Source organism: Salvelinus namaycush, chromosome 35 (genome assembly GCF_016432855.1).
Source record: "Salvelinus namaycush isolate Seneca chromosome 35, SaNama_1.0, whole genome shotgun sequence".
Classification (NCBI taxonomy): domain Eukaryota; kingdom Metazoa; phylum Chordata; class Actinopteri; order Salmoniformes; family Salmonidae; genus Salvelinus; species Salvelinus namaycush.
The window spans coordinates 5,868,234-6,001,534 of NC_052341.1; the positions used below are offsets into that span (position 1 = coordinate 5,868,234).

A 133,301-nucleotide genomic window follows, 5' to 3' on the forward strand; every position below is an offset into this window, starting at 1 on the left:
TATGTTTGGAGGAAAAATGGGGAAGCTTGCAAGCCGAAGAACACCATCCCAACCGTGAAACACGGGGGTGGCAGCATCATGTTGTGGGGGTGCTTTGCTGCAGGAGGGACTGATGCACTTCACAAAATAGATGGCATCATGAGGCAGGAAAATTATGTGTATATATTGAAGCAACATCTCAAGACATCAGTCAGGAAGTTAAAGCTTGGTTGCAAATGGATCTTCCAAATGGACAATGACCCCAAGCATACTTCCAAAGTTGTGGCAAAATGGCTTAAGGACAACAAAGTCAAGGTATTGGAGTGGCCATCACAAGGCCCTGATCTCAATCCTATAGACAATTTGTGGGCAGAACTGAAAAAGCGTGTGCGAGCAAGGAGGCCTTACAAACCTGACTCAGTTACACCAGCTCTGTCAGGAGGAATGGGCCAAAATTTACCCAACTTATTGTGGGAAGCTTGTGGAAGGCTACCCGAAATATTTGACCCAAGTTAAACAATTTAAAGGCAATGCTACCAAATACTAATTGGGTGTATGTAAACTTCTGACCCACTGGGAAAGTGATGAAAGAAATAATTGCTGAAATAAATCATTCTCTACTATTATTCTGACATTTCACATTCTTAAAATAAAGTGGTGATACTAACTGACCTAAGACAGGCACTTTTTACTAGGATTAAATGTCAGGAATTGTGAAAAACTGAGTTTAAATGCATTTGACTAAGGTGTATGTAAACTTCCGAATTCAACTGTATGTGTATGTATGTATATATAATGTACACATATATGTACACGAAAAGTTTTGGCATGGGTCCTCAGATCCTCAAAAGGTTCTACAGCTGCACCATCGAGAGCATCCTGACTGGTTTTATCACTGCCTGTTATGGCAACTGCTCAGCCTCCGACTGCAAGGCACTACAGAGGGTAGTGCGAATGGCCCAGAACATCCCTGGGGCCAAGCTTCCTGCCATCCAGGACCTCTATACCAAGCGGTGTCAGAGGAAGGCCTTAAAATTGTCAAAGATTCCAGCCACCCTCGTCATAGACTGTTCTCTCTGCTACCGCACAGTTAGCGGCAACGGAGCGCCATGTCTAGGTCCAAGAGGCTTCTAAACAGCTTCTACCCCCAAGCCATAAGACTCCTGAACATCTAATCAAATGGCTACCCAGACTATTTGCAGTGCCCCCCCCCCCCCCCACCCCTCTTTACACCACTGCTACTCTCTGTTGTCATCTATGCATAGTCACTTCAATAACTCTACCTACATGTACATACTACCTCAAATAACCAGTGCCCCCGCACATTGACTATGTATGGGTACCCCCCTGTATATAGTCTTGCTATTGTTATTTTACTGCTACTCTTTAATTACTTGTATCTCTTATTCTTATGTTGTTTTTTTAACTGCATTGTTGGTTAGGAGCTCGTAGGTAAGCATTTCACTGTAAGGTCTACACCTGTTGTATTCGGCACATGTGACTAATACAATTTGATTTGATTTTAAACTGGATCTACAAGATAGGGAACTGGAGATTTGATGGCCTCTGTTGTTCCAAACACTCGTTGTCTCATGTGACTCTTCCGCACTGCATATGAGCATCACGTACCAAACCTTGAACCATAAATGTCAAGGTGCATCAACAGAAAGAAAGTAAAGGAAAATTAGTTGATTTCAACTGGAAAGGAGAGATTTAGAAGAAAGTCAACATTTAGACATTCTAGGTAGAGCTGCTGTTTCCCCCTTTTGTACACACACAGGCTCTCAGTAGAGCAGCTGTTTCCCCCTTTTGTACACACACAGGCTCTCAGTAGAGCTGCTGTTTCCCCCTTTTGTACACACAGGCTCTCAGTAGAGCTGCTGTTTCCCCCTTTTGTACACACAGGCTCTCAGTAGAGCTGCTGTTTCCCCCTTTGTACACACACACAGACTCTCAGTAGAGCTTGTGTCGCTTGACATTTTAGACCGGTTTCTACTCAGAAACCAACAGCATCAGAAGCCAGCTAGCTCAGCTGCACAGTCATACTGATTTTTACATTTTTAACCATGGTCTCTTTCACGGATGAGCCCTGCATGAACACATCAACAATTACACTATACCCGTCTATATACACACCAATTACACTACACATCTATATACACACACACACGAATTACACAACCATATACACATTAATTACACTATACATGAAACACAAAAAGCTAAACACAATCATATGAAACAAACACAATCTTCAGTAAAAAAAAAACGTTTAAAAAAAACTCCTTGGTTCTCTATAAAACTTTCAGATCGTGTTAAAATGAGACAGAGAATAACAGAACTCTTCTGTGGCTCGCCCGCCACAAGTGTCCACGACTGAACTGTGTAATGACATACACCAGCAGACCGAAAAGGTAACGCTTTATTTATCTGCCTGTCTTTTTATCTGGTGTTTACCTGGAAATAGTAGGCTAAGATATAGGTCCCGTGTGGTCCCGTGTGGCTCAGTTGGTAGAGCATGGCGCTTGCAACGCCAGGGTTGTGGGTTCAATTCCCACGGGGGGACCAGGGTTCAATTCCCAGGGGGGGACCAGGATGAATATGTATGAACTTTCCAATTTGTAAGTCGCTCTGGATAAGAGCGTCTGCTAAATGACTTAAATGTAAAATATAGTCAATACATAACAATGACCTGATTTTATCAATATTCCTTTCAAATAAATCAACCAAGTCTGCCTCCCAATTCTCCTCCCTCTCTAGAATTCAGCAATTGGACACTCCCGGTCATGGATTTAAAAACTTGTGATTGGTGTAAGCATGGGCTGGATTGAGTTTCCACGATTGCTAAATCGTGTTAGAAAAGTGTGCAAGTGCACACTTTGGGAGAAGGGTAGAAAATCAGGATGCAACGTATGAGACAAGAAAAGTACAAGAAACCTTGATAATGGAATAGTACAATTCTTTATGCATTTCATTCTTTAATACATTACATACAGTACAAATCATATCAGTGGAGGCTGCGGAGGGGAGGACAGCTCATAATGGCTGGAACGGAGTAAATGAAATGAAAAACGCATGGAAACCATGTATTTGATACCATTCCACCCATTCCGCTCCATCCATTACCACGAGCCCCTCCAATGAAGTTGCCACCAACCTCCTGTGCATTGTCAATACAATACATCAGTTTGGTTACTACAGCAGGAAATGTACATTTACATAAACAAGATGTGAGGAAACAGGCAATGTGCATTTCTGAGACAGTACATTGCAGTCGTCCCATAGGTGGCGCCACAGGGCTGCCATCACATGCAGATGCCCGTAACACAACAGGCACTGTTACCGGGTTAATGTTCAGTAGGCACAAAATGAAAGAAAAGTGTCCAAAAAGGAGTGAAATCAGAAGGTACCATCTGGCCTTGTCCAATAAGACATGCTTATTTTTGTTTTCTGTTGCAAAACATTTTCCCACAATGTGCCCTAATGAACATGGCCCAGTTCAATCTGCAGTACAAACTTCAATCCCAGTATGAGTAGTTAGTACCACCTGTAACGTGGCCCTTCTGTCATAGCCTGGTTAACCCATATTTAACACTGCACTCATGAAGTGAAACAATGGTGAGCGCTATGTTCATTCTGGTTTAACCAGGCTACTTCAGTCAGGCTCAGTGGAGGCTGCCCGAGGGGAGGACAGCTCATAATAATGGCTGGAATGGAGTAAATGGAATGGCACCTGGGAACTATGTTTCAGAAGTATTTGATACCATTCTACTGATTCCGCTCCGGCCATTACCACCAGCCCGTCCTCCCCAATTAAGGTGCCACCAACCTCCTGTGGTCAGGCTCTTCTGGGTCAAAGGAAGACACTCATTCAAATAAGACCCAAAATGCTGAATGTCTGACCGCAGCATACATGCATACATATCACCATAGGATTGCAAAATTACAGTAACTTTCACAACATTCCTAGATTTTCTGGTTGGAAGACTCCTGGAATCAGAAGGGTAACAGCAGAAAATCCGTAATTTTCCAACCACGATTTCTGAAAAACCTAGGAACTTTGAGAAAGTTACTGGAATGTTGCAACCCTAACAGACCATAAAGATTATAGCTACAAATATCAGGACACTTGACTTATTCTCTACTTGCTAGCTACAAGCCATACTGTTCATGGTAATGTCATGCTTCAGTGGCCATAAGAGATGCTAGAAGGCTGTAACTTGGTAAGGAAAGTGACCAATTGGGGCTAAAATGTTTAACCTTAGGTAAAAAGATATTCTGTGCACTTGAATTTGATTGGACTACCATATTTAGACATTTTGTAATGATAGTAAATAAAATAAAAAAGTATTAACTAGTCACTGAAGGAGAACGCTACAATAAATACAACCATCAGTTGGCAATGGGAACCTAACCTCTGCCACAGTGGGAGTCTTTCACAGTTTTGGGTCTTTATAATCATCTCTTTCAGCCAACTACCAGTGCAGGGCTACCCAACTGTCTTAACATTCCATTCTTTACCCCTTTATATTTATTTTAAAATATCATTTGTAAGACACAGAATGTTGACACTACTCTCTCTCTCTCTTATGTCTGTAGTCACAGCACAACTGTGTCTGATGGGGTCCAGGGAAGGTATAAACATATCTGGCTTCCTATTGGCTATGAGCAGGGAAGAGCTTTATTGGCTGATGAAACTGAAGGCAGAGGTTTTTGAACGGTGCTCTTCTTCCTCCTCTGCAGTCTCTCAATCTGGTCCATTCTTCCTCCCTACTCTTCATCTGTCTCGCTTCTCACTATCCTCTCTTTCTGCTCCAGTGCTATACAGTCTTCCTCCATCTCGAGTCTCTCCCCCTCTTACCTCCTCTTCTACTTGGCATCCTCCTCTACCACCAGGTAAAGAAGGGTTTCCTGCTCTGGAAGCTCTGTGTGTAGGACTCACTATTGGCTCTCTGTGGTGCTCTGGCTGTCTCCACTATGACTGGGGGCATCTGGACCAGTTGTAGGGGGGTCTTATGCTCCTTCAGGGCCTGGCTCAGGTTCAAGATCTGGTGGTAGACATACGGAGCTTCAGCACAGGTTTACACAAACAGATGGAGGCAAACACACACAGAAACATTTACATACTCAAGATCTGGTGACAAACACAGCTTCAGCATCACACACTTAGTGTAACAGGCAAAACGTCAGTACAGAGAAAGTCGAGTCGCAACTCAACGGTTCAGACACGAGACGTGTGTGGCAGGGTCTACAGACAATCACGGACTACAAAAGGAAAACCAGCCACGTCGCGGACACCGACGTCTTGCTCCCGGGACAAGCTAAACACTTTCTTTGCCCACTGAGGATAACACAGTGCCACCGACGCGGCTCACTCCCAAGGACTGTGGGCTCTCATTCTCCATGGCCGACATGAGTAAGACTTAAGCGTGTTAACCCTTGCAAGGCTGCCGGCCCAGACGGCATCCCTAGCCGCGTCCTCAGAGCATGTGTAGACCAGCTGTCTGGAGTGTTTATGGACATATTCAATCTCTCCCTGTCCCAGTCTGTTGTCCCCACTTGCTTCAAGATGTCCACCATTGTTCCTGTACCCAAGAAAGCAAAGGTAACTGAACTAAATGACTATTGCCCTGTAGCACTCACTTCTGTCATCATGAAGTGCTTTGAGAGGCTATTTAAGGATCATATCACATCTACCTGAAACCCTAGACCCACTGTAATTTGCATACCGCCCCAATAGATCCACAGACGATGCAATCACCATCACACTACACAATCCCATCTGGACAAGAGGAATACCTATGTAAGAATGCTGTTCATTGACTATAGCTCCGCCTTCAACACCATAGTGATCTCAAGGCCATCAGACTGATAAATAGCTATCACTAGCCGACTACCACCGGTTACTCAACCCTGCACCCTAGAGGCTGCTGCCCTATATACATGGAACACTAGTCACTTTAATAATGTTTACACAATGTTTTCCTCATTTCATATGTATATACTGTATTCTATTCTACTGTATTTTAGTCGATGCCACTCCGACATTGCTCGTCCTAATATTTATATATTTCCTAATTCCATTTTTTTACTTTTAGATGTGTGTATTGTTGTGAATTGTTAGATACTACTGCACTGTTGGAGCTAGGAACACAAGCATATCGCTACACCCACAATAACATCTGCTAAATATGTGTATGTGACCAACACGATTTGATTTGAGTACGAGGCCAATGACAAATACTGACACTGTTCAGATGCCTAGGTATTCCCCCACCAACTCACCTGTCCTCTCATCACAGCTATCTGTTTGTGGAACTGTGCTCTGTCAAAGCCTGGATCCTTCTGTAGAGAACACAGGACAAGACGTCACTTTAATAACGCTGGCATGATGCAAGAAGTGTTGTGAGGAGGACAGAATGGAGTAGAGTAGAACTTTGTTGTGACGTCAAGTGACATCAAGGCCATGAAAACCTTGGTCCCAGGTAAGTTTGTGCTGTCCATAAGAGTTGGCAGAAATACAAACAGATCTGGGGCCAGGCAAATTAAACCCCCTGCTAACCTTAAAGAGTTGGTAGAGGTCTTCCTCCAGGTCTTTGATGAAGGTGGGGTCGATCAGTTTTGGCAGAACCAGGTCCCTAATCTCCTCAGAGAAAGGAACCTTAGCCTGAGATAACCACGCCCAGTAGAATGGATCTACAGAGAAGAGGAATGAAGTAGTGTGGGTTCCTCTCATACAGTTGAAGTCGGAAGTTTACATACACCTTAGCCAAATGCATTTAAAAAAAAAAAAAATCTTTACAATTCCTGACATTTATTCCTAGTACAAATTCCCTGTCTTAGGTCAGTTAGGATCACCACTTTATTTTAAGAATGTGAAAGGTCAGAATAATAGTAGAGAGAATTATTTATTTCAGCTTTTATTTCTTTCATCACATTCCCAGTGGGTCAGAGGTTTACACGATACTAAATACTTATTGAGTGTGTCGCCTTTAAATTGTTTAACTTGGGTCAAGCATTTCGTGTAGCCTTCCACAAGCTTCCCACAATAAATTGGGTGAATTTTGGCCCATTCCTCCTGACAGAGATGGTGTAACTGAGTCAGGTTTGTAGGCCTCCTTGCTCGCACATGTTTTTTCAGTTCTGCCCACAAATTTTCTATGGGTTTGAGGTCAGGGGTTTGTGATGGCCACTCCAATACCTTGACTTTGCTGTCCTTAAGCCATTTTGCCACAACTTTGGAAGTATGCTTGGGGTCTTTGTCCATTTGGAAGACCCATTTACAATCAAGCTTTAACTTCCTGATTGATGTCTTGAGATGTTGCTTCAATATATCCACATCATTTTCCTCTCTCATGATGCCATCTATTTTGTGAAGTGCACCAGTCTCTCCTGCAGCAAAGCACCCCCAACATGATGCTGCCACCCACGTGCTTCACGGTTGGGATGGTGTTCTTCGGCTTGCAAGCCTCCCCTTTTTCCTCCAAACATAACAATGGCCATTATGGCCAAACAGTTCTATTTTTGTTTCATCAGACCAGAGAACATTTCTCCAAAAAGTATGATCTTTGTCCCCATGTGCAATTGCAAACTGTAGCCTGGAGTTTTTAATGGTGGTTTTGGAGCAGTGGCTTCCTTGCTGAGCAGCCTATGTCGATATAGGACTCATTTTACTGTGGATATAAATACTTTGGTACCTGTTTCCTCCAGCATCTCCACAAGGTCCTTTGCTGTTGTTCTGGGATTGATTTGCACTTTTCGCACCAAAGCGCGTTCATCTCTAGGAGACAGAAGGCGTCTCCTTCCTGAGCGGTATGACGGCTACGTGGTCCCATGGTGTTTATATTTGCGTACTATTGTTTGTACAGATGAACGTGGTACCTTCAGGTGTTTGGAAATTGCTCCCAAGGATGAACCAGACTTGTGGAGGTCTACAATTGTTTTCTGAGGTCTTGGCTGATTTCTTTTGATTTTCCCATGATGTCAAGCAAAGAGGCACTGAGTTTGAAAGTAGGCCTTGAAATACATCCACAGGTACACCTCCAATTGACTCAAATGTTGTCAATTAGCCTATCAGAAGCTTCTAAAGCCATGACATCATTTTCTGGAATTTTCCGAGCTGTTTAAAGGCACAGTCAACTTAGTGCATGTAAACTTCTGACCCACTGGAATTGTGATCGTGAATTATAAGTGAAATAATCTGTCTGAAACAATTGTTGGAAAAATTACTTGTGTCATGCACAAAGTAGATGTCCTGACCGACTTGCCAAAACTGTAGTTTGTTAACAAGAAATGTGTGGAGTGGTTGAAAAACGAGTTTTAATGACTCCAACCTAAGTGTATGTAAACTTCCGACTTCAACACACACATATACACACACGTATGTGTGTGAGAGACACTCACAGGCTCTCCAGGAGTCAGGGTGTTTGATTGGGAAGGCAAGACCATTGTCTATGGCTGCCAGTCTGATAATAGGCTCTTTTACCATCACCCAGTCTGTCTCCTACACACACACACAGGGGGAGAGAGCGACAATAAGAATGTGACATTCCAGTTTCACACTTTCTTTAATAACTCCTATAAAACTAACGCTACAAGTCTAAATCATACGTTTAAAATTGTATTTTGTAAGTCTACTCACCCGGTTCTTTTCTGTGTCCATTGGACAGTCGTATTTTAACAGCCAGTTGTCATTCCCCCGATCTGCAAGCATCAACACAGCATCAAGCTACAATGCATCTAATTCAGTTATTCATCCTCCCTTCCACACACACATACCGGTGTTCCTGACGATGAAATACAGAAACACTAGTTTCTCTGTTTCTTGCACACACCTGTGTTCCTGATTATATAGTCGAGGACCACCAGTCTCTCGAACTGAAGCTGCAGCTGCCGATTGGTGTTCTCTGGAAGAGGCTCTGCCTCAAACCGCTTTAGCCAATAGTCTGCGTCTTTGTAGCCCTCCACAAACAACTGGAATGATCCCACCTGAGCCATGGAGGAAAATTGATTATTATAAGACAAAGGCTCATACATGCTGATAGGAAGTTCTACATTTTTATACCTGCAGGCTTTAAAAAAGGGGCAATCTGCAGTAGCTACATCCATTTTTGGACTTATAAAGGAATGATAATCATTGATTCTTGAAGAATATAACTTACAGTGCCTTGCAAAAGTATTCATCCCCATTGGCGTTTTTCCTATTTTGTTGCATTACAACCTGTAATTTAAATAGATTTTTATTTGGATTTCATGTAATGTACATACACAAAATAGTCCAAATTGGTGAAGTGACATGAAAAAAATTACTTATATTACTTATAAATCTAAAACTGAAAAGTGGTGCTTGCATATGTATTTGAAGCCCCTAAATACGATCTGGTGCAACCAATTACCTTCAGAAGTCACACAATTAGTTAAATAAAGTCCACCTGTGTGCAATCTAAGTGTCACATGATCTGTCACATGATCTCAGTATATATACACAACTGTTCTGAAAGGCCCCAGAGTCTGCAACACCACTAAGCAAGCGGCACCATGAAGACCAAGGAGCTCTCCAAACAGGTCAGGGACAAAGTTGTGGAGAAGTACAGATCAACGTTGGGTTAAAAATATATATCTGAAACCTTGAACATCCCACAGAGCACCATTAAATCCATTATTAAAAGACAAAGAATATGGCACTACAACAAATCTGCCAAGAGAGGGCCTCCCACCAAAACTCATGGACCAGGCAAGGAGGGCATTAATCAGAGAGGCAACAAAGAGACCAAGGATAACCCTGAAGGAGCTGCAAAGCTCCACAGCGGAGATTGGATTATCTGTCCATAGGATCACTTTAAGCCATACACTCCACAGAGCTGGCTAGAAAAAAGCCATTGCTTCAATAAAAAAATAAGCAAACATGTTTGGTGTTCGCCAAAAGGCATGTGGGAGACTCCCCAAACATATGGAAGAAGGTACTCTGGTCAGATGAGACTAAAATTGAGCTTTTTGGCCATCAAGGAAAACACTATGTCTGGTGCAAACCCAACACCTCTCATCACCCTGAGAAAACCATCCCCACAGTGAAGCATGGTGGTGGCAGCATCATGCTGTGGGGATGTTTTTCCATCAGTAAGGACTGGGAACCTGGTCAGAATTGAAGGAATGATGGATGGCGCTAAATAAAGGGAAATTCTTGAGGGAAACCTATTTCAGTCTTCTAGAGATTTGAGACTGGGACGGAGGTTCACCTTCCAGCAGGACAATGACCCTAAGCATACTGCTAAAGCAACACTCGAGTGGTTTAAGGGGAAACGTTTAAATGTCTTGGAAGGGCCTAGTCAAAGCCCAGACCTCAATCCATTGAGAATCTGTGGTATGACTTAAAGATTGCAGTACACCAGCAGAACCCATCCAACTTGAAGGAGCTGCAGCAGTTTTTCCTTGGATAATGGGCAAAAATCACAGTGGCTAGATGTGCCAAGCTTATAGAGACATACCCCAAGAGACTTGCAGCTGCAATTGCTCCAAAAGGTGGCTCTACAAAGTATTGACTTTGGGGGGTGAATAGTTATGCAGGTTAAAGTTCAGTTTTTTTGTCTTATTTCTTGTTTGTTTCACAAAAAATATTTTGCATCTTCAAAGTGGTAGGCATGTTGTGTAAATCAAATGATACAAACCCCCCAAAAATAAATTAATTCCAGGTTGTAAGGCAACAAAATAGGAAAAAATGCCAAGGAGGATGAATACTTTCGCAAGCCACTGTACTGTATAAATGCCTCATGAGCTTAGTTCAACTGTTGTACCCCATCAGAACCCAAAATATAAGCTTGTTTTACCCCAACGTTTGTCAACATTGTAAATGTAAATGTTAGCCTCAACATGCTTACAACTATAATATTGATATCTTAGATGGTCAGTCTTTACATCAATAGCTCTGATTATGCATTTTAGAGTGGTTACATTTAGTCAGGCCTGATCCCTCTGCTTTTTACCAAAACTGAGGCGGGGTCCCCTCTTTGTTATTGTTTCAATTGTAAGTTTCCCCTTTAAGGGTTACCATATTATTTACTTTATGGCAGTGTTCTTCAACTGTAGTCCTGGGGATTGCAGGCTTTGGTTCTAACCCAGCACTAACATACCTGATTCAACTCATCAACTGCTCCTCAAGCCCTTGATTGGTTGAATTAGTCAACAACGCTACATGTGGCATGTATGACGCATTAAGTGTTGGCTAAAGCAGAGACAGAAGCACCATGACAGCATTGTGTTCACTGTTGCAAAACATTTCTAAACGTTGTACAAAATGTGTGTTTCTTATTGGACAAGTTCAGATAATGCCTCACTGTTTCAAGCTGTTTTAGATTGCTTTCTCCCATTTCATGCCGAATGAACACTGCCCAGTTGTAGGTTCTGAACCCCAGGCGGCAGTTGAACCTACCTTAGGAGGGAGGCCTATTCTGTTGAAGCGCTGTCCAACTTTGGGAACTTTCTCCAGAGCTAGCCTCTTTCCCCGAGACTTGACTCTGTCTATAGCATTGTAGTTAAACGTATCACTGGCCAGATACACCACCTAGAGAAGAGAGAGGCAAGAGAGAGGCGAGAGAGAGAGCGAGATAGTGATGAACGGGAGAGATAAAGAATTTATTGTCCATACCCTATGTGTGTGTGTGTGTGTGTGTGTGTGTGTGTGAGACTGACTGCGTGTGTGCGTGAATGCATGCATGTCTGCCTGTAACCCCCCCCCCCTACCTTGGTCTTTGGCACGATATTGAGCTGTAGTTTCTGGTCTACCAGACTGGCCCCGGCCTCAGACAGATGGCCCTGGTTCAGGACCAGACAGTCCCGTCCGAAGCAGCAGGGACAACACAGCTTCTGGAGCCACTTGGTCCACTTTGGGTTCAGCTGACCATACGGCTCCTCGTTCTTAGGCTTGAACACACCGATTACGTTCTACAGACAGGGGATTATTATTGGTACTTGTTACACTCTACTAATATTCTTTACCCATAGTAAGAGAGAGAGAGTGGTAATGTCAGAGGAAGTGACATAACACAACATTTGCCAATCAAAGAGGGTGATTCATGGTGCAGCAGAACCTGCAGGATGGGGCTAACAAGCTGGAATTGGAATCGTTTTTCAAGCCATTAAAGTCAATCGGATTAACTTGAGTTTCCTCACATGATCGACTGTGGAGGGAGCCACACAGGAGGCTAAGCACAGAGACTGAGGCTAGCTTTGTAGTCTATGGGCACGTTCCAGGTCGTCTTTAATGCAGTCTCGCTGACTGTGCCAGAAGATCATATCTCACAACACCTGGAGAAGTGTTTAACATCTCTGGAACCACATTGATGTGGCTTAGCTAGCAGAACAGGACCGCTGAGTGCTGAAGTGCGTAGCACAGAGAAATTGTTTGTCCTCGGTTGCAACACTCACTACCGAGTTCCAAACTGGCTCTGGAAGCAACATCGGCACAATAATTATTAGTCTGGAGCTTCATCAAATGGGTTTCCATGGCCGAGTAGCCGCACACAGCCTAAGTTCACCAAGCGCAATGCCAAGCGTCGGCTGGAGTGGTGTAAAGCTCGCCGCCATTGGACTCTGGAGCAGTGGAAATGTGTTGGCTGAATCACGTGATGAAGTGATGAATCCTGCTTCACCATCTGGAAGTCCGACAAACAAATCTGGGTTTGGTGGAGGCCAGGAGAACGCTACCTGTCCAAATGCATAGTGCCGACTGTATAGTTTGGAGGAGGAATAAAGGTTTAGGCTAGGCCCCTTAGTTCCAGTGATGGCAGATCTTAACGCTACAGCATACAATGCCATTTTAGACTATTCTACGCTTCCAACTTTGTGGCAACATTTTGGGGAAGGCCCTTTCCTGTTCCCAGCATGACAATGCCCCCGTGCACAAAGTGAGGTCCATAAAGAGATGGTTTGTCGAGATCGGTGTGGAATAACTTGACTGGCCTGCACAGAGCCCTGACCTGAATGGGAGCAAGTCCCTGCAGCAATGTTCCAACATCTAGTGAAACGCATTCCCGGAAGAGTTGAGGCTATTATAGCAGCAAAGTGGGGACCAACTCCATAGCGGCAGGTAGCCTAGTGGTTAGAGCGTTGAGCCAGTAACCGTTAGGTTGTTAGATCGAATCCCAGAGCTGACAAGGTAAAAATCTGTTGTTCTACCCCTGAACAAGGCAGTTAACCCACTGTTCCTAGGCCGTCATTGTAAATAAGAATGTGTTCTTAACTGACTTGCCTAGTTAAATAAAGGTAAAATTTATAATAATTAATGCCCATGATTTTGGAATTAGATGTTTGACGAGCAGGTGTCCACATAGTTTTGGTCATGCAGTGCATGTGCCATGAGTGGGATCTGAACCCTGGTCTCCCGCTTTTTTAAACACCCTTTGTTTTCAAGTAAGCCATATAACTCAGTCTTATGCAGCAGCACCAGCACATGATTTTGCTTACACTGTCTGTCTGCTCCGTCAACCTGCTGTTGCTGATTCTAGCTCTGACAGTGTAGTGATGTCATCATGTTCTGTATTGACTTCCACCAGCTGCAGCATCTCTCTGCAGTGTTGCTTTTTGGGTGATGTGACAGTTGAGGTGAGCAATTTACACATGATGGTTTCTAGCCATAGTAGACCTTGCTGTATAGTAGATACGGGATGTAGTTCAACCATGCCAGGCTGGGGCTGTGACCTGGATGTCGGCCAGGGATCTGAACCCTGGTCTATTGGTCAAAACCAACGCCTTAATCATTAGACCAAGAGAAAATTCCCTCTTGGGCCGAGGCTGACAAAGATCTGTAAAGTCGCTAGCAGGGAGGATTACCTCCTCATGAAGTTGTGAGTCCAACTCACCTCCGCCACATATACACGGTACGACAACAGTAAAGATGCCCTGGAACGCAGCCTATGCAACCCTGTAAGTTTATATCTGTTGCCTTTAATAGCCACTGGTCCATAGGAGAGTAACAGAAATGTGTTTATTGAGTGTGTTGAATTGAAAGGAGAGAGGCAGGCTAGGGAACGGAAATGCAGTATCCATCTTCTTCAGAGAGTGTGGGGATGCTGATTACTCGGCCTACCTCTGGAGAGAAAATGGAGAGCTCTACCTTTATCCATTCAGATTGCTAGCACATGACTTCTCCTAAGCTACAACATATTCACACAGACAGCAGCCTACACAGTACACACAGAGTAAATTGATTTTCTATGGGTTAAAAAATAAACGCTCCTCGACTGGTCTACGGCAGATCACATTAACGTCTGAACAAAGCATAATACTCTCTCCCAGCCTGCCTTATATAATAGGCCTCCTGTATGACAGTGTCTCAACCTTTTCTATACAGGGACGTCAGCACATTTGCTTAGGCCTGAGAACTGATAGTGTCAGCTAACCTTTGAAAGATTGGGCCTGTGTGCACTGTGCACCACACTGGTTTTAATAGAAGTTGCCCCAAGGCATGTCTAGGATCTTACAGTGTCCTTATCCTTAGATCAAGGTCTGGGGGCAACTTCTTTCTATTTCATGCGTCACACCACGTGGGGCTGGCAGCCCACAGAGGTTTTTCCCACCCTGATTGCCAATGTGCCAATGACGCTGGGCTCTGTGATGATGCCAGGTCACAGCCCCAGCCTGGCATGGTTGAACTACATCCCGTATCTACTATACAGCAAGGTCTACTATGGCTAGAAACCATCATGTGTAAATTGCTCACCTCAACTGTCACATCACCCAAAAAGCAACACTGCAGAGAGATGCTGCAGCTGGTGGAAGTCAATACAGAACATGATGACATCACTACACTGTCAGAGCTAGAATCAGCAACAGCAGGTTGATGGAGCAGACAGACAGTGTAAGCAAAATCATGTGATGGTGCTGCTGCATAAGACTGAGTTATATGGCTTACTTGAAAACAAAGGGCGTTTAAAAAAAATGACAGATTGCATCCTCTCCCCGTCAGTCTCCCAGCCTGTCTGTCTGTCAGTCCGTCTGTACATCCATCCATCTGTCAGTCAGTCTGTCTGTGTACATTTCTCTCTCGAAAGACTAGCAGTCGTAGCTAGAAGAAGCTTGTCTGTTTTAATGTAACAGATGACATGTAACATTAAAAAGTCAAAGTGGTATATATAAGTGGTCATTTAAAAAGCTAGTTGCGGGACGAAGCTAGTCCGTCTCACCCCTTGAGAGTCTTTCACGAAGTAGCTACCACTAGATCCTTGGCAGATGATCTCTGGAAAGATCTCTTCTTCTATGGCTTGTTCTGCTTTCCTCACGATCTCCCGAAACTCTGGGTCGTCTGGAAACTCATTCCTGTGTGGATCCCGCGGAGAGTTCCCTCTGTCCCTGACCAAAAGCGGCTGTCTCTCCCGGCTGCGTCCAGGGCTCCCAGCCGACACTCGCACCACAGAACCCGGAGTTCTTGGACCGGTGGCTTCGCTCTGGCAGTAGTTGTAATCTATGGAGTCCTGGAGAGGAGAGACGAGGGGGCTCGTTTCGTCCATTTCAGCGAGGGATTTCGGGTATTACAGCGGCCGGTAAATGTACAGATAGGAGCCAGGGTGAGGGAATCAGACGAGGTGTTGTTTCGATGCTGTTAATTGCAAGCTTTCAAACAAAACATGACTGTCATCTTCTGCATAAAGACCCACCCACTCGGAATAGAGACTTGCAATTGGCGTTTCCTCTGCCCAGCCTCCTCGTGGTACCGCCCCGTTTCTGAGGGAACGCTTGTTGTGTGGTGAAATCTGTGAAATAAAATATGCTCAACGTAATCGATGATTCTGATCGATATTCTGATCACCCCACTGATCAAATGAATGTGATAAATCAGGCAAGATTGGGCGCTGGTAGTTAAAATTACTTCTCAAGTGTTCTATCATAACATTTACAATTTTTCATCACTTTCAGTCAAAATTCAGTAGTTGCATTCGATTCCACTGAAATGTGGTAGTAGTCACTTTGTAGTAGTGCAACCTGGTCTCAGAGCATTTCATATTATTCTGTATGTAAATCCGGGAGAGTCCATATTTTATGGTATGTAATCATTTGTGGATGTCCATCACCCATTTGGTATGATATGTTTCAAAAAGGCACTTGCACATGAGATATCTTTGTTGCAGGTGCATGGTAGCAGTTAAATAGGATGAGAAAAAAACTGAAACTTGCACACTGCTCTTGCTAGTATCACTGAGCTTTATTAAATTTTACATAACTGTAAACTACAATTTCTATAGTAATTTCTATAAGTTTGTAACCAGCTATTATAAACTGGTCACCAACTTAATCAGAGCAGTGAAAATAAATGTTTTGTCATACCTATGGTATAAGTTGGTAACCAGTTTATGATAGCAATAAGGCACCTCGGGAGGTTGTGATATATGGCAGATATACCACGGCTAAGGACTGTGTCCAGGCACTCCGTATTGCGTCATAGTAAGAACAGCCCTTAGCCGTGTCATTGAAACAAGCACATAAAGGCGTCATAAAGGTCATGACTGATATTAACTCAGAACAAAATGTAGGCATATATTTCCTAACGCTGTGTTAAACTCAGACCTTATTTTCGGCGTTTCTCCCAAAACCCCATTCTTTCCCCATTAATTTCCCCGATAATGGCTAAATGAACCAGCGGTAACTAATATCCAACGTACAACGAGGGGGTTCGATTAATCTCGACCGTGCGCCCGTAACAGCGTGTTTTGCATTCGATTTGGAATCGGGCTGCCTCCTGGCCATAAACCAGGTGCCCCGCTCAATACAAAAGTGACGTAATTAATCATGTGTAGTAGGCTAATTAGTAGGGTTCTGTGTTTTCCATAAAAAGTGATTGCTTTTGATAAAAATGCTTTACCTGCCTTCCCAATGGAAAATAGTTAGAAAATTCGAACATTTATTTTATGGAAACTAGATGCTGTATGCTGCTTGTTGACAAAATGACCAAGCGGCACAGATTTTAGAAGGCGCTCCTCCCTTCCGCTTTAGCCGATGACGTGAGTGACTTTTGCGCGGTTCAACCCGGGCCAGTGTAAAATAACTCCCTCAGTGTTTCCTATGAAGGTCATACAAATCATATTGGAGGTAATGGGACTTTATTGGCATGGGAAACATATGTTAACATTGCCAAAGCAAGTGAGGTAGATAATATACAAAAGTGAAATAAACAATACAAATGAACAGTAAACATTACACTCACAGAAGTTTCAAAAGAATGAAGACATTACACATGTCATATTATGTATATATACAGTGTTGTAACGATGTACAAATGGTCCTCTATTTCATTGGTCTAGGAATATGCAGGAAGTACCGCAGGGGGATCCTATTAGACTGCTGTAAAACAAAGAGCGAGAAAAATAACCAATCGCATCACTCGTATCTGCTAGCGTCAAAGATAGCTGTCCATGTCCATCCATTCTGTTGCTGTCTTTTCAATTTGAACAGTGCCGTTTATTCCTTATTTTCAGAGCTTAATCAACGCAAACGAATATATCACTTATGGCCGCGTACAAGCTGGTGTTGATCCGCCACGGAGAGAGCAACTGGAACCAGGATAATCGATTCTGCGGCTGGTTTGACGCAGATCTGAGTGAGACTGGAGAACGGGAGGCGAGGAGAGGAGGACAGGCCCTGAAAGGTGGAATCTTGTTATTTTTATTTGACCAGCTAGCTACTCACTTTATATCAGACACAAACACATAAAATGTTTCCTCACTAAAGACACTGACTTTGATTGTACATTTCCATGATCTATTTGAAATATCTGTCGCAGCTGCTAGCCCTACAGTATTTTGGAAGCCTGTAGTGCCAGCCCAGTTGGCCATTTTGCTGCCTGAAGGAAACTCAACTATCTTATTTGATGTCTATTCACTATAGAAATGGTAGTTGTGAAAACACTTGTTACCAATACCAGTAATGTCACGTGATGACCTCATCGATTTTGACATAGGATGGAGGTGTTTTGGTGGCTGTAACCCACCGTGGTAAAGTTGGTTTAATTGTTCGATATTCGCCGGACCTTCAAACCTCAATTGCTCGTGAACGGTTTGCGCTACAGACCTCAGGCTGGTAGGCTCTTTATGGAGGAAAAAAGGGTTTCATTTTTTTTCTCCCGATTTCAACCGAGTTTAAAAAAAATAATCTCACAGCAACGATGTAGGCAGTCTGCTGCACATCCTATGCAAACCCTTGAGCGTGACACTCCGTTCCATTACGCTACACACGAGTCATTGGACGAAGGCGTCTTCTGTAGGGGGAGTTTCATTAAAATCTTGATGCTCGGTCTGAACATTACTATGCATTAGTGATGCGCGGGTTTACTCACAACCCGCAGTCCCCGTCGTAGCCTATCCGTTTAGGGTCATTCAATATTGTGTAGATGAGGGGCAGGTGGGTGGCGTGCGGGTTGAATAAAGATAAAACAACACCTTAAAAATCCATAAATGTATATTTATTGTTATTTATAGGCTACATGTAGCCTAAAATAATGTAATAAAAACCTATAAATGTATCATTCTTGTTATTTATAGGCTACACATTGTAAATAATTTGTTTTTAACTGACTTGCCTAGTTAAAAAACATTATATAGCCTAAAATAATGAAATAAAAACCTATAAATGTATAATTATTGTTATTTATGGGCTACATTTGGCCTGAAATAATAACCTTTCTGGCATTAGAGCATAAGCCTAAACTTTAGGGCTTAACTGTACACTCACACCAAATAGCCTACACACCAATTGACATGCTTTTGGGAACTGGCAAAAAAAGTGCCAGTTGTGTGATTGTGAGGGGCAATACAAATTCCACAGGCACAAGATGGGGACTTTAAATAGGTGTATGGCAAGTCAAGGGAACTATAGTCTTCTGTTCAGATGTGTTAAATGTAAACTGAAATCTGGACACTGACTGTAGGTTATAACCTCTCACATAGCCTTAATATTACCTCCTGCAAGAATTTAAGCATGTCTTGCAGTAAAATTATGCACCAAATGTAGGCAAAATTTAGACTCGGGAATGGGAGTGGAGAAATATGATTCTCATCTTGAGAGATTGTGAAAATGTGGTTAGATACTGTCTGTTTTTATATATTTTTATATTCAAATAATTTTGTGAGGAGGACAAAGGATGTGCAGCATGTGTCCATCCCTTCTGAACAGTTTGAAGTTTCTAGGTGATGTGTTCAGAATTTGAATATTGTGATCATGCACTTTTTTGATGGTCCCTAACTAGTTACATAGATCTTGTGGCAGCCTGCCTACAACCTTGCCATGATATTGTGATGCTCTGATTGAAATCTGGAAGCTAGACATGTGCAATGTTGTACACCTTCTTTCCTTCATAAAGAGCCTAACTTGAGGTCTGTAGCTCAAACCGTTTACAAGCTATTGAGGTTTGAAGGTCCAAATGTCCAGCGACTATGTCAAATCAACTTTACCACGGTTGTACCTATTGTTTCCACCTCGACCATGCCCTCATTCCATACCCTATGAAAGTCCCAGCTACTTCCTGGTTCAAGTCTAGGTTGAAGATGACAATCTTATATTTTCGGCCTAGACTTGAACTAGGAAATTACTTGTGTGTGACTTTTATAACTAACTAATTACTTGTTCTGTGGTATTGCTATCTATGGTGGGGCTCCGCCTATTAGTTCAGCCCCCTTTTACTATGGACGAATGAGCAACGGAGATCCTGCATCCACTGCTTTTGATGTCACAGCTCTTCCAATGTGAACATGATGTGAACATGACGTTCTAGATGTGCTGCTTCATGCAATGAATGAAATCAAACCTTACTCAGTGTGTTGGTTAGGGAAATATCTGGCTTTCTGACTCAAGTTTAGACATATTTGGGCCAAAACTTAGGCTTCTAGTAACCCTGATGATTTGAATTTGACCAGAGATGTTGTTTACATACAGTAGCTTACATAGCAGTCCAACCACCCACCAAAATCAACCTGAATCAAACCCTGAACACATCCTTTCTCTTCCTCAGATGCTGGCTATGAGTTTGACGTGTGCTACACCTCAGTCCTAAAGAGGGCCATCCGCACTCTGTGGCTGTGTCTGGACAGCATTGACCAGATGTGGCTTCCCGTCCACCGGACCTGGCGCCTCAACGAGCGCCACTACGGTGGCCTGACAGGATTAAACAAGTCAGAGACTGCCGCCAAGCACGGAGAGGCTCAGGTGAAGATCTGGAGGCGGAGCTTTGATATCCCTCCTCCCACTATGGATCCGGACCACGACTTCTACACCGTCATCAGCAAGGTGAGGGACACACTCACTAACATGGGGGAGAATTGACCTGATATGGCATCAGACATCAACATAATTCATTAATCTGTCTTTAGGCTCAGTCACATTAGGAAGAGCCTATAGTGACAGTCTTGTTTAGGGCTGTGGTGGTGATTGTCAAGCAAATAACTGCCTGTCTCACAGTAATTTACCGTTAATTAGCAGAAACATATTTAGCATATCCTGGCTTCCACAAATAGCCTACAAGCCACTGATGCAGACCTTTGGAACATATACATTTTTAAAAGTAAAAAAAATCGATTTAATATAGCCTACACCATCACAATAAATCCATTATTTATTTTACACAGGTCTAAATAAACATGATATGAAGAAAATGTTGTATTTTTCAGAAGAACAGAATAGCATACTCTGAGTTGTCCTTATGTTAGGCCCTGATATGGCTAAGCCATATGCCTGTGGGCTACACTAGTTTATTTAGCAGACAAGATTTGCTTAGAATTCTGTGGCATAATTTTAAATTATTTTATAGTATGGAGAATACAATTGAACAAAGCTGAATAAAATAGAAAGGATATTTTCTCCAAACGATTTCAAAGGAAGTGCGCACATGCAGCTATTCTGTGTTGAGCTGTTAACAAAGAAACTGGTCCTCCTATATGCTTAATTTAGAGATATTTATGCAACTTGAGTTGTGATACAAACGTAGGGCTATATGTTTTGATGTTTAATACATTCTAAGGCTGCATGATGGGACTCTAATGATGATTTGAAAAAAGTCACAAGCTGCTCACACTTCATCAGTCTCTCATTCACAATTTGACAAGAACTTGATAATATTCTCACCAAGCCTCGAATTTACCGGCGGCATCCCCCTTGTGTGACTGTAATGCCCCCTATAAAAATCTATGCCTTTTGCGGCCAAAGCTTCAAAGCACCTCTCACTCACATGGTTCTCTCAGATGTAGCCAATGCCCGTCCCTTGATTGGGTCCTTCTCACAGGCATTTCAGCTAAGAAGTAGGCTACAAGTGAATGAAGACCGACACATCAGGGACGCAACTGCCCGCGTCACTCTTATGGAATTCTGAGGTGCATATTGTCCACATTTATCCTACTTTTATCAGCCAACAAGATGAGTCGGCCTGACGAACAGCCGAAACACTAGCCTGTGTCAATATACTATCCCCCATAGTACAAAAGTTGTCCTATTCTTTTGGTCAACTTGTCCTTCTGTGCCATAAATAAATATTCCAAACATGGTCTGGGACAGTTGTGGGATATGATAGATCCCAAATTAATACAACTCGCATCAAAAAAACATTTAAAGCAATGAGGATGTTCATTTATCTTAACATTTTGATAAACTATTAGGATATTTTTTTCACATGCGCACACGGCAGTAGGCTACAAGTGAGAATGTTCCAAAATGCAATGAATTAGCGGTAAAAAAAAACTCTTATTGAAAGTGATTGCAAATGTGATTACGCATGTAATGCTTTAATTTAAAGGTGCATTTTTATGGTGACAATTATCTTCCCCAAACTTTAAACTCACGCGCAGCCTATGTATGCCAGTTAGGCTTTACACCGGTTATATAGCGGATTAATGTGCTTCATTTTAAGAAGTTATTTGGCCACTTTAGTTGTGGTACAACCCGTATCAAAACATATAGGCCTATGGACTAGGCTACATGAGGTGTGCAACTAATTTGAAAAAGTCAACAAAAAAAAACAAAAAAAAAATTATGTGCTGTTTCTTGCCTTAATGCACAAGCTGGGCATCATTCACAAGTGATAGGCTAATATTGCCACCCATCAGACTATTAATTTTTAGTTTTGTCTTTACATATACTAAATAATATATGTGTGATATTCGTTTTTATTTCGAATGGACCAAAAATAATAATAATCTATGCACTTATATTGTGTATGGAGGACACTTTCCCCATGGTTCATATTCAGGCCAGCCAAGTAGGCTATACTCCTGTTGCAAAGCAGAGTGCCTAATATTAGGAAAGTTGATAAATAAATAAATAAATAAATAAATATAGTAGGACTAGCCTATAGAAAGCTGATGGGATCCTCTTCTTTTTAATAGAGGCCATCAATGCTTCTTTTTTTTGTTGTCATGCAATTGCATAGCCTATAGAAATGTTGCGCAACATGAGCTCATGGACAATCATGAAGTGTTTGATTAGATTTGCATTGATGTCAGAGTTATTAGAGGGGCAATAGAGTGCTGAGTACCAGACAGTTAAAGTTTGGTAGGCTACTAATGACCAGCAGCATCAGAGTGTGGAGAAGCCTAATTACTGTGACTAAACAGAGGGGCAGCAGTAGATACTAGTATAGGCTGTGTGTTATGCTGAGGAGAGTGTTTTAGGTTATGGCCATGTCCCAAATGACACCCTATTTTCTATATAGTGCATTACTTTTAACTAAAGGAGTAGTGCACACTATAAGGAATAGAGTGCCATTTGGGATACATCCTATGTGTCTGTGCCCTCTGTCTGCACCACCAGGTCCCATGGGAAGACCACAGGCCAGGCCAGGGTAGGCAGGGAGGGCCACCTCCAGTCCGGGAGAGCTGCTGTTGTGTGCAGGATTTCATTTCATCTTAGCACTTATTGTTGAACTGTAATCATCGATTTGATTAAAGTAATGATCTTTAAATTAAATTGCTATGATCAGGACTGGATACAATCTACAGGGGCAGCATTTCCTCAAGCATACTGGTGGTTAGTCCTCCTGACCATTAAAACAAAATGGCTTCCGCCTCGCCTGGTCATACATGCATACATGTTTGAAGTATTTTTTTATTCATGGTGCTCTTATATAGAACAGGGTCTTTTTGTGTTGTGTTTCAACTCTCTGAGTTAATCTATTTCAGAGGAGTGTGATGTAAAACGGTAAAGTTCAAAGTTAAGCTGAGATCAGAATCGATTGGTGAATGCGTCATCGGTATTGACAGGGGTCAGTGGTTGTGATGTGTTAAAGATTGCCACGTAGGACTATCAGAGATAAAGAGTACAGGTGCATTGGCCAACTGATCTTCATAGACTAAACATTTGGATAAAGCAAATCATTTGTCTGACTTATTCAATGTACAGTCGTGGCCAAAGGTTTTGAGAATGACACAAATATACATTTTCACAAAGTCTGCTGCCTCAGTTTGTATGATGGAAATTTGCATATACTCCAGAATGTTATGAAGAGTGATCAGATGAATTGCAATTAATTGCAAAGTCCCTCTTTGCCATGCAAATAAACTGAATCCCCCAAAAACATTTCCACTGCATTTCAGCCCTGCCACAAAAGGACCAGCTGGCATCATGTCAGTGATTCTCTCGTTAACACAGGTCTGAGTGTTGACGAGGACAAGGTTGGAGATCACTCTGTCATGCTGATTGAGTTCGAATAACAGACTGGAAGCTTCAAAAGGAGGGTGGTGCTTGGAATCATTGTTCTTCCTCTGTCATCCATGGTTACCTGCAAGGAAACACGTGCCGTCATCATTTCTTTGCACAAAAAGGGCTTCACAGGCAAGGATATTTCTGCCAGTAAGATTGCACCTAAATCAACCATTTTATCGGATCATCAAGAACTTCAAGGATAGCGGTTCAGTTGTTGTGAAGAAGGCTTCAGGGCGCACAAGAAAGTCCAGCAAGCGCCAGGACCGTCTCCTAAAATTGATTCAGCTGCGGGATCGGGGCACCACCAGTACAGAGCTTGCTAAGGAATGGCAGCAGGCAGGTGTGAGTGCATCTGCACGCACAGTGAGGCGAAGACTTTTGGAGGATGGCCTGGTGCCAAGAAGGGAAGCAAAGAAGCCTCTTCTCTCCAGGAAAAACATCAGGGACAGACTGATATTCTGCAAAAGGTACAGGGATTGGACTGCTGAGGACTGGGGTAAAGTAATTTCCTCTGATGAATCCCCTTTCCGATTGTTTGGGGCATCCGGAAAAAAGCTTGTCCGTAGAAGACAAGGTGAGCGCTACCATCAGTCCTGTGTCATGCCAACAGTAAAGCATCCTGAGACCCTTCATGTGTGGGGTTGCTTCTCAGCCAAGGGAGTGGCCTCACTCACAATTTTGCCTAAAAACACAGCCATGAATAAAGAATGGTACCAACACATCCTCCGAGAGCAACTTCTCCCAAACATCCAGGAACAGTTTGGTGACGAACAATGCCTTTTCTAGCATGATGGTGCACCTTGCCATAAGGCAAAAGTGATAACTAAGTGGCTCGGGGAACAAAACATCGATATTTTGGGTCCATGGCCAGGATACTCCCCAGACCTTAATCCCATTGAGAACTTGTAGTCAATCCTCAAGAGGCGGGTGGACAAACAAAACCCCACAAACTCCAAGCATTGATTATGCAAGAATGGGCTGCCATCAGTCAAGATGTGGCCCAGAAGTTAATTGACAGCATGCCAGGGCGGATTGCAGAGGTCTTGAAAAAGAAGGGTCAACACTGCAAATATTGACTCTTTGCATCAGCTTCATGTAATTGTCAATAAAAGCCTTTGATGCTTGTAATTTTACTTCAGTATTCCATAGTAACATCTGACAAAAATATCTAAAGACACTGAAGCAGCAAACTTTGTGAAAATTCATATTTGTGTCTTTCTCAACTTTTGGCCACGACTGTACATAACTGAAAGCGCTGGACAGTTGAACGTTTCTTCCTTCTCTAGGGAATAAACAAAGATGTATTTATTTTGGGGAGTTCTTCTGAGCCAATGTGCCTTTTGCTTGCTCTTTGGTGTCGAGGCCGGGTTACTGTAAAATCACTTTGGCTGCGTTTACACAGGCAGCCCAATTCTGATATTTTTTTTTACTATACTGAACAAAAATATAAATGCAACACTTTCAACAATTTTACTGGGTTACAGGTCATATAAGGAAATCATTCAATTTAAATAAATAAATTGGTCCCTAATCAATGGATTTCACATGACTGGGCAAGGGCACAGATTTGTGTCCAGAATTTGAGAGAAATAAGCTTTTTGTGCATATGGAAATGTTCTGGTATCTTTTATTTCAGCTCATTAAATATGTGACCAGCACTTTTCATGTTGTGTTTTATAATTTTGTTCAGTCTAATTGGTCTTTTGACCAATCATATCAGCTCTTCTGCCAATAATTGGGTAAAAGATCATAATTGGGCTGCCTGTGTAAATAAAGCCTAAAATGACCACTGCTGATGTAAAAAGAGCTTTATAGATGTGATTTGATTTGAAAGCAATATGATTGTATGAGGCTTTAGGCCCAGGGGCCTGTTGCACAAAAGTAGAATTAAGACATCCGGGATAAATGACTCAGCTGAGCTCAATGAAGCCAAAACATGTGCGTCCAGGCTTAATTGGTTGCACAAAGACCAAGCCAGGATGAGCAGACACGGATTCATTAAGCCAGGTGAAACCAATCCTGGATAGGTGCGCGCTCACGGCTCACTCAAATAGACCCCGCCACAGATCACAGATTAACTGATTTACCATGGCAACTAGAGCCGCGTACTTTTCCCCGTCGGAAGCACAAATCCTCATGGAGGCATACGAGGAGGTAAAAGATATAATTAAGAAGAAAGGCAACACCGCCACAGTGATAAAGCAAAGAGAAAAAGCGTGGCAAAGTATTGCAGACCGCCTGAATGCGTAAGTAGTGCACAATTACACACTCACCGCTCCGCTGAAACATCACAATTACAATTCAAATATTTAATTCACATCTCCAAAAATGCAGTTGTACTGTAATTATGAAACGGTTAAATTTTTAATTGAAATGCACTGCAGATATGAGTGAAATTGTGTAAAGTAACTCCATCACACTGTATAAAGCTATGATACATTTTTTGATATTTTTACTGAAAACAAGACAAAAATACCAAGTAATTTTTTGCAGTGTGACTCCATTAAATGTGTGTGTGTGTGTGTGTGTGTGTGTGTGTGTGTGTGTGTGTGTGTGTGTGTGTGTGTGTGTGTGTGTGTGTGTGTGTGTGTGTGTGTGTGTGTGTGTGTGTAGATTAAACATGAACGGGCCAAAACGGACATGGCAGCAGGTCAAAATCAAATACAAGAACATTCTGCAGAATGGTATGGTCCCTGACTAATATTTAACAAAGCACAAGCATATATTGTACCCAGAAGGTGCCTGCTCACACATTGTCTGTACTGTTTTAGCAGTGAAAAAGAATACCCACAGACAAGGCACGGGTGGTGGGTCACCAAAGGCTGACCTTACCCCAGCAGAGGACATGGCCTTGGAGCTAAATAAAGGCAGGCCCGTCTTAGAGGGGATCCCTGGGGGGAAAGAGACGAGCATAGGTTCCTCCCAAGATGCCACCCGCTTCATTCAAGGTATGTCCTTCCATCTCTACATGGGATACAACCACATTCATATTGAATCAATTTGGACTGTCTGACTTTGGTTTACCTATTGCCTTGCAGTGTCTGGCAGCACTGTGTTCCTGTTAGAGCCACCAGCACAAGCACCAGACGATGCTGATCCAGTGAGTACTCCATCAAAGGCATACTGTAGGCCTGGCATGTCTTGTCTACTAGCTTCAATATGAATCCGATTAAATGTGATAGGGTGAAGGCCCCAGTGCAGCAGCAACAGCACATGATGGAGACGATGATGAGGAGGAGACCATCTCTCTGGATTCCAGAAGGCATGAGGTATCATGTTAAGACTGTGAAAGTACTATTTACTCTACAATGGTGAGGAGTCCTCATCAAAATCAAAAAATCTAATTTCTTTTACAGGACCCAGATGCTATACAGTGGGAAAACCAGCCTGGCAACATAGTGCGTATTAATAAAAGGACACCACATCCTGCCAAATTCCAGCTGCGCTAATTGTATTGTGTTCACAGAGCTCACAAGCTATCAGAAAGTTGTATGGCAACCACCTCCGGCGCCAAATAGAACTGGCAGACATAGACATTCAGTACAAGAAGAAAAAGATGGAAAATCTTGCACTGGAGTCCGAAATAAAAAAGAGGACAATTAGGAAACTGGACCTTGAAATAAAAAAACTTGAGAGGGAGGTGAGATATGCCTTCAATGTACACTGTATGCTAACTGTAACACAAATGTATTAATCATTATTTTTCTTTCCTCCCCCAGCTCCAAGAAGATGACACAGCTCAAAATAAAAATTAGGTATATTCTCGTAAAGTCAAGTGAGCCATGACATATGAGCTCTTATTGTGAGCACACAGGACGGTGGCATCTTTCTAAGTTTTTTTTTATTTTCCCAGCAATCAGTACAACCAAGTCATCGTTATAAGGCATCGCCCTCTTTTGCCCACCCCCCCAGCACCAGGTGTGGCCACTAGCCTATATGAAGGCCCAAAATTGTGTGTTCCTTTCTGCTCTGACAATGGCATGCCCATTCGTGCGAGATGTGGTGGATGAAGAAGCACTTGTGCTGAGGAGAGCCTTCAGGCGAGAAAGGGTCTTCAGGGACCGGTTGGACCCACTGGCCTTCCCTGATGACCATCTATATGAAAGATACAGGTTTTCTGCAGATGGCATCAGGTATCTATGCAGACTACTGGGTCCCAGGATTAAGCACCGCACTGCACGGAGCCATGCACTGAGTGTGGAGCAAATGGTTTGTGTGGCCTTGCGCTTTTTTGCTAGTGGAGCCTTCCTGTACTCAGTGGGGGATGCAGAACAGCTGAACAAGGCCACAATTTGCCGCACAATGAGGAGTGTGTGTCTGGCTATCAAAGCATTAGCAGATGTCTTCATCTCCTTCCCTGGCCACAGAAGACTCTGTGACATCAAAGAGGAGTTCTATAGGATTGCAGGTAAGAGGATCTACAAATTACAGGACAACTGTTAACACATAGTAGGATACTCATTACTTTGTGTGACAGGTTTCCCCAATGTCATTGGTGCAGTGGACTGCACACACATAAGGATAAAAGCCCCCTCAGGTGCCCATGAGGCCGATTTTGTGAATAGGAAATCCTTTCACAGCATTAATGTTCAGGTGAACATAACTTTTTGATATTTTCCATTGACGAACACTCTGCATTGCCAGTGATGTGCATTGATTGGTGTAATATTCCTCATCTTATGATTTCAGATGGTCTGCAATGCTGACTGTGTGATCAGCAATGTTGTGGCAAAATGGCCTGGCTCAGTCCATGACTCCAGAATCTTTCGGGCCTCTGAAATCTATCAGTGCCTATCACAAGGTAAGCCACACAACCCCTATTTATAACCATCATGGCTGTGTCAAGAATATCACTGTGTTTATGAGGTAGTAATGATGAGATTTTGTGTTGACAGGTGAATTCTCTGGTGTGTTGCTGGGAGACAGGGGGTATGGCTGCCAGCCTTTTCTCCTGACACCTTTCACAGACCCCCAGGAAGCACAGCAGGCCTACAACCATGCCCATGCCAGGACCAGGGCCAGAGTTGAAATGACCTTTGGCCTCCTGAAGGCACGCTTTCACTGCCTTCACAAATTAAGGGTCAGCCCTGTTAGGGCATGTGATATTACTGTGGCTTGTGCTGTCCTCCACAATGTGGCCTGCCTGAGGAAGGAGAGGGCCCCCAGAGTGCCACCAGCCATGGACTGGGACAATCCGGCAATCTTCCCTGATGACGACAGTGGTCGGCTGCTGAGGGACCAATATGTGTTGAATTATTTTAGTTAGTATGTGTGCTTTCAATTTTGGTTAAATATGTCCTGCGGTGGCAGAGGAATTTGGGTTTTTTTGGGTTCGTTTTTTTACGAATTTGGCCTCTTATGATGTTTGTGCGGTATACTGTGTGTAATACAAGGCTGCAGGGAGGCTACTGCATCCATTCATTTGTCTGTTCAGTTGATGTATGGATTTGTCCTGCATTTATTTTAGTGTGCAGACATGCAGGGTGTGTTATATACAGACCTTTGAATGTGTATGTATCATTTTGTATAATATGCTTGGATTCTGTGCTTTCCATCTTGTAGAGTCACTGTGACTTCAGTTTCGAAAGGAGCTGATGGTTTACCTGCTTTGTTTTGTCCTTATTCAATAAAGGAACATAATGTTACACATTGTGTTTTTATATTCATATGGAATGTGTATTTGTTTATATGACAGAGTACTAGGGCCACACTGAAGAAAAAGGATAAAGTCATAAATTTATGAGGCTGGTTCTTTCTGCAGAAAAGCTACATATTGTTTTTACAGTTTTGATACTTATGACAATGTGATACTTAATATTCTGGCACATCAGCATGTCTTTGTTTATGAAACCATACTGAAGTACAATTTCACGAAATGCCCCACATCTGTCATTTTAACAACTGTCCTCCTTTAAAACAACTGGTTACAATATTATGACTTGTGTTTTTTTTCCCCTCTGTGGCCCTAATATTCTATCATTTTATATATAGCCTTATAGTCTATGGGAAACTGTAAATTATCTAATGATAGCAACATCATCTAAAAATCATTTTTTATCCAAAATCATTGAAATTAATGATCACAAACGTTTAAATAATGACAGTGGGTCTAGTTATATGTGATAACAATGTATAGTGAGCAGTGAAATAACTATTGGTTTCCATTTGTGGTGACTGCTGACTGACATTAGGGATGAGATTAAATAGATCCTGGAATTTAGCCTGGTCTGGAGCAGGCTAGCTCCACAGAATAAATCTCCATGGTAATTTATACCATAACATATCCTCCTGCCCCCTATCCATCTTTAGTGCAACCGGATTACGGATCAATTGAGCCAGGATCACCAAGATATCCTGGCTTAATCCCTTATCCTAGTTTTGTGCAACAGGCCCCAGGTTGCTGATAGGCATTTTTTTGTTTGTTGACGTACTATATTTTCTTTAGGACCGTCGTTATGGTGACCTGTCGGAGGAGCAGCTTCCGTCCTGTGAGAGCCTGAAGGATACCATCGCCCGGGCACTGCCCTACTGGAACGACGAGATTGTCCCCCAGATCAAACAGGGCAAGAGGGTACTCATTGCTGCCCACGGCAACAGCCTCAGGGGCATTGTTAAGCACCTCGAGGGTAGGTAGTAGGAACTGCTTAGAACAGTGAATATCTCTAACCTCTTGGCTCTGGAGAGCCACCTGGTGTGCAGGTTTTTGTTACAGCCTAGTACTAATGCATCTTTTTGAAAATGAATACCACTTTTTAAATCATTAACTGTTCATGGTCACAATTAGTCAAATCAGGTGTGTTAGTGCTGGGCTGAAACAAAAGCCTGAACACACCAATTATCCCCAGGAGTGGAATTGGAGAACCCTGATTAGTTTCTAGGAAGTACCTGTGGTAGTATCGTATTTTCAGGCCTGAGGTTTTACAATCGATATGTGCCGATTAGAATGTGTATGATATTTTTTTTAAATCGCACACTGAAATATGTTGCACCTCAACCCTCCTGTGTAAGTGTCCATCTGTGTGTTCCTTCTTTTTTTTGTATACACTCTCTTTTGTCATTATATTTTAATTGACATTTACAGCATGTTGTCAACCATGTCCTGCTCTGTGCTGCCCCCTGCAGGTATGTCAGAGGAGGCAATCATGGAGCTGAACCTGCCCACAGGCATCCCCATCCTGTACGAGCTGGACAAGAACCTGAAGCCCGTCAAACCCATGCAGTTCCTGGGGGATGAGGAGACCGTCAGGAAGGCTATGGAGGCCGTGGCAGCCCAGGGCAAAGCCAAGAAGTAGAGGGAGAGAGAGGGGGCACTTTGTGTATCGTGCAGTAGGAAGTTGCGCTTATCTAGGATCAGATTTTAGCCTCCCACCAATTCCCAACCTTTCATTAGGAAGGAAGCATGTATAACTGACCCTAGATCATTCTCTGTGGGAAGCTTCATTCTACTCCATGTGGCACAGAGTAGGGGTAAAGGGATATGGGTCGGAGTAGAGGGTCAACAATACTACAGCTCTCAAAGGAGCTCTCACACACTCTGTACATGTAGTCCAAGAAACAGAGGCACTAAGAATGTGTGTTCATATTCAACTCTACTGTGCATAGAAAGTTTTTTTTTTTATATATGATTATAAAGTAACTAATAAGTTAGTATAAGTGGATATTTATTGACCAAGCTACTTATATGGGGACCACTGACTATCAAATCACACAGTCATCATTCCACTGGCTTATTCATGTTTCTGTAAGACCAAAAAAAAAAAGGTGTTTCCCCTGTTTGACGATGGATCACTGAGATTACGAATGTGGTGATGAAGCCTCATTGATTTGAAAATAGTTGGTCTTGCGTTATTATACTTCCAAGTTTCGCTAGAAAATAGTATATATTTAGATGTTATAGAAGAATTTTTGCACTTAAAAACGTAAACAGTAATGTGATTTCTCCCCAAAGAAAACAACAAAAAAATAGCCAAATGAATAAACAGTTAAAACCACAAGAAGGGAGAAATAATTCGTATTTGCACAACACACACGGTTGTACTGGTTCTTCACATTTTCTTTTCCTCTGCCCTGTCTCTGGTTGCACAATTCACTGTACAACCACATCAGAAGTTGGAAGACAGTGTCCATCTCCTCTTAAGGATCGGACCCTTTTTTCCACATTTTCGCCTAAAATGGCATACCCAAATCTAACTGCCTGTAGCTCAGGACATGAAGCAAGGATATGCATATTCTTGATACCATTTGAAAGGAAACAGTTTGAAGTTTGTGGAAATGTGAAATTAATGTAGGAGAATATAATACATTAGATCTGGTGAAAGATATTACAAAGAAAAAAACATGCTTTTTCATTTATTTATTTTCATCTTTGAAATGCAAGAGAGGCCATTCATTATATGACTTAGGAGTCTAGGTGCAATTTAGATTTTGGCCACTAGATAGCAGCAGTGTATTTGCAAAGTTTTAGACTGATCCAATGAACCATTGTATTGCTGTTCAAAATGTCTGCCCAAATATGCCTAATTGGTTTATTGATACATTTTCAAGTACATAACTGTGCACTCTCCTCAAACAATAGCATGGTATTATTTCACTGTAATAGCTACTGTAAATTGGACAGTGCAGTTAGATTAACAAGAATTAAAGTTTTCTGCCCATATAAGACATGTCTATGTCCTGGAAAGTTTGCTTTTACTTACAACTGTCATGCTAATCACATTAGCGCACGTTAGCTCAACTGTCCCGGTATAGGGACACTGATCCTGTAGAGGTTTTTAAGAGCTGTGGCAGAGACCAAATGGCTCTTTCTCCCATGCCCCCTTCCCTTGATGTTGCTTCTGTGTGTCATGTATTTTTACAATTCACTGTAAAACAACATCAGAAGTTGACTGAATACCTTTCCTAGCCTTGGATGGTGCTTCTATGTGTCTTGTACTGCTGTTTGTAACATGTTTTTCCATCCCATTTCCTCTTGAGTAGTGTGTCCCATTGATACTGTTTTGTCAGTGGGATCAAACGTTTGGTACCTGCACTGTCGGTCTGTTTCTGCTTTAGCCTACACCAGTGGCATTCAGGGCTAAACATTCATAGATGCAGATAGAAATAGATTGCACGTAACAGACCAACTCGCTTCTTCCACGTCCAAGCGAGCTGATTCGTTTTATATACGTTTCATTTTTATCTTCAACTTTGTGAGCATTCCACAACCTATGAATAGGCCCATACTCTACGTTTACCTTAACAACCCTGTCTGCTGCTAGAACCACTCTTCTACTCTGAAAAGATTTCTGTGTTAATTTTACTTTGGTGGGATAACTTGATGACGTTTGCCTTTTCTGTTTGTAACACCTCTAAGTGGGAAAACTGCAATGAAAGTACCCATTCCTATAGGACATGCCTGTTCTATCCTTCCCCAGCCGTTCCCAAGACATTCTCCTTTGACATTGTTGCCAATCTTCTGACTGAAAGGAAAATCCTTTGGAATAAAAGGTTATTTATTAGTGTTCAACATCATTGTAATGCACTGTTTCTGAAGCCTGTGCTGAACCAATAAATGTGTGGAAAAATATAAACATGTATTTGATCTGTATCTTTTTATTTTAGAAATCTAAGGACACTGGTTTAGTAGGCCTCTCAATGGCACACCTGTGCAGCCAGCCAGGACGTGACGTGTTTATCCATCACAAAAATGTCAGGTATCATAACTTCACTGTGACTTTACAGCTGGCGTGATAGAAAGGAAAAGCTCTCTCATATATCGCGTTCAAAACAACTGGGAACTCTGAACCCCCCGAATTCAACTGGGAACTCAGAAAAAAAGAGTCCCAACTGGGAAAAATCCTTTTGAACGGTCACCCAACTCGGGAAAACCTTTTTTTTTTTTGGTTTTACAGTTGTCTTGATATCCTGATAGGAAACAAATACTTAGCGAAGTTAGTTTAACGGATAACTTGTTCTGTTATAATGAAAAAAAAAATGTAAAGGAAATGGGGGGTGAGACTGTAGTTACATTTCATTAAGTTACCTTAGTCCTTACACTTCCTTTGCAACAGAAACTAGTCAGCAGCAAGCTAGACAGTCTTAGCGTGTCAAATCTGGGCTTGTTAAATAATTAGCTAGTCATATCACACAGATGTGTGAACTGCTGGGTAACACCAACCTAGTTAGCTAGATGTTATTGTCGGGAGTTTGAATAACGTACCCCGTGTATATAGCCAAGTTATCGTTACTCATGATTGTGTATTTATTCCTTGTTATTAGATATTTTTCTATTGATCTTTTTTTTGCTCTCTGCATTGTTGGGAAGGGCCGTAAGTAACATTTCATTGTTAAGTCCACACCTGTTGTTTACGAAATGGTTTTTTTTTTTAAGTCGACACTTTTTAAGTCGACACAACTTTGGTTGCTAGAGTACAGTAGCAAGTTAGCAACTTATACATGTTTTGGTTTCTATACGATTTCATAAATTGTTAAATTATGACTTATACAAATTCCAGGTAAATTGATGACTGAGACAAATTGCTTTGTGGACATAATTATAGACTTTAAGCAAATGGACAGACAGACAGGTCGACAGTCAGATGCCGCGTTCAAAACAAGTTGGAACTCGGAAATCTCCGACTTCAGTGTGTTTTAGACAACCTAGGAACACGCATATACGCTCTGTATGTTCCTAGAAGATAACTGGGAACTCGTAAAAATACGAACTCAGACTGGGAAAAATATTTTTGAACGGTCATCCAACTTGGTGTTCCAAGTCGGAAACGCGAACATCTTTCTAGAGCTCCGACATTCCGACCTGAATATAAACGATGTCAGATTTTGACCACTTTTTTTTTTCTCTCTCGAGTTACCTGTTGTCTTGAAAGCACCATGATATCCTGATAGGAAACAAATAACATAGCAAGGTTAGTGTTTAACGGAGAACTTGTTCTGTCATAATGAAACAAAATAGGATCTAAAGGAAATGGGAGGTAAGAAACGAGTTAACTTAATGAAATGCAGCTATTTTAGTCCTTACACTTCCTGTGCAACAGAAACTAGACGGCAGCAAGCTAGACTGTTAGCGTGTTAGAAAGCTAGCTAACTTATCACTAGGTCAGGGTTCCCCAACTTGTGGCCTGCGGGTGGTTTTATTTGCGCCTCCCCCCTAAAAAACACCAGGAAATCAGCTTCAATTCATTTTAATTTAAATAAGCTGTTCCCATTTCATTAAGTTCCGGGTAAATTGACGAGTGAGACAAATTGCTTTGTGAACATACATATTGACTTTAAGCAAATGGACACGTCGACTTGTGTGTGATTGTATATTACGTTCAGAACTCGTAAAAATACGAGCTCAGACTGGGAGAAATCATTTTTAAAGGTCATAAAACTTGAAATTCTAAGTCGGAAACTCGGAACATATTTCTAAAGCTCTGACTTTCCACCCTGAAAATCAAATCAAAGTGTATTTGTCACGTGCGCCGAATACAACAGGTGTAGGTAGACCTTACAGTGAAATGCTTACTTACAGGCTCTAACCAATAGTGCAAAAAAGCTATTAAGTGAATAATAGGTAGGTAAAGAAATAAAACAACAGTAAAAAGACAGGCTATATACAGTAGCGAGGCTACATACAGACACTGGTTGTCAGGCTGATTGAGGTAGTATGTAGATATGGTTAAAGTGACTATGCATATATGATGAACAGAGAGTAGCAGTAGTGTAAAGAGGGGTTGGCGGGTGGTGGGTGGCGGGACACAATGCAGATAGCCCGATTAGCCAATGTGCGGGAACACTGGTTGGTCGGCCCAATTGAGGTAGTATGTACATGAATGTATAGTTAAAGTGACTGTGCATACATGATGAACAGAGAGTAGCAGCAGCGTAAAAGAGGGTTTTTGGGGGGGGGGGGGGGCACACATTGCAAATAGTCCGGGTAGCCATGTGATTACCTGTTCAGGAGTCTTATGGCTTGGGGGTAAAAACTGTTGAGAAGCATTTTTGTCCTAGACTTGGCACTCCGGTACCGCTTGCCATGCGGTAGTAGGGAGCACACTCTATGACTGGGATGGCTGGGGTCTTTGACAATTTTTAGGGCCTTTCTCTGACACCGCCTGGTGTAGAGGTCCTGGATGGCAGGCAGCTTAGCCCCAGTGATGTACTGGGCCATACGCACTACCCTCTGTAGTGCCTTGCGGTCAGAGGCCGAGCAATTGCCGTACCAGGCAGTGATGCAACCAGTCAGGATGCTCTCGATGTTGCAGCTGTAGAACCTTTTGAGGATCTCAGGACCCATGCCAAATCTTTTTAGTTTCCTGAGGAGGAATAGGCTTTGTCGTGCCCTCTTCATGACTGTCTTGGTGTGTTTGGACCATTCTAGTTTGTTGTCGATGTGGATACCAAGGAACTTGAAGCTCTCAACCTGCTCCACTACAGCCCCGTCGATGAGAATGGGGGCGTGCTCGGTCCTCCTTTTCCAGTAGTCCACAATCATCTCCTTAGTCTTGGTTACGTCAAGGGATAGGTTGTTTTTCTGGCACCACCCGGCCAGGTCTCTGACCTCCTCCCTATAGGCTGTCTCATCATTGTCGGTGATCAGGCCTACCTACCACTGTTGTTAGGTCTGCAATTTTAATGATGGTGTTGGAGTCCTGCCTGGCCATGCAGTCGTGGGTGAACAGGGAGTACAGGAGGGGACTGAGCACGCACCCCTGGGGAGCTCCAGTGTTGAGGATCAGTGTGGCAGATGTGTTGCTACCTACCCTCACCACCTGGGGGAGGGCCGTCAGGAAGTCCAGGATCCAGTTGCAGAGGGAGGTGTTTAGTCCCAGGGTCCTTATCTTAGTGATGAGCTTTGAGGGTGCTATGGTGTTGAACGCTTAGCTGTTGTCAATTAATAGCATTCTCACATAGGTGTTCCTTTTGTCCAGGTGGGAAAGGGCAGTGTGGAGTGCAATATAGATTGATCTGTTGTGGCGGTATGCAAATTGGAGTGGGTCTAGGGTTTCTGGGATAATGGTGTTGATGTGAGCCATTACCAACCTTTCAAAGCACTTCATGGCTACGGACGTGAGTGCTACGGGTCTGCAGTCATTTAGGCAGGTTACTTTTGTGTTCTTGGGCACAAGAACACAAAGGTGGTCCACTATGGTGGTCTGCTTGAAACATGTTGGTATTACAGACTCAATCAGGGACATGTTGAAAATGTCAGTTTAGACACCTGCCAGTTGGTCAGCACATGCCTGGAGCACACGTCCTGGTAATCGGTCTGGCCCCGCAGCCTTGTGTATGTTGACCTGTTTAAAGGTCTTACTCACGTCGGCTACGGAGAGCGTGATCACACAGTCGTCCAGAACAGCTGATGCTCTCATGCCTGCCTCAGTGTTGCTTGCCTCGAAGCGAGCAGAGAAGTGATAACTCGTCTGGTAGGCTCGTGTCACTGGGCAGCTCGCGGCTGTGCTTCCCTTTGTAGTCTGTAATAGTTTGCAAGCCCTGCCACATAAGACGAGCGTCGGAGCCGGTGTAGTATGATTCAATCTTAGCCCTCTATTGACGCTTTGCCTGTTTGATGGTTCTTCGCAGGGCATAGCAGGATTTCTTGTAAGCTTCCGGGTTAGAGTCCCGCACCTTGAAAGCGGCAGCTCTACCTTTGAGCTCAGTGCGAATGTTGGCTGTAATTCATGGCTTCTGGTTGGGGTATGTATGTACAGTCGCTGTGGGGACAATGTCCTCGATGCACTTATTGATAAAGCCAGTAACTGATGTGGTGTACTCTGCAATGCCATCGGAAGAATCTCAGAACATGTTCCAGTCTGTGATAGCAAAACAGTCCTGTAGTTTAGCATCTGTTTCATCTTACCACTTTTTTATAGACCGAGTCACTGGTGTTTCCTGCTTTAATTTTTGCTTGTAAGCAGGAATCAGGAGGATCGAGTTGTGGTCGGATTTACCAAATGGAGGGAGAGCTTTGTACGCGTCTGTGTGTGTGGAGTACAGGTGATCTAGAATTTTTTTCCCCTCTTGTTGCACATTTTCCATGTTGATGGAAATTTGGTAGAACTGATTTAAGTTTCCCTGCATTAAAGTCTCCGGCCACTAGGAGCGCTGCCTCTGGGTGAGTGGTTTCCTTTAAAGATGACTGACGTCATGATTTTACCTAGTTTTTTTCTTAGTTCCCAGTTGTCTTGTAAGCACCAAGAGTCCTAGCTACTAATACTGAGTTCACAACAACTGGGATCTGGGAAACCTCAACTAAAGTGCTTTCAAGACAACTGGATACTCAGAGCGTAGCTCAGACTGTGAAAATACATTTTAAACGGTCATCCAACTCGGAATTCCAAGTCGGCAAAGAGGCCCGACTTTCCAACCTAAAGATCACTGACTTCATTATTCAACCTTGTTTTTTTTTTCAGAGTTCCCAGATGTTTTGAAGGCACCATAAGTTACAAGCATGTGATGTGATATTTGGCACCACTTTTCCTGCATGCCAGTCACAACAGCCTATGGTGGTAATTCCTAAAACAACTGGGAACTCTGAAAAATACGAGGTCAAATCATTACGTCAGTGATCTTTAGGTCAGACCTCTTAGAAAGAGGCCCGAGTTCCACAGTTGGAATTCCGAGTTGGATGACTGTTCAAATCGTTTTTTTCCGAGTTCCCATTTGTTCTGAATGCACTGAAGTTGGAAGTTGGAGATTTTCCACTTCTGAGTTCCCAGTTGTTTTGAACGCAGCATTAGCCATCATCACACTTGTCTATTGCCGTGTTCACGTGCTAGTCGTAACTCTGAAATTATATATAACTGTCTACAACTAGTTAGCAAGTCAGACATTTGAGTTTCCTAGTTCCGACTAGCATGTGAACGCAGCATGTATCTTGACACTTTTCAGCCGATGATTGGTTTCTCCAGACATTTGAGAGGTTTGACTGATTTTTAGTATCCGTATGCTGCGTTCACGTGGTGTCGGAGTTATCGGAAGCTCCTAGTTCCTAGTGGGACATTTCAGTTGACTGACCCTACAAGTGGGAGACTCTGTGAAATACGTGTTTGACAATTACAAACTTATCAATATAGATAATGTAGCTAGTCTGACCATATTTGTTAATGTTATGCAAGTTATCAAATAAAATTGTATTGGTCACGTATACATATTTTACATTACATTTACATTTAAGTCATTTAGCAGACGCTCTTATCCAGAGCGACTTACAAATTGGTGCATTCACCTTATGATATCCAGTGGAACAGCCACTTTACAATAGTGCATCTAAATCTTTTAAGGGGGGGGGGGGGGGGGGTTAGAAGGATTACTTTATCCTATCCTAGGTATTCCTTAAAGAGGTGGGGTTTCAGGTGTCTCCGGAAGGTGGTGATTGACTCCGCTGACCTGGCGTCGTGAGGGAGTTTGTTCCACCATTGGGGTGCCAGAGCAGCGAACAGTTTTGACTGGGCTGAGCGGGCAGACGTTTATGCAGGTGTAGCAAATTTCTTATGTTTCTAGCTCCAAAAGTGCAGTAATACCTCACAATACAGACAAATCCCAAAAATGTTAAGACAGGAATTTAAAAATATCAGAACGAGCAATGTCAGAGTCCGGAATATAAATATATATGTATATGATGGTGTGTATAGACAGTATATGATTAGAAAAGGTGTACAGCAGTACTTAAAGTGCATTCGGAAAGTATTCAGACCCCTTCACTTTTCCACATTTTGTTACGTTACAGCCTTATTCTAAAATTGATTAAATAAAAAAACGAAACACAATACCCAATAAAGCAAAAACAGGTTTTTGGAATTTCTTTCAAATACCGTATTTCTGTAAATATTCAGACCCTTTGCTATGAGACTCAACTTAGCTCCGGTGCATCCTGAGTCCATTGATTATTCTTGAGATGTTTTTACAACTTGATTGGAGTCCACCTGTGGTAAATTCAAATGATTGGAGAAGATTTGGAATGGCACACAGCTGTCTATATAAGGTCCCAGAGTTGACAGTGCATGTCAGAGCAAAAACCAAGCAATGAGGTCGAAGGAATTGTCCGTAGAGCTCCGAGACAGGATTGTGTCGAGGCACAGATCTGGAGAAGGGTACCAAAACATTTCTGCAGCATTGCAGGTCCCCAAGAACACCGTGGCCTCCATCATTCTTAAATGGAAGAAGTTTGGAACCACCAAGACTCTTTCTGGGCCTGGCCGCTTGGCCAAACTAAGCAATTGCGGGAGAAGAGCCTTGGTCAGGGAGGTGACCAAGAACCCGATGGTCACTCTGATTGAGCTCTGTGGAGATGGGAGAACCTTCCAGAAGGACAACTATCTCTGCAGCACTCCACCAATCAGGCCTTTGTGGTAGAGTGGTCAGACGGAAGCCACTCCTCAGTAAAAGGCACATGACAGCCTGCTTGGAGTTTGCCAAAAGGCATCTCAGACCATGAGAAACAAGATTCTCTGGTCTGATGAAACCAAGATCAAACTCTTTGGCCTGAATGCCAATCCTCACGCCTGGAGGAAACCTGGCACCATACCTATGGTGAAGCATGGTGGTGGCAGCGTCATGCTGTGGTGATGTTTTTCAGGGCAGGGATTGGAAGACTAGTCAGGATCGAGGGAAAGAGGAACAGAGCAAAGTACAGAGAGATCCTAGATGAAAACCTGCTCCAGAGCACTCAGGACCTCAGACTGGGGGCGAAGGTTCACCTTCCAACAGGACAACGACCCTAAGCACACAGCCAAGACAACGCAGGAGTGGCTTCAGAACAAGTCTCTGAATGTCATTGAGTGGCCCAGCCAGAGCCCGGACTTGAACCCAATCGAACATCTCTGGAGCGACCTGAAAATAGCTGTGCAGCGACATTCCCCATCCAACCTGACAGAGCTTGAGAGGATCTGCAGAGAAGAATGGGAGACACTCCCCAAATACAGGTGTGTCAAGTTTGTAGCGTCATACCCAAGAAGACTCGAGGCTGTAATTGCTGCCAAAGGTGCTTCAACAAAGTACTGAGTAAAGGGTCTGAATACTTATGTAAATGTTATATTTCCATTTTTTTGGTATATAAATTTGGAACAATTTCTAAATACCTGTTTTGCTTTGTCATTATGGGGTATTGTGTGTAGATTGATGAGGGGAAACAACTATTTAATCCATTTTAGAATAAGGCTGTAACATAACAAAATGTGGAAAAAGTCAAGGGGTCTGAATACTTTCCGAGTGCATTATATGCCAAGTTGCTCTCGGAGTATCTTAATGGACCTGCAACTTTGACTTTCTACACTTCCGCTCTGCCTTTCTGCAATTTCTCTTTAATTTATTAATTTCCTCAGTCTCCATTTGGATGTGGCCTTTGTCAACATTACTGGAGCTATGGCATCAATGGTTACCCTTCATTTGTTATTAAAGTTATCAACTGAATCATCACAAGAGGAAGGCAGAATAGGTGATGGAGTATTTATTGTTCATACAGTCAATAAAATCTGTAGCAACTTCAAAGGTAGGCTAGTGTTTAATAATGTGTTCAGTATTACCATGTGCTATGGGCAACAAGGTAGTAATGAACACAGTGGTGATCAGATAAAGCAACATCAACAATAGAGGATATGTCAGTAGAAAGCCTCTTGGTAATAACCAGGTCCAGAGAATGGCTGTGCTTATGGGTGGGCCCAGTAACATGGTGGATAAAGTCCATAGAGCTCAAAAGATTCATAAATTCTCTTTGTGTTGGGAGATTTTATATTCATGTTGACAATGACATTTAAACAGTATAGCATGATGCTGAAAAGACCCAAAGTATCCAAATGAAATGTCCTTACAGCTGAGAGCATTAGTAGAAATAGTGTCTGTCCCCCCCACCCTTTTTCCCTTTTCTGATAGAGTATGAAAAGCTTTAGCCTGGGGGGGCTTCAATAAGAGCAGCACTACAGTCTGAAGACAGCCATGTTTCAGTGAGAAACATGCAATCAACTTTGCAGTCGGTAATGAGGTTTTACTAGTGATTGTTCTAACATTTAAAAGTGACTTTCAATGAGTGTGAGCCACTGCCCCTGTGGCATCTGCCTAGAGGTAACCAATGGAAAAACAACCAAACCTATTAACGTTACAACCACGTTTTTTTACAGTCTCCAATCTATCAGAATGGTAGATGACAGAAGGTGGAGTTAAAGGAACATAAATGAGGTTACTCACAATAACCATAGTGCCATTTCTACAGGAGTTGATATGCTTTCTAAGTCCTCTGTTGCTTATTCTGACAGGGAGAACTGGAGCACTGCCAGACCCCGTCAGTCTGTAAAACAGCTTGCCATGTTGCTGGAAATAATCCTGGAACCCCTGCAGTTAGGGTGAATCCCGTCTCCTTTAAAAAGTTTTGGTTGTTCCCACAGCAAATCAAAGTTGTCACAAAAAGAGACATTCCTGTCGTTGCAAAGTTTCTTCAGGTACTCGTTTAGGGCAAAGAGTCGGCTGAAACGTCCAGAAGCCCTTCTGAAGCACGGGAGGGGGCCAGAGATAATTATTTTCTTCCCTGTGCCAGCGAGGGCTTTAAAAAATTGTAGTCCTTCCTCAGATCACCGAAAACTAAGGTTGTTAAAAACCTACGTGAGTGACGATGGTGTCAAAATTGGAGTAGTTGGCCATAACCGTGTGAAGGAGCGATTTCATGGACACAGCCTTCTGGATGACAGTGGACCTTGGTCGGTCCGCAGACCGTAGGCAAGCCAAAATCTCTCACCATCAAGCTGACAATCTAGAGTCACAGTTGTTTATTCTGCAAGCTGTAGCACCCACAATTTAACATTAAAGTAGGTTTTATATAGGGCTATAGAGTTCAGTCTAATTCGTGTTTTCTTTTTTGCCGTGGAAAATCTGCTATCGTAGTATCGCCATCCTGGTATTGTGGCAACTCTAATAATGCTTTGGGGCTGTTAACCTGCATTAATACAGTGTGCATTTTCCCTTTGTGCAAGCTTGCTGTGAAATGGGAGGTGATGGTTCCTCCATATGGTGCTGGATTATATCTCTGTTGGTCTGTGTGCTCACACCTGTATCCCTTTTCCACCTGTGTTTGCAGTCAAAGACATCATCCCTCTGGGGTCTCCTCGTCCTAAACCCTCACCGGCCCTCTCCTCCCTCCAGGAGACCGAGATGAAACCCTCTCAGCCCCCCGGACACCTGTCCAACCCCAACACTTACCCCCTGCCCAAACGGGTGCTACCCTTGACCAGCCCCGAACTGGTCAAACTCAGGGCGAAGCCCGCTCCTGGCCTGCCTCCTCACCCTCCCCACCTGCCAGGGGTACACCACCAAGCCTCCGGGGTTGGAGGTGGGGGTGAAGCCAAGGATGGCCCGGACAACTTTACAAACACCCTAATCAGGGAAATCCAGCATTCCCACAGCCCTGTGACCCCTAACCCCTATAGGGGCAAGACCTTTAACACTAGGGGTGGTATGGGAAAGGACAACCCACTGTCGCCCTCCTCCCTTCCCCCATGCAGAGTCAGTGCCCCCAGCAGAAGGAGGGACTATGGAGCGGTGCTGAGGGAAGACATGAACAAGAAACTCAAGGTAGAGTTTCTTTTGAGTTTGTTCTCTTTTCTCTGATCACATCCCTATTAGGGTTGGGGTCAATTCCAGTCAATTCAGGAAGTATACTGTAATTCCCATTCCAACTCTCTTCAATGCTTTTCAGTGGGGAAAATTGGAATTTGGTTTACTTTCTGAATTGAAATGGAGTTGACCCCTACCCTGATCCCTACATACTTAATTTGCTGTATCTATCTACTTTCCATTGGCATAACAATCTCACGGCAGCTTTACCTCATGTCTATCCAACACACTTATAGGTTGGATCCAGTGATGTTGGGAGCTCTAGACCGCCGTTCCCTGTTGCCCAGCTCCGCAGGCTCTCTGTGCCCCCAACCGTTACCTCCCGACCGGGGCAGAGCAGCCAGCCGCTACCTTCCCCTTACGTGGACCTCCAGAGCCCGGGGAGTAGCCCGCCAGAGCGCAGGCACCACTTCTCCCAGAAGCTCTCGCAGTCTCTCCAGTCTATCCGCCAGTGCAAAGAAGGAGGAGACGGGAAGGAGAGTACGATGATTCTTGGTGGTCCACTGTCACCCACCACGTGCATCCCTGTCAATCCACAGCAGGTACACTACATGACCAAATGTATGTGGACACCTGCTCGTTGAACATCTCATTCCAAAATCATGTGCGTTAATATTGAGTTGGTCCCCCCTTTGCAGTTATAACAGACCTCACTAATGCTCTTGTGGCTGAATGGAAGCAAGTCCCTGCAACAATGTTCCAACATCTAGTGGAAAGCCTTCCCAGAAGAGTGGACGCTGTTATAGCAGCAAAGGGGGACCAACTCCATATTAATGCAGATGATTTTGGAATGAGATGTTCGACGAGCAGGTCTCCACATACCTTTGACCATGTATTGTACTTCATTGATCCCGAAAGTCTGTGTCCTCAGCAGATACGAACACATAGAATCTAAACCGTCTCACTCTCACCGCACACAGGCACGTCAATAATGACAAATCAATGATGTTGATATTTGGTTCTCTTCTGTTTCCGGTCTTTCCACAGAGTCGTGGTTCCCTGGACCACAGAGGAACCACTCCCTCTAACAAGCGGTTCACTCCAGGTACAAATTAGACCTACTAACTCTTATGTAAATAACAAGCCCATCATAGATCTATTTTAGAATCCTGAACCTTTGTAAAATGAGTCTATGAACACATCAATAGGTTAACCATCTCCAAATGATAAGTTTCAATGTTGTTCTTTTTGTACAGTAACAATACTGATGCAGACATGTATAGTAGTTTCTGATGCCCCTTCTGCCATTTGACTAATGATTTGTTTGGAGTAGTATACTATGCAAATTCAGGCTAACTTTGCATGAAGTTTACTTTTATCTAGTTATCTAGTGGGCCTCTCTGTTATGTGTGCTAAAGGGCTTGAAAAAGGGGTTATCACAATTGACTTCACAATTCATGTAATATTTTGTCATCTGTTGAGGGGCCTTGTAAAAACCCACATACTCGTTCTCTAGTATATTACTTGTTGAACTTTATATGAAATATTCTATTTACTGTGAATGTTGATTATGATGTTTCCCACCAGGAGGCACCAGATCCCTGTCTCTGAAGAGACTCAGACACCCAGACTTGGAGGAGAGAAACGGAGGAAGAGGAGAGGACATGGCTAATAAGAGACTTCGTCCAGAGGACTATATCCCAGGCCCTATCAGTACCTGGCACCCACCTGATGGAACAGCCAGGTGAGGGGGTGAACATTTAATTCAATGCAACTTTATTTGTCCCCTTCAGCAATTACTATTAGGGCTAACTTTGTATGACGTGTAGTAGCTGGAAATGACTACAGAAAGATGGACGATGGAGTGAGCTAACCTTATATTTTGACTTATGATCGTTTAGATAATTGTGCTAACTAAGCTCATAAGGCCTTCTACAAGAATCAATGAATATAATATCATCAATTGAAAAGCCAGAAATGTTACTGGTTGTGATCTCTGTAAAGCCTGGTTTGTGATGGCTAAGTGGTCTGTTATGAATACATTTGATTTAATTTGACCACTTACTCCTAGTTCTAAGATGTCCACCAGCCCCAACCCATCCTACCTGAAGAATGTCTTCATGAAGAACAATCTGAGCTCAAGTCCTACTCTAAGGTTGAAGGAGAGTCTCACCCCTAAGAAGACAGAGGAAGGGATGGCGAGAGACAGGAGGACTGTCCCTACCTATCCACTCTCCACACCCAAACCTGCGAGGAAGCGCTGCACCGGCCATGGAAAGACGCCATGCTGCAATAGTGTGAGGGAGAACGGCAACCCTCAGGCTGGATACAGGAGAATGAATCACCAATCTGGCAACACTCAATCTTTTTACAGTGGTAGATGTCCTCAAACAGGCAACCGCTACAGCCAATCTGGTACCCCAGCCAACCTGCCAGTCACAATCCATAGTAGAGGAGAATGCAGTAGAGCTAAAGAGACCAGAGAGCGAGAGAGTGGAGGAAGAGAACCGACAGTTCGCCCCGACGGGAGAACCCCCAAACCCGACTCAAAATCTCAGAGCTCGGACTCGAGCTGCCCTAGTTCTCGGCGCCATCACGCATTGGAAAAGAAGCGACACGTCTCTCGCCCACGGAGAACGTCTGCCTTGCCGGATGACCTGAATGACCTTTTCACCCCTGACCCCATAACCTCTAGCCTGTCTAGAGCAGCGATTACCTTTTCCCCCAGTCCCCAGAGAGGAGACAGGTCGCCCTCTGTACACAACAAGGTTCCTCTGTCTGTTGTGTTGGCTACTGTCAGTGATGCTAGTATGGGACCGGGGTCCCCCTATGTAACAAGCCCTAGAGAAATCCCCCCAAGATCCCGCTCACAGCGAATCCCATGTCCCAAGATCTCTTCCTGTACGGACACTGCAATGGACCCCTGTAAGCTACTCCTGGACCCCAAAATCTACTCCTCCTTTGTAAGGCTGGAGTTGAGCAGGAATGACTTGACTAAACTAGAGAGCGGCTTGTACAGAGCCATCACCAGCACTGTATCTTCCTCAGGGAAGCCCTCGTCCCCTAAGGATGTCACCTCAGGACTGAAAACAAGATCTTCTAGTATTGCTTCAGCAGAGTTGGTGTCACCTATGAATGAGAATGCCTACCTCAAGACAGAGTCCTGCGTTCTGAAAACTATCCCCCTCTCAGCCTCTGCAAAGTCTTCATCCTCATGTAAGGACAAGTCATTTAGCTTGGAGACGGCAGACCTCAAAACCAGTCCCTCCTCAACCCTGGACCGACATGGACAAGGAAAGGAGGGTGACGAGAGGAAGGAAGTAGACCAGAAGGTCCAGAAGAGTTTATCGTTCCTTGAGGAAGGAGAACAAAGAAGCAACAAGAACAATTCCCGTAAGAGTCTGGAGGAGGACCCTCTGGATGTGGAGTTGAGCCTAGGCCTCGACCTGAGCCTGGGGCTAGAGTTGGCGCTATCCCAGAACAGCAGCAGCAGTGACGAAGACCAGCTGCCGTCCCTGCAGCAGATCCTGGACCGTACCGCCCGGCCCCCAGACACCCCAGAAAAAGGAACCATCCCTGTACCCAGCATCCCCGTTGGACTCCCACACCACAGCCAACCAGTAAGATGCAACTTTCTTCGGGCTGTGTCCCTATGGGTCGTGGTCAAAAAAAAAATTATTCACTTATTGTAATTTTCCAGTTTTGATGTAGGCCTAAATGCGGTCCAGTATAGCCACTATAACCAGTCTGTAAGGAGCTACTTTCTATAATGGCATTTATATGGTTTAGTTAGTTGTAACTTATTGTAAAAGGTTAGAAAAGTTCAAAGGACTAATTGAAGTGCCGTAAAACAGTGTACTACAAATTACAAGTCGTCTCTAACAATGCTACAGTGTTTGGTACAGTGTTTTACACTAGTATTACCTCTAAATGGGTTGATAACGTTGATGTGGTGTTTTCTCTGGCAGGCTTCTTCATCTAAAGCGAAACACACCAGTTACAGGAACAACCTGGATGAGATGCTGAAGGAAAAGGAGGGCATTCAAAGGTTTTGCTTTATCATAAGTGACATTATAGTGCTATTTTCTCCATGTGGGTCTTTTAGATAGAGAAATCACTGCATTGCTTTAAAATGACAATGTACCATTTTGTATTTTTTTTTTTTTTAACCAGGAAGGGCTCATTGAGATTTAAGATCTATTTTTCAAGAGCGTCCTGGCCAAGATAGGCAGCACCAAGTCATTACACAATTACAGACAAATAACATGAAAAACTACAAGTAATCTAGTAAAAACCATAGAATTCACAAGAGTATAACAAAATCATAAAACAGCAAATAAAATAAAAAAAGACAGGTCAGGGAATCAGTCTCAAAGTCCTTCATCAGTGATTTAAAAACACCAATCAGGACAAGTTCTTCCAGGTTAAAAGTATTTTGTAATGCGTTCCAAGCCGATGGCGCAGAGTACATAAAAGCCCTTTTACCAAATTTAGTTTGGACATTTGGAACAGTTAGCAGGATAAAGTCCTGCGAACGAAGAGAGTACCCACCACACTTATGAACAATAGAAATGCCCAAATAAAATGGTAGTAAACCCAAAATGGCTTTGTAAATAAAAGTATACCAGTGACTGAGCCTACGAGTGACTAGAGAAGGCCAGCCAACCCTGGTATACAAAGTGCAGGGGTGTGTAAGGGTTTTGCAGTTTAAAATAAATCTCAATGCGCCTTGGTAAAGGGTGTCAATTGATCTCAAACACTGAGCGGAAGCATTCATATATAAAATATCCCCATAGTCTAGTAAAGGCATACATGTAGCTGATACTAGCCTCCTTCTGGCTTCAAAATAAAAACGAGCCTTATTCCTAAAATAAATCCCAACTTCAGCTTCAATTTTTGTGTAAGTTGTTGAATATGCAATTTCAATGAGGCCATCATCAATTAAAATTCCAAGATATTTATGAGGTTACAGTCTCAATCTCATTGCCCTGACGTAATAGGTGAAATGTTCAGAGATCTATTTCTTGCTTTAGAAAACACCATTAGTTTTGTCAGTATTAGGGATAATCTTCAATTGACACACGGTATGTTGAACAGTATAAAAATAAGTTTGCAAGTTCTGTGAAGCTTTTGTGAGACGAGGCACAACAATAAATAACAGTATCATCGTTGTTGTGAGATGACACATTGCTGTGAAACGTGACTTTGTTCTGTCCTTGTTGTTTCCCTCCCAGGTCTAAGGTGATGGAGAGGTCTCTGCATTGCTTAAACAAGAGTTGTATATCATATTGTATGAGTACTATGTCACAACACTGTCGTGGTTTTTCCCCCAGGTCTAAGGTGATGGAGAGGTCTCTGCATTGCTTAAACAAGAGTTGTATATCATATTGTATGAGTACTATGTCACAACACTGTCGTGGTTTTTCCCCCAGGTCTAAGGTGATGGAGAGGTCTCTGCATTGCTTAAACAAGAGTTGTATATCATATTGTATGAGTACTATGTCACAACACTGTCGTGGTTTTTCCCCCAGGTCTAAGGTGATGGAGAGGTCTCTGCATTGCTTAAACAAGAGTTGTATATCATATTGTATGAGTACTATGTCACAACACTGTCGTGGTTTTTCCCCCAGGTCTAAGGTGATGGAGAGGTCTCTGCATTGCTTAAACAAGAGTTGTATATCATATTGTATGAGTACTATGTCACAACACTGTCGTGGTTTTTCCCCCAGGTCTAAGGTGATGGAGAGGTCTCTGCATTGCTTAAACAAGAGTTGTATATCATATTGTATGAGTACTATGTCACAACACTGTCGTGGTTATTCCCCCAGGTCTAAGGTGATGGAGAGGTCTCTGCATTGCTTAACCCCCTAGTCGACCTGTGTTTATTATGTTACATCAATCTAAGTAACATAATAAACACAATCTCCATCAAAATCAGTCACTTTAGATAGAGAGCTCTGTTAAACTGGAGAGCTCTGTTAAACTGGAGAGCTCTGTTAAACTGGAGAGCTCTGCTAAACTGGAGAGCTCTGCTAAACTGGAGAGCTCTGCTAAACTGGAGAGATCTGTTTTTTTGCCTTGGATGCATCTCAATTCACTGCATCTGCCTATGTCGCACTTCTGCGGTGAAAGGTGACAGAGCTAGAGCGGTGTTTGTCAAACCATGTGACATCCCACAAATCGGTCTTCTCACGATAATGTCTGGAGCGTCTGAACTGTTTGACGTAAAACTATGTTACTATGGAAAGGGGAAACTTTCACAAACACGATGGTGTTCGCCGTTTTGCTCTATGACCCCCACAAGTGTCGTCTGAAGGTAACCTGTACCGTTTTTAAAAAGGAATGGAAGGATGAAGGTAGATTTGTGCCTACCCAAAAGGGGTTAAATATGTGTAAAGAATATATATATATTTCCTGAGCTTTCTTATGTCTCTAGATATAGAGCAAACACTTCAAAACCTTGTTTCTCATGATTTAGTTTTTGACTGTCTTTTTTCCCATTTTATAAATGTGTTTATCAAATATATATATTTTGTTAGTTACCTAAAAATTCTTAATCAAATAGCTAAATGATCCATGGTATGACCATCTTAAAACAATTCCATATGTCAGCTTAGAACCCCCCAACGGCTTAGACTTTTAGAATTAAACAAGAGCTCTATGTCATAACAATGTGTGCTATGTCGTGGTTATTCTCCCCAGGTCTAAGGAGATGGAAGCCAAGCTGCATCTCTCCTGTAAGGAGAAACTGCTGAGATTGGCTGAGGAAGAGGAGGAGGAGAACATTGAGGAGGCTATCCCACAGCAGCAAAAGTAACTGCACGCACGCACACACACGCACACACATACACTTAAAACATACAGTACCAGTCAAAAGTTTGGACACACCTACTCATTCAAGGGTTTTTCTTTATTTTTACTATTTTCTACATTGTAAAATAATAGTGAATACATCAAAACTATGAAATAACACATATGGAATCATGTAGTAACCAAAAGTGTTAAAAAAATCTAAATATATTTGAGATTCTTCAAAGTAGCCACCCTTTGCATTGATGACAGCTTTGCACACTGTTGGCATTCTCTCAACCAGCTTCACCTGGAAGGCTTTTCCAACAGTCTTGAATGAGTTTCCACATATGATGAGCACTTGTTAGCTGCTTTTTCTTCACTCTGCAGTCCAACTCATCCCAAACCATCTCAATTGGGTTGAGGTTGGGTGATTGTGGAGGCCAGGTCATCTGATGCAGCACTCTATCACTCTCCTTCTTGGTCAAATACCCCTTACACACAGCCTAGAGGTGTGTTTTGGGTCATTGCCCTGTTGAAAAACAAATGATAGTCCCACTAAGCACAAACCAGATGGGATGGCATTTCGCTGCAGAATGCTGTGGTAGCCATGCTGGTTAAGTGTGCCTTGAATTTGCTGTCACCAGCAAAGCCCCATCCCTCCTCCATGCTTCACGGTCGGAACCACACATGCGGAGATCATCCGTTCACCTACTCTGCGTCTCACAAAGACACGGCGGTTGGAACCAAAAATCTCAAATTTGGACTCATATGACCAAAGGACAGATTTCCACCAGTCTAATGTCCATTGCTCATGTTTCTTTGCCCAAGCAAGTCTGTTCTTCTTATTGGTGTCCTTTAGTAGTGTTTCCTTTGCAGCAATTCGACCATGAAGGCCTGATTCACACAGTCTCCTCTGAACAGTTGATGTTGAGATGTGTCTGTTACTTGACCTCTGTGAAGCATTTATTTGGGCAGCAATCTGAGGCTGTTAACTCTAATGAACATACTCTGCAGCAGAGGTAACTCGGGGTCTTCCTTTCCTGTGGCGGTCCTCATGAGAGCCAGTTTCATCATTGCGCTTGATGGTTTTTGCGACTTCACTTGAAGTTCTTGACATTTTCTTAAAGTAATGATGGACTGTCGTTTCTCTTTGCTTATTTGAGCTTTTCTTGCCATAATATGGACTTGATCTTTTATCAAATAGGGGTGGTATACAGAAGATAGCCCTATCTTGTCACACTGATTTGGCTCAAACGCATTAACAAGTTAAGAAATTCCACAAATGAACTTTTAACAAGGCACACCTGTTCATTGAAATGCATTCCAGGTGACTACCTCATGAAGCTGGTTGAGAGAATGCCACGAGTGTGCGAAGCTGTCAAGGCAAAGGGTGGCTACTTTAAAGAATCTTAGATATAAAATATATTTTGATTTGTTTAACACCTTTTTTTGGTTACTACATGATTCCGTATGTGTTATTTCATAGTTTTGATGTCTTCACTATTATTCTACAACGTAGAAAACAGTAAAAATAAAGTCAACCCAGTACTTTAGACTGGTACTGTACATCCATATAAACACAAAAGTGGAGCGTACAAAAAACAGAGTGCAGGTAGCCTAGAGTTTAACAGCGAAAGGTCGCTGGTTTGAATCCCTGAGCCGGGCAATGTGGGAAAATCTGCTGTTCTGTCTGTGAGCAAGGCACTTAAAAACAACCGCTCTACGGGCGGCGATGACGTCGATTAAGGCAGATAAATGCAGCAGACATTTTCGGTTGAAGTGTCTAGGTACCCCATTTCCAGTTAATCCTAGGAGCAGAGGTAACTACATACACACACACGAGGAGGACTAATAACCACAATCCCACACTTCCATGTGTGTATCTCTTGTCAACCCCAGGGATTTCCTGCAGCGTTTCTCGGTGTTGTCTAGTGCCATCCAGGACCTGCACCCCGGGGAAGCGGTGTTCAGCCTGGACAACTTTGGCCGTCTCTTCAGCCAACACACACTGCAGCTGAGACGCTGTAACGTCACCCCGTGTGACACCACACAGAAAACAATCCTCTGGTAAGATGTGTGTGGGACTGAGAGGAAATGTTCAGTCCTCTCCTCTCTTGCCCCATCACACCATCTCTGTTGTTTTTCCCCTCACTCTCTCTCTCTCTCTCATCTCTCTGGTGTGTGTTTTTCCCCTCTCTCTCTCTCCCATCTCTCGTTTCCTCTGTGTCTCTCAGGTCCTCTCCAGACCAGTTCAGGACCCAGGTCAGTTCCCAGCTGTTCCAGAGAGCCTACTGCTCCTCCCCCTGTCCTCCCCAGGTGACCCGCTGGCTCTTCCAGGTACTACTCTACACCCCCTTTTACCTGTCCCTGCGCTAGACTAATCAAATTGATTTATTTGTTTGTTTGTATAATTGCTTAATTTTAATTGATCAATGTACTGATGTCTCTTCTGTTGTTCTCTCCCTCTGGTGGTTTGGTGGTACGCAACTCTTTTTTTTTTTTGTGGGGGGGACTAACATAGGGGGAGGACTAACGGGGGGGTACTAAAGTGTTTTTAATCAAATGAGGATGGCTCATTAAAGACAGACAAAAAGTCAGCCTCTGTCTTTCTCTCTCCCTCCCTCCCTCCTGTAGATGATGTCAGTCCACTCAGACAGGCTGACCTGTCATCAGGTACTACAGGCCCTTGGAGATATTGCCTGCTCCGCTGCTGAACACATGGTGCTGAATAAGAGTGAGAGGTTTGAGGTGTGGGTGCCCAGTATTGGAGACATGACCCTGGTCTTCATGAACATGGGGGTTCCCTTCGTCACCCTTTTCCCCCTGGAGAACCTACAACCCCCCTTCACTGAGGGAGACCTGATGTAAGTCTGTGTGTGTGTCAATAACTACTTTGTTCATACAATTTTTCTGATAGACAGATAATAACTACCTGTGTGTATGTAGAGAGGGCCTCCAGATCAGCACAGAGAGCCTGTCCAGCAAGAAGGAGCTCAGAACTTTCCCTGAACACAACTTTGACAATGTCGTCAAGTACATGTGTCAGTGTACGTCGTTGTGCCCGCGGGTCTACAGTGACCGAGACCTGCTGTTACTCCTGACGGTGGTGAGCAGAGTGGGCCTGGACACGCAGCTCGCCCTCCAGCCCACTGAGCACCTCCGCTCCCTACTGCACAACCTGGTCAACAGCATAAGGGACTTGGACATCATGGTCAGTCAGTCAACTGCTTTATTTCTTTCTTCTTCTGTGGCTTCTGTGTGGTGCCGTAGTAACACGTGTACATGTGCAACCCCAATGGTTGTGGGTTCAATCCCCGCCTCAGCGTTTATAACTTCATCTCCTACCTGCTTGTCTCCCCCATCCAATTATTTGCTGTCTAAATAAGCCCAGGGCTAAGGGAGTGTTCACGCTTGCACATTGTAAAGTGGACTAGCACCATCCTTAGCCCAGGGCTCGCTGGCCCTGCTCCGGAGCAGGGTTACCACTGACTTTTTTTAAACACGGTGCCAAAATAGCCATTTTGAAACAGGGTCAAGAATTTTCTAGGTTCAATCACAAAATCTGCACTTTCACTTAATCTACATATGCTCATGACTAGTGGTGTAACGGACCGTAGTTGATCCGTGATCCGTACTGATCACCCCCCACGGCTCAGCACGCATGTGAACCGCAGATCAATTGCAGAGTTTAACCATCATAGTGTGAAATACAGTTTAACTGCTGCTGTTACTTTTTAAAGTATTAATTGGCTAAATTTCGATGCAGAGTTGCAGTGAGAAGATAAAGACAAGACAAATGCATGTTGTGTTTTACTCTGAAGCCTGAAGGTTGATTTGATTATTTTTTTAAAGCAGTTGTGTTTACTGTTCATGTGAACGGGGCATGTTGAATCCCAACGAATCAATCCTGGATGTTCGCATTGCAAAAAGCAAAGAAGAAAAAAAGAGCAGTGACAGCCATGGCTGGCGGAGGAGCTGAAGAACTGGAAAAGCCTCCCGCTTCATTTAAGTCTAATTTATGGGAGCACTTAGGCTTCCCTGTCAAATATGACGGAAGAAGGGTGGTGGACAACACCATTACGGTGTGTAGGCTAGAGGTCGACCGATTTTATGATTTTTCAACGCCGATACCGATTAATCGGACGATTTTTATATATTTGTAATAATGACAATTACAACAATACTGAATGAACACTTATATTTTAACTTAATATAATACATAAATAAAAACAATTTAGTTTAAATAATGCAAAAACAGTGTTGGAGAAGAAAGAAAAAGTACAACAAAACGTTTATTCTTTCAGTGAAATACGGAACCACATCCATAAGTCTAAATATTGCTGTTACATTGCACAACCTTCAACGTTATGTCATAATTATGTAAAATTCTGGCAAATGAATTGCGGTCTTTTTTGGAAGAAATGGTCTTCACACAGTTTGCAACGAGCCAGGTGGCCCAAACTGCTGCATATACCCTGACTCTGCATATACTGAACGCAAGAGAAGTGACACAATTTCCCTAGTTAATATTGCCTGCTAACATGAATTTCTTTTAACTAAATATGCAGGTTTAAAAAATATATACTTGTGTATTGATTTTAAGAAAGGCATTGATGTTTATGGTTAGGTACACATTGGTGCAACGACAGTGCTTTTTTCACGAATGAGCTTGTTAAATCATCACCCGTTTGACGAAGTAGGCTGTGATTCGATGATAAATTAACAGGCACCGCATTGATTATTTGCAACGCAGGACAAGCTAGTTAAACTAGTAATATCAACCATGTGTAGTTAACTAATGGTTATGTTAAAATTGATTGTTTTTTACAAGTTTAATGCTAGCTAGCAACTTACCTTGGCTCCTTGCTGCACTCGCGTAACAGGTGGTCAGCCTGCCAAGCAGTCTCCTCGTGGAGTGCAATCTAATCAGCCATAATCGGCATCCAAAAATGCAGATTACCGATTGTTATGAAAACTTGAAATCGGGCCTAATTAATCGGTCATGGCGATTTTTTTTTAATCGGTCGACCTCTAGTCTAGGCATTGTGCCACAAAGCCGTATGCTCATGGAAATAGATCGAGCATGGCCACACTTAAAGCGTCATCACCCTGGTGTGTCAGTGACAGGAGCCAACTCAGCCAAGAGACAACTTCTCACCGCGACATTTAAGCAGCCCTTTGCTACAGAATCAGACTGGGCTAAAGTCATCACCAAATCTATTGGGATGTTTATCTCTGCAGACATGAGGCCATACTCTGCTGTGGAAAACAAAGGGTTTAAAAATATGGTGAAAGTGCTTGAGCCACGCTAGGAAATCTCCTGGCGCACCCACTCCAGTATGAAGATGGTGCCAGATCTTTATGAACAAGAAAATATCAAAATTGTCGATGAATTATCCAAGGCATCCTCTGTTGCCATCACCACACCTCCAGGGTAACGGAAAGCTACGTGACTGTGAGTGCTCACTAGACCAGAGGAGTGGGAGATGTGAAGTCCAGTGCTACAGACACGTCCCCTGTATTAGAGGCACAAATCTGGCACAGGTACTGCTGGGAGCAGTAGCAGAGTGGAAGCTAGAGGCCCAATAGCAATATCCCAACCACCACAGATAATGCCAAGAACCAAATAAATGCAGTGATGGAGCCTGGACTGGGGCCACAGATGGCTTTCTTTGCACGTGATCAATTTAGCCCTACACCGGAGGACACAGTGATGTCACCACTGACATTGTGGCCACTGAAAAGGTAAAACAAAGAGTGAATTACTTAAATAATAAATATAGTGCCGTCTGTTAGTCTATGCTATTGCTATTAGAATCATCCATTTTTGATTTGGAATAATAATGGCTTTTATTAAATGTTATTGCCACAATTATAGTTCCATGAAAATAAATGATTTGTTAGTTTAATAGATCAAGCCATTTTTTTCTGCCGGGTCAAGCCACAGAGCTGACAGGAGCAGACTCGGAGGCATCTCCTCCACAAAATAATTTGGCCATGAAGGAGCTTTTCGGGGCGACCTTTAAGAGCAAGGTCACAGGCAAGACGTTTGCCAACACCATCGAAGAGGAGGTGGCATCCTACAAGGCAGCACGCGGCGTTCCAGTGGATGGTGATCCACTGACATGGTGGAAAAGCAATGAGTGTAAATACTCTCACATTGCCATGATGGCAAGACGCTACCTGGCTGTGCCTGGTGTTCTCCACGGCAGGGGACATAGTGACTACAAAGAGGTCTACCCTCTCCCCAGACAATGTAGACAACTTCAAATTATTTTTCAAAAAGATGAGGATATAATCTCAGGTCTGATTTTCTTTGCTTTCTTTTAAACTTTTTTTTTTAAATGTTGACACAGGCTATTTTTTCATTCACTATTGTTCAAAGGAAGGTGTCACGCCTCATATTGCGCTTTAATTTAACAATTGAATATTTTATTTTAAGATTTTATTGAAACATTGAAAAGTTCCTGTCTTTAAGTGTTCTTTAAGTAATAAATGGAAAGCAAAGTTATTTGTCTCTTGTTTTTTGCTGATCTGATCCGTGACTCAAAACCGTGATCCGAACCGTGAGTTTTGTGATCTGTTGCACCACTACTCATGACGCCTGCCACTCTCTTGTTTACCTGTCCGAGTCGACAGGAAGAGGTTATTTCACACAAAGTAATAGTGTTTTGTCCAAGTTTCGAGTGACGAAAGGTAGCTAGCTAACACCAACTAACAGCTCTCACGTCTTGTCATGCGGAGCCGTTGCTATGGATACTCACACACACAGCGCAGGGAGCCGGGGACAGACCGAGAAAAGCACCTATAGATAAGAGGAAGTTACTGTATTTCTGATTTCGGGTTAGGGCAGGGCCGAGCCGCGCCTTAAGCCTTAAATTTGGCAGAAGCAATCGGGACAGAGTAGGGCCTGAACGTTGCGGGCAGGGCAGGACTCTAGATAGAACGTAACATTGGATGCATGTCGGGGATGGGATGTATTTGTCGCGTGTTGTTTGTACGTTAGCCCAGGTCTATGGAATACACGTATGAGTCCTCAGCACAGGGTTAACAAATGCTTGTGTTAATTTGAGATAAGCCCAGGGCCTGTTTTAGCCAGGGGTCAAGAACAAGGCAGGTTTAGAAGGCCTTTAAAGGGGAAACTCAAATTCACTTGTGTATTAAAGTAGTCAAAAGTGTAATATTTGGTCCCATATTCATAGCACACAATGATTTACATCAAGCTTGACTCTACAAACTTGTTGGATACATTTGCTGTTTGTTTTGTTTGTGTTTGAGATTATTTTGTGTCCAATAGAAATGAATGGTAAATAATGTATTGTGCCATTTTGGGTAACTTTTATTCTAAATAAGAATAGAATATGTTTCTAAACACTTCTACATTAATGTGGATGCTACCATGATTACGGAGACATGCTAACCTCTCACCATTACAAGAACAGGAGAGGTTAACATTATATATCATACCCCCAAGACATGCTAACCTCTCACCATTACAAGAACAGGAGAGGTTAACATTATATATCATACCCCCAAGACATGCTAACCTCTCACCATTACGAGAACAGGAAAGGTTAACATTATACACTGCTCAAAAAAATAAAGGGAACACTTAAACAACACAATGTAACTCCAAGTCAATCACACTTCTGTGAAATCAAACTGTCCACTTAGGAAGCAACACTGATTGACAATAAATTTCACATGCTGTTGTGCAAATGGAATAGACAAAAGGTGGAAATTATAGGCAATTAGCAAGACACCCCCAAAAAAGGAGTGATTCTGCAGGTGGTGACCACAGACCACTTCTCAGTTCCTATGCTTCCTGGCTGATGTTTTGGTCACTTTTGAATGCTGGCGGTGCTCTCACTCTAGTGGTAGCATGAGACGGAGTCTACAACCCACACAAGTGGCTCAGGTAGTGCAGTTCATCCAGGATGGCACATCAATGCGAGCTGTGGCAAAAAGGTTTGCTGTGTCTGTCAGCGTAGTGTCCAGAGCATGGAGGCGCTACCAGGAGACAGGCCAGTACATCAGGAGATGTGGAGGAGGCCGTAGGAGGGCAACAACCCAGCAGCAGGACCGCTACCTCCGCCTTTGTGCAAGGAGGTGCACTGCCAGAGCCCTGCAAAATGACCTCCAGCAGGCCACAAATGTGCATGTGTCAGCATATGGTCTCACAAGGGGTCTGAGGATCTCATCTCGGTACCTATTGGCAGTCAGGCTACCTCTGGCGAGCACATGGAGGGCTGTGCGGCCCCACAAAGAAATGCCACCCCACACCATGACTGACCCATCGCCAAACCGGTCATGCTGGAGGATGTTGCAGGCAGCAGAACGTTCTCCACGGCGTCTCCAGACTCTGTCACGTCTGTCACATGTGCTCATGTGCTCAGTGTGAACCTGCTTTCATCTGTGAAGAGCACAGGGCGCCAGTGGCGAATTTGCCAATCTTGGTGTTCTCTGGCAAATGCCAAACGTCCTGCACGGTGTTGGGCTGTAAGCACAACCCCCACCTGTGGACGTCGGGCCCTCATACCACCCTCATGGAGTCTGTTTCTGACCGTTTGAGCAGACACATGCACATTTGTGGCCTGCTGGAGGTCATTTTGTGCCTTAGACAGCTGCGCCACTCGGGAGGCCCTATGGAAACCCATGTAACTTGTAATTTAACTGCAAAAGTTATTTTTATGTGCACTACGTCATCGCGCACAGCCTTTTATCCGCAAAAGGTTAGTTTGATGGAAACGCATCTCTGGTGGAAAATGAGCATGTTATTCTATGCAGATTTTTTTTTTTTTATATTCCCATGAAAATCTGTCACAAATTGGATGGAAACCTAGCTACTGTCCCAATACTTTTGGAGCTCACTGTATGTAGACACTGGTATGGTGCTGGAGATGAATGAATGCTTGTCACCATTTCTTTCTTTTGATAGTTTGAACTTTATTTCTTTCCTTTGCTAGGTAAACTCATCTCACTGTGTTGTGTGTCTGTTTCTCCTGTCTCATTGTTGATGTTGATCTATCTCCTGTCCTGTAGTTGCCCAGGATCTGCATGTCGCTGATTGCCCTGACTGAGGACCACCACAACCTGCGCTGGCTGGTTGAGCTCCTGCCAGACAGCATGCGCGGCAAGCAACTCAGGAGACACCTCAGTGTGTTGGCCATCTCCAAGCTGCTGAACAACAGATGCACTTACATTCCCTCCAACACAGAGTTCCAGCTGTCAGACCTGCGTCCCTACCTCTCCCAAATGCGGCCCTCCTCACTTCTCCGGGGGCTGGCCACCTCCTGCTACAGGAGGAGTCACCACCCACACAGAGAGCGGGAGGAAGAGGAGGACTGTGCCTCCCTGGACCAGCAGGTCAACAAAGGGTTATTTACCAGGGTGTATATATGGGTAATTTTGCAACAGAATTTGTTTTGCAACAAAATATGAGTTTCTTATTGGACAAGAGCAGCAGCTAGTCCCGCTCAGCATAGGTTTGTTTGCTTGCGTCTGGTTCCAAGTGACTACACCTGTTGTCCGGTTAAATCAGGAGAACTAGGGTTGTGTTCATTAGGTCACACAACCGACAGTGGTTTCAAGGGAAGTGTATATACAGTTGAAGTTTACATACACTTAGGTCGGAGTCATTAAAACTCGTTTTTCAACCACTCCACAAATTTCTTGTTAGCAAACTATAGTTTTGGCAAGTCGGTTAGGACATCTACTTTGTGCATGACACAAGTCATTTTTCCAACAATTGTTTACAGACAGTGAATTATAAGTGAAATAATCTATCACAATTCCAGTGGGTCAGAAGTTTACATACACTAAGTTGACTGTGCCTTTAAACAGCTTGGAAAATTCCAGAAAATTGTCATGGCTTTAGAAGCTTCTGATAGGCTAATTGACATCATTTGAGTCAATTGGAGGTGTACCTGTGGATGTATTTCAAGGCCTACCTTCAAACTCAGTGCCTCTTTGCTTGACACATGGGAAAATCAAAAGAAATTAGCCAAGACCTCAGGTGAAAAAAATTGTAGATCTCCACACGTCTGGTTCATCCTTGGGAGCAATTTCCAAACGTCTGAAGGTACCACGTTCATCTCTACGAACAATAGTACGCAAGTATAAACACCATGGGACCACGCAGCCGTCATACCGCTCAGGAAGGAGACGCCTTCTGTCTCCTAGAGATGAACGTACTTTGGTGCGGAAAGTGCAAATCAATCCCAGAACAACAGCAAAGGACCTTGTGAAGATGCTGGAGGAAACAGGTACAAAGTATCTATATCCACAGTAAAACAAGTCCTATATCGACAGCCTGAAAGGCCGCTCAGCAAGGAAGAAGCCACTGCTCCAAAGCCACCATAAAAAAGCCAGACTACGGTTTGCAACTGCACATGGGGACAAAGATCGTACTTTTTGGAGAAATGTCCTCTGGTCTGATGTAACAAAAATATAACTGTTTGGCCATAATGACCATCGTTATGTTTGGAGGAAAAAGGGGGAGGCTTGCAAGCCGATGAACACCATCCCAACCGTGAAGCATGTGGGTGGCAGCATCATGTTGTGGGGGTGCTTTGCTGTATGAGGGACTGGTGCACTTCACAAAATAGATGGCATCATGAGGTAGGAAAATGATGTGTATATATTGAAGCAACATCTCAAGACATCAGTCAGGAAGTTAAAGCTTGGTTGCAAATGGGTCTTCCCGACGGACAATGACCCCAAGCATACTTCCAAACTTGTGGCAAAATGGCTTAAGGACAGCCAAGTCAAGGTATTGGAGTGGCCATCACAAAGCCCTGACCTCAATCCTATGGAAAATTTGTGGGCAGAACTGAAAAAGCGTGTGCGAGCAAGGAGATCTACAAACCTGACTCAGTTACACCAGCTCTGTCAGGAGGAGTGGGCCAAATTCACCCAACTTATTCTAGGAAGCTTGTGGGAGGCTACCCAAAACGTTTGACCCAAGTTCAACAATTTAAAGGCAATGCTACCAAATACTAATTGAGTGTATGTAAACTTCTGACCGACTGGGAATGTGATGAAAGAAATAAAATAAATCATTCTCTCTACTATTATTCTGACATTTCACTTTCTTAAAAATAAAGTGGTGATCCTAACTAACCTAAGACAAGTAATTTTTACTAGGATTAAATGTCAGGAATTGTGAAATACTGAGTTTAAATATATTTGTTTAAATGTAACTTCAACTGTGTGTGTATGCATGTAGGTATATATATATATGTGTGTATGTGTATATATATATATACACAGGTGGGAGAACAAGTATTTGATACACTGCCGATTTTGCAGGTTTTCCTACTTACAAAGCATGTAGAGGTCTGTAATTTTTATCATCGGTACACTTCAACTGTGAGAGACGGAATCTAAAGAAAAAATCCAGCAAATCACATTGTATGATTTTTAAGAAAATAATTTGCATTTTATTGCATGACATAAGTATTTGATACATCAGAAAAGCAGAACTTAATATTTGGTACAGAAACCTTTGTTTGCAATTACAGAGATCATACGTTTCCTGTAGTTCTTGACCAGGTTTGCACACACTGCAGCAGGGATTTTGGCCCACTCCTCCATACAGACCTTCTCCAGATCCTTCAGGTTTCGGGGATGTCGCTGGGCAATACGGACTTTCAGCTCCCTCCAAAGATTTTCTATTGGGTTCAGGTCTGGAGACTGGCTAGGCCACTCCAGGACCTTGAGATGCTTCTTACGGAGCCACTCCTTAGTTGCCCTGGCTGTGTGTTTCGGGTCGTTGTCATGCTGGAAGACCCAGCCACAACCCATCTTCAATGCTCTTACTGAGGGAAGGAGGTTGTTGGCCAAGATCTCGCGATACATGGCCCCATCCATCCTCCCCTCAATACGGTGCAGTCGTCCTGTCCCCTTTGCAGAAAAGCATCCCCAAAGAATGATGTTTCCACCTCCATGCTTCACGGTTGGGATGGTGTTCTTGGGGTTGTACTCATCCTTCTTCTTCCTCCAAACACGGCGAGTGGAGTTTAGACCAAAAAGCTCTATTTTTGTCTCATCAGACCACATGACCTTCTCCCATTCCCCCCCATTCCACACTTCATACGGGCCTGGACATGTGCTGGCTTGAGCAGGGGGACCTTGCGTGCGCTGCAGGATTTTAATGACGGCGTAGTGTGTTACTAATGGTTTTCTTTGAGACTGTGGTCCCAGCTCTCTTCAGGTCATTGACCAGGTCCTGCCGTGTAGTTCTGGGCTGATCCCTCACCTTCCTCATGATCATTGATGCCCCACGAGGTGAGATCTTACATGGAGCCCCAGACCGAGGGTGATTGACCGTCATCTTGAACTTCTTCCATTTTCTAATAATTGTGCCAACAGTTGTTGCCTTCTCACCAAGCTGCTTGCCTATTGTCCTGTAGCCCATCCCAGCCTTGTGCAGGTCTACAATTTTATCCCTGATGTCCTTACACAGCTCTCTGGTCTTGGCCATTGTGGAGAGGTTGGAGTCTGTTTGATTGAGTGTGTGGACAGGTGTCTTTTATACAGGTAACGAGTTCAAACAGGTGCAGTTAATACAGGTAATGAGTGGAGAACAGGAGGGCTTCTTAAAGGAAAACTAACATGTCTGTGAGAGCTGGAATTCTTACTGGTTGGTAGGTGATCGAATACTTATGTCATGCAATAAAATGCAAATTAATTACTTAAAAATCATACAATGTGATTTTCTGAATTTTTGTTTTAGATTCCGTCTCTCACAGTTGAAGTGTACCTATGATTAAAAACATACCTCTACATGCTTTGTAAGTAGGAAAACCTGCAAAATCGGCAGTGTATCAAATACTTGTTCTCCCCACTGTATATATATATGACCAATAGTCAAAGTCATCCCTGTTTTCTTCCTTTTGGTGTCTAATAAACACATTGTTGTTTTCAGGCCTACTACCTATGCTACAGCCTCCTGGCCTTGGCCAACGAAGCCACCAACTTTGAGTTCTTCCCTTCGGAGCAAAAGAACCAGTTGTTGTTGCTAAGTGCTGAGCTGGAGAAACACATCAAAAGTGACATCAGGGAGAGTGAGAAGATGCTTTACAGGAGCAAGGTATGTAGTCACTTCTTCCATATAGACAACATTTCTATGGGAACTGTAACCCACATAAATGCATTAATGATGATATGATCTCTCTAGTTAAACAGCTCTTAACCCCCCTCGTTCTCTCTCCCTTTCTTCTCTTCTTCCTCTCTCTCCACACTCTTCCTCATCCACCCCACCTTTCGCACTCTCTTCCTCATCGCTCACTCTTTCTCCCTTCAGGTGAAGGACCTTGTTGCCAGGATCTACATCAAGTGGCAGGTGCTGGTCCAGAGAACCAGGCCTCTCCAGGTATACATGCATAGAGAGCTACAGTACAGCTACAGTACATAAAGCCATAGCTAGATGTGTGTGTGTGTGTGTGTGTGTGTATATATAGATAAACCCTGGAATCAATCTTTATTTCTTTTTACTATTTTCTACATTGTAGAATAATAGTGAAGACATCAAAACTATGAAATAACACATGGAATCATGTAGTAACCAAAAGTGTTAAACAAATCAAAACATATTTAACATTTTAAAAGCTAGTTGAGAGAATGCCAAGAGTGTGCAAAGCTGTCATCACGGCAAAGGGTGGCTACTTTGAAGAATCTCAAATATATTTAGATTTTTTTAACACTTTTGGTTACTCCATGATTCCATATGTGTTATTTCATAGTTTTGATGTCTTCACTATTATTCTACAATGTAGAGAATAGTAAAATAAAGAAAAACCCTTGAATGAGTAGGTGTGTCCAAACTTATGACTGGTACTGTATGTTCGTGTAGTCAGTTAGTTAGTTCAGGGAAGTACTCCCAGGGTAACTATAGTATCGCAGAGCTGTGTTTGGTTTAATGCTGTGTGTTTATTATTGCAGAGTAAAAGTGTTAGAATAATGTTAGGTTTATTACCTACAGGGTAAGCTGTAGTGATGTGTTTTATAGTAATGTGTGTATTGCCTCCAGGATAAACTGTGTGACTTCTGGCAGCCTCCGCCTGAGGATGCTGTGAGTAGCAGCCAGGAGAGCCAACACGCCCACAGGGAGAGAGAAGGGGAGGAAGAGAGAGAGGAGGACAGGGTCATGGAAGGAGAAGAAGATGAGGGGGACGAGGTGGTGGATGGAGAGTGACAAGACAAGAGAATTGCAGTGAAGAATTTGGCAATGGAGGATGAGAGCGAAGAGAAAGAGGAGAAGACACCAGAAAAGCACTGTCATGGAGGAAGCTGAGGAAGAAAAGGACATTCAGCGAGAGGAGGAAGATACATTCCTAAAGATGGATGAGATGGTGGAGAGGTTGGAACTTACGGTAGAGGATTCAGATGAGGAACCAAATATGGTAGAGACGGAGGAGAGGGTCACAGAAGAGGGAAGCAGCGGTGGAGGAGAGAAGGTAAGAACAGATGGAAAGGAGAGACTGAGGAGAGAGACAATTTACAGAAAGATTCAGAGATGGGGCAAAGAGGTGGAGAATCTAGGGAAGCAGAGAGAAGCACAGAACAGAAGGAAGAGACTGGGAGAAGCACAGAACAGAAGGAAGAGACTGGGAGAAGCACAGAACAGAAGGAAGAGACTGGGAGAAGCACAGAACAGAAGGAAGAGACTGGGAGAAGCACAGAACAGAAGGAAGAGACTGGGAGAAGCACAGAAAGGAGGGATGAAGATTATATGAAGGAAGGAGGCAGAGAGAAACCAAAGAAGAATGCAATGGAAGATAACCTGGCTGCTTCCATATAGAATTGTGCCTGTCTAGACCCACTGCCTGTCGTCTAGACTCTGGACCAAGATTACATCCAAAATGGCACCCCGGCCTATTCCCTGTGTAGTGCACTACTTTTGACCAGGTCCCATGGGGCTCTGATCAAAAGTAGGGCATGATATAGGGAGCAGGGTGCCATTTGGGACTCAACTGTCTACATGTTCCACTTTCTCAGGTAAATCACTTCAAGTGAACAAATGTCACGTGATTTCTTTCAGGCACTTTGTTGAACAATGCAAAAGATGAATCCTAGTAGGATTGACCTATATATTTTCACCTGTTCTGTTCATTCCTTTTACTATTTGCACTTGTTTTTTTTGTAACATTTCTGCTGTTGAATAACTTATATTTTCAAAATACACTTTTTATTGCAGTTGCAGAAGTGTTAAAAAATACATGTAGTTTGTTAAACAAATCCCAATTGTGTTAGAGTAGAATTTCTTCACTGCATCATTAGTATGCAGTATGCACGTATCACTTCCGTTGTTATGGAGTGGAAATAGTTTCTCTTCACACCTATGCAGAATAAGGAACTTGACCATGCCAACTCGAGATGTGTGAAGAAAATAGTAAACAGTGCTGCCAACTAGAGACCGACCGACAATCGGTTGGGATGGTATTTTGGGCTGATATTAGCCCATTCCTAGTCCATCTCCTCACCTCCTTCTCAAAACCAGAGGTCCCTCCCCTCTGACCTTTTCCTCCAATGGGTTTTGAGAATGCGAGGAGAGAGGGGTGTGCAAGGAGTATGCAATTGAGACGCTCCCATAGAGAATGACAGGCATTTAGTGGCCAAAAGGCAGTATTAGCTTCCACCATTTTAATGCAGTCAACTGGGTGGGACTTCCAACTTCACTGGCTAATCCCTCATGGTGACCCTGTTGGAGTCATGTCCAACCGGGTCATCAAGAGTTAGTGGCTTGCGAAAGTATTCACCCCCTTGGCATTTTTCTTATTTTGTTGCCTTACACCCTGGAATTAAAATTGATTTTTGGGGGGGGTTTGTATCATTTGATTTACACAACATGCCTAACACTTTGAAGATGCAAAATATTTTTTTGTGAAACAAACAAGAAATAAGACAAAAAAACTGAACTTTAACCTGCATAACTATTCACCCCCCAAAGTCAATACTTTGTAGAGCCACCTTTTGGAGCAATTGCAGCTGCAAGTCTCTTGGGGTATGTCTCTATAAGATTGGCACATCTAGCCACTGGGATTTTTGCCCATTCTTCAAGGCAAAACTGCTTCAGCTCCTTCAAGTTGGATGGGTTCTGCTGGTGTACTGCAATCTTTAAGTCATACCAAAGATTCTCAATTGGATTGAGGTCTGGACTTTAACTAGGCCATTCCAAGACATTTAAATGTTTCTCCTTAAACCACTCGGGTGTTGTTTTAGCAGTATGCTTAGGGTCATTGTCCTGCTGGAAGGTGAACCTCCCTCCCAGTATCAAATCTCATGAAGACTGAAACAGGTTTCCCTCAAGAATTTCCCTGTATTTAGCGCCATCCATCATTCCTTCAATTCTGACCAGGTTCCCAGCCCCTGCCAATGAAAAACATACCCACAGCATGATGAGGTGTTGGGTTTGCGCCAGACATAGCATTTTCCTTGATGGCCAAAAAGCTTAATTGTAGTCTTATCTAACCAGAGTACCTTCTTCCATATGTTTGGGGAGTCTCCCACATGCCTTTTGGTGAACACCAAATGTGTTTGCTTATTTTTTTCTGGCCACTCTTTCATAAAGCCCAGCTCTGTGGAGTGTACAGCTGAAAATGGTCCTATGGACAGATACTCCAATCTCCGCAGTGGAGCTTTGCAGCTCCTTCAGGGTTATCTTTGGTCTCTTTGTTGCCTCTGATTAATGCCCTCCTTGCCTGGTCCATGAGTTTGGGGGGGCGGCCCTCTCTTGGCAGATTTGTTGTGGTGCCATATTATTTTTTTAAATAATGGATTTAATGGTGCTCTGTGGGATGTTCAAGGTTTCAGATATATTTTTTTTAGCCCAATGTTGATCTGTACTTCTCCACAACTTTGTCCCTGACCTGTTTGGAGAGCTCCTTGGTCTTCATGGTGCCGCTTGCTTAGTGGTGTTGCAGACTCTTGAGCCTTTCAGAACAGGTGTGTATATATACTGAGATCATGTGACAGATCATGTGACACTTAGATTGCACACAGGTGGATTTTATTTAACTAATTATGTGACTTCTGATGGTAATTGGTTGCACCAGATCTTATTTAGGGGTTTCATAACAAAGGGGGTGAATACATATGCACACACCACTTTTCTTTTCTTTTTTTTTTAATTTTTTTAACAAGTCATTTTTTTCATTTCACTTCAACAATTTGGACTATTTTGTGTATGTCCATTACATGACATCCAAATTAAAATCAATTTAAATTGCAGGTTGTAATGCAACAAAATAGGAAAAATGCCAAGGAGGGTGAATACTTTTGCAAGGCACTGTATCAGCCTATCATGAAGAAAATGTACAACTTCAAAATGGAGATGGCCTCAATGGCCAGATACAAAGATGAGTCCTCTATAAATTCTACCTATCTCTCCTGTCATCTGTGCTGCAACGTGTGTTTTGGGTTGTTCAACTCCTGCAAGGTGTGTTTGGGTTGTTCAACTCCTGCAAGGTGTGTGTGTTTGGGTTGTTCAACTCCTGCAAGGTGTGTGTGTGTGTTTGGGTTGTTCAACTCCTGCAAGGTGTGTGTGTGTGTTTGGGTTGTTCAACTCCTGCAAGGTGTGTGTTTGGGTTGTTCAACTCCTGCAAGGTGTGTGTGTTTGGGTTGTTCAACTCCTGCAAGGTGTGTGTGTGGTGTGTTTGGGTTGTTCAAGTCTTGCAAGGTGTGTGTGTGGTGTGTTTGGGTTGTTCAACTCCTGCAAGGTGTTTGGGTTGTTCAATTCCTGCAAGGTGTTGCTTCTTTCTGCTCGCTCTGTGTTGGGTTTAGGACCAGGTTGCACTTTGTAATAAAGGTATTTACAAAAGGAGACAAACAAATAAAATGTGATTGATATCCATGGCTATAAAGACAATAAATAATAGGTGTACAGTTTAAAAATATATATATTCTTGTTTGCCATTTTATTATATTCCACATGGTGGTGCAGCTGTTACATAAAACCAACAATGTCCTCCACTTAAATACAGGCCCCGACTACACAGACGGCATCTCAGACTGATAAGCAAATGGGCATCGTCTACACATGGAACACTTTACTGCAGTTGGAATGAACGTAGGCCAAATCCACATTATTCACTCAACAATTTCACTGACCTACTGTATATCATGGTGTGTATATCAATGTTTAGCTTCGTATAACACTGACACAATCATAAAAATAATTTTGAACGACAGTATTTTTTTCTGATTCTGAATCAGCCAGTGACTAGAGAAACAAGTAGATTGAGCGATTTCAACTTTTAATTCCAATTAAAGAAAAAGATTTCACAATGTTGAAAATAGGTTTAAATAAATATATTTTCAGGTGAACGGCATGTTGATGCAGACATATTTTTGTTAGTAAGATAACTGAAGTATTTTCCAGTAAGCCTCAACTCCATTCTAACCATTTCTATAACCTATTTTAATAGTATTTAGCATACATCTAAAGCGCTTTCGTTAACATTGGAAAAATTCAGGGGCCTGAAGTTGCCAATGTCAAATCATGCACATAATATAACATTTAGCAGGCTTTTATCCAAAGCAACCTCCAGTCATGTGTGTCTACATTTCAACTATGGGTGGTCCCAGGAATTGAACACACGATAATCTCGTTGCAACTGAGCCATACAGGACGACATAAAATCATGACAGAGCCCTGACAAACATCTTCCATAAGAGCACTAAAGGAAACCATCTTAAGTGAAGGGCCCACCTTGAGAGTCTCCATAACAGAAGATGATTTCCTAATGTGTCAAATTGAGCTCCGTCAGCATCTTCAGTAGTCCAACGCCTGTGTTAAATACAATAATGGGTAATATGCTAGCTAACAATGCAGCAGCCAAGGGAATACAGAAAACCCACGCGGAAGGTATCTGTTCTGTAACTCAAGGAAGAGTGTTCACTGAATGTGCAAAAACAACCAAACAGCAGGACGTAAACAGGTTATCGTCCAATTTTCAGGCAGTGTAATATGAATTTTCTGTCTTGTTTTGCTTATGCTGTGTAAAATAACTCCTGTCGTCTCACAGGAGAGCGAATGAAGTAGTATGTTATGAGTGATATATAGTCTCTCTCGTGTGTGTGTGGGTGGGGGGGGGGGGGTCTAAGCGATCTAAGGTTTCCCGCTAGTCTCCTGTAACACTTCTCTCCCAGGACATGTTAGAGTGTGTTAGAGAGACATCAGGGTCAATGGAGAATGATGACCCTTCTCCGGATTGGTATTCCTTTAAGGAGCGCCTTTGGACAACACACAATCAACTCTAACTTGATCAGAACCAGTGGCTTTTGTTCTTGTAAGCAGAAATGAACACTTCATTCCCCTTGGTCGGCAGAAATCCAACACTGCACTGCCTTGAAGGTCCTCTCGGGGACTAGAGGAGATAATAGTGTTAAGTTAAAACAGCTCTGGACTAAAACACAATTAGCTAGTTTCCATGTTGGCAGAGAGAAGTCTGGTGGAGGAGATGATTATGTAGCCGTTAGCTATTGATCAAGGCAGCCAAGGTAGCAGCTACTTTTCCTGGGATCCAGCAACATTAAGGCAGGTACATACAATTCAAAATATTATATGACATTACATTTCATAACACTTTGGAAACGCATTCTCTGGAGTGATGAATCACGCTTCACCATCTGGTAGTCCGATGGATGAATCTGGGTTTGGCGGATGCCAAGAGATCGCTACCTACCTGAATGCATAGTGCCAAACCTTGTCGTCAGCAAACTTAATGATGGTGATGGAGTCGTGCTTGGACAGACAGTCATGGGTGAACGGGGAGTACAGGAAGGGACTAAGCATGCACCCCTGAGGGGCCCCCATGTTGAGGATTAGTGTGACAGAAGTGTTATTGCCTAGCCTTACCACCTAGTGGTGGCCCGTCAGGAAGTCCAGGATCCATTTGCTGAGGGAGGTGTTTAGTTCCAGGGTCCTTAGCTTAGTGATGAGCTTTGTGGGCACTATGGTGTTGAACAGTGAGCTGCAGCCAGTCAACCCACTGTTCCCCGGGCGCCGAAGATGTGGATGTCGATTAAGGCAGCCCCCTGCACCTCTCTGATTCAGAGGGGTTGGGTTAAATGCGGAAGACACATTTCAGTTGAATACATTGTTGGACAAATGACTAGGTATCCCCCTTTGCCTTTCCCTTTCCTAGTCAATGAACAGCATTCTCACATAGGTGTTCCTTTTCTCCGTGTGGGAAAGGGCAGTGTGGAGTGCAATTGAGATTGCGTCATCTGTGGACCTGTTGGGGCGGTATGCGAATTGGAGTGGGTCTAGTGTTTCTGGGATGATAGTGTTGATGTTAGCCATGACCAACCTTTTAAATCACTTTATGGCTACCGATGTGAGTGCTACGGGGCGGTAGTCATTTAGGCAGGTTACCTTCGTGTTCTTGGGCACAGGGACTATGGTTGTCTGCTTGAAACATGTAGTTATTACAGACTTGGTCAGGGAGAGGTTGAAAAGGTCAGTGAAGACACTTGCCAGTTGATCCGTGCATGCTCTGAGTACACATCCTGGTAATCCGTCTGGCCCTGCGGCCTTGTGAATGTTTAAAGGTCTTACTCACATCGGCTATGGAGACACACAGTCGTCCGGAACAGCTGATGCTCTCAAGCATGCTTCAGTGTTGCTTGCCTCGAAGCGAGCATGAAAGGCATTTATCCCGTCTGTCAGGCTCGCGTCCCTTGGCAGCTCGCAGCTGGGTTTCCGTAAATAGTTTGCAAGCCCTGCCACATCCGACGAGCGTCAGAGCCGGTGTAGTAGGATTCAATCTTAATCCTGTATTGATGCTTTGCCTGTTTCATTGCTCGTGGTATACTCCTCAATGCCATTGGATGAATCCTGGAACATATTCCAGTCTGTGCTAGCAAAACAGTCCTGTAGCGTAGTGTCCGCGTCATCTGACCACTTCCGTATTGAGTGAATCACTGCTACTTCCTACGTTAGTTTTTGCTTGTAAGCAGGAATCAGAAGGATAGATTTATGGTCATTCCAAATGGAGGGCAAGGGAGAGCTTTGTACGAATGTCTGTGTGTGGAGTAAAGGTGGTCTAGAGTTTTTTTTCCCTCTGGTTGCACATGTGACGTGCTGGTAGATATGAGGTAAAACATATTCAAATTTGCCTGCATTAAAGTCCCCGGCCACTTGGAGCGCCGCTTCTGGGTGAGCATTTTCTTGTTTGCTTATGGCCTTATACAGGTTGATGAGTGAGGTCTTAGTGCCAGCATTGGTTTGTGGTAGTAAATAAACAGCTCCGGAAAAATGAATGAAGACTCTTGGTAGGTAGTGTGTTCTACAGCTTATGAGGTACCCTACCTCAGGCAAGAAATACCTCAAGACTTCCTTAATATTAGACGCACCAGTTGTTATTGACAGACAGACACACACCACCACCACTCGGCTTACCGGATTTACCTGTTCTGTCTTTCCGAAGCACGGAAAACCCAGCCAGCTGTATAATATCCGTGTCTTCGTTCAGCCATGATTCAGTGAAACATATGGAATCATGTAGTAACCAAAAAAGTGTTACACTAATCTAAATCTATTTTAGATTTTAGATTCTTCAAAGTAGCCACCCTTTGCGTTGATGACAGCATTGCACACTCTTGGCATTCTCTCAGCCAGCTTCACCTAGAATGCTTTTCCAACAGTCTTGAAGAAGTTCCCACATATGCTGAGCCCTTGTCAGCTGCTTTCCCTTCTCTCTGCGGTCCAACTCATCCCAAACCATCTCAATCGGGTTGAGGTTGGGTGATTGTGGAGGCCATGTCATCTAATGCAGCACTCCATCACTCTCCTTCTTGGTCAAATAGCCCTTACACAGCCTCACGGTGTGTTGGGGCATTGTCCTGTTGAAAAACAAATGATAGTCCCACTAAGCCCAAACCAGATGGGATGGCGTATCGCTGCAGAATGCTGTGGTAGCCATGCTGGTTAAGTGTGCCTTGAATTCTAAGTAAATCACAGACAGTGACCAGCAACGCACCATCACACCACCTCCTCCATGCTTCACGGTGGGAACCACACATGCGGAGATCATCCGTTCACCTACTCTGTGTGTCACAAAAGACCGATTTCCACCGGTCTAATATCCATTGCTCATGTTTCTTGGTCCAAGCAAGTCTCTTCTTATTATTGGTGCCCTTTAGTAGTTGTTTCTTTGCAGCAATTATTGTGCAAATGCAATATCCATTACAACTGACAGAGAAGGTTGTATAGCCTTCAATAAATATTTTTGGGAATGTTCGTTCAAATCGGCAGTTTCTTTTTTTCAACTGTTCAGAAATATGAGATAGAGATACTTCATCATGGTTCAGAGAGGCTGGTGAGTAAAGAGAGAAACACAAGAGGGGGAGTGTGAGCAGCAGCTATGTAGTGTGCATAAAATAACACGAGCGCCGAACGTGATCCGGATCCTTAGCTTTGAGAAAGCAGTTTCCGGAGGTGCTTGAGAGGGCGACCGCCAGGCAAGAGCAAAACATCTGTATTTGCAGCCACATTCTAGACGAAAATAGGGTCAAATCATTCCAAACAATATCAAAATTTCTTTGTAGTGTCATCTACTCACTAAATAAACCCCACATATAATATAGACAATACTTATTTTTATTTATTGTAATTTTACCCCCTTTTTGCAATATTACAATCTTGTCTCATCGCTGCAACTCCCCAATGGGCTCGGGAGAGGCAAAGGTCGAGTCATGCGTCCTCTGAAACATGACTCGCCAAACTGAGCTTCTTAACACCTGTTCACTGAACCCAGAAGCCAGTCGCACCAATGTGTAGGAGGAGACACTGTTTAACTGATGACTGGGGTCAGCCTGCAGTCGCCTGGCACGCCACAAGGAGTCGCTTGGAGCGCAATGAGCCAAGTAAAGCCTCCCCTAACACGGAAAACACTCGGCCAATTGTTCACCGCCCTTTGGGATCAAACCCCAGGCTACAGTGACACTGCAATGCAGTGACTTAGACCACTGCGCCACTCGGGAGGCCATAGAAAATACTTCTGATCATAAAGTACTCTTAAGCCCTTCATGGAGGTCATATTGAGGTCCTTTTGACTATAGCCCAGCAGCTACGTGAATTTGTTTAAACTGTGATAGTCCACCAAATTTGACATAGCTAGGGCATGTCTAAAGAAGTCCTTTTTGAAAAAAAGTTATAGAAATGTGACAGAAACCCAATGTGACAAGTACAGGGTAGGTTAAAATCTCATAAGAATGCATTATGTCCAGCAAAGAGAGACAGGTAACCAATTTTAACTAAACACTTTTATGATGAGACCTTTCAGCCTTTACACAAAGTAAGTAAGTGCCTAAATAAAGATGTCTAGCTATAGCTCCATTGTAGATTTAACATATTATACTCTAAAGGGACAGTTTTCAAAATGACCACCAACCAGCTCCATAGGGCTATATTGGACAGGATCCACATGGCCATATTGGATAGGATTCACATGGCCATATCTCCATAAATAATTGGTACATACACCCCAATGATGTCTTAAAATGTTTGAGGGGGTCTGGAAAACACAACAAAATGGCCCAAGTATGCCATATGTATGTATCCTTTAAAGATTTTGTAGAAAAGTGGCGAAAAAGTGCACAACTATATACCCAAATTACTGATTCTATAACATCTAACCTGCATTTACATTTTAGTCATTTAGCAGACACTCTTATCCAGAGCGACTTACAGTTGGTGCATTCATCTTAAGATAGCTATACCAGACAACCAACCACATTATGTTAACGTCCAAGAGCGGCCGTCGCGTCACAGGCTCTCTTCCCACTTCCCCTGAAAACCGGAACATCCGGTTGTTGGGGTTTCGGCAGAGGCTAGCCTTTCCCAAACACTGCGTGGACCTGTCCGCTCTGGGGACTGAGGGAGGCGGGGCGTGGAAACGGTGTACGACCGGTAAACATCTGGGACGGGAATGTAAAAAACTACCAACGGTACGCGAACACGGAACCGCCTTAGACGGAGTGCCATCGGGGCATAAAGTAAAGACTGTCCATCGAGATTCCAATGGAAGCGGATGGTTTCCCGAGAAGGCATCGGATGACAGCGGAGACAGCAGGCGGGAACGCCGGGGTTGCTGGAGCCTCAGCCGGCGCAGAGATCCGATGGTTCAGTGGAAGGATCTGGGGAGTGTCGGAGAGCCTCGTTGGGAATTTGTCTCCCCGGATCGGAGGCGAGACAGAGATTCAGAATGTTCAGTTTAGCGACGGCCCTCCTGAAATAGCAGAGGCTTCGGAACCGGAGTATGAGGGTTTGCCGCAAGGCGCTTCCACCAGCACCCACATGTTTGCAGGAGCAGTGGCTGGGATCATGGAGCATTGCCTGATGTTCCCCATCGACTGTGTCAAGGTAACGTGGTAGGCTATATTGGGCTAGCGTTAGCCGCTAACTAGTTAACGTTAGATAGTTAACCGACTGGTCTTGTAGCTTGGGCACATTACATTGGAGGGTTGGAAATTACTTTTCTCGTCGTGATGTGGCTTCAGCAATCATGCGAATCCGATTGGTGGCCACCTTGTCAATAAGTTTGTCAGTCACAGCACATATGAGGCAAGGTCGAAACCAGACAGGCTAACATTTCAGCTAGGACGCTAACTTAGCATGCTAACGAGCTAACTTCCATCCACTACGAATTTCAGTGGCTCGAGCCTACTCTACTTGCTAGATTAGGTAACGTTACCTAGCTAGTTAGTTACTGCACAAGTTAGATTTGTCACATAATTAGTCGCCATATTCATTAACCTAACTTTGGCATACAGAATTTCAATAAAATTGAAAGGTAAACTTTTAGGAAGTGTATATTGCCGTTGTTGTCATCTTATTAGCTAGCTATCTAACGTTAGCCATTTTAGCTGATAGTTAGCTAACCAAAACAGCAAGGTCGGCCTCTGGCTGTGCATCGGCTCGAGGCTGGGGGTGAATGATGATTAGCTAGTACTGTAGCCAGCTATTTAGTTGGCGCCTGATATAATGGGTCTAGGCTTAACATTTTCCTAATGCAATTTACTATATTCCCTATTGCCATTAGTGTGCACCCCCCAGGTAGTTTTTCATACTAATAACACGCAAAGTTATTCGCTTTGAGAAAGGAGACAGTTAGGTAGAATGAAGCAGCAAATGTTCCCCATTTCCTGTACATGTATACACATCACATGAACCGCTCACTGTTGCCCACCACCGTCACCCACTAGCTAGCTAGGTGACTAGTAACCGTAGGAGAGTGCGATCGATTAGTAGCTAACGTTACATTTGAAAACGGTCCAAACTGCTTTTAGCATGCATATGGCTTCTAGGTGTAACTCCCTGTATTTCAAAACTGTCCATGTATTCAAGAAGAGAACCCATAGGTTAGTACAGGCACCCTGGATTCTGTCAAATAGTCTGAGATTGTCAATGGGCGAGTTCGTTTTGCTTGGCCCGGTTCCCCGGTTGGAAGGAGATCAATAGAAACCAATGGTGTACAATGTGGAATCTCCGCACACCCGGGGCATCGGGCCATGCAAAACAAACTCTTGCAATGCTAATTGCTACCTGGCAGCATTTAGATGGAATAGAGCTGTTGTTTACAGAAAATACAGGGCTGGATGTTCTGGGATTAAGAGCACAATGCTTCTATGTTGTTGTGCTCATTATGCAGAATTAGGCTGATAGGTTGGCTCTACCACGGCACACTCTTAGAACCATAGTTCTGTTTATTGTTATAAGACTTTAAATTTGTATTGGATGAAGTGCTTAGCCGGGATGACTTGGGTGTTATGTAAACAAGATGTGTTAAGTTACATTGGCCTATGCTGTTTTGACAGGCCCACTCACTGATTTAGGTCTGCTCTGCAAAGAGCTGTAGCACATGAGAGCCAAGCGTTTTTGTCTGGTATATTATGTGGTCGCTGATGGAAATGATTGGTGGTGTTCGAGCATCAAAATCGTGACGTATCATGGGTAAATTGTGACTGAATGATCTACAAATAATATTGAGTAGTTATTTATGATTCAGGGAGATTAGTAGGCCGCTGCGAAGTCGACCGCGATCATTGTGTACAACAATGCAGTTAGCAGAGACAGAGCAACCGAGTCAGAGCGGTCAGGTAGGGAGACGAGTCAGCTGTTAGTGTCAGGTGGGAGAGCAGGGCTCTCTCAGAACAAAGCGGAGATTCATCTGTCTTTCCCAGCTGTATTTCCTACCTCTGATCCAGGTGCTGCTCACACAGCTTGTGCTTCGTCTCAGTAGTCTAAAATGGCTTCCTCTCCCCGTCTCCTCTCTTTTCACCGACATGAAAGAACAGGACAGTCGAAACAAAGCATGTTCCCAGTTGGCATCCAGCCACCGTGTTGTTTTCACATATACTGAGTTTTCAAATGCGCGCAGATGAAGTAAAGGAGACTAGGAAAGCATGTGTCTTTAGAGTATTGAGGTGCAGCTCAGACAGTGAAACGGTCTGCTTGCAGAGGAAGGGCAGCCTGAGACAGACTCACTGATCTATATATCATGTCACCTGTCAAACAACATGGCATTGACCGTCTCTACTTATAAACACATTAGCAGATCTCTACAGAGGGGACCTAGCTCAAGCTGACCGCTGACCCCAGTGGACTAACACTGACACACACACACAGTTAATAATCCTTGGAAAATAGCTTGCAGTGGTTGTCACACAGATTGTACAGTAGAGATAATGTCAACTCGTTGTTTACACTCATTCCAAAGGTTGAGGTTGGAAAGGCTCTTTCCAGACAAGCTAAGCTCTCTGCAATACACAACCATAGGCTACATATACCTCTGTGTCGTGGCTGAGACAACTGTTCTCATTTCCTTTAACATTGAGTCATACCGAAGTCTCATTGAAACATTGACATGAAATATCTTGCAAGATGGCGATGTTCTAAAGGTTTCAACCCCATCCAGCTACTGCTACATTATGCATGGTTGGTTGACGTGTAGGAGTCTGCTCTCTCTTACAGGCCCGGCATTCCACAGTGCTTTACAGTTCCTTTAGCACACTGACAAACACAGTGCAGCAAGCAATCAGCATGTGTTGTCCATTCAGCTGTAGCCCAGGCCTCTCCTTTGGACGTTATTAGAAGCCCCCTATGCATTTCACAGCACTAGCTGGCCCCTAGCCTCACAGAGAGAGGATGAACCCTGAACCTTGCCACTGGTCCCTAGCCTCACAGAGAGAGGATGAACCCTGAACCTTGACACTGGTCCCTAGCCTCACAGTGAGAGGATGAACCCTTAACCTTGACACTGACCCCTAGCCTCACAGTGAGAGGATGAACCCTGAACCTTGACACTGGCCCCTAGCCTCACAGAGAGAGGATGAACCCTGAACCTTGACACTGGTCCCTAGCCTCACAGTGAGAGGATGAACCCTGAACCTTGACACTGGTCCCTAGCCTCACAGTGAGAGGATGAACCCTGAACCTTGACACTGGTCCCTAGCCTCACAGTGAGAGGATGAACCCTGAACCTTGACACTGGTCCCTAGCCTCACAGTGAGAGGATGAACCCTGAACCTTGACACTGGCCCCTAGCCTCACAGTGAGAGGATGAACCCTGAACCTTGACACTGGCCCCTAGCCTCACAGTGAGAGGATGAACCCTTAACCTTGACACTGGCCCCTAGCCTCACAGTGAGAGGATGAACCCTTAACCTTGACACTGGCCCCTAGCCTCACAGTGAGAGGATGAACCCTTAACCTTGACACTGGCCCCTGGCCCCACAGAGAGAGGATGAACCATGACACTAGCCACTTGTGTTGCAAAAGGGTCAGACATTTTCCATGGGAAATTAAGCCTGGGAATTTGGGGAATTTTGCTTAAATTCATCAAAAAAGTTAGCTTAACAGTGAACCATTTTTTGTGGGATACACAAGGCAATTCTAGGTCTTGTGTCATATTTTGGTTAAACTATCCCCAATTCAATGGAATTGCAACCCTCTGCATACACAGTGCACTCTTACATCACATGTACAGCTGATTCTTAAGATCTTACACACTAATGAGATGCTATTGAGCCCACATTACTACACTGTCTGAGCCAAGGACTACATGCTTTCTGGTAAGTTTTGATTACAATACTGGGTGGGGTGAATATATTTTATATAACACACATTATTTTTTGTTAACTAGCAAATAGTAGCCTACAGCAAAGTGTGTTTAAATCATTTATAACTTGTAAACAATTTCTGCTAATTGGTTTTTGCTACCATGTGGGTTTTCGCTTGCTTGAGCCTGCTAACTGAGGAGTGTTAATTCACCTGTTTCCATACATGTTTCATTTTAAAACATTTATCTTACATAGGAGGAGTTTAATCTAACTGCTTAACTATTTATCTGTACATGGCATTGTATTTTTATTTTAATTACTTGTTTTTTCCCTAATCTTTACAGGAAAATACCATGGGCACTATCTGATGTGTGGAGACATTTCACTGCAGCTAATGTAGAAGGAAAAGCTGTGTACATTTGCAAATACTGTGCCAAATCATATGTGAAGAATGCATCAAAGATGCAGAATCATCTGGCCAAGTGCATAAAGTTCTCTCAGCGCTCACAACAAACAGCCTCTGACAAAAGTCCCTCTACTTCTATTCAAGGTGAAAATGATGAATCAGGCACCTTATTTTTAGCAACAGCTCATGGTCCTCCTGGAATCAGAAGTTTTTTTGACTCAATGGAGGAACGTAGTCAGAGAAATGCTGATGAATGTCTTGCTCGAGCTGTGTATGCAACTGATTCGCCTCTGATGCTCACAGGCAATGTGTATTGGAAGAGATTTCTGAATGTTCTACACCCAGCATACACCCCTCCAACCAGACATGCTTTATCTACTCATTTGCTGGATGCAGAGTTCAGAGTTCAAGTGAAGGTCAAGCAAATCATAGAGAAAGCAGACTGTATTGCAATCATCTCTGATGGGTGGTCGAATGTTCGTGGGCAAGGAATAATTAACTACATCTCCACCCCTCAACCAGTATTCTACAAGAGCACAAACACAAGGGACAACAGACACACCGGTCTCTACATTGCAGATGAGCTGAAGGCAGTCATCAATGACCTTGGACCACAGAAGGTGTTTGCACTGGTGATGGACAATGCTGCGAACATGAAGGCTGCTTGGTCTAAAGTGGAGGAGTCCTACCCTCATATCACACCCATTGGCTGTGCTGCTCATGCATTGAATCTGCTCCTCAAGAACATCATGGCACTGAAAACAATGGATACACTCTACAAGAGAGCCAAGGAAATGGTTAGGTATGTGAAGGGTCATCAAGTTATAGCAGCAATCTACCTCACCAAGCAAAGTGAGAAGAATAAGAACACCACATTGAAGCTGCCCAGCAACACCCGTTGGGGTGGTGTTGTCATCATGTTTGACAGTCTCCTGGAGGGGAAGGAGTCGCTCCAAGAAATGGTCATGTCACAGTCTGCCGATATGGACAGCCCCATCAAGAGGATCCTCCTGGATGATGCATTTTCGGAGAGAGTGGTAAGCAGCCTGAAACTCCTGAAACCTATAGGAGTAGCCATTGCACGGATTGAGGGAGACAATGCCATCCTGTCTGATGTTCAGACTGCTTGCAGATGTAAGAGAATAAATCCATACTGCCCTGCCCACTTCACTGTTGCTCCAAGCAGAGGAAACTGCAGTTCTGAAATGCATCAAAAAGCGTGAATCCTTCTGCCTGAAGCCCATACACGCCACAGCGTATATGTTGAACCCCAGGTATGCTGGCAAGAACATCCTGTCTGGTGCAGAGATCAACAAGGCCTATGGTGTCATCACTATTATGTCTCGCCACCTTGGCCTGGATGAGGGCAAGGTTCTTGGCAGTCTGGCGAAGTACACTTCCAAGCAGGGGCTTTGGGATGGAGATGCAATATGGCAGTCATGCCAACATATCTCATCAGCCACCTGGTGGAAGGGACTTTGTGGATCTAAGGCTCTTTCCCATGTTGCCTCCATCATCCTCCAAATCCCACCAACATCAGCCACCTCAGAGCGCAACTGGTCCTTGTTTGGGAACACACGCACGCAACAGACTGACCAATACAAGGGTTGAATAATTGGTGGCCATCCAGGCAAATTTGAGGCTTTTTGAGGCTGACAATGAGCCATCCTCAACAAGGTTGGAAAGTGACACTGAAGATGAGGCTTAAGTCTGATGTTCAGGAGGTGGACATTGAGGAGGTCCAGGGAGGAAACATGGAAGCCTGAGAGGAAGACAACCAAAGCTTTAGTTTCTAGACTGTCATTTTACAGATGTATGTTGAAAACATTTTTGGGAGATGTGATGGATCATTGGGGATCATTCAATATTCCCTTTTGTTTTTCAGTGAAATCATCCCATGTGAAGAGTCAACTAATTTAATTAAAGTTCAATTTGTAACTAAATTGTTTTTTTTATTTCTATTGGAAAGATTTAATCATTTGCATTTATGTCTACTTATGATAAGGTAAAAGGTTTATGTTTCTGTCTCCATATGATATGGTAAATATATCCAATGCAAAAAATTCCACAGTTTAAATGGTATTAATTTTCATATATTTCTGTTAATTCCCATATATTCCCACAGAAAGTTTCCACCTCTGACTATTCCCCAAAATGTTCAACCCTAAGCCTCACAGAGGATGAACACTGATACCCTGACACTGGCCCAGCGATAAGGAGTGTGTGTGAGGGCAGGGTGTGTGAGTGCTGCTGGGGGGGAAAGCGGCTTACAGGAAGGCAGCTTATGTCCCTCTGACCTTGGGTCTCGTTATTCAACACTTCCTTCTGTTTAACACTAGGGATGGGCACGACTACTCAAAATGTTCAAGCATGCAACTATTTAGCAAGTGGAAGCACTGCCAATATTATGACTTGGCTTTTTTAATATATTACAACTACTGCATTCATCCCACCTCTCCTAAGATTTTATTCTAACATGGACGTTTCTCAAATGTAATTTAAACATTCTGGTTGGATTAAGGTATGGCGAGAAGTGTGTGGTTAGGTTATGACTTGGGTAACCAGTAGGTCTGTGACCTCTAACCTCTCCCCTGTGTAGACGCGAATGCAGAGCCTACAGCCTGAGCCTGCCGCCCGCTACCGGAATGTGATGGACGCGCTTCGGCGAATCATAACCACAGAGGGTGTCTGGCGACCAATGAGAGGGCTGAATGCCACGGCCGTGGGGGCAGGACCGGCACATGCTCTCTACTTCGCCTGCTACGAGAAACTGAAGAAGAGTCTGGGTGACATCATCCATCCCGGGGCTAACAGCCATCTGGCCAACGGTATACCGGGAAAACACAGCACACATAAGGCATATACATGCAAAGCACACGCACAAAATGCACATGTGTGCGTACCAAGCCTGTACTTCTCCTATGAAACCTACAGGAAATGACCTTGTTTTTTCTTGTAAACACTCAGTTAATTTGGTGTTTCCAATATTATTTTTAGCAACTCAAGCAAGTAGTGAATTATTTTGTTCTGTAGTCCTGTAGAGTTAATCTTGGTTCACACTGCAGAGAGGGAGAGGCCCTTTTCTCCCCTGGGCACAAAGCAGATGCTGCTTGGACTAACCTAGATGAACCTTGCTCTCAGACACTGAGTTGTGTGGGTGGGTAAGTGAGTCAGCCTGCCACCTGGAGCAGAGTGGCCGAGGAGTGGTGCTACATTCTGTGGACAGTAGACAGGACTACTGCTTGAGCTGTACTCCAGGCTCTCATACACAGACCGTACGCAGGCGCTGGTTTCTCTCTTGGTTTCGTCCTAGGTTCCGGTGTTTCTAGGGAGGTTTTCCCTAGCTACTGTGCTTCTGCATTGCTTGCTCTTTGGGGTTTTAGGCCGGGTATCTGTAGAACTGCTGATGTAAAAAGAGCTTAATAAAATACATTTTAATTGATTGATTGGCCTGAAACTAACTTGTTGGTCCACCCGCCAGTGTGATGAAAAACATCACCGGCCACTCTGGCGGTTGATCAGCTGGTGGTGGGTGCTAATTCTGGCCCAACAGGCTAGTAGGAGTGGTATCTATCTGGCCATGGGGCTGATATGACCCTGTATGAATGGTCAGCATTCTGCCGAGTCAGCCAGATTCACAGACTGACTGCATCAGAGACCTTCAGAGGGTAAAGAAAGACACTATTATTACTGCAGGAATTCTTTCTGTCACCCATAGAGCCATAACTATCTTTATTAGAGAGCATGTCAAAGGAAAGCAGACTAGTTAGAACCAGACTAACAGTCCTCTGAGTTAACTAAGTAGCTACCATCAAGGGCTGTCCACACACAGTTCTACTTTGCAGGACAAGAAACTTGAAACACAGTTTGCTCAGACAAAGCAAGTACTAGAGAATCTTGCTCTATTTATCCCTGTTTCTGTTCTCTGCCTTTTCTTTCTCTTCTTCCCAGGTCAGCTGTCCCCCCCCCCCCCCCCCCCCCCCCCCCCCCACACTTTTTCAAAATGTATTTTATTTTAAATTCTCTCTTCCCCCCTCCCTTGTTTCCAGGTCAGGGGAGGGTAAGAGGTTGCAGACGTGCCCAGTAGAGGAAGAGAAGTTTTGACTCTGGTCCATCAGCAGTGATGATGTCCTGTTTTACCACTAGAGAGAACTAGAGGATTTCTCCTCTGCTCTTTCGTTGTTGTTCACCGTTGAGGTGTGTGTGTGTTACAGGTACGGCAGGGTGTGTAGCCACATTGCTTCATGACGCAGCCATGAACCCATCTGAAGGTACATTTCTCTGTCTATAAATAATCTATCTCTTTCCCTGGGTGAAGGCCAGGAACACAGGTGCTAGTCTCACGTCTCCTGATGCATGGGGTGTATTAAGGAGACTGAGATGTTGTTTGCTGCAGATAAACCACTGTGTCAGAGGTCCCTCTGCAGGTGTAGCGCCTTGTACCTCTAGGGCCTTGCCTGTTTACTCTACCCTGCTAGCTAGGGGGAGGGGGAGACTGGGGGGCGGGTTGAGGGGGAGGGAGGGAGGGAGCAGGTTTTAACTTCAACAGCCTAAATAAATCTGTTAAATCCTTCGAGGAAGTTATGGCTGTGCAGATTTTTTATTTGGTCAATCATTTTGGTATTTCTTTTTCATTCTCTGGACTATGTTCCTGATCCCTGATGATGGAAACACACCTGGCAATCCTTCTGTCTTTCTAATGCTCCCTCTACTCACCTGTCCCTCCCTCCCTCCCCTCTACTCACCTGTCCCTTCCTCCCTCCCCTCTACCCACCTGTCCCTTCCTCCCTCCCCTCTACCCACCTGTCCCTTCCTCCCTCCCCTCTACTCACCTGTCCCTTCCTCCCTCCCCTCTACTCACCTGTCCCTTCCTCCCTCCCCTCTACTCACCTGTCCCTTCCTCCCTCCCCTCTACTCACCTGTCCCTTCCTCCCTCCCCTCTACTCACCTGTCCCTTCCTCCCTCCCCTCTACTCACCTGTCCCTCCCTCCCTCCCCTCTACCCACCTGTCCCTTCCTCCCTCCCCTCTACTCACCTGTCCCTTCCTCCCTCCCCTCTACTCACCTGTCCCTCCCTCCCTCCCCTCTACTCACCTGTCCCTCCCTCCCTCCCCTCTACCCACCTGTCCCTCCCTCCCTCCCCTCTACTCACCTGTCCCTCCCTCCCTCTTTTTCTCCCTGTCCAGTGGTGAAGCAGCGTTTGCAGATGTATAACTCTCCGTACCGCGGCGTGATGGACTGTGTGCGTGCCGTGTGGCAGAGCGAGGGACCTGGGGCCTTTTACCGCTCCTACACCACCCAGCTCACCATGAACATCCCCTTCCAGGCTCTCCACTTCATGACCTACGAATACCTCCAGGAGCTGCTCAACCCCCACAGACAGTACAACCCCTCCTCACACATGGTGTCTGGGGGCCTGGCCGGGGCCATCGCTGCTGCAGCCACCACCCCTCTGGATGTCTGCAAGACCCTGCTCAACACCCAGGAGTCCCTGGTGGGTGTCCCCGCTGCAGGCCAGGGTGGAGGTCAGGCGCAGGGGACACACAGACACATCACGGGCCTGGCCCATGCCTTCCGGACAGTGTACAGGCTGGGCGGCCTGCCTGGGTTCTTTAAAGGAGTCCAGGCCAGGGTGATCTATCAGATGCCCTCCACAGCCATCAGCTGGTCCGTCTATGAGTTCTTCAAGTACGGAATCACCAAACACCAGCACGAGAAGAGGGTCGCGCAGCAGCGGGAGGAAAAATAAATCATGTCCTATTTTCTTTCAGCCATCTCTCTTCACCATCTCTTCCTTTTTTTAATCTATCAACCTCCTTCCTTTTCCTTTGGAGCATGCAGGTGTTCAGAGCGAGGGAGAAATTAGGAAGAATCGATACGCACATAAACCAACCAATACCCACCTCTTATTTACCCCCGTTCAGACTGCCAATAAGACACTTCCATCTGTGGCTCAACTATCAACATCCCTGCTAAACTGTTTGAAAGTGAGAATTTACAATACACTATGAATATGTGATGTATTGACAGTACGTGTTCAATGTATACCCACATAACGCACATAAACGTCAACCTGAAAAAGATGCTTCTGTTTTACTAATCTCCAGCCGATTTTGTTGTGAAATGTGTGAAGTGTCCAGCACCTTTCATAGAGTATCGTTGGGATGAATTTGACGACAGCTGTTCTGTCAGTGTTCTTAAAGGCAGACTATGACCTCATCATACACAGACAGTTGGCCACTTCCTGCATTCGGAAATGAACAACAAGATCGCCTAATTGAGGCGCAGATTGGAAATAGCCAGTAGTGGCGGTCATCTTGGCAGATTTAGATTCTGTTATTGTTATGTGTTAGCGGGAAGTCGCCCAGCTTTGTATGATGATCTATTACGGAGTCTACCTGTAGTGTTAATTCTTGAGTTTTAATGTATCTGGATGAGAATGTTGTTCACTGTAAGCCCCACCTGGGGGCACTGTGACCATCCCAATAAAGCTCTTGAGTAATATAATTTGGCCAGGTGTGAGTGACAGTGGGCCTTTAGGGGGCATTTGTGTGAACCCAGACAATTGTTTATAGGCTTCAGATACAAGATCGCCTTGACCCCAGACCTAGTATCAGTTTGTCATTTCATGAACTGGTAGAGATGCACTGGGAGTCCTCTTCTTGAGATTTGAAATCAGGAATTTCTCTCAAAATAGAGACTTAAATATATATATGTAACTTAAATATATTGCTGCCAGTAAGTTGTAAAGTACAGTAAATATATTCTGATAGGAACTATTGAGTTAAAAAAAAGTGATTCCTGAACCCCTACAATACTAACCTTGGTTGGCTTTCACTGCTTTAGAGCCAAAGCGATACGATTGGTGTGTAGAAAGAATCACCATGGTTCATTGGAAGATAAATTCCATCTTGCCTTGTTATTTGCACTGATGTAAGGAGAGTGGGGGGGTGTTGTTTGCCCAGATCTCACTTTGTACTTTTGCTTTGAGTAGATCAAATTGTTGGATGGGTTAGCCCACACAGGTGGCAGGTAGCCAAGCGCTTAAGAGCATTTGGCCAGTAACCGAAAGGTTGCTGATTCAAATGCACGAGCCGACCAGGTTTAACATATACCGATGAGCCCTTGAGCGACGCACTTAATCCTGATTGCTCCTGTATGTCGCTCTGCATTTGACTAAAATAACTCAAATGTAAACACACTTCAGTTTACAGTCACACCCTTGTTTTACCTAGACTGACTGGCTGTTCCTGTATTAAAAAGAACACATGAAGGTTTAGACAGGGCAGGTTGGCTACAACAGAGGCTGACTGGCACACACACAGAATATGGATTCCCATGCATTAAGCCAAATCCACACTACAGAAACATGTTTACATCATGTGAATGTTCCGGTCTGGCACTGACTCGAAAGGGTCAAGAATGAAAGAGCTCATGTTTCAGGGGAACTTCCATTGAAAGGTTTCTGCACAAGTCCTCTGTTTGTTTAATAAGCTGTTCTAAAGACTTCAGGTAGAAGTAACCCTTAGACACAGATCTAGGATCAGCTTCCTCTCCCGAAATACTAACTTAACTATTAGAGAGAATGCTAAACTGGCCTTAGATCAGTGGCTAGGGGTGTAACATCATTATACTGTTGTGTATTAACTATCACATTAATTGATTGATTAAGGGACTTATCCATGACACTCGGTGTGTATGGCTGTGTTTATACAGGCAGCCCAATTCTGATCTCTTAACAATAATTGGTATTTTTACCAATCGGATCAGATCTTTTGCCGATAATTGGACACAAGGTCAGAATTGAGCTGCCTGTGTAAACGTAGCCTATGTGGCCTCAGCTGTGTGTGTGTGGATGATGAATCCAGCTGATCAGTCTTCATGACCTCTGTCTGACCCCTGTAATCCTGTCTGATCAATAAACAGAGCAGTAGACTCCCTCAGGTTGCCCACAGGTGCTGTTACACCTGTTTGCGTTGTTTGTTTTCATACATACAGACACATATACCTTTCGTCTCTAAGCAACAACAAAACAATGCAGTAGAATCTCACATACTGCGATCAAAAGCTTAAAGGCCGTTTTTATATCGATATCAATTCATTTCTGGGTAACAATTAAGTACCTAACTGTAATAGTTTTACATCAAAATGGTTCAAAAGAAGAAAAAATAAATATTTTTAGCAACAAAGAAATGTACTTTTCCTCAAGCAAGAATTATGCTGGGAGTGGTCTGATTAGGGAGGGGAAAACTAGCTGTTATTGGCAGAGAGGTTTGGAACTCTCTTTGTTATTGGACTATTTACTAATGTACTGCTTGGTGATGTCACAGGCAAGCTGAAACTCCACCCTTGCAAAACCCGCCGATTAGAAGATCCATTGCAGATTCTAGTTTCAACCAGAAATTAACAGGAAATAACACTGATTAAATGTTTTCACACTTTTACAGTGTTATATTCATCAGCTTTACAATATGACATTAAACATGGGATTAACAGAATTTTTGACTGCAATGGGCCTTTAAACAGCAGTTTGTGTCACCTATATATCTCTATTGTCATAGTAACACATATGGCAGGGGAATGCAGAAAGTTTTTAGTACTTCCTGGATAGCCTGTTGATAAGAAAATAAAGTCATTAGCAGTTAGATGATGTTAGAGAGGGATCATTGTTTTCCATTGTAAGGTTATTTGATGTGTGTGTAGGGTTTATTTGTCCGTGTCAAGAGGATGAAGGGTCTGATGCATGCCACCCATGAGATGTGTCGGTCAGTCTGTCTGGCTGTCTAGCAACCAGGCTTGTGTCTCTGATATTTATCTTTTTTATAATTCAGGTCAGTTGCGATTATGTTTTTAAAATAATAATAATATGTGTGTGTTTGTGTGTGGACTTGCACGTGGCTCAGGTATTTGCTCCCCTGTCCCACACACAGACACAGACACACACACACACACACATCAGCTCTAAAGGCTGTCGGTGACAGGTATTGTGTTTAGGCTGAGGCACAGGTGCAGATCTGAACTTTAACCCTGCGACCCGAAACATAACCGCCTCGCTCACACACCCACACACAGCTGGGTCTCCTTTACCTGTGAGTGTATCACAGGAGGTTGGTGGCACCTTAATTAGGGAGGACGGGCTCGTGGTAATGGCTGGTGCAGAATAGGTGGAATGGTATCAAATACATTAAATGCATTGTTTCCATGTGTTTGATGCCATTCCATCTCTTCCGTTCCAGCAGTGATGGAAAAAGTACCCAATTGTCATACTTGAGTAAAAGTAAAGATACCTAAATAGAAAATGACTCAAGTAATAGTACTACTTGAGTACTACTTGAGTAAAAGTCTAAAAGTATTTGGTTTTAAATATACTTAACTATCAAAAGCACATGTATTGACTAAAATATACCATATGTAAAAGTGTCAAAAGTAAAAGTATAAATCATTTCAAATGCCTTATATTAAGCAAACCAGTGTGTGTGGATGATGAATGCAGCTGATCAGTCTTCATGACCTCTGTCTGACCCCTGTAATCCTGTCTGATCAATTTTTTATTTACAGATAGCCAGGGGCACACTCCAACACTAAGACATAATTTACAAATGAAATGTGTGTTTAGTGAGTCCGCCAGATCAGAGGCAGTAGAGATGACCAGGGATGTTCTCTTGATAAGTGTGTGAATTTGACCATTTTCCTGTCCTGCTAAGCATTCAAAATGTAATGAGTACTTTTGGGTGTCAGGGAAAATGTATGGAGTAAAAAGTACATTATTTTCTTTAGGAATGAAGTGAAGTAAAAGTAAAAAATGTCTAAATTATAAATAGTAAAGTACAGATACCCCCCAAAACGACTTACGTAGTACTATAAAGTATTTTTACTTAAGTACTTTACACCACTGCGTTCCAACCATTATTCACCATTCTCCCCTCAGCAGCCTCTACTGGAGTGTGTGACTGGTTACAGACCACATTCAGAACAATAGAATGTTACCAATGTAGAGAAGCAGGATGAATGAATGAATTTCTCAACCTGGACAATAACATTATTGATGAAATGATTGAGGAACGTTGCATTAAAGTTGAGCCACTATACTTGTGATGATCATGGTTTTCCCCCTTCCTGATGAATGAACTTATTGTACAGTGAATCACTGCTTACTAATTTGCGTATCTGCTTACTAATTTGTTAACGTTGAACAGAGAGGGGTATATAGAAGTAGCTTAAAGCAAGGGGTCCTCTCTGGTTAGCTACAGTAAGGCTAACAGTGATGTTTAAGACAAGCAGCTTTAAGAAGAATCAGCTCCTTTTCACACAGCTTCAAGTGTAGAGTGATGTCTCACTGGCTCATCTCACACACACACACACACACACACATGCTCACACACGGTCTCTTGTCAGCCAGACACCTATTCAAACAGCGAGTGTTAATGAGCCATCTGTGTGTCTGTCTGTCTGTGTGTGTTTGGCCCGTCCCCTCTCTTCCTGTCTGTGGTGTAGCTAGCTGAAGCTTGCCCCACCAGGCCGCTGGTGAAACTCCTCATGAGAGCCTGACTGCGTGTGTGTGTGTTGTGGGGGAGGGGGGATTTGTGTGTGTGCCGTCTCTTGCCTACCAATCTCCCAGCCTAATGTAAACTATTTAGTCTGAAGCTAAGCCCTGTTGATGTGTGTGCGTACATGCGTTTGTTACTGATTTGAAAAGGATGAAGAGGAAGACCACGGGACAGCAGTAGTAATGGTAGCTGACAGTGTGCCTGCTGAGTCAACAGAAGCTGTGGCTGGAGGTTCCTCCAGCAGGTCTGTCACTGTGACTTTAATCACGATATAGCACAGCCTCGTGTGTTACTGCTTAAAGACGTGCTCCGGAACTTTGGCGACTAAGTGTTTTGAAACTTCCCGTTTTAGCGGGACTGTCATTTGTTTTTCAATAGGACAATGACCCAACACACCTCCAGGCTGTGTAAGGGCTATTTGACCAAGAAGGAAAGTGCTGCATCAGATGACCTGGCCTCCACAATCACCCGACATCAACCCAATTGAGATGGTTTCGGATGAGTTGGACCGCTGAGTGAAGGAAAAGCAGTCAACAAGTGCTCAGCATATGTGGGAACTCCTTCAAGACTGTTGGAAAAGCATTCCAGGTGACTACCTCATAAAGCTGGATGAGAGAATGCCAAGAGTGTGCAAAGCTGTCATCAAAGCAAAGGGTGGCTACTCTGAAGAATCTCAAATTTATTTTGATTTGTTTATCACTTTTTTTGGTTACTACATGATTCCATATGTGTTATTTCACAGTTTTGATGTCTTCACTATTATTCCACAATGTAGGAAATAGTAAAAATAAAGAAAAACCCTTGAATGAGTAGGCGTGTCCAAATTTTTTACTGGTAATGTCTATAAAACTATATTCGCCTTCGTGGATTATTCTAGCCTACGACTACCCGATGGCTTTCATGAAAGTTTTCGATTGCGTTTTCGTAAATGAAAACATTCATAAAAGGCATCGGGTAGATGTAAATTAACCCACAAATACTGTACAAATATAATTTGATGTATAGCTTAAACAACCACATTTTCATGCATTTGACGAGACAGACCTCTACAGTATGTATAACAACTCTCTTTCTCTCTATAAATAAACTACATGACCAAAAGTATGTGGACACGTGCTCGTCCAACATCTCATTCCAAAATCATTGGTGTTCATGTGGGGTTGGTTCCTCCTTTGCTGCTATAACAGCCTCCATTTCTGGGAAGGCTTTCCACTAGATGTTGGAACATTGCTGTGAGGATTTTCTTCCATTCAGCCACAAGAGCATTAGTGGGGTTGGGCACTGTTGTTGGGGATTAGGCCTGGCTCGCAGTCGGAGTCCCAATTCATCCCAAAGGTATTCAGTGGGGTTGAGGTCAGGTCTCTGTGCAGGCCAGTCAAGTTCTTCCACAACGATCTTGACAAACCATTTCTGTATGGACCTCGCTTTGTGCACAGGCACATTGTCATGCAGAAACAGGAAAGGGCCTTCTCCAAACTGTAGCTACAAAGTTGGAAGCACGGAATCGTCTAGAATGTCATTGTATGCTGTAGCGTAAAGATTTCCCTTCACTGGAACTAAGGGGCCTAGCCCGAACCATGAAAAACAGCACCAGACCATTATTCCTCCTCCTCCAAACTTTACAGTTAGCACTATGCATTCAGGCAGGTAGCATTCTCCTGGCATCCGCCAAATCCAGAAGGTGAAGTGTGATTCATCACTCCAGAGAAGGTGTTTCCACTGCTCCAGAGTCCAACGGCGGTTAGCTTTACACCACTCCAGCAGACGCTTGACATTGCGTATGGTGAGCTTAGGCTTGTGTGCGGCTGCTCGGCCATGGAATCCCATTTCATGAGGCTCCCGACGAACAGTTCTTGTGCTGACGTTGCTTCCAGAGGCAGTTTGGAACTCGGTAGTGAGTGTTGCAACCGAGGACAGACTAATTGTACGTGCTACACGCTTCAGCACTCGGCAGTCCCTTTCTGTGACTTTGTGTGGCCTACCACTTCACGGCTGAGCCGTTGTTGCTCCTAGACTTTTCCACTTCACAATAATAGCTCTTACAGTTGACCGAGGTAGGTCTAGCAGGGCAGAAATTTGACAAACAGACTTGTTGGAAAGGTGGCATCCTATGACGGTGCCACGTTGAAAGTTACTGAGCTCTTCATTAAGGCCATTCTTCTTCCAATGCTTGTTTATGGAGATTACATGGCTGTGTGCTTGATTTTATACACCTGTTGGTGTGGCTGAAATAGCAAAATCCACTCATTTGAAGGGTTGTCCACATACTTTGGTGTATCAGCTTGAAGCCCAAAGGCGGTCACTTTCCCACCGTATTGTACCACAGCGTTGTTGAATAATAATTTCTGATTGGCTGAATGGTGTACTTGCGCTGTGCATTCATGTCAGATTGTAAAAGTTATTGTATACCTCTGAAGTAGATCCAACAGAAGACCTCATCACTCTAAATCACTGCACCAACGTGACGAAGAGTTACAGAAAACCACAGCAACAACCACACAAACCCAAATTGAATACGTCGTAAACACAGGTCCAACAAGGACAAAATTTGCTAGCATGCATTTGTTTCGCAGAGAGCCACTGCCGTCGGCTTTACGTAGCAACCAATGGTGGCGGCTGCATTTTCTTTTATGCTTCTGATTGACCAGCTGCTGACCTATAGGCAGTGGACCATAAAATGTGGATGGGGTGTGAGACAAGTCCTGCCCTTACGGAAAAACAACATGAATTTCACGGGATCACATGTGAAGTGTTCCAAAAACACGTTTTCATGTGATCACATGATCTTATGTGAAGGTAATGTATTATTGTGACAACATGTAATGGAACATGTGCTGACATAAAACTACACATGTGATGACGTGATCATAAAAACACAATTTTTCACACGATTTAAAATGTGACATTTCTTGTGAGATGTTCCACGTGAAATCATGTGGTTTTTCTGTAAGGGTATAAAGTCTACAGTGCCGATCTTCCCAAGAGAATTAAAACAGGGGAAAGTGTTATCAAGGCCTCAACACACCCACACACTCCCCCGTGTAACAAACCTACACATGTGAAAGAAGGCCACACACACACACACACACACACACACACACACACACACACACACACACACACACACACACACACACACACACACACACACACATCACACTCCCAGGAGTCATGGTGTAAGCCCCTGTTTTGGAAACCAAGCCTCGGGTCAGTGACATTCACAGCCCACACCTGTGGAGGGGGCTGGTGACACACACACACACACACACACACACACACACACACACACACACACACACACACACACACACACACACACACACACACACACACACACACACACACACACACACACACACACACCACCCCCAGGCACCCAATCAAATGTTATTGGTCACGTACACATGGTTAGCAGATGTTAATGCGAGTGTAGCGAAAGGCTTGTGCTTCTAGTTCCGACCGTGCGGTAATATCTAACAAGTAATCTAACAATTTCACAACAACTACCTTATACACACAAGTGTAAAGGAATTAATAAGAATATGTACATAAAAATATATGGATGAGCGATGGCCGAATGGCATAGGCAAGATGCAGTAGATGGTATAGAGTACAGTATATACAAATGAGATGAGTAATGTAGGGTATGTATACATTATATAAAGTGGCATTGTTTAAAGTGACTAGTGATATATTTATTACATCCAATTTTTAATTAGTAAGTGGCTGGAGATTTGAGTCAGTATGTTGGCTGAAGCCACTCAATGTTAGTGATGGCTGTTTAACAGTCTGATGGCCTTGAGATAGAAGCTGTTTTTCAGTCTCTCGGTCCCAGCTTTGATGCACCTGTACTGACCTCACCTTCTGGATGTTGGCGGTGTGAACAGGCAGTGGCTCGGGTGGTTGTTGTCCTTGATTATCTTTTTGGCCTTCCTGTGACATCGGGTGCTGTAGGTGTCCTGGAGGGCAGGTAGTTTGCACTCAGTGATGCGTTGTACAGACCTCACTACCCTCTGGAGAGCCTTACGGTTGAGGGCGGAGAAGTTGCTGTACCAGGCTGTGATACAACCCGACAGGATGCTCTCGATTGTGCATCTGTAAAAGTTTGTGAGTGTTTTTGGTGACAAGCCACATTTCTTCAGCCTCCTGAGGTTGAAGAGGCACTGTTGCCCCTTCTTCACCACACTGTATGTGTGGGTGGACCATTTTAGTTTGTCCGTGATGTGTACGCCGAGGAACTTTCAACCTTCTCCACTGCTGTCCCGTCGATGTGGATAGGGGGGTGCTCCCTCAGGTGTTTCCTGAAGTCCACGATCATCTCCTTTGTTTTGTTGACGTTGAGTGTGAGGTTATTTTCCTGACACCACACTCTGAGGGCCCTCACCTCCTCCCTGTAGGCTGTCTCGTCGTTGTTGGTAATCAAGCCTACCACTGTAGTGTCGTCTGCAAACTTGATGATTGAATTGGAGGCGTTCATGACCAAGCAGTCATGGGTGATAAGGGAGTACAGGAGAGGGCTGAGAATGCACCCTTGTGGGGCCCCAGTGTTGAGGATCAGCGGGGTGGAGATTTTGTTTCCTACCCTCACCACCTGGGGGCGGCCCGTCAGAAAGTCCAGGACCCAGACCCAGGGTCTCGAGCTTAATGACGAGTTTGAAGGGTACAATGGTGTTAAATGCTGAGCTATAGTCGATGATAAGCATTCTTACATACAGTTGAAGTCGGAAGTTTACATACACTGAGGTCGGAGTCATTAGAACTCATTTTTCAACCACTCCACAAATTTCTTGTTAACAAACTATAGTTTTGGCAAGTCGGAAAGTACATCTACTTTGTGCATGACACAAGTACTTTTTCCAACAACTGTTTACAGACAGATTATTTCACTTATAATTCACAGTATCACAATTCCAGTAGGTCAGAAATTTACATACACTAAGTTGACTGTGCCTTTAAACGGCTTGGAAAATTCCAGAAAATTATGTCATGGCTTTAGAAGCTTCTGATAGAAGAATTGACATCATTTGAGTCCATTGGAGGTGTACCTGTGGATGTATTTCAAGGCCTACCTTCAAACTCAGTGCCACTTTGCTTGACATCATTGGAAAATCAAAAGAAATCAGCCAAGACCACAGAGAAAAAATTGTAGACCTCCACAAGTCTGGTTCATCCTTGGGAGCAATTTCCAAACACCTGAAGGTACCACGTTCATCTGTACAAACAATAGTACGCAATTATAAACACCATGGGACCACGCAGCCGTCATAAGGCTCAGGAAGAAGACACGTTCTGTCTCCTAGAGATGAACATACTTTGGTGCAAAAAGTGCAAATCAATCCCAGAACAACAGCAAAGGACCTTGTGAAGATGCTGAAGGAAACAGGTACAAAAGTATCTATATCCACAGTAAAATGAGTCCTATATGGACATAACCTGAAAGACCGCTCAGCAAGGAAGAAGCCACTGCTCCACAACCGCCATAAAAAACCCAGACTACGGTTTGCAACTGCACATGGGGACAAAGATCATACTTTTTGGAGAAATGTTCTCTGGTCTGATGAAACAAAAATAGAACTGTTTGGCCATAATGACCATCGTTATGTTTGGAAGAAAAAGTGGAGGCTTGCAAGCCGAAGAACACCATCCCAACCGTGATGCACGGGGGTGGCAGCATCATGTTGTGGGGGTGCTTTGCTGCAGGAGGGACTGGTGCACTTCACAAAATAGATGGCGTCATGAGGTAGGAAAATTATGTGTATATATTGAAGCAACATCTCAAGACATCAGTCAGGAAGTTAAAGCTTGGTCGCAAATGGGTCTTCCAAATGGACAATGACTCCAAGCATACTTCCAAAGTTGTGGCAAAATGGCTTAATTAAGGACAACAAAGTCAAGGTATTGGAGTGGCCATCACAAAGCTCTGACCTCAATCCCATAGAAAATGTGTGTGCAGAACTGAAAAAGCGTGTGCGTGCAAGGAGGCCTTACAAACCTGACTCGGTTACACCAGCTCTGTCATGAGGAATGGGACAAAATTCACCCAACTTATTGTGGGAAGCTTGTGGAAGGCTACCCGAAGCGTTTGACCCAAGTTAAACTATTTAAAGGCAATGCTACCAAATACTAATTGAGTGTATGTAAACTTCTGACCCACTGGGAATGTGATGAAAGAAATAAAAGCTGAAATAAATCATTCTCTCTACTATTATTATGACATTTCACATTCTTAAAATAAAGTGGTGATCCAAACTGACCTAATAGAGGGAATTTTTACTAGGATTAAATGTCAGGAATTGTGAAAAACTGAGTTTAAATGTATTTGGCTAAGGTGTATGTAAACTTCCGACTTCAACTGTAGGTATTCCTCTTGTCCAGATGAATGGGCAGTGTGATTTCAATTGCGTCGTCTGTGAACCTATTGGGGCGGTAAGCAAATTGGAGTGGGTCTAGGGTGACAGGTAAGGTGGAGGTGATATGATCCTTGACTAGTCTCTCAAAACACTTCATGATGACGGAAGTGAGTGCTACGGGGTGATAGTCGTTTAGCTCAGTTACCTTAGCTTTCTTGGGAACAGGAACAATGTGGTGGCCCTCTTGAAGCATGTGGGAACAGCAGACTGGGATAAGGATTGATTGAATATGTCCGTAAACACACCAGCCAGCTGGTCTGCGCATGCTCTGAGGACGCGGCTAGGGATGCCGTCTGGGCCGGCAGCCTTGCGAGGGTTAACACGTTTAAATGTTTTATTCACGTTGGCTGCGGTGAAGGAGGCACACACAAAACACACACCACCCCCAGGCACACATGAACATACACCACCCCCAGGCACACACACACACACACACACACCACCCCCAGGCACACTTACACGCACGCACACACACACACACACACACACACACACACACACACACACACACACACACACACACACACACACACACACACACACACACACACACACACACACACACCACCCACCACCCCCAGGCACACACTCACCAGGAAAGCTACAGAATGTGACCTAGTCACATACTCTGCTCCCCGAAAAGATACTCATCATCCTGAATCTCTATTACCTTTTCCTATACCTCTCCTTCTCTTCCCTCACTACCTCTACCTCTCCACTTTCTCACTCTACTTCTACCTCTCTTCTCTTCCCCTCTCTGCCTCTACCTCTCCTTCTCTTTCCCTCTCTACCTCTACCTCTCCACTTTCTACCTCTACCTCTTCCTCTCCTTCTCTTTCTCTCTCTACCTCTACCTCTCCTTCTCTTTCTCTCTCTACCTCTACCTCTTCTTCTCTTTCTCTCTCTACCTCTCCTTCTCTTCCCTCACTACCTCTACCTCTCCACTTTCTCACTCTACTTCTACCTCTCTTCTCTTCCCCTCTCTGCCTCTACCTCTCCTTCTCTTTCTCTCTCTACCTCTACCTCTCCTTCTCATTCCCTCTCTACCTCTCTTCTCTTTCTCTCTCTACCTCTACCTCTATCTCTCATTCTCTTTCTCTCTCTACCTCTGCCTCTACCTCTCCTTCTCTTTCTCTCTCTACCTCTCCTTCTCATTCCCTCTCTACCTCTCTTCTCTTTCTCTCTCTACCTCTACCTCTACCTCTCATTCTCTTTCTCTCTCTACCTCTTCCTCTCCTTCTCATTCCCTCTCTACCTCTACCTCTCCTTCTCTTTCTCTCTCTACCTCTACCTCTTCCTCTCCTTCTCATTCCCTCTCTACCTCTACCTCTCCTTCTCTTTCTCTCTCTACCTCTACCTCTTCCTCTCCTTCTCATTCCCTCTCTACCTCTCTTCTCTTTCTCTCTCTACCTCTTCCTCTCCTTCTCTTTCTCTCTCTACCTCTACCTCTACCTCTCCTTCTCTTTCTCTCTCTACCTCTACCTGTCTTTCTCTTTCTCTCTCTACCTCTACCTCTTCCTCTCCTTCTCTTTCTCTCTCTACCTCTACCTCTTCCTCTCCTTCTCTTTTTCTCTCTACCTCTACCTCTACCTCTCCTTCTCTTTCTCTCTCTACCTCTACCTCTACCTCTACCTCTCCTTCTCTTTCTCTCTCTACCTCTACCTCTTCCTCTCCTTCTCTTTCTACCTCTACCTCTACCTCTTCCTCTCCTTCTCTTTCTCTCTCTACCTCTACCTCTACCTCTACCTCTCCTTCTCTTTCTCTCTCTACCTCTACCTCTTCCTCTCCTTCTCTTTCTACCTCTACCTCTTCCTCTCCTTCTCTTTCTCTCTCTACCTCTACCTCTTCCTCTCCTTCTCTTTCTCTCTCTACCTCTACCTCTTCCTCTCCTTCTCTTTCTCTCTCTACCTCTCCTTCTCTTCCCTCACTACCTCTACCCCCCACTTTCTCACTCTACTTCTACCTCTCTTCTCTCCCCCTCTCTACCTCTACCTCTCCTTCTCCTTCTCTTTCTCTCTCTACCTCTCCTTCTCATTCCCTCTCTACCTCTTCTCTTTCTCTCTCTACCTCTACCTCTACCTCTACCTCTCCTTCTCTTTCTCTCTCTACCTCTACCTCTTCCTCTCCTTCTCATTCCCTCTCTACCTCTACCTCTCCTTCTCTTTCTCTCTCTACCTCTACCTCTCCTTCTCATTCCCTCTCTACCTCTCTTCTCTTTCTCTCTCTACCTCTACTTCTTCCTCTCCTTCTCTTTCTCTCTCTACCTCTACCTCTACCTCTCCTTCTCTTTCTCTCTCTACCTCTACCTGTCTTTCTCTATCTCTCTCTACCTCTACCTCTTCCTCTCCTTCTCTTTCTCTCTCTACCTCTACCTCTTCCTCTCCTTCTCTTTCTCTCTCTACCTCTACCTCTACCTCTCCTTCTCTTTCTCTCTCTACCTCTTCCTCTCCTTCTCTTTCTCTCTCTACCTCTACCTCTCCTTCTCTTTCTCTCTCTACCTCTACCTCTTCCTCTCCTTCTCTTTCTCTCTCTACCTCTACCTCTACCTCTCTTCTCTTTCTCTTTCTACCTCTCTTCTCTTTCTCTCTCTTCCTCTACCTCTATCTCTCATTCTCTCTCTTCCTCTACCTCTACCTCTCATTCTCTTTCTCTCTCTTCCTCTACCTCTACCTCTACCTCTACCTCTCATTCTCTTTCTCTCTCTTCCTCTACCTCTACCTCTCCTTCTCTTTCTCTCTCTACCTCTCCTTCTCATTCCCTCTCTACCTCTCTTCTCTTTCTCTCTCTACCTCTACCTCTCATTCTCTTTCTCTCTCTTCCTCTACCTCTACCTCTCCTTCTCTTTCTCTCTCTGCCTCTACCTGTCCTTCTCTCTACCTCTACCTGCCTTTCACTTTCTCTCTACCTCTACCTGCCTTTCTCTTTCTCTCTCTACCTCTACCTCGCTCTTTCTCTCTACCTCTACCTGTCTTTCTCTTTCTCTCTCTACCTCTACCTCTCCTTCCCTTTTTCTTCCTTATCCAAATGTCATATTATGTATATATACAGTGTTGTAACAATGTGCAAATAGTTAAAGTAAATAAGGGGAAATAAATAAACATAAATATGGGTCATATTTACAATGGTGTTTGTTCTGGTTGCCCTTTTCTTGTGGCAACAGGTCACACATCTTGCTGCTGTTATTGGACACTGTGGAATGCCAACCAATAGATATGGGAGTTTATCAAAATTGGATTTGTTTTCAAATTCTTTGTGGATCTGTGTAATCTGAGGGAAATATGTGTCACTAATATGGTCATACATTTGGCAGGAGGTTAGGAAGTGCAGCTCAGTTTCCACCTCATTTTGTGGGCAGTGTGCACATAGCCTGTCTTCTCTTGAGAGCCAGGTCTGCCTACAGCCTCTCTCTCTCTCTCTCTCTCTCTCTCCCTCTCTCCCTCTCTCCCTCTCTCACTTTCGGCCAGCTCTGGCGTTAATGTGCTGCTGCCTGGCCCTGTATGTATTGGATGAGGGGTGAGTCATACACACACACACAGATTGTGGTCCCACGCTTTCTTCAAGGGTGATGCTGGATGGAGGAGCTGTGGATAATAACCCACCTGCCTGTTTCTCTCACTCCCACTTCAGCAGCGAGGAGAGGACAGGAGGGGGTAGTGATGGGAGACTGGTGCTCTTAGATGTGCTCTGTGTCTGTGTGTGTAATAGCTGTAGCTAGTTCTTTCAGTTGTGTGTTTTGTCTCAAGAGTATTTTAGTAGAGTAGGACAGAAGAGGGGAGGTGTGGACTGTAATGCAGATCGCTGTTAGTCTTTTCCCTGTACTAAATCTACTCTCTCAGCCTTCACCTTGTCTCTATTCAAAAACCCTAATGGATTTTAAACTGCTAATGGGTGACAATAACGGCTTTATGATCAATTCCTTACTGGCAGCAAGCACAATATTACACACACACTGAGCATATCTGACTCCAGAGACAATGTGTGGTGAGTGAATGAGAGAGGTGTGATTGAAGATGCTGATGTTGTGATCATGTTAAATCCCCGTTATTGACCACAGGAGCAGGCTGGACAACACAACCTGTAATGATACCATCAGACAAGATAGAGTTCAAATGAAGTCACATTTTAGATTAACAGGGTAGACTAACAGTGTAGACTAACACGCACACACACACACACACACACACACACACACACACACACACACACACACACACACACACACACACACACACACACACACACACACACACACACACACACACACACACACACACACACACACACACACACACACACACCTGGGACTTCCTCTGACCTTGAACTGTGAGGCACAGCTGGCTTTTCCATGTGTCTATGCTATGGAAGGTATCATGGACTCATGATAAAACAGTGTGTGTGTGTGCATGCGTGCGTGCATACACGTTTTGTGTGTGTGTGTGAAACAGGATACTTCACACTTCTTCCCCATTACAAGACATCATGCTAGCCTTGCAGTGAATAGATGGCCCAATGAATCCAACTGTTTAGAAAGACATGCCACAGCTAATGGGCTACAACCGGGAGGGTACAGTCAATGGTGTGTGTGTACATGTGTGCGTGTGTGTACGTGTGTACATGTGTATGTGTGTGTGAGGAAGAGCCCCCATACGGGTGTGCGTGGTACAGTGAATGGTCCTGCATTAGCTAAACTGATTTATTGCCACCCCACAGCCTGCTGGCTTCAGCAAGCGAAGACTAATGGTGCTACTGAAAGAGGAGAGAAGGAAGGTGGGAGGGAGTGTCTTTATTTGTAGACCTGTGTATATATATCTGTGTGTCACGAAGGCATCTATTGCTTGGGGATCTGTGTGTGTGTGTGTGTGTGTGTGTGCGTGCGTGCGTCTTTGTGCACGTGCGTGTGTATAGTGGGTAGGTTGCGTTGCCTTTGATGATGAAAGTACCACGTGAGATCCAGCTAAGTATTCCTCCTGCTTTAGTCTACATCCTCAGGCTATGTGTCTCTCTCTCTCTCTCTCTCTCTCTCTCTCTCTCTCTCTCTCTCTCTCTCTCTCTCTCTCTCTCTCTCTCTCTCTCTCTCTCTCTCTCTCTCTCTCTCTCTCTCTCTCTCTCTCTCTCTCTCTCTCTCTCTCTCTCTCTCTCTCTCTCTCTCTCTCTCTCTCTCTCTCTCTCTCTCTCTCTCTCTCTCCTCCCTGGGCATTAAAGGTGAATGCAGATGAATGCAGGTGTCCACCACTCTCTCTTTCCACCCTTTCATAAACCCCTCCTCCTCCCTCTGTCCCTCCAACCCTTCCCTCCATCTCAGATGTTGTGACAAAATTCCTAAAATCTTCTGACAAGCTCTTTAGTGAGCAACAGCACACACACACACACAATCCCCGCCACAGGCTTAAAACAAGGTCACTGATCTGTCAGAGGTGTGGACAGGACTGAAGGGTGTCTGGCTGAACAGGTGCAGTCAGGGACACAGAGAGGCCGTCTGCACTTTGAACTTGAGCTTTAAAAGAAACACAGTCTTCCTCTCCTGTCAAACAAGTATATCTGCCTGAAGCACTAGTCAACCAATGAGGCCAGGAGGACCGAAGTAGGCTATTCTGTAGGTGATGAGGTTGTAGTGTTTACAACTTTAACTAACACCAGTTTGGAATACTTCCTCATTCCTCAACACATTTTTGCTTTGGCTACTCGAACTGCATAAATAATCTCTGTCTTCTCATGAATACCGTTAAAAGATACGTTTAGAGACATTGGATTCGAACATGTAACCTTTGGCTCTTTGGAACCAGAGCCAAATGCTTGTGTTCATCCACTATCCCAATCCACAGCAACTAGCAAAATCAAAGCCTACTTGAAGGTAACAGCGCCCACTGTTGCCCCTTGTGGCTGGTTTCCACGTCATCTCCCGATGTTCTCAGACATGGATGGACGTCGAATAATGACTTGTATCACGGGCGACCTGGCTGTTATCACTCCGTGTCCTAAAATGTACAATAGCAGCTTTATCTGCAGCACTCCTCTCCTGCAGAGTCTTACAGAGGAATGTGTAGTAACCTCCCCTGTCTCGCTCTGCTACCCCCTAGACTAGTGTGTGCGTGTGTGTGTGTGTGTGTGTGTGTGTGTGTGTGTGTGTGTGTGTGTGTGTGTGTGTGTGTGTGTGTGTGTGCGTGCGTGCGTGCGTGCGTGCGTGCGTGCGTGCGTGCGTGCGTGCGTGCGTGCGTGCGTGCGTGCGTGCGTGTGAGCGGGTACCGGTGCGTGCGTGTGAGCGGGTACCGGTGCGTGCGTGTGAGCGGGTACCGGTGCGTGCCTGCGTATGTGTGTTTGTGCCTTCTACGTGACTAGACTTCCTTAGAGGGACAACTTTAGTTCAAGGTCAGATGAAGTCTCAGGCGGTTCTCACCCCCCTGTGAGCTCTCACACACACACTTGTCCAGGCCTTGACCTGTCAGTCACTGTGTATCTCTGTCACCTGACCACACTCACTCAGGGGAGGAGTAGAAGGAGAGAGGGAGGGAAGGAAGGAAGCTGTGAGAATGGAAGAGGAGAGAGGGAGGGAAGGAGGATGTGAGAATAGAGGAGGAGAGAGGGAGTGAAGGAGGATGTGAGAATGGAAGAGGAGAGAGGGAGTGAAGGAGGATGTGAGAATAGAGGAGGAGAGAGGGAGTGAAGGAGGATGTGAGAATGGAAGAGGAGAGAGGGAGTGAAGGAGGATGTGAGAATAGAGGAGGAGAGAGGGAGGGAGGGAGGATGTGAGAATAGAGGAGGAGAGAGGGAGTGAAGGAGGATGTGAGAATGGAAGAGGAGAGAGGGAGTGAAGGAGGATGTGAGAATGGAAGAGGAGAGAGGGAGTGAAGGAGGATGTGAGAATAGAGGAGGAGAGAGGGAGTGAAGGAGGATGTGAGAATAGAGGAGGAGAGAGGGAGGGAAGGAGGATGTGAGAATAGAGGAGGAGAGAGGGAGTGAAGGAGGATGTGAGAATGGAAGAGGAGAGAGGGAGTGAAGGAGGATGTGAGAATGGAAGAGGAGAGAGGGAGTGAAGGAGGATGTGAGAATAGAGGAGGAGAGAGGGAGTGAAGGAGGATGTGAGAATAGAGGAGGAGAGAGGGAGGGAAGGAAGGAGGATGTGAGAATAGAGGAGGAGAGAGGGAGGGAAGGAAGGAGGATGTGAGAATAGAGGAGGAGAGAGGGAGTGAAGGAGGATGTGAGAATAGAGGAGGAGAGAGGGAGTGAAGGAGGATGTGAGAATAGAGGAGGAGAGAGGGAGTGAAGGAGGATGTGAGAATGGAAGAGGAGAGAGGGAGTGAAGGAGGATGTGAGAATAGAGGAGGAGAGAGGGAGTGAAGGAGGATGTGAGAATGGAAGAGGAGAGGGGGAGTGAAGGAGGATGTGAGAATAGAGGAGGAGAGAGGGAGGGAAGGAGGATGTGAGAATAGAGGAGGAGAGAGGGAGTGAAGGAGGATGTGAGAATGGAAGAGGAGAGAGGGAGTGAAGGAGGATGTGAGAATAGAGGAGGAGAGAGGGAGGGAAGGAGGATGTGAGAATAGAGGAGGAGAGAGGGAGTGAAGGAGGATGTGAGAATAGAGGAGGAGAGAGGGAGGGAAGGAGGATGTGAGAATAGAGGAGGAGAGAGGGAGTGAAGGAGGATGTGAGAATGGAGGAGGAGAGAGGGAGGGAAGGAGGATGTGAGAATAGAGGAGGAGAGAGGGAGTGAAGGAGGATGTGAGAATGGAAGAGGAGAGAGGGAGTGAAGGAGGATGTGAGAATAGAGGAGGAGAGAGGGAGTGAAGGAGGATGTGAGAATAGAGGAGGAGAGAGGGAGTGAAGGAGGATGTGAGAATAGAGGAGGAGAGAGGGAGTGAAGGAGGATGTGAGAATAGAGGAGGAGAGAGGGAGGGAAGGAGGATGTGAGAATAGAGGAGGAGAGAGGGAGTGAAGGAGGATGTGAGAATAGAGGAGGAGAGAGGGAGTGAAGGAGGATGTGAGAATGGAAGAGGAGAGAGGGAGTGAAGGAGGATGTGAGAATGGAAGAGGAGAGAGGGAGTGAAGGAGGATGTGAGAACAGAGGAGGAGAGAGGGAGGGAAGGAGGATGTGAGAACAGAGGAGGAGAGAGGGAGTGAAGGAGGATGTGAGAATGGAAGAGGAGAGAGGGAGTGAAGGAGGATGTGAGAATAGAGGAGGAGAGAGGTTTGGAGTCTCAGACCTGTTAACCAGTCGTGATTCGTGAGAGGCAGTAGGTAAGGCCTGAGTAGGGAGGACTAGGCGGACAGGGGGAGTAGAGGGAGAGAGGGATGTTTCAGGTCTGTTAGGCAGTCCTGAGAGGTTGTAAGTAGTTTCTGTGTAAATACGGCTGCTATCTGTTTGTGATAGTGTATGTTACTCTGTGTCAGAGCTTCTCAATGCTTTCCTTCTCTGCTTATCATCACTAATTAAAACATCTAAATTCCTCTGGCCAACTCTAGGGCTGAAGGAGTGTGTGAGTGTGTGTGTGTGTGTGCATGCGTGCCGGTGTTCGTGCGTGCGTGCGTGTGTGTGTGTGTGTGTGTGTGTGTGTGTGTGTGTGGGAGCGGTCAGAGGGAATGTAGCAGGTTGGAGGATATCGTCCACTTAGCTGGCCTTCTATGGACAGGAGGGCTCTAAAATATTCACCCTGGTCTGCCCTGCCAAGAGAAGGTCCGTTCCCACACACACACTCACACCAAACGCATGTCCAAGGAAAATACAGAATTCTGTGAGAGGATCCCAGAGAGATTCATTTAAAAAGTGTAGTCATGAGTTTCTTTTTAAGTTGGGAAAGATTTCTTTATACAGTATGTCCAAGCAAAGTCAATGAACAACACATGGGGCTCTATTTCCCTACCAGCTCTCACAGTCTCACATCAGAATTAGATGTTCATCCATTTATCTCAAACGTCAAATTTAGTGTTTAAGGTTTAAGGTTAGGCATTAACTCTGAATGGTTATGGTAAGGGTTATGGTAAGGGTTAAGGTTAGGCATTAACTCTGAATGGTTAAGGTAAGGGTTAAGGTTTGGGATTAACTCTGAATGGTTAAGGTAAGGGTTAAGGTTTGGGATTAACTCTGAATGGTTATGGTAAGGGTTAAGGTTTGGGATTAACTCTGAATGGTTATGGTAAGGGTTAAGGTTTGGGATTAACTCTGAATGGTTATGGTAAGGGTTAAGGTTTGGGATTAACTCTGAATGGTTATGGTAAGGGTTAAGGTTTGGGATTAACTCTGAATGGTTATGGTAAAGGTTAAGGTTTGGGATTATCTCTGAATGGTTATGGTAAGGTTTAAGGTTAGGCATTAACTCTGAATGGTTATGGTAAGGGTTAAGGTTTGGGATTAACTCTGAATGGTTAAGGTAAAGGGTTAAGGTTTGGGATTAACTCTGAATGGTTAAGGTAAAGGGTTAAGGTTTGGGATTAACTCTGAATAGTTAAGGTAAAGGGTTAAGGTTTGGGATTAACTCTGAATGGTTAAGGTAAAGGGTTAAGGTTTGGGAGGCTTAAAGGCTTAAAACAAAAATAGACAAAAACAACTTTCTATTGCTGTGTTCGAAGTTAGCAAACCTAGCAAAACCAAAACTTACTTGAAGGTAACAGCGCTCACTGTTGCCCCTGGTGGCCGGTTTCCAAGTCATCTCCCGATGTTTGCAATTTCAGCATGTAAAAACTGGCGCTCTGGCGTTTTACACCCCATGCACCAGGTTCATCAATTTACCTGTCAATATCAGCTTGCGCTAAAGTGGGAAGAGTGGAAATATTTGAGATGTGTCCTTTTAAAATAAGTGCCAATTTCATGTGGTGCATATTGGGAGATTTAAGACCAATGAAAAGTAGGTCTTAAGCCTCATTCACATTACCCATAAGCACTCTGTTGCGTTGCACCGCATGTCATGCATTTCAATGGAGACGTCCACAATGGTGTGAAAACGCAACGCGCCCTTGAGGTTCAAGACTCCGTTGCAAGACGGACACCACAACTTTTACATTTTTTAAACTTTGAGTCGTCTTCAGTAAAGCTAGAGTCCATCGAAGAACAGGAAGTTACCAAAACATAGAAGAACATGAAAATATGTGTTTTCGGTGATGGCTTTATGGGATAGCTAGCAAATTGTAAACAATTACCAATTCCTATAAGTGAGTAATATTTTAATAGTAATGTTAAATAACAAACATGGGCTGTTAAGAAAAGTACTATATATTGTAACGACCCTTGGTTTATAAGCGCGGAAATCGACTCTGCCGCTCGAGCATGCTTTTGCGGCACAGTCGATAGCGCGCCGGACTTCGGGCTAGAAGGTCGAGGGTTCGAGACCTGCTCCCTGCTGTTTCATTACAATATTATATGACTGTTATTTTTATATTTGTGAAGTTTCTTTTTTTAATGATAATTGTTAGGTGGAGGTCGCTAGCCGCAATTTAATCTTCAACCTAGCCTGGCTTTTAGCTAGCTAGCTGCTCTGCAGTGCAAGCTAGCTTGACTTGCAATAAAGTTACAGAAACAAGTTGAGGAAAAATAAACTAAACATATCATGTTTTATTATCACCTGAAACTATATATTTATCCTGTCTCGAATGAAAAGGTCATACTTTGCAATCTCCCAAAATAAATGTGATCTCTCAGCAGAGACAGGCTCTCCTCCATCTTGCTTTACAAACATTACCTTTGTCCATTCAGTAGCGGGGCAAGACTCTGTTCAAGGCATTTTGGTACAGCACAAGTACATTCATTTCCAATGGAATGCTGCAAACACAGCATTGCATTGCAGAGGCAGTTGCAGTGTGTTCTGTGTGTTGCATACGTTTGATTTATCGAATGTATGCGTCAAACTGTATGTGTAGATGGCTTGACAGAAATGGTAGCAGAAGGTGAATGTTGAACTTTTGTTGCAAACATATCCAGATGGTGCTGCTATGCACCACACCAAAAGCACAAACACAGCGTTTCATTGGAAATGAATGTACTTCTGGTGTACCAAAATGCAACACACCACATCATTGCATTTTGGTACACCAGAATTACATTAATTTCCAATGAAACGCTACGTTAGTGCGTTTGGTGTGGTGCATATGTTGGATTTACCAAAATGCCAAAATGCAATGACACTGTCGGTGTGATCGAAGCGTTAACGTGGTTGTTTGTAACGGCATGGATTTTGTGAGTGGAAGCGCAACCTATCCAGCCACAATGCACAGTGCCCAAGAGAGGAGACGGTAACCCTCACCTTAATAAACATAAAAAACTAATGTTTTTTTTTCTCTCCATTTGGTTTCATTTGATTTAAAACCAAGCGTTATATGCCACAATGAAGGCATTTTTGGGGGGTCCTGCCCAATGCGTTCGCAAAGTAGTCAAGCTTATCAATAAAGGATTTGACTCGTAAGACTGCTTTGAAATAAATCTTAATCACCAAAGTTTTATTAAAATATCAATTTTGGGAGCAGCAAAAAAATGAGCGGAAATCCCTTTTGATCTAGGCCTATGTTGTTTTAGGCAGCTCCCGTTTTGGAAGTGCGTAAAAACCCCTCCATGTAGGCTATCTGTCCATTTGCCATCATGAAACGAGAGATGAGATGATACTGGTGACCCTTGTATTCAGAACTTATTTTCCTGAAACAACGGCTTGTTTTTCGTTTAATTTGATTAAAAAACAAACACCGCCTTGGCTTTATGATGAAAATGTCCAGCTCGCATGCAATGGAATTGCTATTGGTCTGCTATTTCTGGAGAAGCGTGAACACGATCTCTAAGATGCGGTCCATTGGTTCCATTATGTTTATATGTCAATGTAAATTGATTTACCGGAGTGCTGTCCTATGTCTGTTCTTTGGATTATATACGAGGATCCAGCACCCGATTTAAGTTCATATAAGGTGGAGTCGAGCACGTTAATCTTTCCATTATGTTTATAAAACATTATATTTGGGATCAGTATAAAGGTGAGTGGAAATTATTTTTATATTGGATCTTTGCCCAACGTCTGTGAAAAGTTTGGAAGTGCATAAGAAGCTCCACGTTCTGCGTTACGGTGATATTATATGCCCACGGGGAGCAATTATGGTGTCTGTGGCTGTATTTAGCCTATTTAAAACAAGTTGTTTCGTTTTTAATTTGATAAGAATTATTCACTCTCTTTTTATGCCTTATCAATAGTGAATTTCATCTTGCTTATTGATTATGGTTGGCATGTCCATGGCTCAGCCTATGGCTCAATCATCAAGTTTGCTGACAACACCACAGAGCCTTGTTCACACTGGCAGTTTGAAGTGACTCAAATCCTAGTTTTTTGCATATCTGATTCTAATCTGTTCTTTTCCCTGCAGTCTGAACAGCCAAAAGGCACATGGAATCAGATATTTCAAGCAACACCTTCATAGGTGGTTTAAAATCAGATTCAAACCTAATTCCTGGACATGTGACTTGTGTCTGAACGGTCAAATCTGATTGATTTGCCCTCAAGTGTTTTTTAGACTGTCATTTGACATATCTTGTTGCTTGCTACTCAGTTGGCAGTTTGACAAGAACATGTGGTAGCTAACTAGCTTGTTAATTGTTTACAAACAAATGAGTGACTGTGCTAGAAAGTTAAACAGCTGTACCTAGCTAGATAGTTGACTACAGATTAGTGTCACGCTCTTTGAAAGTGACAGCTCTAGCCCTTAGCTCAATAAGGATGTTGCCTGCAATCCATGGCTTCTGGTTGGTATATGTACGTATGGTCAATGAAGCCGGGGACTGATGTGGTAAACTCCTCAATGCCATCGGATGAATCCCGGAACATATTCCGGTCTGTGATAGCGAAACAGTCATGTAACTTAGCATACACTTCATCTGACCACTTCTCTATTGATCACGTCACTGGTGCTTCCTGTTTGGAAGGAGGATAGAGTTCTGGTCATTCCAAAGGGAGGGCAGGGAGAGTTCTGTATGAGTCTCTGTGTGTGGAGTAAAGGTGATCTAGAGTTTTTCCTTCTCTAGTTGCACAGGTGTCATCCTGGTAGAAATGAGGTAAGATGAATTTCAGTTTTCCTGCATTAAAATCACTGGCCACTAGGAGCTCCACCTCTGGATGAGCATTTTCTTGTTCGCTTATGACCCTATACAGCTTGTTGAGTGCGGTCTTAGTGCCAGCATCGGTTTGTGGTGGTAAATAGACAGCTACAAAAAATATACAGTGAGCTCTAAAAGTATTGGGACAGTGACAAATGTTTTTGTTGTTTTGGCTCTGATTTTAAAATGAAACAATGATTATGAATGCAGACTGACATTTTTAATTTGAGGGTATTTCCAACCATATCGGTGAACCGTTTAGAAATTACAGCAGTTTGTTCAACATATTTAGCAGATATGGGATAGGCCTACATTTTGTTAATTTGTTTCTGTAGGTTATTTAAAGGTCCAATGCATCCGCTTTTATCTTAATATGAAATCATTTTTGGATAACAATTACATACCTTACTATGATTGTTTTCAATTAAAATGTTAAAAAAGACTCAAAAAGGGCTTATTCTCAATCTCCGATTTAGCTAGGACTGTCTTGAAGTGGCCTGAGTGGGGAGAGGATAACTGAAAACTACCAAAACAGGCTGAAGATTCAGGCAGTGTTTTCAAACAGCTCTTACACTGAAAGGGCATTATCATCATTATCATCATTTTCACAGTATTATTCCAAAATAGTGTGGAAATATATATAAAATACACACAGTAAATCAAATTTTTCACTGCACTGGGCCTTTAACAAACAAGTAAACGGTCAAGAAAAAGTATAATTAGGTAATACCACTGGGTTTTGAACCCAGATAAACTGCACAACTCAAGCTCTTTCAGATCTACAAAAAAAGTGGTTGCTGTTGTTATCAGACTGAGCAAAATGTCTGTTCAGTCGAGTGCATCCTATAGTGTCTATCTACCTGAAGATGCATACTTCCTCATAATCTAATGGACTCCACTCACTCACTATGGCCTTTCTAGCGATCCTAAATAACCCTGATCTCTCCTTACCCTGGGCGGGGTCACCTCGACTGACCTTACTCATCCTCGCTATGACCCCTCCCAGTGCTTTGGGGGACACGCACACGCTCGCACGCACACACACACACGCACGCACGCACGCATGCACACGCACACGCTCGCACGCACACACACACACGTACGTATAACTGAATCTGTCATTCACTGCTGTTCCTTCCAGCACTATGGTGTAACGATCGTTTTTGGGTGAGAGAGTGGACCAAGGCGCAGCGGGTGATGAATACATAATGATTTATTTGACAAGATGAACACTGACACGAAATACACTATATAATTACAAAATAACAAACGCACGTAGACAGACCTGAACTAACGAACTTACATATACACGAAGAACGCATGAACAGGAACCGACTACATAAAATGAACGAACAAACCGAAACAGTCCCGTGTGGTGCATAGACACAGACACGGAAGACAACCACCCACAACAAACAATGTGAAACAACCTACCTTAATATGGCTCTCAATCAGAGGAAACGTAAACCACCTGCCTCTAATTGAGAACCATATCAGGTAACCCATTAACCAACATAGATACACATAACATAGAATGCCCACCCCAACTCACGCCCTGACCGACTAAACACATACAAAACAACAGAAAACAGGTCAGGAACGTGACATAACCCCCCCTCAAGGTGCGAACTCCGGACGCACCAGCATAAAGTCTAGGGGAGGGTCTGGGTGGGCATCTGACCACGGTGGTGGTTCAGGCTCTGGGCGAGTTCCCCACCCCACCATAGTCACTACCCGCTTTCGTAACCTTCTCCAAATGGCCACCCTCCACATTAACCCCACTGGATTAAGGGGCATCACCGGACTAAGGGGCATCACCGGACTAAGGGGCAGCACCGGACTAAGGGGCAGCACCGGACTAAGGGGCAGCACCGGACTAAGGGGCAGCACCGGACTAAGGGGCAGCACCGGACTAAGGGGCAGCACCGGACTAAGGGGCAGCACCGGACTGAGGGACGGATCCTGGCTGGATGGCGGATCCTGGCTGGCTGGCTCTGGCGGATCCTGGCTGGATGACGGCTCTGGCGGATCCTGGCTGGACGGCTCATGGCTGGCTGACGGATCTGGCTGCTCATGGCTGGCTGACGGATCTGGCTGCTCATGGCTGGCTGACGGATCTGGCTGCTCATGGCTGGCTGACGGATCTGGCTGCTCATGGCTGGCTGACGGATCTGGCTGCTCATGGCTGGCTGACGGATCTGGCTGCTCATGGCTGGCTGACGGATCTGGCTGACGGATCTGGCTGCTCATGGCTGGCTGACGGATCTGGCTGCTCATGGCTGGCTGACGGATCTGGCTGCTCATGGCTGGCTGACGGATCTGGCTGCTCATGGCTGGCTGACGGCTCTGGCTGGTCATGGCTCGCTGACGGCTCTGGCTGGTCATGGCTCGCTGACGGCTCTGGCTGGTCATGGCTCGCGGAAGGCTCTGGCTGATCCGGTCTGGCGGAAGGCTCTGGCTGATCCGGTCTGGCGGAAGGCTCTGGCTGATCCGGTCTGGCGGAAGGCTCTGGTTGATCCGGTCTGGCGGAAGGCTCTGGCTGATCCGGTCTGGCGGAAGGCTCTGGCTGATCCGGTCTGGCGGAAGGCTCTGGCTGATCCGGTCTGGCGGAAGGCTCTGGCTGATCCGGTCTGGCGGAAGGCTCTGGCTGCTCCGGTCTGGCGGAAGGCTCTGGCTGCTCCGGTCTGGCGGAAGGCTCTGGCTGCTCCGGTCTGGCGGAAGGCTCTGGCTGCTCCGGTCTGGCGGAAGGCTCTGGCTGCTCCTGTCTGGCGGAAGGCTCTGGCTGCTCCTGTCTGGCGGAAGGCTCTGGCTGCTCCTGTCTGGCGGAAGGCTCTGGCTGCTCCTGTCTGGCGGACGGCTCTAGCGGCTCCTGTCTGGCGGACGGCTCTAGCGGCTCCTGTCTGGCGGACGGCTCTGTAGGCTCATGGCAGACGGGCGGCTTTGCAGGTTCATGGCAGACGGGCGGCTTTGAAGGCTCAATACAGACGGGCAGTTCATGCGGCGCTTGGCAGACGGACAGTTCAGACGGCGTTGGGCAGACGGGCAGTTCAGGCGCCGTTTGGCAGACGGGCAGTTCAGGCGCCGCTTGGCAGACGGGCAGTTCAGGCGCCGCTTGGCAGACGGGCAGTTCAGGCGCCGCTTGGCAGACGGGCAGTTCAGGCGCCGTTGGGCAGACGGCAGACTCTGACCGGCTGAGACGCACTGTAGGCCTGGTGCGTGGTACCGGAACTGGTGGTACCGGACTGGAGACACGCACCTCAAGGCTAGTGCGGGGAGCGGGAACAGGACACACTGAGTTCTCAAAGCGCACTATAGGACTGGTGCGTGGTACCGGGACTGGTGGTACCGGGCTGAGGGCACGCACATCAGGGCGAGTACGGGGAGAAGGAACAGTGCGTACAGGGCTCTGGATACGCACTGAAAGCCTGGTGCGTGGTGCCGGAACTGGAGGTACCGGGCTAAGGACACGCACCTTCAGGCTAGTGCGTGGAGGAGGAACAGGGCTTTGGATACGCACTGGAAGCCTGGTGCGTGGTGTAGGCACTGGTGGTACTGGGTTAGGGCGGGGAGGTGGCGCCGGAAATACCGGACCATGCAGGCGTACTGGCTCCCTTGAGCACTGAGCCTGCCCAACCTTACCTGGTTGTATACTCCCCGTCGCCCGACCAGTGCGGGGAGGTGGAATAACCCGCACCGGGCTATGTAGGCGAACCGGGGACACCATGCGTAAGGCTGGTGCCATGTAAGCCGGCCCGAGGAGACGCACTGGTGGCCAGATATGTAGGGCCGGCTTCATGACATCCGGCTCAATACTCAATCTAGCCCTGCCAGTGCGGGGAGGTGGAATAACCCGCACCGGGCTATGCACACGTACAGGAGACACCGTGCGCTCTACTGCGTAACAGGGTGTCTGCCCGTACTCTCGCTCTCCACGGTAAGTACAGGGAGTAGGCGCAGGTCTCCTACCTGACTTCGCCACTCTCCCTTCTAGCCCCCCCCCAAGAAATTTTTGGGGTTTACTCACAGGCTTCCGTGCTAGACGCGTCCCCTCATAACGCTGGTTCCTCTCTCCGGTTTCCTCCGCTCTCCGAGCTGCCTCCAGCTGTTCCCATGGGAGGCGATCCTTTCCAGCCAGGATCTCCTCCCATGTGTAGCAACCCTTGCCGTTCAAAACATCCTCCCATGTCCATTCCTCCTTCGTGCGCTGTCTCTCTCTCCCGTTACACCGCTGCTTGATCCTTTGTTGGTGGGTGGTTCTGTAACGATCGTTTTTGGGTGAGAGAGTGGACCAAGGCGCAGCGGGTGATGAATACATAATGATTTATTTGACAAGACGAACACTGACACGAAATACACTATATAATTACAAAATAACAAACGCACGTAGACAGACCTGAACTAACGAACTTACATATACACGAAGAACGCATGAACAGGAACCGACTACATAAAATGAACGAACAAACCGAAACAGTCCCGTGTGGTGCATAGACACAGACACGGAAGACAACCACCCACAACAAACAATGTGAAACAACCTACCTTAATATGGCTCTCAATCAGAGGAAACGTAAACCACCTGCCTCTAATTGAGAACCATATCAGGTAACCCATTAACCAACATAGATACACATAACATAGAATGCCCACCCCAACTCACGCCCTGACCGACTAAACACATACAAAACAACAGAAAACAGGTCAGGAACGTGACATATGGGTGCAAGCATGGTAGAATTGCAGGTTTAAATAGAAGGGGAGTGACATTTCAAACTTCAGAATGACAGGAAATTAAAACAAGTTAGTTTGAGAAAGGATAAAGCCTTCAAACATATTTAAAACAGAATGGGTGAATTCAATCAAAGCCGCATTGAGGAAAATGTTCCTGGGTCAAAAGAGCTTGCTGGGGAGTAGCGAGTATGGAGTACAGTCAATTTCCCTAACTAAAATCTAAAATATATGTTTAAATCTAAATTGTTATCCAACAGCATAAAATAAAATTTCACTGCTGCCACCAATTAAGTATTAGAGGAAATCGTGTATCATGAGTAATCATTCAATGAACCATCCATTTAATATGTGAAATATGAAAGAAAGTCATTGTCGGGGGGAAAGTGTGGTTGTCTGTGATGGATACAACACACCCAGGGGGGAGGAAGATCTCTTATGGTTTTACTGTAAATGTTTACATTCCTACGTGCTGTGATGCTATCAGCTAATAGTTTCTGGAACACAGCAGAGCCGTCCTCTGAGTGGGAATATTGGCCCTGTGTGTGTGTGTGTGTGTGTGTGTGTGTGTGTGTGTGTGTGTGTGTGTGTGTGTGTGTGTGTGTGTGTGTGTGTGTGTGTGTGTGTGTGTGTGTATGTGTGTGTGTGTGTGTGTGTGTGTGTGTGTGTGTGTGTGTGTGTGTGTGTGTGTGTGTGTGTGTGTGAGTGTGAGTGTGTGTGAGTGTGTGTGAGTGTGTGCGCGTCTGTGTGCGCGTCTGTGAGTGAGTGAGTGAGTGAGTGAGTGAGTGAGTGAGTGAGTGAGTGAGTGAGTGAGTGAGTGAGTGAGTGTATGTGTGTGTGTGTGTGTGTGTGTGTGTGAGGAGCCATAATACAGCTGGGGAGAGGGTCAGGGGGAAGCAGCTCTGTCTTTTAAACAACGCTATTAAGCATGACCTGTCTCCTTCCTGAGTCCTGACCCAAGTCTGCCGTGGGACAACACATTAACGCCTGCACGCACGCACGCACACACACACACACACACACACACACACCCCACCCTTTTCAGCTTTAAACAACACACACACTCCACCTTTAGTAGACCTAGGTAAATCTCTTTGGACAGATTTATGTTGTTGCATCCTCACTCAGCATCAGCGTCATGTGAGGTTTGTAATGGAAATATCCATTGACAGTCAGTGAGCAGTAGAAGTGCTGACAGCTGTTGTATACAGATCATCTACAGCAGTTTCAAAGAGAAAATAATTACTGTTGCAAAATATTTACAGGAAATACTAGTGTAATTACAGCTTGAGAACAGTGTGAGATCTCTGAGCCTAGCTCTTACACAAGCAGTGTAGCGTAGCAGAGACTGCAGACAGTGTGTGTGTGTGTGTGTACGTACGCACGTCCCTGCATGTGTTTTGTCTGTGTGTGTGTGCTGACTGGGTGGGGGTTTCATTGTATCTGTCTCCCCTCTCTGTACATTTCACCCAGCTGAGAGCTGAGCTACTGTAGCAAAGACTTTTAAGATAACAAAGGATTAGTGTTTCCACTACAGATGATAAATCTATCAACTTTAAATCATTGTCATTTAATTTTGCTAAGATCAGGTACATTCTGTCCAGACATTTTGTTAAAACAGGTTGAATATAAATCTTGCAGTTTTTTCTATACATCGACAGGACAGAACAGCTGCGTCTGGGAAGCTTAGTGGAGGGGGTGTGTCTCTTTGTTAACAACAGCTAGTGCGTGATCTTTAATATTATGGCAGTCGCAAGGTTCTGCTCGCCTGAATTAGAATAGCTCATGATAAGCTGTAGACCACACATGTCACCTGTGCAACTAGGGTTCACTTTTACTCCACACACAGAGACGCATACAAAGCTCTCCATAACTCTATCTTCCTGATACCTGCTTAGAAGCAACAGCTCTAACAGGAAGTACCAGTGACAAGCTCAATAAGGAAGTGGTCTGATGAAGCGGATGCTAAGCTACAGGACTGTTTCACTAGCACAGACTGGAATATGGTCCGGGATTCTTCCGATGGCATTGAGGAGTTACCACATCAGTCACCGGCTGCATTAATAACTGCATTGATGATGTCGTCCCCACCGTGACCGTACGTACAGTACATATCCCAACCAGAAGCCATGGATTACAAACAGCCTCCGCTAGAGCTTTCGCTTTCAATGAGCCAGCCAATATTCCAGACGGTTATAAGAAATCCCGCTATGCCCTCCAACGAACCATCAAACAGGCAAAGCGTCAGTACAGGACCAAGATCGAATCTTACTACACTGGATCTGATGCTCGTCGTATGTGGCAGGGCTTCCAAACTATCACGGCTTACAAAGGGAAACCCAGGCGTGAGCTGTCCAGTGACGCAAGCCTACCAGACAAGATAAATACCTTCTATGCGCACTTCGAGGCTAACAACACTGAACTATGAATGAGAGCACCAGCTGTTCCTGACGATTGTGTGTTCACGCTCTCTGTAGCCGATGTGAGCAACACCTTTAAACAGGTTATCATTCACAAAGCCGCAGGTCCAGATGTATTACCAGGACACGTACTCAGAGCATGCACTGACCAGCTGGAAAGTGTCTTCACTGAGATTTTTGACCTCTCCCTGACCGAGTCTGTAATACCGACATGTTTCAAGCAGACCACCATAGTCCCTGTGCCCAAGAACACCAAGGTAACCTGTCTAAATGACTATCACACCGTAGCACTCACGTCTGTAGCCATGAAATGCTTTGAAATGCTTGTCGTGGCTCACATCAACACAGTGGCGTGCCGTGGGCCTGGGGCCTGGGGCCTGGGCCTTCAGTGAGGTACTACACAGTCCCACCCAAATTAATCCACCTCTTATTACCATCATTATGATGCCATGGCTCTAGACACTATACATTTAGACAGAAACGCAGTATAACCAGGCGTTGCGTCACCTTGAAATTGACAAATTGACATTTTTGGGTAAACAGTGTTTACCCAAAAACATGACGCAATCAATGAGTCTTTTCAATATTTCCCTTCACCTTTTCATTGTGCAGCTCCGTTGCCCTGCGCGCTTGTTCTTTGAGCTGTAGATCCACTCCGGTGTCCCCAAAAGTTTTCAAAAGCACCATTGCTTGTAAGTGCCCAGCCGTACTGGTGTCTCGTTGCTGCCTTGGTTAGACAACTCAAGTTTGCAAAGCCAGTGTGGCTCCAAACACCAAATCAATCACTTGCAAATAATAGGCATTCCCAGCAGTACAGTTTGCAGTGCTTCTCGGAGCCTGTGAGCCATTGACAGCGCTCGTAGTTGAAACTTTGAAAGTGGCGAGCGAACAAACCCCTTTCCCACCTGTGACAGGCTTTGTGGCGTCAGGCGACCTCTCCTTACAATGTCTAACTTTTCTTGAAAAGTTCGTCTTGAGAATGGCGTTATAATTATATCCTCGACCAAATCGATATCTTCTCCTCCTTCCGCCATTGTGGGTTGAAAAAACAGCTTAGTAGTACGCGAATTAATTCGTTTATCAAATTCAGTTTCCTAGATCTGCATAGACCTGCCCATAGGACCTGCCTCTCAATATTGGTAATCCAATCAAAAGACGTGCACGCACTACGCCTGCTAGCTGGCTCCTGTGTAACACTGGAGCCAGCCAGCAGGCGTACAATAGCCAACTCTAAAGCTGATTGGTTGACACTAAATTTTCATTTCCATTCACTATAAGCTACAAGCGCCCGCACTGTTGATTCTGAAGGCCTGAGGGCAGATTTTAGACCCCTGGCAACACATGATGGCTGAATATGATTGGATAAAAGATCTAACATAAAGACCAGCCCTCCAAATCTCAACCTGGGGCTGGAAGCAGTGCAACCAAGAGGAAAGCTATGAAATGAAGAGTATAACTCTTACTCTGGGGAATAATTTAATACATATTTGTGGGAAAATATATTTAAAAAAAATATATATTCTGATGATGTTTAGGCCAGCAGAGAAGGCCTTGCAGGCCCTGACGGCCCACCACTGCATCAACACCATCATCCCAGTCATCCTGAACGCACTCCAATTTGCATACCGCCCCAACATATCCACAGATGACGCAATCTCTATTGCACTCCATACTGCCATTTCCTATCTGGACAAAAGGAACACCTATGTGAGAATGCTTATCATTGTCTACAGCTCAGCATTCAACACCATTGTGTCCTCCAAACCCATCACTAAGCTAAGGACCTTGGGATTAAATACTTCCCTCTGCAACTGGATCCTAGACTTCCTGAAGGGCCGCCCCAGGTGGTGAGGGTAGGTAACAACACATCCGCTAAGCTGACTCTCAACATGGGGTCCCATCAGGAGTGTTTGGTCCCATCCTTTACTCCCTGTTCTACCACGACTGCGTGGCGGTGCATGACTCCAACACCATCATTAAGTTTGCAGATGACATGACGGTGGTAAGCCTGATCACCGACGATGATGAGACAGCCTACAGGGAAGAGGTCAGAGACCTGGTAGTGGGTAACAGGACAACAACCTCTCTCTCAATGTCAGCAAGACAAAGGAGTTGATCCTGGATTACAGGAAACGGAGGGCTGAGCACACCCCCATCCACATCGACGGGGCTGTTGTGGAACAGGTTGAGAGCTTCAAGTTCCTCGGTGTTCACATCACTAAGGAAATATCATGGTCCACACACATCAACACAGTCCAAGAGGACACTACAAAGCCTTTTCCCCTCTGAAAATATTTGGCATGGGCCGTCAGATCCTCAAAAAGACCCACAGCTACACCATTAAGAGCATCTTGACTGGCTGTATCTTTGCTTGATATGGCAACTGTTTGGCATCTGACCGCAAGACGCTACAGAGGGTAGTGCGTACAGCCCTGTACATCACTGGGGACGAGCTCCCTGCCATCCAGGACCTCTATAACAGGCGATGTCAGAGGAAGGCCCTAAAAATTGTCAAAGACTCCAGCCAACCAAGTCATAGATTGTTCTCTCTGCTACCACACGGCAAGTGGTACTGATGCACCTAGTCCGGAACCAACAGGACCCTGAACAGCTTCTACCACCAAGCTATAAGACCGCTAGTTAGTTAAATATTTAACCAATAGCTACCTGTAATATCTGTATTGACCCTTTTTGCACTAATCTCTTCTGACTCATCACATACACTGCTGTTACTGTTTATTATCTATCCTGTTGCCCAGTCACTTTATCCCTACATACAGTGCCTTCGGAAAGTATTCAGACCCGCTGACTTTTTCCACATTTTGTTACGTTACAGATTCAATATTTTTTCCCTCATCAATCTACACACAAAGCCCATAATGATGAAGTGAAAACAGTTTTTTAGACATTTTTGCAAATGTATTAAAAATATAAAACAGAAATACCTTATTTACATAAGTGTTTTCTACGAGACTCGAAATTGAGCTCAGGTGCATCTTGTTGCCATTGATCATCCTTGAGATGTTTCTACAACATCATTGGAGTCCACCTGTGGTAAATTCAATTGATTGGACATGATTTGGAAAGGCACACACCTGTCTATAAGGCCCCCAGTTGACAGTGCATGTCAGAGCAAAAACCAAGCCATGAGGTCGAAGGAATTGTCCGTAGAGCTCCAAGACAGGAGGCACAGATCTGGGGAAGGGTGCCAAAACATTTCTGCAGCATTGAAGGTCCCCAAGAACACAGTGGCCTCCATCATTCTTAAATGGAAGAACTTTGGAACCACCAAGACTCTTCCTAGAGCTGGCCGCCCGGCCAAACTGAGCAATCGGGGAACAAGGGCCTTGGTCAGGCAGGTGACCAATGTCCCAATGGTCCCACTGACAGAGCTCCAGAGTTCCTCTGTGGAGATGGGAGAACTTTCCAGAAGGAAAACCATCACTGCAGCTCTCCACCACTCAGGCCTTTATGGTAGAGTGGTCAGACGGAAGTCACTCCTCAGTAAAAGGCACATGACAGCCCACTTGGAGTTTGCCAAAAGGCACCTAAAGACTCTCAGACCATGATAAACAAGATTCTCTGGTCTGATGAAACCACGATTGAGCTCTTTGACCTGAATCCCAAGCGTCACGTCTGGAGGAAACCTGTCACCATCCCTACGGTGAAGCATGGTGGTGGCAGCATCATGCTGTGGGGCAGAGATCCTTGATGAAAACCTGCTCCAGAGCACTCAGGACCTCAGACTGTGGTGAAAGTTCACCTTCCAACAGAACAACGACCCTAAGCACACAGCCAAGACAATGCAGGAGTGGCTTCGGGACAAGTCTCGGAATGTCCTTGAGTGGTCCAGCCAGAGCCTGGAATCAAACCCAATCAAACATCTCTGCAGAGGCCTGAAAATAGCTGTGCAGCAACGCTCCCCATCCAACCTGACAGAGCTTGAGAGGATCTGCAGAGAATAATGGGAGAAACTCCCAAAATAAAGTTGTGCCAAGCTTGTAGCGTCATACACAAGATGACTCGATGCAGTAATCGATGCAAAAGATGCTTCAACAAAGTACTGAGTAAAGGGTCTGAATATTTGCAAAAAAAAATTTGAAATTCTAAAAACATGTTTTTGCTTTGTCATTATGGGGTTTTGTGATGTCATTATGCAGTTTTGTGATGTCATTATGGGGTATTGTAATGTTATTATGGGGTATTGTAATGTCATTATGGGGTATTGTGATGTTATTATGGTGTATTGTAATGTCATTATGGGGTATTGTATTGTCATTAGGGGTATTGTAATGTCATTATGGGGTATTGTATTGTCATTATGGGGTATTGTAATGTTATTATGGGGTATTGTATTGTTATTATGGGGTATTGTAATGTCATTATGGGGTATTGTAATGTCATTATGGGGCATTGTAATGTCATTATGGGGTATTGCATTGTCATTATGGGGTATTGTAATGTTATTATGGGGTATTATAATGTTATTATGGGGTATTATGATGTTATTATGGGGTATTGTAATGCCATTATGGGGTATTGTATTGTCATTATGGGGTATTGTGATGTTATTATGGGGTATTGTGATGTTATTATGGGGTATTGTAATGTTATTATAGGGTATTGTAATGTCATTATGGGGTATTGTATTGTCATTATGGGGTATTGTAATGTCATTATGGGGTATTGTATTGTCATTATGGGGTATTGTGATGTTATTATGGGGTATTGTGATGTTATTATGGGGTATTGTGATGTTATTATAGGGTATTGTGATGTCATTATGGGGTATTGTGATGTCATTATGGGGTATTGTGATGTCATTATGGTGTATTGTAATGTCATTATGAGGTATTGTAATGTCATTATGGGGTATTGTAATGTTATTATGGGGTATTGTAATGTCATTATGGGGTATTGTAATGTCATTATGGGGTATTGTGATGTTATTATGGGATATTGTGTGTAGATTGATGAGGGGGAAAAAACTATTTAATCTATTTTAAAATAAGGCATTAACGTAATAAAATGTGGGAAAAGCTAAGGGGTCTAAACACTTTCTGAATTCACTGTATACTGTGTGTACATATCTACTTCAATTACCTTGTACCTATGCACATGAACTTGGTACTTGTACCCTGTGAATATAGCTAAGTTATCGTTACTCATTCCTCTTATTTTCTTCTTCTTCTATCTCTCTTTTTTCTCTCTCCATTGTTGTGAAGGGCCAATGAGTAAGCATTTCACTGTTAGTCTACACCTGTTGTTTACGAAGCATGTGACAGATAACATTTTATTTTATTTCATCACTTTCTCTAGTCTGTCTGTCTGTCTCTGCCTGCCCCTCGCCTCCCCTTCCCTCTTTGTCTCCCCCTACCTCTGTTTTATGAGCCTCTTCAAGTCAAACAGCAGGGAAGCGTGAAGCTGATGCTTTGCTTTCTCTCTCAGACTAAATGTTTATATACTTGTGAATTATACACTATATATACAAAAGTATGTGGACACCCCTTCATATTAGTGGATTCGGCTATTACAGCCACACCTGTTGCTGACAGGTGTATAAAATCGAGCACACAGCCATGCATTCTCCATAGACAAACATTGGCAGTAGAATGCCCTTACTGAAGAGCTCAGTGACTTTCAATGTGGCACCGTCATAGGATGCCACCTTTCCAACAAGTAAGTTCGTCAAATTTCTGCCCTGCTAGAGCTGCCCCGGTCAACTGTAAGTGCTGATATTGTCACGTGAAAATGTCTAGGAGCAACAATGTTTTAGCCGCGAAGTGGTAGACCACACAAGCTCACAGAACGGGACTACCGAGTGCTGAAACGCATAGCACGTAAAAATCGTCTGTCCTCAGTTGCAACACTCACTACCGAGTTCCAAACTGCCTTTGGAAGCAACATCAGCACAATAATTGATCGTCTGAAGCTTTATGAAATAGGTTTCCATGGCCAAACAGCCGCACACAAGCCTAACATCACCATCATTAATGCCAAGCGTTGGCTGGAGTGGTGTAAATCTCGCCGCTATTGGACTCTGGAGCAGTGGAAACATGTTCCCTGGAGTGATGAATCACGCTTCACCATCTGGGTTTGGCGGATGCCAGGTGAACGCTACCTGCCATAATGCATAGGGCCAACTGTAAAGTTTGGAGGAGGAGGAATAATGGTCTGGTGCTGTTTTTCATGGTTCGGGCTAGGCCCCTTAGTTCCAGTGAAGGGAAATCTTTACGCTACAGCATACAATGACATTCTAGACGATTCCGTGCTTCCAACTTTGTAGCTACAGTTTGGAGAAGGCCCTTTCCTGTTTCTGCATGACAATGTGCCTGTGCACAAAGCGAGGTCCATACAGAAATGGTTTGTCGAGATCGTTGTGAAAGAACTTCACTGGCCTGCACAGAGCCCTGACCTCAACTCCATCAAACAGCTTTGGGATGAACTGGAATGCTGACTGCGAGCCAGGCCTAATCGCCCAACATCAGTGCCCGACCTCACTAATGCTCCTGTGGCTGAATGGAATCAAGTCCCCACAGCAATGTTCCAACATCTAGTGGAAAGCCTTCCCAGAAGAGTGGAGGCTGTTATATCAGCAAAGGGGGGACCAACTCCATATTAATGCCCATGATTTTGGAATTATATGTTTGACAAGCAGATGTCCACATACTTTTGGTCATGTAGCGTATATTTCTACATAAACACAAAGTTAGATTACTGTCCCAGGTCTTCTCTCACCTGTCCAGCACCAACAGGGGCTGTAGGGTCTAGACCACAGGTCCCTAACTTCAGTCCTGGACAGCTAGTACATGTGCAGCCTTTGTTCCAAGGTCCAAACTGCACTAACACACCTCAAGAATCCACTAATCATGGTCTTCAGTTGGGACCATGACCAGGATCAGGTATGTTAGTGCTGGCTGGAACCAAAACCTGCACTCCAGGACCAGAGATCAACCGAAAAGCAAGTACTCTCCTGTGCCATAGTGGTCCAGACATCTTGTATTTTTTACACTATGCTTACAGGGACCCTACAATAATAATAATATTATAATAATATATAATAATAATACATGCCATTTAGCTGACGAGCTCTTGTCTTCAATGTGTTATAGCCACATAAATATAGCTACCCAGAGATATCATCTTTGTCTTTAACATTCCAAGTTGACAAGGATGTTGTCAATTCTGTAATGATAACTCTAGTCACCCATGTTACTAGTCACATGAATGTGACCGCCCTGTAAATGTCAGTAGATAATAATGAAGAATGGGCTCGTTAGTCACAGGGAGTTGTGTTGTCTCTTTTTCCCAGAACCACGTGTGTACAATGCCAGCCACCTGCGATAGCTTAGAGTGATTAGTCTGATCTGAGAGAGATGAATGAAGCTTGGGCAGCTGTCAGTCATGCCCAAGGTGAAACTCTGTCTGAGGCCTAGGTGGTGTGTAACGTGTAGGTAGGCAGACAGGGTGTTGGAGTCTTTCACTACAGCTGCAATACTACTACTACCGATAATGCATTGGAATACTTCAATTAATGATGAATACTTTATTTATGTGGTTAGGGAGAAAAAAACGTAGCAAATAATATCACCTACCTAAGTGATGCCACGGCAGCCATTTTGTGCCCCATCTTTCACCACACATCAGCTATGAGAGAAGTGAATCATTTTCATCTCAAGTAGCAGAAATAGCATGAGGCGTGAGAAGCACTCTAAAACCTGACTAAACTGGATAACTGCCAACTCAGGAAATCTGTGTTTGTTTCAGGCTGTCTTTTTAATGCAAACCTCTAAATGTGCATTGAAAACGCAATAATTTAGCCTTCAGCCGATGCACTCATCATTTATGTTATGAGAGTGATACAAAATCCTGCCAAGGCAGCAGCTAAACTTCCTGGGGTCCAATAAACTTAAGGCAGTTCTATACAATTTGAAAAACATTACAATACATTTCACAAGAGATTTCTCAGCACACTGAGTGTATACCCTCAGACCACTACTCTACTACCACATATCTACAACACAAAATCCATGTGTACGTGTGTGTGTGTGTGTGTGTGTGTGTGTGTGTGTGTGTGTGTGTGTGTGTGTGTGTGTGTGTGTGTGTGTGTGTGTGTGTGTATGTGTATGTGTGTGTATGTGTATGTGTATGTGTATGTGTATGTGTATGTGTATGTGTGTGTGTGCGTGTGCGTGTGCGTGTGCGTGTGCGTGTGTGTGTGTGTGTGTGTGTGCGCACATGCTTTACAAAGTTCCCATTTTGAATTGGCCTAATGTCACTTTCAGCATTCCTCATTCCATTTTCTCTCCCCCACCAGATATACCATTGCCACTTAACTCCATCCAACATAGATATTTATATTTAGTTCAACTGCAGCAGCTAACTCCTAGGTATTTTACAGTGAGATGAGGGTTTAGTCTGCACAGTCTTTTCAGCGTAGCATGATGATAAATGTGGTTCTGTCCTGAGGAGAGAGGCGGTATGGTGCAACAACAACTTGCTCGATCTGACTCATGCAGCTGGGCCAGAGCAGGGGATTCACAACAGCAGTAAACACACATTCATAACCATAGAATTTAAGGATTAATGGTATGGGATGGCGTTTGTCAAATTGAACAGCACTCTATATGGCTACACACCCAAAACTAGCATGACAGTTCAATGATGTTTTCACTTTTGGATAAAGGGGTCTTTGTTATTTTATTGTAACTATTTATTTATTATTATACAGTGCCTTCGGAAAGTATTCAGACCCCTTGACTTTTTCCACATTTTGTTACGTTATTTAAAAATTCATAAAAAAAAAAAATCTTCATCAATCTACACACAATACCCCATAATGACAAAGCAAAAACAGGTTTTTAGACATTTTTGCAAAAAAATAAAAAATAAAAGCTGAAATATTACATTTACATAAGTATTCAGACCCTTTACTCAGTACATTGTTGAAGCACCTTTGGCAGTGATTACAGCCTCAAGTCTTTTTGGTTATGACGCTACAAGCTTGGCACACTTTTATTTTGGGAGTTTCTTCTATTCTTCTCTGCAGACCTCAAGCTCTGTCAGGTTTGATGGGGAGCGTCGCTGCACAGATATTTTCAGGTCTCTCCAGAAATGTTTGATTGGGTTCAAGTCCGGGCTCTGGCTGGGTCACTCAAGGACATTCAGAGACTTGTCCCGAAGCCACTCCTACATTGTCTTGGCTGTGTGCTTAGAGTCATTGTCCTGTTGGAAGGTAAATCTTAGCCCCAGTCTAAGGTCCTGAGCGCTCTGGAGCAGGTTTTTATCAAGAATCTCTCTGTCCTTTGCTCCGTTAATCTTTGCCTCGAACCTAACTAGTCTCCCAGTCCCTGCCGCTGAAAAGCATCCCCACAGTATGATGCTGCCACCACCATGCAGGGATGGTGCCAGGTTTCCTCCAGACACAATGATTGACATTCAGGCCAAAGAGTTCAATCTTGGTTTCATCAGACCAGAGAATCTTGTTTCTCATGGTCTGAGAGTCTTTAGGTGCCTTTTGGCAAACTCCAAGTGGGCTGTCATGTGCCTTTTACTGAGAAGTTGCTTCCGTCTGGCAACTCTACCATAAAGGCCTGATTGGTAGAGAGCTGCAGAGATGGTTTTCTTTCTGGAAGGTTCTCCATTCTCCCCAGAGGAACCTTAGAGCTCTGTCAGAGTGACCATGAGGTTCTTGGTCACCTCCCTGACCAAGGCCCTTGTTTCCCGATTGCTCAGTTTGGCCGGGCCGGCACGCTCTAGGAAAAGTCTTGGTGGTTCCAAACATCTTGCATTTAAGAATGATGGAGGCCACTGTGTTCTTGGGGGCCTTCAATGCTGCAGACATTTTTTGGTACTCTTCCCCAGATCTATGCCTTGACATAATCCGGTCTCAAAGCTATATGGACAATTCCTTCGACCTCATGTCTTGGTTTTTGTTCTGACATGCACTGTCAACTGTGGGACTTTGTATAGACAGGTGTGTGCCTTTCCAAATCAGGCCAGTCAATTTAATTTACCACAGGTGGACTCCAGTCAAATTGTAGAAACATCTCAAGGATGATCAATGGAAACAGGATGCACCTGAGCTCAATTTCAAGTCTCATAGCAAAGGGTCTGAATACTTATGTAAAAAAGGTATTTCTGTTTTAAATTTTTAATACATTTGCAAAAATGTCTAAAAACCTGTTTTCGCTTTGTCATTATGGGATATTGTGTGTAGATTGATGAGAGACATTTATCTTTTAGTAAGGCTGTAATGTAACAAAATGTGGAATAAGTCAAGGGGTCTGAATACTTTCCGAATGCACTGTACATGGTGTTTTTCAGTCATAACTATTATAGAACATCAGCTTTTAAATCCACCCCTCAACTACTCTTAGATCATCACCCTATTTCTGTAAACTGCCCGCTCATGATTTCCATGTACCATACATTTTTCAACTATGCTGTGATGTTTCACATAATTTCTGAAATTGTCTAATTGCATAGTATCTACAGATTGCGAGTTAAAGATAAATATTTGTACTAAAAGTATTATTATATTGTTGATCGATTGACTATGGCTTTCCAAATCTCCCAACTGTGCTATTTGTCGTGTTAATTTAAGATTAGTGTTGTGATTTTTCAGCCATTCGTGAACTTGTAACCAGAAATTAGAGGGGGCTATTTTACTTGTTGTATTTTATTTGACCTCTCAGACTCACGCAGCTGCAGAACTAGCTTAAAATCAAATCAAATCAAAATGTATTTGTCACATGCGCCGCATACAACAGGTGTTGTATCTTGTGATTGGCTCTGGATAAGAGCGTCTGATAAATGACTAAAACGTAAAATGTAAACATGTGTGCTTTACACGTTTTGCCTTTCGTGTAAATTTCACGTTTTAAATTCATGAACATTTACACGTTTTTTAATGTAACTTTTTATCAAGGTGTATTAGGTCAGGATTAAAGTTAGTAAATGTAGCCTATGTTTAGGGTGGTTTGCATTTTTGCTACTCAAATTGTACATTTGAATATGTATCTAAATAATCAACAATTATGATTTTATTACGATTGGTTGTGTCTGTATTATCAATTAGTGAATAGGGAAATGTATCAGTATACGAATGACAGGTAGGCCTATAAGCCTACTATTAATATACCATTGATTTACCATTCAACCACGGTCACTATTTATGGTCCATAATGTCAATACTATCAGAGATCTGTTTGGAAAATCCCTTGCAGAAGGTAGAAGCCATATTTGCACACTTGAACCACAAAACAAATCGGGGCAGTGTAAGCAGCAGGTACCGTATTTACATGAATTATTTTGGCTCAACATTTTGAAAACGTGAAATCTTCTAGAATTTAAATTAAGAAAATATAAACTAGCCTAATTAGCTAGTTCATAATAAATTACCTTTACATTCTAAGCCTCATATTCAATTATAATATGGGATTCTTTTCAAACCCAGCATTTTTAGATTGTCTGTTGTTGGATTTAGTTACTTTAACTTGTAGGCTTCAGGCTTCAGGATCTCGACCATAATATTAACAGCCATATTCACACTCATCACGTCCTCATTGGTGCAAAGTCTTTTGGATCATCTTGTTGAAGGCTACACATTTCTGTCCTTCTGGGTTCAATGTTTAACAGGCACGAATATAATATGTCGATATCCATGTTTTTTGCTAATTCGAATTTCATAATGAAGATAGCTGTTGGCTTGAATCGGAGAAAAATAACTTTAGTTTACCAAGATATTTGTTATAACGAATCTACTGCATGTATCCGAATGTGAAAATGTATTTTAAAGTTCAAGGCTTAGATCGAAAATTCTGTCAAAAGTGTATTAACATTTTAGAAATGTAAATTGGTTTTGATTTCGATTTTAGCACTTGATATTAGCCTATATTGTTTCATAATCCTAATCCTATATTCCTCCTGTTTTATAATAAGAGTTATATTTGTTTGTGTGTGTAAATAAATTAAATGAGCATACTGATGATTCCCAGATTGTTTTAAAGCTTTATTGAGTTATTATTTGGCTATACATTCCTGCGTAATAATTTCAATATTATTATCTAGGCCTTCTACTTTATTCAGGACGTGTATTTAATTTAGCTGTATCCATCAATGTTGTCTGAGTGATGTCGATAGGATTGTCCTTGCAGGTGTAGGCTACAGCATCAAAAAGGCTCACTGTGGGTCGAAATGATCTTACTCTCCACGAGAGAATAAAGAAAGTATTTACACAGAAACGCACGTAGAAATGTCGACCCAGTGTCGTTGTCTTCTTTTAGTAGGCCTAAATCCATAAAGTGAATGAATGTCATGTTTTTGAGGCATGGCTACGCCATTGTGTCAATGCATGCTCCCACAAAGTGCATTGCTAGAGAGCCATGGTTGGAAGCAGTACATGTAGGGGTAGTATCCATATTGGTAGGCCGGGTAGAGAGGTAGAGCAGGCGGACTGGACAGGTCATCCTCACCGTACTGTCTTTGATCGTCTCGAACCAGGACCGTCACCGCCACTTTCTTAGCTAGTGTGGCTGGTGTAGAGTAGTTACGGGAGGCTAGTTCGACCGCCATCTGCCGCCGTTTGGTCTTATATCTCCGGTTCTGGAACCAGATTTTCACCTGGGTTTCCGTGAGCTTCAGGGCGCCCGCCAGGGCCGCGCGTTCAGGACCAGACAGGTAGCGCTGCACGTTAAACCGACGCTCTAGCTCGTAGACCTGCGCGTGGGAGAAGGCCGCACGGGAGCGCTTCTTGTTACCAGATATGGGTTGGCCTACGGTGCTGTAACTACTCTCCCTCTCCTCCTCCTCCTCTTCCTCCCTCTGTTTGTCTTGATCCAGACAGGGTAGTTGTTTGTTGTTTATGTCTGTATTGGAGGAAAGAAGAAATTAAAATGCCTTGTGGTTATTTGGCAAACAGGCGACCTCTTTATGCTTCAAATACCAACAACGTATGCTAGTCTATGTCGCTCCAACACACAGCGTGTTTCCACAATACGTCTTTCTGGTAAACATCTCCAAAATCACTTACACTGATGTTTATTACTCAATAAATTACAAGTTCAAACCCAGTAAGTAGGGTTATCATTTTACTCGTAATCATGTGATTATTAAGCATGCTTCCTATTATATACAGCCTATTGCGTCGGTCGTTTTAAAATACAAATCGAAAGCCATATCAAATGTAGGCCTGGAAATAACCAAACAGAACTGACTTTTTTCACTATATATGGAATTGAGTTTGTTCAAAGCAGAATTGATTTTGTTCACTGTAGGCCGATATAGACAGTTTGCTCACTGTATGTGGCTATGGCTTGGTGAGACAAAGTAGCCTATTGACCAGCATAATCACATTCCAACAACAAACCTATGTCATGATTGCATTTAGATTCCTGGTCGATATCAATAATCTTATAAACAGACTGAGAGGGTGACGTACCTTTTCTGCATGACATGTATTCCGTCTCTTCTCCAGTGGACTCTTCACTACCGGCCTCAGACGTGGGCTTCCTGATGTCGCCCAAACCGGGAGAGGGACGAATATTTCCTTGGCGGATGTGTATCATCTCCATCTCATCCCGTTTGTGCTCCTCACTGCAGTCCGACGTGGATGAACCGGGGCCCCTCGAGTTCCCATCCCTGCTCTCGGTTGGCTGATCCTGGTTGATGGTGGCCAGCTTTAACGCGCATAGATCTGTCAGATCCCGTGAAATTTGAATGTTGTCTCGTGTGTCACGTCCCCGGGTGAGGATGTCGTTGATGGAGAAAGAGGGGCGGCCCAGCGCCATGATGACATTTACGCAAAACCAACTTTTATCACAACGCAAGTTTTATTAGGATATTCTCTCAACCCACTCTCGAAAGTAGTGCGGCCCGCAGATACAGAACCCCTCAACAATGAAAACTCTCCAGGTATTGATTGAGTTGTCCTCTCTGCTCTTTTCTCTCTATCTTCTCCTGATGTAATTTAATTGCGGTGAAACAGCCTCTGGTCTAATCAACAGCGGATATGTCAGTATATGTCATGTCTGCTTTACAATTCTCACTACTGCCACTGAAGCCTGCGCTGATTGGCTGTGTGAGCTGATTATCCCCGCCCTGGACCGCCTTGCCGGGTAAAGTCTATCCCTCAAGCGCTTGACTTTAATTGATGACGGAGAGATAAACTGGCTACTTGGGCGTCGTTTGGAGACCAGGAGCAAAAGCCTGTAGTGATTGTATAAGTGTTATGGACTATGATGGATGGAGGTAGCACAAATTCAGCCTTTTTAAACTTTTGTTTGAGTTTGACACTGTTGTTAGGAATGAGGAAAACTTAGTAGTTAGGGGAACGTTAGGGGAACGGTCTGCTGTTATGTGAGGGGATTTTGTTGAGGGCAATATGTGAAGGGCTATTGCAAGATCTAAGAACATTGTATTTGTGTGCTGTATGGCTCTTATCTGGTTTTAATGTGTTATGACGGATCAATAACTATTAGTGCGGAGACTGTCGTACGCTATAGCCTCACCGCCTCTGGCCTCTTAGGCTATCCATACTCACTATAGGAATTCCATGGGCCTACGCATTTCAACATTAGCCTACATTAATTTGTTTGGTGAAGAGGGTGACATGAAAACAGTATTTTATTTATCTTATTTTAGTCCACAAATGTGTGCTGGGCGCCTCTGTCCATTCAGTTGTAAGTAACACCAAAAAGTTACGTTCATAGAAGTTCCCTTATGCATTTTTGTCATGGTTTTAGAGGGTTTTTCTGACACTAATTTCAATTTGTACTGTCTTTATCACCTTTCTTGTGCTTTTGCCTTGATGTGGATTTGAAGCTAAAATGGTGCTTAAAATGTTCCTACAGTACATGTCCCACGTATCAAATGCTTCAAAACTTTCAGCGACATGACTGTTCAATCAAAGTACTATTATAAGTTGACTTGTGTGGCCTTCACAACGGATCAAATGTCAGGTGAATATAGGAAGCCTATATACATCAATGTTGGTACAATGAGTGAAGCGGTTATTACCGTCGTGGTTTTCTCTTTTCTTAGGCCTTAGTCATTTGTGTGTGAGAGGACATGTGGAACTGTATTAAGATGACACTTGTCTGCAGATGGTTTTCAGAGAGTAACAACAACAGATCTTAGTCGGTCCAGTGGAGAAAAGGATGAAGAAACCACGCATGAGCTTTTTTAATGTGAAAGTGAATTCATTGTAAGCGACTGCTGTTCGTTTAGAAACTATACAATTTCAACAACAGAAAGAGCTTGGTCACCCATCTTACAGCAGCTCTTCTGGTAACCATGGCGAAGAGGCTGATGCATTTGGAAACGGGAAGACGAAGAGGATCATTGCGCGTAAATGTAAAACATTCTTGAAGTAATCCGCTCACTTTCATTTGAATAATAATTGTTAAAAGCACCTGTAGTGTTAACTAGCTGTCAATGTTAGTTAGTTCATGAGTAAGTAGCGTCACCCTGTGGTAGTAATGATTACCACACTCAGCAGAATTGCTCAGCCATTAACTGGGTTTGGGAGAGTATGGAAATACAGTCCGGCGCCTTGAGGAGTGGCTCCACACAGAACGGACGGGGCTTCACGATAGAACAAAATAATCAGAATAAAATCAAGACAACACTGCAATCAGGATCTCAAATTAAATAGGTGTGGGAAACTGTTTACATAAGACTTAATAATTGTTCTGCCTTTCTTGGAATTTTTTTAATAACTTTTTGTTCTACATTTTCGGTTCTATATATTTTTGTCCTGTCATTAGCCTTATCTCAAGTGTCATTTTCCGGAATAGACAATTAGAAAAAATCTCAATAGCATTTGAAATAATATTAATTTGAAAAATGTAACAGATGACGTTGATGGGCAGCAACTTGCAGTCACCCTCCGCATGCGCAAGCACACACGCACACACGCACACACACACACTTCCCTCTCTGTCTATATTGTGCAACCTTCAAGCCTACGTTTCATTGATGAGATTATGTGATGACAGATGACTGAGCTTGCTCCTTGGTTGTGTTGTATTTTCTTCCACTAACTAAACAGCCCAGCCTCACATTCAATTCGCGCATATATGTACAAAATGTATTTCAGCAGATTTCGTGCGTTTTTGTGCATTTTTGGGGTGGTTCAATTCGTTTGAAAATACACGAATTTCTGTGCTACTTAATTCGTGCGAAAATACACGAATTTCTGTGCTACTTAATTCGTGCGAAAAGACACGAATTTAACCAGTAGGCGACACACAAGCCGTTGCAACAACCATAGACGCGATCGCCTGTATTTATTTATTTTACGTTATGAATATATAGATATTTTGTCTTTTTTTTAACCATATAACCATAAGAGGTTATATATATATTGTCTTTATTTAATCCCTATTAAAACATTGTGGTTTTATGCCTATATGTACTGTTTTCGATTTTTCTGAACAGACTTCAGTATAGAATGAATCATGCAATGCATGATGGCTAATGGTGTTTTATTCGGTTGTAGTTCCATGTATTTCTTAAAAAACAAACGTGTAAACCATTTTTATTGACCAGAATGTAACTGAAAATACAATGGCAGCCTTGCCATTGTCCATCAATAACAAAACATTTTTTTTTCGTATAACATTTGGGGAAACGTATGCAGTCATTGTAGTCTTACATTTTGTTGGCCAACCAAAATTACCAAAACGTTAACCCGTAATAAGGCTAGGGTGGCTGAATGTAAATACATGGCTCTGAGTGTAAACACCTTTTCACTAGAAACGTTCTTGTGTTCAAATTACCGTCAGTGCGAAATAGCTAGAAACCTTTCGTATTTCCACTTGGCTGCACCTACGGTTACGATAACGATAAATCAAGTGCAATACCTGCGTCAACCTGTGTGGAGCAGCAAAACACCGGAAAGCTTCTAGCCTACCGGAAAGTTACAAGAAGAACAAGAATAGTTACCTCATCCGGTCATGTGACACTCTGGATGCCCCCTAAAAGCAATTTCAACCGTTTTGAAAAATGACGCCTGGTAACCCCAAAAAAATACCAGGTGCACGAAAAGTTTGAATATTTTTTGAAAACCTCCATAAATCACTCAGGCCAGCACCCATTGATTTGGGGCGGTAGTATAGTGCTCCCAGAGCGGGTATGGAAGTCTGGATCCCCCCTAAAAGAATTTAAGGCTCTGTGTGTCTTTAAGCACCATACTTTGTCACTCCATCCTTGCTGTGTGTGTGTGTGTGTGTGTGTGTGTGTGTGTGTGTGTGTGTGTGTGTGTGTGTGTGTGTGTGTGTGTGTGTGTGTGTGTGTGTGTGTGAGAGAGCTTTTCTTTGACATCTGTTTAGAGAAATGACTGATTTACAGTTCATGAGGGTTGACCGATTCACACATTTAAAGTTTTGGAAAGATCTGACTTTTTTAAACCTTCGAAACAGCACCTATGACCCCATTTTAAGGCACTTCCGGTTGGCACAGGAAGCTATAAGTAAATACATATCCTGATCGGGGTATGCTTTTACAGAATCCTGAGTTTTAAGTCTATACGTTAAGAACTGACTGATTTACACAGGGTTGAATGCACTATATATCACAAACTGCTGGTTGGGTATGGCAACACTTTTAGGGTGATTTTATCACTTCCGGTTGCTCCAGGAAGCTTAGAATCAACACAGGTAGACCTCATAGTGGCTTGGTGGATTGTCATTGAAGACAGGTTCATAAGACA

At 44.0% G+C, this 133,301-nt stretch overlaps 5 protein-coding genes across 5 annotated transcripts; 3 read left to right on the forward strand and 2 right to left on the reverse strand.

Moving 5' to 3' along the window:
• Window positions 1-3,079: 3,079 nt before the first annotated feature.
• On the reverse strand, window positions 3,080-15,559 carry LOC120029777 (phosphatidylinositol 4-kinase type 2-alpha-like). The gene is made up of 9 exons (XM_038975047.1): window positions 15,156-15,559; window positions 11,716-11,916; window positions 11,405-11,536; window positions 8,814-8,967; window positions 8,621-8,682; window positions 8,383-8,482; window positions 6,542-6,675; window positions 6,265-6,324; window positions 3,080-5,027 (listed from the first exon to the last, which is right to left on the reverse strand). The coding sequence occupies exons 1-9, from the start codon at window positions 15,477-15,479 to the stop codon at window positions 4,866-4,868; spliced, it is 1,329 nt and encodes a 442-aa protein (XP_038830975.1). The 5' UTR covers window positions 15,480-15,559; the 3' UTR covers window positions 3,080-4,865.
• A 1,770-nt stretch (window positions 15,560-17,329) lies between these two features.
• On the forward strand, window positions 17,330-31,637 carry LOC120029856 (phosphoglycerate mutase 1-like). The gene is made up of 4 exons (XM_038975162.1): window positions 17,330-17,611; window positions 19,970-20,244; window positions 30,092-30,272; window positions 30,769-31,637. Exons 1-4 carry the CDS (start codon window positions 17,473-17,475, stop codon window positions 30,936-30,938), a joined length of 765 nt encoding a protein of 254 aa, XP_038831090.1. The 5' UTR covers window positions 17,330-17,472; the 3' UTR covers window positions 30,939-31,637.
• A 10,643-nt stretch (window positions 31,638-42,280) lies between these two features.
• On the forward strand, window positions 42,281-65,693 carry LOC120029372 (serine/arginine repetitive matrix protein 2-like). Its single transcript, XM_038974597.1, has 16 exons — window positions 42,281-42,329; window positions 42,692-43,185; window positions 43,464-43,769; window positions 44,215-44,272; window positions 44,755-44,911; window positions 45,239-46,787; window positions 47,136-47,215; window positions 49,870-49,980; window positions 51,859-52,026; window positions 52,194-52,296; window positions 52,594-52,823; window positions 52,906-53,170; window positions 59,002-59,325; window positions 62,888-63,052; window positions 63,266-63,334; window positions 63,992-65,693. The coding sequence occupies exons 1-16, from the start codon at window positions 42,281-42,283 to the stop codon at window positions 64,154-64,156; spliced, it is 4,293 nt and encodes a 1,430-aa protein (XP_038830525.1). The 3' UTR covers window positions 64,157-65,693.
• An 8,075-nt stretch (window positions 65,694-73,768) lies between these two features.
• Window positions 73,769-86,379, forward strand: LOC120029949 (mitoferrin-2-like). The gene is made up of 4 exons (XM_038975259.1): window positions 73,769-74,329; window positions 81,033-81,261; window positions 82,648-82,704; window positions 83,619-86,379. Exons 1-4 carry the CDS (start codon window positions 73,988-73,990, stop codon window positions 84,179-84,181), a joined length of 1,191 nt encoding a protein of 396 aa, XP_038831187.1. The 5' UTR covers window positions 73,769-73,987; the 3' UTR covers window positions 84,182-86,379.
• A 41,247-nt stretch (window positions 86,380-127,626) lies between these two features.
• Window positions 127,627-129,582, reverse strand: LOC120029956 (homeobox protein zampogna-like). Its single transcript, XM_038975265.1, has 2 exons — window positions 129,030-129,582; window positions 127,627-128,457 (listed from the first exon to the last, which is right to left on the reverse strand). Exons 1-2 carry the CDS (start codon window positions 129,376-129,378, stop codon window positions 127,937-127,939), a joined length of 870 nt encoding a protein of 289 aa, XP_038831193.1. The 5' UTR covers window positions 129,379-129,582; the 3' UTR covers window positions 127,627-127,936.
• Between the last annotated feature and the right edge of the window lie 3,719 nt (window positions 129,583-133,301).

Bases quoted from the DNA above. Each gene is read 5' to 3' on its own strand.
- LOC120029856 (XM_038975162.1), top strand. From the start codon at position 17,473: ATGGCCGCGTACAAGCTGGTGTTGATCCGCCACGGAGAGAGCAACTGG. The intron at 17,612-19,969 runs GTGGAATCTTGT...TCTCTTCCTCAG, and splicing joins AGGAGGACAGGCCCTGAAAG to ATGCTGGCTATGAGTTTGAC. The intron at 20,245-30,091 runs GTGAGGGACACA...TATTTTCTTTAG, and splicing joins TCTACACCGTCATCAGCAAG to GACCGTCGTTATGGTGACCT.
- LOC120029777 (XM_038975047.1), bottom strand. From the start codon at position 15,479: ATGGACGAAACGAGCCCCCTCGTCTCTCCTCTCCAGGACTCCATAGAT. The intron at 11,537-11,715 runs GTAGGGGGGGGG...TCTCTTCTCTAG, and splicing joins ATATCGTGCCAAAGACCAAG to GTGGTGTATCTGGCCAGTGA. The intron at 8,683-8,813 runs GTGTGTGCAAGA...TGATGCTTGCAG, and splicing joins CTATATAATCAGGAACACAG to ATCGGGGGAATGACAACTGG.
- LOC120029949 (XM_038975259.1), top strand. From the start codon at position 73,988: ATGGAAGCGGATGGTTTCCCGAGAAGGCATCGGATGACAGCGGAGACA. The intron at 74,330-81,032 runs GTAACGTGGTAG...TCCCCTGTGTAG, and splicing joins TCCCCATCGACTGTGTCAAG to ACGCGAATGCAGAGCCTACA. The intron at 81,262-82,647 runs GTATACCGGGAA...TGTGTGTTACAG, and splicing joins TAACAGCCATCTGGCCAACG to GTACGGCAGGGTGTGTAGCC.
- LOC120029956 (XM_038975265.1), bottom strand. From the start codon at position 129,378: ATGGCGCTGGGCCGCCCCTCTTTCTCCATCAACGACATCCTCACCCGG. The intron at 128,458-129,029 runs GTACGTCACCCT...CCTCCAATACAG, and splicing joins ATACATGTCATGCAGAAAAG to ACATAAACAACAAACAACTA.
- LOC120029372 (XM_038974597.1), top strand. From the start codon at position 42,281: ATGGACACAGCCTTCTGGATGACAGTGGACCTTGGTCGGTCCGCAGAC. The intron at 52,297-52,593 runs GTACTACTCTAC...TCCCTCCTGTAG, and splicing joins TGACCCGCTGGCTCTTCCAG to ATGATGTCAGTCCACTCAGA. The intron at 59,326-62,887 runs GTCAACAAAGGG...TGTTGTTTTCAG, and splicing joins GTGCCTCCCTGGACCAGCAG to GCCTACTACCTATGCTACAG.